The sequence below is a fragment of the Lissotriton vulgaris genome, chromosome 10, assembly GCF_964263255.1.
Source record: "Lissotriton vulgaris chromosome 10, aLisVul1.2, whole genome shotgun sequence".
NCBI lineage: Eukaryota > Metazoa > Chordata > Amphibia > Caudata > Salamandridae > Lissotriton > Lissotriton vulgaris.
Window position 1 is genome coordinate 197,718,384 of NC_141698.1, and position 144,179 is coordinate 197,862,562.

Sequence of the window (144,179 nt, forward strand, 5' to 3'; positions counted from 1 at the left end):
TTTATCACTGTGAAATTAATAAAAATATATTTTAAAAAAAATAATGTTGATTTGCACTTTCTATGTATGGAAAGAGCAAAAAACAAGGAGAAATTAATATTTTCTCCTTGTTGCACCATTCTAACGCTGCCTCAGCCTTGTAAATCTGGGGCAAAGTCAAAAAGCAATGGGTGTTGCGGAGAAATGCCAACAGCAACACCCATTGCAGGCCCCTGAGGCCTGCGGACTGCAGCGGAAAGGGGTATATCTATAAGGTGGCATTAAGCCACGATAAGTGGCTTAGCATCACCTTTTAAATATGGAAAATGGCGCTGCTCCTCCGTAGCACCAAACAAAAATGAGGTCCCGGTGGCACTGAGGGCTTGTAAATATGCCCCAGAGAGATAAACCGATAAACCGATATGCCCTGAATCATGACATTTTGATGGGAAACATCCGTTACAACGCGGATGTTTCAACGCAGTGCTGTTACGACGCGTCCGTAACAACGCAAGTCGTTACCACGACTTGCGCTGGAGGGCGATAGAAGATTAAAAATAGTAAATTTACTATTCCAACACCTTCCCTAGTGTCCACGGGGACTGGTGTTAGAATAGTAAATTATACTATTCGATATCCGCGCCCCCAACGCAAGTCGTGGTAACGACTTGCGTTGTAAGGGACGCGTTGTAACAGCACGCGTTGTGACGGTACGCGTTGTACCGTCACCAATCCCATTTTGATCTTTATGTGCCCAAACTGGGAATGGAAGACTAATCTACAGGGCGTACTATTGACAACTTAGTCACTACACCTTTATGAATGGAAATAGAGGGTTCCTGCATGATAGGGAAGTTCTTAAATGTAGAAAGATGAAGAGGTGGTGGAAGGTGAAGGGTTTTTTTTTTCCAGTGCATAAGGAAAGTTCGACAGAAGGGTGCCCATTGAGTATAGAGTTGAGATGGTCCTGTAGAGGACTCAGTAGGATATGTAAGGACCGAGAGTGATATCGAATGAGAGAAGCATGCCATCTTGCCAATGCTGCACCACTTTTTTCACCTGTCACTATGAGGGTTTGAAGGTGGTTGACACTTCTGCAGCTCGGTTGCAGGCATCAGAGTGACAGAGGAAAGAGCATCCTCATCGGCTGGAAGTCTGAGCATGCCCATCGCGCCACAGAAGGCTCAGCACCACTTGGCACACCATGAAAATATTGAACTAATTCATAACCCTCCCCCCACCCCGTCTCAGAACTGGCTTTACCCCAAATCTATGTGAAAAGAGTGCAGTAAAATACCATAATTTCCAAGTGTGTTGTTCACCTTCTGCAGGTCACAGGTTCAAATCCCAGTAAACTTACATCAGCTGTAGTTTCTTCTGAAGTCGATAAAATGAGTACCAAAGAAATAGGTAAAAGTAAAGCCAAATAATAATGACCCAAGAAACAACTTAGGTTTTAGTGCACTCTTGATTAAATGAAAATATTAATGCCTGCCCTTTATTCTTGATAGCCCAATAATAGTTGTGTTTTAGGTCACCTACCTAAGGTAGGACATTGTTGATGTTGGGCGAGTTTAAGTTTTCATGAAAAAATAGGAAGAGGCATGAATTCCGCTCCTCAATAACCATGCAAGAACACAGACTTAATAACCTTAAAAGCCTTTTATGTTAAAGTGCCCCCTCAGCCAGTCTCCAGATTTTTACAAGGAAAATGTGCACTTACTGGTAAATTGATGTAGCTTGATTGATAGAAAAAATGACCACAAACGAAATGAAGAATTCCTCTGAAACGAGAAGTATTTAGCATGCATAGGAAAAATCGCTATTCTGTCCATATCTAGCCCCAGGCATCATAAATCCTCATGTTCATAGAAACAGTATGTGTCAAGTTAATGCAGTACTAGTTCTAGCTGATCCAGTCACTCGGCTGATTAGGCAATGTTTTATATTCAAAATTGCCTGTCTATACTCATATTGATTCGACTCTAAATGGTTATTAAAATATTGGTATTTACTTTGGAGAGAAGAACAACTATAGTTCTCAAATCAAATTTGGTCCTGAGGCATGGCAGTTTTGAGGGTGGATGCGAACGGCAGATTTAATGATGATGTATTATTCTAACAGCCACTATCATTCGAACTGCTAACATAGAATATAAAACCATGAGAATGTAAAATGCATATTGATTGGTCAACTGCTGTTCGTAACCAGGACACATAAATAGAGAATGACATCTTCAGAATATTGTGCTCCCAGGTCTCTATAGATGTTCCCTCCATATTTGTTAAGGAAGCGCTTACCATCTATTTATTCAAAGCGAGGTGAACATCACAATCCCACTGAAACGGTCAAACTTGTAGAGCCCTCAGCATTCATCATTGTTTTAAAAAATGCTTAAATGAACTTCATTTTCCACAGATGGGCTTGAATATATAATTTACATTACTGCCTTGCACCTTAATGTGTAACTGCAACAAATAATGAACGGAATGCACAGGAGCTGCTCTAGGCTCATGGCGGCCCTGGGCAGGGAGTGTAGGTAGGGGGCCCTGGAAGAGGGGGTCTCGGGCAGAGCCCCCCGGAGCTCAGGAAGGTGTTTTAATAAAACATCCAGAAAAGGCGTTAGATGACCAGTACCTGCAGCTGCTCCTACCCTTCCGAATTCGTCTCAGAACGATAAAATTTAGGAGGAGGAGCCAGATTGCTCCTTCCTGTGACGCTACGAAAGCCTGCTGAGCCGCCTTTCTCTTTCGTTTCGAATAACCAGATTCGTGTACTCAAATTCTCTTCATTTTGCTTGCAATGTTATATACGCCTGTACCAGCAGGCCAGCAGTGGGTAGGGAAAAAAGAAGCCAATCAGGAACCAGGAGGAATGCAGGCGAGGAGGCCAGTGAAGAGGGGGGTCAGGGTGTTTGGAAGTGGAACAGAGCCGGAGGCTGCCAAATCGCTGCCAGGGGCTGCCACACAAATATGTATCCATCCTCAGAGGATTATTATATTAAGGATATATATTGGTGTGGCGGCCCCTGAGGTTTGGCGGCCCTGTGCAGCTTGCACATGCCTAAGGCCGCCCCTGGAATGCTGAATGATTCAAACATTCCCCCCCTCAGTCAAGAGATCTGAGTTAAATCCATTGTTCTTTTGCCCACTAGGCCATTCCCGTTTTGGATCCAGCAATATGCAAATCAGTCTTGACCCTGTGCCTCATGGGAACAGTCCAGAGCGAACTGCCACGCATCATGGGACCGGTTTCGGGCTAAGTCTCCCTTCATCAGCCAGGCTTGCTTGAATCCAGTGGCACAGTGAGCAAGGGACCCATACTGGGCATACCCGTCTCACTTAGGGCAAAAAGTGTACCTGCAACAAATGATGGACGGAATGCTGAATGATTCAAACATTCTCCCTGTAGGAAGGTGGCTACCTGACTATGGTTACTCCAGATTTTTTTTTTTTTCAAAACCAAGTTTATTGAGCATAGAAGTATCAAGAATGTGGTATCTCCACACACCAAGATCACCACAACAGTATCAATGTAACGATGACATAGGCAGTAAAGGATGAAGCAAATGCCAAATAAGCTCAGTTTTAGAAATGCCCCAGCAGCCTACTCTAACCCCCAACTACACCCCCCCGTACCTAACACTCCCCCCCACCACACGTGTACAAAAGAGCAGCAAAAAAGGAAAAGCATAGAGAATAAGCAGGTAGAACGCAACCAGGGCTTTGCCGCATCAGGCCAGAAATGTCACTGTGATCAAATGTCCTCCTCCTGCTCCGCCGGGGGGTCCAAGGACAGGCCACGGTAGTCGGCCCACCGCTTCCAAATCTTGAAATGTTTGCGCGGGCAGCCCCGCGCCTCGAAGACCGGCTTTTCCAGGCCCATGAAATAATCTAGCCCAGCCTTCCATGCAGACAGGGGGGGGGGGCCTTACAGATTTCCATGCCCGAGCCAGGTCGCGCTTGGCCACAACCAGCCCCAGGAACAACAGGTGACGCTTATATATGTTGCCCCCTACCCCTTCCATAATATGCAGCAGGCCCAGCCGGTGGGTACGAGGAAGATCCCAGCCCAGGACCTCAGCCAGGCAACTCCACACGCCCCTCCAAAATCCAGTCAGGCGACCACACGACCACACTGTATGCATCAGGGAGCCAGGCACTTCCCCACAGCGCAGGCATTCCGGTGACGCAATCAAGCCAGCCTTCCACAGACGCTCACGCGTATAATAAGCACGGTGCAAGTATTTGAATTGGATCAGGCGGAGCCGAACCGCAACGGCGGTGCCGCGCGGGGATTCCAGCGCCTCCCTCCAATCGTCCTCGTCAAGGGCACCCACGTCCACCTCCCACGCCTCCCGAAGGGAGCGGAGAGTGGAGGAGCAGTGGATAACAAGTGTCTGATAAATCCTAGAGACTTTCTTGTCTCCCAGGTCTCCCATAAACACTTTTGCCTCAATCGGGCTGAACTCTGGCAGGGAGTCGAGGCCGGCAATGCTCGGGGCGAGGGCATGCCGCAGCTGGAGGTAGCGGAAGAACTGGGACTGAGGCATCTGGAACTCCGCTCGGAGGTCCTCGAAGGACTTGAGGGTGGCGCCGGACATGACCTGGCCCAGTTGTGTAACTCCAATAGCCTCCCAGCCCTCAAACCCAGCCAAGGCCGCCAGTTCCGGAAGCAGGCCATTGTGCCACAGCGGCGTTTCAGCAGTTAATTTGCCCCACCAACCCATGCGGCGCAGGGATTGCCGCCACACCGTAAAGACCACTTTAGTGACCGACGGCAGTCCACGGCGTATGCGAGCCGAATAAAGAATAGTGTGAAGCGTGCGATCTCCCATGAGCAGTCGTTCCAGGGCATAGGCCGGATCCCCCCTGTCCCCATACCACCATTCATTGAGGACAAGTAGGTGAGACGCTTGGTAATAGGAGAGGAGGTCCGAGGTGGCCAAGCCACCACAGTATGTGGACAGAAAGCACGTCCTCAAGGCCACCCTGGCTGCACCACCATCCCACAGGAAGCGGCCCAGCACCGAGTTAACCTGGCGGAACCACTCCATGCCAATGGGGTGTGGGAAGTTTTGGAGTTGGTATAGCAGCCGCGGCAGCGCCACCATCTTAAAGATGGCCGACCTCCCAAAAATTGTGAGTGGCATTCTGGACCAAGTTTTAACATCTGTCTGGACCCGTTCCCACACCGGCAAGACACCACGTGCCCAGGCCACAGCCCGCGAGTCCGAGAGGAAGACACCTAGATATTTTAGGCCATCCGTCGCCACACGCAATTCGGCGGCCCATGGGTCAGCAACCACTCCGCCACCCAAAACCCACAGGGTCGATTTGTTCAGATTAAGGTGGAGCCCCGAGACCTCGCCAAACCCCCGCATGATCTCCAAAACCCGGGGACCCGAGCGCCGCAGATCAGTGAGGAATAGAAGAACATCATCCGCATATAGTGCAATCCTATCCGCCAGGTCATTGTTCCAGACAAAGCCACGTAGTCGGGCATCCGTTCGTATCCGCGACGCCAGGGGCTCCATGGCGAGGGCAAATAGGTACGGGGATAGCGGGCAACCCTGTCGAGTACCACGACCGATGCGGAAGCGCCCAGAGACAGCGCCGGCCACGCGGACCGAAGCCGTAACATTAGTGTAGAGGAGACGAATATATGACAGGAAGACAGGCCCCAGATTAAGGCGGGCTAACAAGGTGAACAGATACGCCCAACTCACTGAATCGAAGGCTCGGTCCATGTCCGCAAGAAGGAGTGCCGCCTGTTCATCTCTAGTGCTCATGGCGTCAACCGCCGCCTGCGCCCGTCGGATATTATGCCGGGTGGCCCTGTGCGGCATGAATCCGGCCTGGTCAGGGTGGACCAGGTCAGCAATGTGAGGCAAAAGGCGGTTCGCTAGGGCCTTCGCCAAGATCTTGGCCTCGATGTTGAGGAGGGAGATCGGCCTGTAAGAGTCGTGTCGGTCCGGCGCCCTGCCCGGCTTCAAGAATACCACTATCTCGGCATGACGCCAGTCTGGCGGCAACTCGCCCCGAGCCCGTGCCGCCTCCAGGGCACTGTGAAAGTGGGGTCCCAGCTGGACGTGGAACTTTTTGTAAAATTCACTAGGATAACCGCTCGGGCCGGGCGCCTTGCCAGTGTTCAATTGGCCCAGGGCCTCCCCTAGTTCCTCAGATGTAAGCGGGGCCTCCAAGGCGGTTCTGGTCTCGTCGGGGACTGCCTGCGGGAGCAGGTCATCTAGGTATGAGGCAATCTCGTCCACCATCAAAGGATCACGAGGAGCGTATTGCGCCTCATAATAACGAGCAAAGCTAGCCGCCAGCAAATCTGGGTCGGTCATGACCGAGCCATCGTCCGTCGTGAGACCAGGCAGCACTAGGGGCTGGAAAGTCGCCTGGCACAGCCTATGCAACATGGTGCAGGACTTGTCGCCCCACTGGTACACCCTGCTGCGCGTGGCGAGCCACGCCAGTCGGGCCTCCTCGTACAGGACTGAGGCATACATCTGTTGGGCCTGTAGGAGCTGTCTCACGGCGCCCCCATCACCCCCGAGTCGACTACGCTGCTCCAGCTCCTCAACGCGGGCCGCGGCAGTCACAATGGCCTCCCGATGTTTCCGCCGAGCCGCCACACACCAAGCTATATCAACGCCCCGGAGCGTAGGCTTCAGCGCCTCCCACACAACCAGTGCGTCGACATCCCCCACCAAATTCTCGCGCTAGAAGTGGTCAATCGCCTCGCGTAAATGGGTCACATACTCCGGCCGCTGCAGCTGCCAGGAGGACTTACGCCAGCGAAAAGGTTGTCGTTTAGAGGGGAGGGTCACGGTAGCTAGGACAGGGGAATGGTCCGAGAGGCCTCTGGGGAGTATCACGGCATCCCTGACGCGACTCAGGCAGGCACCTGGCACAAACAAATAATCCAGTCTCGAAAAGGACCCATGCACCGCCGACACATACGTGAATGCACGCACCGCAGGGTGAAAATGCCGCCAAACATCAATCCAGCCCAGACCATTCACAGTCGCACACAATCTGGTGGGAGCGGCCGCGGGGGGGGGGGGTCGGACATAACAGGAGCTCGTCTCAGGCGATCCAGGCCCACATCCATAACCTCGTTCCAATCGCCCCCCACCATGGTCAGAACCTCCGGAATCTCGTCCCACAGCGCGAACAGGCGCTCGGACAAGGCCCACTGCAGGGGGGGAGGGGCGTACACACTACCAAAAACCAATGGCTCGGAACCCAGCAGGCCCTTGATAAAGACATACCGGCCCTGAGGATCAATCCATTGTTTCTCATGAACATATGCCACCCTACGGTGTACCAGTATGGCCACCCCCCGCGACCCCCTCGTGAAGCCCGCATGATAAACCTGTTGATATCCAAACCTCTGGAGGCTAAGGGCCTTAGAACCCAGCATGTGAGTCTCCTGGAGCAGAAGCACATCCACCATCTCCCTCTTCCCCCATCGCAGCACAGCCCCACGCTTGATTTTATCCAGGATACCCCTCACATTCCATGTCACCACCCGCAGAGTCTTTTGAGGAGACATAGTCACAGTATCAGCCATTATCATCACAAAGTCTAGAATCCGGCCCTCCGTCCCACCCTGGCGCCACCCGCAAATCAACAAAAATCAAAGCCTCAGACACGTGTGGTCCCACCCCCCCAGCCCATGCACTCAGCAACCCCCCCCAACCCCAAACTCCCCCAACATTAGTAACACAAGAGCCACCCCCCACACCCCACACCCACCACCCCAATACCTCAGAGAACTTTGAAGTATCTGTCGCGGCATGGAGAGACCCGGGTCCAAAACAGAGGACCCAGGGCCCGCCATACCAATGGATCCCAACAACCCAACCATGGCACACACACACCACCTCCCCCAAACAACACTCACATCCGTGAGGGTCTGAGGCCCACAAACGGTACCCCCCGAGCCCCACAGTGTCCCCATGAAAAACAACTGGAGTCCTCACATGGGAACCGACCGGCATACAAAAGACAGAATAGAACAGTCTCACCAGCCAAAGTAGGGCAACTCAACGTTCAGCAAAAAGAATCTAGTCCCAGCAATGTTCAGCTGCCCGCATCTGAGTGCTCCGAGTCCCTGGCACCGCCCGACTGTGATGCACTGGCGGAGGCCGACCTCTTCTTAGAGCGAGACCTCCGATGGCGGCCCTTCCTGTTCGGGCGATCTGTCCGCTCTGGAGACGATCCCTGAGACCTGCCCGGGTCCAGTCCCGGCTGGGGGTGCGGCCGGAGTCGCACCGCTTCGTCGGTCCAGCGGAACACCTCCTCCGGTGAATCAAAGAAATGGGTCCGGGACTGATACACCACCCGCAGGCGGGCCGGATACAGGAGAGAGTATTGGAGCTTGAGTCCCCTCAGCTTAGCCTTAGCGTCCATGAAGGATTGTCTCTGCTGCTGCACCATCTTCGTGTAGTCCGGAAAAATCATGATGGTATGATTCTCGAAGGCGAGCGAGCCCTTGTTCCTCGCCTCCCGCAGGATAACATCCCGGTCATGGTAATTGAGCAGCCGGGCGATGACCGGCCTTGGGCGCTCACCCTCCGGCGGCCGCTGGGTCAGAGCTCTGTGGGCCCTCTCGATCACGAAGCACGTAGACAGTGCCCCTGCGGGGAGCCAGCTCTCTAGCCACTGGGTCAAGAACCTCTCCATGTTGTCCTTCTCGCACCGCTCCGGAAAGCCGATGAAGCGGAGGTTGTTTCTCCGCGCGCGCCCTTCGGCATCTTCCACGCGGGCCGCCAGTGTCTTTTGAACTCCCTCCACCTCCGCCAACCGTTTCTTCAGGGCCCCAATGTCACCCTCGGTCGCTGTGATGCGGGTCTCAGCCCCGGTGATCCGCTCCACCGCGTTGCGGAGGTCCTGGCGCAGGAGCGTGACATCCGCCCCGACCGCCCCAATTTTGGCATCAAGCATGTCCCGGGACTGGGTGATGGCCGCCAGTTAGCTGCATTGTCCGGTCCAGGGCCACCGCTGCCACCGGCCGCCCCAGAACCGCCACTCGGCCCGGTGAATTTGTCGATGGGGCCATGTTTAGGCGGCCACCTCCTCTATCCCTGGTCATGGCACACGCCGGGCAGGGCGAACAACACCCCGGGACCGTTGGGCACTGTCGCTAGTCTTGGATGGAACGGCAGCAATGAGGTCACAAGGAGATGGCGGGCCGGTCGGCACAGATCAGGTGTCGCGAAAATCGAGGTCCCGGCTTCACCCAAGCGGGACAGGCCTCGCCCACACTCGTCACCACAAGCGGCCGTCCAAAGCTCAGAAATAAGCTGCGGCTCCGTGATCCGTGGGCAGCCGCAGCCAGCGGGCCGAGCCAAGAGCGGTGCAGCGGATGCCACCACCGTCCGCCAGTCCGTCACCGGCCGCCTCGGAGCTCAATGACCCCAGTCTCCAGCCGGCCACGAGGCCTCGCAGTGTCGTCGCCCCTCTCTGGTCACACAGGGGAAGAGTCGTCCTCACGTAGAGCAGGAGCCAGCGGCGCCGTCCTGATCTCCAGGCGATCGTAGCTGTAAAGTTGAGCCAAGGGCGGCGCAGCGGATGCCACCTACACCCGCCAGATCGCAACCGCCACCAGGCGTCGCAAAACTCGAGGACCCCGGTCTCCGGCCGGTCACCAGGCCGCACGTCGCCGTCGCCTCCCTCCGAGCACAGGAAGGGAAGAAATGCAGGATCGACACACCAAAGTAGACAGGAGACTTCGCCAGATCGATGCCAACCACTGGGTATCAATAGTGGGCTCGGGGGCCAGGATAAATGATCGAATTAGGTCCGGGCCGGCAGGAGCTCTACAAGGCTGCGACCGCCATCTTCGCCCGCCAAGCCACGCCCCCCCTACTCCAGATTTTTTGCCTTGTGTTTAGCTGGTTTTCGACTTAGTTGGCCTGGTTCCCTGCTAATCAGGGCCCCAGGCTATCTGCTCTCTCTGTAAAATGGATTCCATGTACCCTAGGTGCATAACTAGATTGGCTTGGGTCACCTTATCAGCCCCTGTACAGAGCACTATAGGTGCCCAGGGCATAGGTGCATCCAAGGCCTACCAGGGGCTGCAGCATATCTTTTGCCAACCCTGGCTGGCTATCTAAAATTGACACAACTGGCTGATCACGCAGCTGGGGCAAGGTGGTGTAATCACCCCTTGCTTAGATATAGTATGCCTATATCTAAACCTAACTGGACACATATATACCTATCAGTCACTCCTATGGCAGGCCTTAACAATCCTGGAGGCAGAGTGCTTGGTTTTATGTGAGATGGTGCTCTAGCACGAGCTGAGCCTGTCTGCAGCTGTCGGGACCAATTCCATAAGCTGTTCCGGGATAATGCCATACCATATACTCTTAAGTGCATTATAATCCTTGCGGTTATATGTTAACTTTGGTTTGGCTTTATCAAAACATGTCGTGTAAGGTGTCATACGATTTGGAATACTACCCCCTCGCCAGTCCTGGCGACGGGGGTAGCATTCCACCCCTCTAGAGGGAAACTACATGTTACTTTGCTAAAACGCAGTTGATTTTAAAAAGAGCCTCAGATCCACAAAATGGATGCTTCTGCCACAGACACAAGTCTGACCTCCTGCAGCTGACCGAAACTCAGCCAAGGAAGCCTGGACAAAGGGTTTCCTGTCACAGGGAGGTGTCACACCACCCCAGACAGGAGATAGTGGATTGTAGCAGGGAGGTTTGAAAGAAACCAGACACTGCCTGGGGAGCACAAGGATGCCCCTTGCATAATCCGGCCAAACCGGTTCTGGGGCACACCAGCCCCTGTCTCAGGGCGGCCTGGATCAAAGGAAAGGGGTGTATCCACCCCCTTCCTGGGTCCCACCCATAGGAGGGGACCAAGCAGGTAATCCAGCCCCCTAGATTGGTATAAGAATAGGAGCAGTGCCAACGCACTCAGATTATCCTGATGAAACATTTGAAACAAAACTCTGGACCCTTCGACATCCTACTCAACGTAGAAGACTGAAGAATCTCCCTTGTGGTCAAGGAGTGACCACCCTGTGCAAACAGGCACCATCCAGCACCTCAATGTCTGCTTTGTTGCAGTTCCCGCCGGAACTCGAGCGACAGAGATCGACAAGATCAAGCTTGCCTGCCTTCTTACAGCCCGATCCACAGTCCCAGCAGAGCTGAGACCCGTGGAGGCGACCGGAAGTGTGGGGCACGCCATCTTGAAAAGACCACGAGACGATGACCGTGCAGACCACGAGTGACCCTCGAAGCTGTACACCGGGGTTTGAGAAGCCCCAACCCTGAGCCACTCTTGCACCGAAGCTCACCCCTCTACACTCGACGAGTGCTGCGTGGGGCCCTGCTGCTTGCTTTGGCGCGATGCGTAGGCCCGGTCACTTGCCAGCTGGCTTGTGGCCCCTGTGCCAATGGAAACCTAAAACCGACTTGCGATTCTGGTTGCTCCAGACTTGCACCAGCTCCTCTGAAAAGGAGCACCCACTCAGACCCTCCTGGTCCGAGTGAGAAGCAATCCCCCGGTCCTGCGTGGATTGCTCTTGCCAAGTGTTGTTTGTTCCAATCTTGAAGCCGACTGCGCCGACGTTGAGAGCCTGCGTGGGACAGATCGTGACCTGCTCCTGGACGTCACAGATGCCCCAGAGCCCACGTGACAGCGGAGAGAAGCTCCTCGACAACCACCTGATTGCGCCCGACATTGCCTGGTTCCGTCCTGGTTCCACCCTGGTCACTGCTGAGTGACCCAGACTGTCCCCTCTGCTTTCAGGTACTTTTCTACTCTGATCCACCCTTGGATCACACCGGACACTTCTCCTTCCCATCGCCTGCAGCATCTTCAGCTCCAAGCACCAAGAGCCTGCGTGTCAAAACCTGACGCCACTTCGACCCTATGCACCCGCTTCCTCTGGGTGAGGTAACATTGCAACGCCGGTGTTCCCACACTGGTACACACCTCTAGGGTCTGTGTCTAAAGTTTGGTTCCTCTAGGTTCAGCGGAAGTGTCCTTAAACTCTATTTGTGTAACTTTTACGCACCATTGACATTGCATTGGTGCAAGCCGCACTTTAAGTGCTGCACCCGAATCCCGCGGGCTTTTCCCGACTTCAGCATTGCTAGTCTCGACTGCTCCCAGCGATTCCCTAGGCCCTAGACCTAACCACTGTTCGATTGGTATCTCTTATACCACTTTTTAGGTTTCGGCTACCGTCCCACTGCGTAAGCAGTGGGTGGGCGGAGCCGAAATCTTTTGTTAGTAGTAGAGGGGCCTGAACACGCCCCTCTTCTCCATTGGCTGGCCTCGTAAATGCTGGCCAGCCATTGGAGGAGAGGAGCCTCACTGAGTTCAGGGCCCGCCTTGACGCGATTCGGGGGCGTTTCTGGGTCTTTTTTTAAGTCCCGCCCTCTCCTCTTCCCATTGGCTGGAATTTTACCTTCCAGCTAATGGGAAGGGGAGAGCACGCCCCCGAATCCCTACAGGACGCTGTGCTTTCCGAGCAGCGTCTACGGAGGCCATGCGGTAAGACTCTGCCCCCCTGTTTGTGCCGTTGTTTCATGTTTTAATTTGTAAACGTTTAATTTCTATGGCATATGCTTTTAAAAAAATAAGTAACAAAATGTATGCTCGCTGTAGCCAGGCCTATTGGCTTTGACAGTGCTCGCTTTGTGAATGCACGTCGGCTCGCAGCTCCCTGCTCGGGGCACGGGAGGGCACTGTGGCTGAAGGCAGAGGGGCAGACAGCGGGCAGCAGCTCTTATCTAATGCTGGTTTGACTTCTCCCAGCGCGGCTCCGTCTAACCCCCCCCCCCCCTGCGAATTCCTCCCTGCGCGGCGGCCGCGGAGGGGGCAGAACACCACACTTTGCCTGCTTGCTCTTCTGGACAACAACACCGCCTTGTTTTTAGTTCGCAGCCAGGTTTCAGAACACGCACAGCCTGCAATAAATATCACGTGAGGAGATTTATCTGCACCAGCCGGGTCGACTTCATTTTAATCAAACACGGGAGTGATAAAGGGCGGAGTGCATATGCGAGCCCTACTAGGCCATGCGGTAAGCCTCTGCCCCCCTGTTTGTGCCGTTGTTTCATGTTTTAATTTGTAAACGTTTAATTTCTATGGCATATGCTTTTGAAAAAATAAGTAACAAAATGTATGCTCGCTGTAGCCAGGCCTATTGGCTTTGACAGTGCTCGCTTTGTGAATGCACGTCGGCTCGCAGCTCCCTGCTCGGGGCACGGGAGGGCACTGTGGCTGAAGGCAGAGGGGCAGACAGCGGGCAGCAGCTCTTATCTAATGCTGGTGTGACTTTTCCCAGCGCGGCTCCGTCTACACCCCCCCCCCCCCCCCGCTTGCTCTTCTGGACAACAACACCCGCCTTGTTTTTAGTTCGCAGCCAGGTTTCAAAACACGCACAGCCTGCAATAAATATCACGTGAGGAGATTTATCTGCACCAGCCGGGTCGACTTCATTTTAATCAAACATGGGAGTGATAAAGGGCGGAGTGCATATGCGAGTAGGGGAGTGAGTAGATAGATGTGGGAATGAATGCATAAAAGATCAAGTCAGTGAGTGAAGGAGAAAGCGAGTCCGTGAGTGAGCGATTGTATGGGGGTGAAAGCGGTACCAAGAGGTCTGCGTGACGAGTGAGTCAGTGTATAGGTGAGTGAGTGAAAAGTGAATGGACGAGTGATTACTAATACAGGAAAGTTATTGTGCGAATAAATGCGTTTGCATGAATTTTTGAGTAAATGTCAGGTGAATGGGTGGGTGCGCGGATGAGTGAGTGAATAATATAATTAACAGGATTTGAACCGGCTGGTGGTAGTTACGGTGCTTCAAGGCAGGTCACGCGCCGGCTCCACTATCTTTATTTACAGGAGGACACGCAAGTGATTGTCAAGCGCTACCGGAAGTGAGGCACCCCTGGAACAGGCTAGAGACACTGGCGCAAATCGTGGAGATTTCCAAGTTTCTACCAGAGTAGAAGTGTCCAACAGCCGTTAAAGTAATTTAAATAATGCACCACCTCCTCTGGCTGCAAAAGTAGATGTGGTCACTCGTGTGCAGTGGAGTACCGCACGTGGGGTCGCAGCCGGTGCGTCACTTTTAATATGGGAATAGTGACGTACAGGCGGCTAAGGGGCTTGTAAATAAGCCCCGGTGTATTCTCTATTTCTTCTTCACATATAAACTGTTAAGCGCAGAAGTTTACCGCCTCTTCAAGGATGTGCTGCGCCGAGAGAACCACCCAGGTGAGTCCTCTCAGTCTCTCCCCAAGCAAAGTGCTCAGGCCCACTGTGACTGCCTTCAGCGCCTCACAAGACAGCCCCTCCCCCAGTCAAAGTAACGCAGAGGACCCCTATCACGCTCGCGCCCCTCAGCAAAAGTGTTTAGGTTCATTATCAGTTTGTTTAGGTTCTAATTTCTGCAGCTGCGTTGGAGGCTTGGAACGGCGGCGCCTTCTCATAACATGTATATAATCATATATATCCAAATGGCTTAGTTGTACAGCCAGGGCAATATATTTTAGATTGGTTAATGAACCCGGGAGAGAGAGTACCATCACCCTAGCGCAAGGAAAAAGGTGGCTCAGCGAGCTGAATGCTTGCCACTCACAAAGTGCGGTGTCGTGAAGGTCACGAATTGAAATATTGGCAGGATAGACAACATACCAGCCTTTAAATCAGTAATTTCGAAGATGAATTTGATATAAGTAAAGTGTCATTTGCAATAGTTGGAGACTACAGAAATGTGGATGTAGCACTATTAAACAGATGTGTTGTTACTATTACAGGGCGGCGCCTTTCAAAAGCAGGTGGCTCCAAGCATCCCTGTTCTCTCCAACAATTACACCGTGAAAACGCTCACGGGGCTGTGGGTGGCAGAGAACTGAGCAACAGCCGTGTGACAAGTGAGTGCGGGTGAGATGGCAAGAGTCCGTCCCCCCCCTCCCCCCCTCCCAAAACCCCCAAAAGCTCACACTGAAGTCATGCGCCTGCTCTGTCCCCCACTGTGCATCAGCAGACGGGCAGCTGGGACTTCAGTGATTAAAGATGCCCCCTGGGGGGGCTCAACTTTAACCGGGCAAAGATCAGGCGCTCACCTGCACATTCTGGCCAGGGAGGTGGGAGCCCCAGCAAGGGGGGGTTGTAAAGCAGCATTTCCCACAATCCCTCACGCAGGGTTGGGATCCACAGATCTGCCTTTATAGCGCTTATTTCCAACATCCGTTCGTTCGAAGCACTATAGATATCAGGCGATACTATATAATATTAATAGTACCCACCCCATCGACCTCGGAAAGATGAACGGTAGATGGCCATGCCGAGGCCTGAACGTTTGCCCTGATATTATACACATACATAACCTTATGTTTTATTAAAATGTCAGTACCGTAAATCAGGAATGAAAAGACCGCTATGACCTGCTGGGAGGGGGTTTATCAGTTCATTTTTACCGAACCTGTGATTCTGACTACTCGGGAGGGGCCACAGCCCATTCCTCCCAGATTTGAGCGTCTCACCCAATAGGGCGAAATGTGTTTGTGATTGTGACATCATTTTGAGAGATGGTTGTCCTTGTCTTACAAGCCATCCATGGCCGGCGTCGATACAGGGAGCTCTAGGCCTAGATTTCACGTCCTTCACGCAGTAGAACACTTAGTGAAAAAGTGCAGCGCTTTGTTGTGTGCAGAACCAAAGACAGTGCAGCACCTGAAGGAGCGGGGGTCACAGGTGGCGTCATCAGAGGTGCCCGTGCTAACAACGGGCTGTTGTGCACGATGCCCAGACGTGCACCGTGGGACAGAGGCGGACAGCAGTGTCTTGGGTAGGAGTAACACTCGAGGCACCCCCGTCCACCCCCATGACAAGTGCAGATTGTGAGTGCAGATTGTGAGTGCAGATTGTGAGTGCAGATTGTGAGTGCAGATTGTGAGTGCGGCTCTGTGTGGGTGTAAATGCAATAGGTCATGCATTGCGAACGATTAAGCTATTGGCATTGTAAATGACAATGCCATTTATTTATGATTTAAAAAAAAAAACACCCCCCAAAAAAATGTTATGAGCAATGCCAATAGCTCTACCTTTAATAATGCCGAAACCATTGCATTGTAAATGCTTGTTTAATATATGGTTTGAGTGGCCACCCGCCCTCATCCATAACTGTGCAACTTTGTATGTTATACTGTGCTTTTGATTTACCGCTTGTGCCCCTTTGCTCATAAAGAGTACTGGGGATTAATTTAGAAATAAATACATATATTTTTATAATATATACTTTTGTGGTGTTCTTTCATTTGATATTACAGGACTGTGATTGGTAAAACAGCTCGCTTAACACGATCTCTTGAGTTAAGCCTTTAAGGCTGCTTAGTCTATGCTACCCTTAAGATAGCTTGTCTAATAAGGTTGACTCTAATAGATGGATTTGGCTTAACCACTGAACAGTACAGGTTAAAGTTCAGAGACACCCAGAAGACACAGACACAGGACTGGACTGATTTTGTAGATTGTGCTACTAAGGCTCTGGAGGGTTGGCTACATGGCAGCAAAGTACATGACTTCACAGGATTGTATAATTTGATTATGAGGGAGCAGATCCTAAGTAATTGTCAGAACCAGCTCTTACACCAGCACCTGGTGGACTCAGTTTTGACCTCTCCCCAAGAATTGGGAAAGAGGGCAGATAAATGGGTCAGAACCAGGATTAGGCCTAAGAATCAGGACAGTAACCAGAAGAAGGAGTCTACCAAGCCTCAAGATAAGGGTGGGGATAAAAATAAAGAAAAGACTTCCCCAGGGCCCCAAAACTCCAAGAATGGGGGTGGGTTCCAAGACACTTCCTCAACCCAGAAAAAGCCTTATTGGCATGCCTGTCAACAGGTTGGGCATTACAAAACAGACAGCTGTTGTCCCAAGAATTGCAATAAAGAGAATATACCTCCAAAGCCAGCTCCAACACCTCCTGTTACTGTCAGCAGTAATCCCCCAGGAAGTGGGAGCACAACCAGGAATCTGGGTGGGTTTACTTTTGGAGCCCAAGTGGACCCTGGCCTATCCAGGTCCCTATTCCCAAATGATCTTGTTTATGAGACTGACATGGGGTTTGCCAACTTCTCTGATTGCCCAAATACCTTGAGCAAATATAGACAAGAACCCATCATCAATGGTTTGAAAGTTGAAGCCTTTAGAGACACAGGGGCTAGCATCACCAAGGTGGCTGACTGCATAGTCCCCTCTAAGCAACTTTTACCTGGTGCCACATACCAGGTGACAAACATTGATGGCATCCAAACAAATCATCCCATGGCAGTAGTAAGTCTCAGCTGAGGGGGTGTCATTGGCCCAAAGAGAGTGGCAGTGTCATCAAACTTGCCTGTAGACTGCCTACTGGGTAATGATTTAGAAATCTCAGCCTGGGCTGAGGTTGAACAGGAAATCCATTCTAGAATGGTAAACTCAAATGGAAAGGTTAGTGGGGCTGCCATGGCTACAGCCCCAACCCGAGATGTCCTTCCTGAAAAGGTTGGTAGGGCTGAGCAACTCTCTGCCCCATCTTTAACAGAAGCTCTTCCAAAACAGAATAGCAAAGCTGTTATGATAACAGCAGAAACCCAAACTGAGTCTCCTCCTGAAAAGGTTGGTGGGGCTGTGATGGCCACAGCCCAAACTCAAACAGATATATGTGTTGTGAAGCCTGAAATGATGGATCACTCCACCCAAACTGAGAGCATGGAGGAGGAAGAAAAATTTTCCCCTCACCAGACATTAGGACAGGATCAGCCTCCTCAGGGAACTGATCTTACCCCTGATGAAGGAACTGCCCCAGAGGTTGTTTGGCCTAGCCTGACAGAGCCTCTGATGACGATGGACCCTTCTCAGGTGGGACCCAGTCTGGAGCAGGTAACCTGCCCCTCTCTACCTTGCCTTAGTCAGCCCAGGGCTGCAGAGGACAGGAAGGACAGTGAGACCCAGAGGGCCCCCTGTCAAATAAAGCACCCCCGTCAACAGATTAGGGGCACCAAAACTAGTAGCCCTAGTAAGGTGAAAACATTTCAAACTCCTGAGGGAACCCCCTTAAAAGTAGTTAGGGACCTCCCACAGATGGATTCTGTTGGGCACAGCCAAACCTTGGACCCAAAGGGCCCAAACCTGAACTGTCCCTCCAGCAAGCCAAACAGAGTGACCCAGCCTCCAGCTTTAGGTAGCCAGAGGTTGACCCTGAGAGCTCAGTGCAACTCAGTTGAAGAAAGAAAGGCACTCATGGTGGAAGATAATTGGAGGAAGTTAAGCCCAAAATTAGTGGAGCCTCACCTCAATACTCCATATCCAAACCAGCCTTTAACTTTGCATAAACACACCCAAGGTAGGGATTCCCTATGGTGGAGACCCTCTAATACCCCAAGGGTGAGGGACTGCTTAGTGGACCATGAGACAGGGGGTACCCATGCTAGTGCAGGTACTTCCTTATATGGCCACTCAGGCAATATAGGCTTACCTGGCCAAGGATAGCCTATCTCCTTTCGTTTTGGGGGGGGGGGGGGCGTTATGTAGGAAGGTGGCTACCTGACTATGGTTACACCAGATTTTTTGCCTTGTGTTTAGCTGGTTTTCGACTTAGTTGGCCTGGTTCCCTGCTAATCAGGGCCCCAGGCTATCTGCTCTCTCTGTAAAATGGATTCCATGTACCCTAGGTGCATAACTAGATTGGCTTGGGTCACCTTATCAGCCCCTGTACAGAGCACTATAGGTGCCCAGGGCATAGGTGCATCCAAGGCCTACCAGGGGCTGCAGCATATCTTTTACCACCCCTGGCTGGCTATCTAAAATTGACACAACTGGCTGATCACGCAGCTGGGGCAAGGCGGTGTAATCACCCCTTGCTTAGATATAGTATGCCTATATCTAAACCTAACTGGACACATATATACCTATCAGTCACTCCTATGGCGGGCCTTAACAATCCTGGAGGCAGAGTGCTTGGTTTTATGTGAGCTGGTGCTCTAGCACCAGCTGAGCCTGTCTGCAGCTGTCGGGACCAATTCCCTAAGCTGTTCCGGGATAATGCCATACCATATACTCTTAAGTGCATTATAATCCTCGCGGTTATATGTTAACTTTGGTTTGGCTTTATCAAAACATGTCGTGTAAGGTGTCATACGATTTGGAATACTACCCCCTCGCCAGTCCTGGTGACGGGGGTAGCATTCCACCCCTCTAGAGGAGACGACATGTTACTTTGCTAAAACGCGGTTGATTTTAAAAAGAGCCTCAGATCCACAAAATGGATGCTTCTGCCACAGACACGAGTCTGACCTCCTGCAGCTGACCGAAACGCAGCCAAGGAGGCCTGGACAAAGGGTTTCCTGTCACAGGGAGGTGTCACACCACCCCAGACAGGAGATAGTGGATTGTAGCAGGGAGGTTTGAAAGAAACCAGACACTGCCTGGGGAGCACAAGGCTGCCCCTTGCATAATCCGGCCAAACCAGTTCTGGGGCACACCAGCCCCTGTCTCAGGGCGGCCTGGATCAAAGGAAAGGGGTGTATCCACCCCCTTCCTGGGTCCCACCCATAGGAGAGGACCAAGCTGGTAATCCAGCCCCCTAGATTGGTATAAGAATGGGAGCAGTGCCAACGCACTCAGATTATCCTGATGAAACATTTGAAACAAAACTCTGGACCCTTCGACATCCTACTCAACGTAGAAGACTGAAGAATCTCCCTTGTGGTCAAGGAGTGACCACCCTGTGCAAACAGGCACCATCCAGCACCTCAATGTCTGCTTTGTTGCAGTTCCCGCCGGAACTCGAGCGACAGAGATCGACGAGATCAAGCTTGCCTGCCTTCTTACAGCCTGATCCACAGTCCCTGCAGAGCTGAGACCTGTGGAGGCGACCGGAAGTGTGGGGCACGCCATCTTGAAAAGACCACGAGACGATGACCGTGCAGACCACGAGTGACCCTCGAAGCTGTACACCGGGGTTTGAGAAGCCCTAACCCTGAGCCACTCTTGCACCGAAGCTCACCCCTCTACACTCGACGAGTGCTGCGTGGGGCCCTGCTGCTTGCTTTGGCGCAAAGCGTAGGCCCGGTCACTTGCCAGCTTGCTTGTGGCCCCTGTGCCAATGGAAACCTAAAACCGACTTGCGATTCTGGTTGCTCCAGACTTGCACCAGCTCCTCTGAAAAGGAGCACCCACTCTGACCCTCCTGGTCCGAGTGAGAAGCAATCCCCCGGTCCTGCGTGGATTGCTCTTGCCAAGTGTTGTTTGTTCCAATCTTGAAGCCGACTGCGCCGACGTTGAGAGCCTGCGTGGGACAGATCGTGACCTGCTCCTGGACGTCACAGATGCCCCAGAGCCCACGTGACAGCGGAGAGAAGCTCCTCGACAACCACCTGATTGCGCCCGACATTGCCTGGTTCCGTCCTGGTTCCACCCTGGTCACTGCTGAGTGACCCAGACTCTGTCCCCTCTGCTTTCAGGTACTTTTCTACTCTGATCCACCCTTGGATCACACCGGACACTTCTCCTTCCCATCGCCTGCAGCATCTTCAGCTCCAAGCACCAAGAGCCTGCGTGTCAAAACCTGACGCCACTTCGACCCTATGCACCCGCTTCCTCTGGGTGAGGTAACATTGCAACGCCGGTGTTCCCACACTGGTACACACCTCTAGGGTCTATGTCTAAAGTTTGGTTCCTCTAGGTTCAGCGGAAGTGTCCTTAAACTCTATTTGTGTAACTTTTACGCACCATTGACATTGCATTGGTGCAAGCCGCACTTTAAGTGCTGCACCCGAATCCCGCGGGCTTTTCCCGACTTCAGCATTGCTAGTCTCGACTGCTCCCAGCGATTCCCTAGGCCCTAGACCTAACCACTGTTCGATTGGTATCTCTTATACCACTTTTTTAATATATGGTTTGAGTGGCCACCCGCCCTCATCCATAACTGTGCAACTTTGTATGTTATACTGTGCTTTTGATTTACCGCTTGTGCCCCTTTGCTCATAAAGAGTACTGGGGATTAATTTAGAAATAAATACATATATTTTCATAATATATACTTTTGTGGTGTTCTTTCATTTGATATTACAGGACTGTGATTGGTAAAACAGCTCGCTTAACACGATCTCTTGAGTTAAGCCTTTAAGGCTGCTTAGTCTATGCTACCCTTAAGATAGCTTGTCTAATAAGGTTGACTTACAACCAGACACCATAAGGGATTGTTTGGACTGATACAAGGTGGTTCCAGAATTGGAAACATCATATATCAGGCCAACCTCTCACATTGGTGCGCAGCGTTGCGGATTTGAGCTTGCTGTTGTTTTACCATTGCAATCTTTTTATCAAATTGAAAGATCACATAAAGTATCCTAGATACATATAAATCAAAAGCTTAGCATATTAAGTTCTACTGAACTTAGTAGTTGTAGATTAAAGGGATTAGCACACCCTGACTACAACTCACTAGCAAGGTACAGTAGGAAAACACTTAGTGTAGGTAAGTGCACCACTTGCACCTCACTAGCAGTCATGTCTGACGCAGGTGGAGCCTCAGGCTCTATCCCTACGACAGTTGACCATACCAAGGCAACTACCAGCTATGACAAACTTAGCCACAAAGACTTGAGTGCCTTGTGCATTGCAAGGGGGCTAAAAAGGGGCAGACACCCCACCATTCCTATCCTGATAGCCATCCTAGAAATGGATGATTTAAAAAAAGAGAGTGTAGCTCCCTTAGCTTTAGGAGATGGAGTAACCCACCCTGAAAAAGAGATCACTCCAGAAGATGAGGAGGAGGGCTCAGAAGAAGATGAACCTGAGAATCAGGATCAGCAGGGTAACCAGGTCCCAGCGGGGAGGCTTAGCCAAGCCAACTTGGACCTACTAGGGAATGGAGAGGGCCAGCACCTCCCCAGACCCTACAACATAGTTCCCACAGGCAATAGAAGGGTGAGATCACCCTCAGGGGATTCTCACATTTCTAGTGCCTCCAGAAACTCTCTGGGGGGAATGACTTCCCCCCCAGAGAAGAGAGCATAAGGCCAGGATGAGAGCTGTAGAACTCCAAATAGAGAGGGAAGAGTTAGCCCTGGCCCAAGCTAAACTTGCTTTAGCAAGGGAACAGAAAATGTGTGGCTTAGATGCCACTGGTGGCAGCAATAATCCTAGAGAGAAAGACAGGCCCTATAATACTAGAAACCTGACAAAGATTGTGCTCCCCTACACAGAAGGGGATGACATCCACAAGTGGATAACTGCTCTTGAGAGAGCCTGCATGGTACAGCAGGTTCCGGAGGAACAGAGGGCAGCAATCTTATGGTACTCCTTTTCAGAGAAAGGGAGAGATAAGCTCCTCACTGTCAGACATGAGGATGCTAAAAATTACAAAGTCCTGAAGAGTGCTCTAATAGATGGGTTTGGCTTAACCACTGAACAGTACAGGTTAAAGTTCAGAGACATCCAGAAGACACAGACACAGGACTGGACTGATTTTGTAGATTGTGCTACTAAGGCTCTGGAGGGTTGGCTACATGGCAGCAAAGTACATGACTTCACAGGATTGTATAATTTGATTATGAGGGAGCAGATCCTAAGTAATTGTCAGAACCAGCTCTTACACCAGCACCTGGTGGACTCAGATTTGACCTCTCCCCAAGAATTGGGAAAGAGGGCAGATAAATGGGTCAGAACCAGGATTAGGCCTAAGAATCAGGACAGTAACCAGAAGAAGGAGTCTACCAAGCCTCAAGATAAGGGTGGGGATAAAAATAAAGAAAAGACTTCCCCAGGGCCCCAAAACTCCAAGAATGGGGGTGGGTTCCAAGACACTTCCTCAACTCAGAAAAAGCCTTATTGGCATGCCTGTCAACAGGTTGGGCATTACAAAACAGACAGCTGTTGTCCCAAGAATGGCAATAAAGAGAATATACCTCCAAAGCCAGCTCCAACACCTCCTGTTACTGTCAGCAGTAATCCCCCAGGAAGTGGGAGCACACCCAGGAATCTGGGTGGGTTTACATTTGGAGCCCAAGTGGACCCTGGCCTATCCAGGTCCCTATCCCCAAATGATCTTGTTTATGAGACTGACATGGGGTTTGCCAACTTCTCTGATTGCCCAAATACCTTGAGCAAATATAGACAAGAACCCATCATCAATGGTTTGAAAGTTGAAGCCTTTAGAGACACAGGGGCTAGCATCACCAAGGTGGCTGACTGCATAGTCCCCTCTAAGCAACTTTTACCTGGTGCCACATACCAGGTGACAAACATTGATGGCATCCAAACAAATCATCCCATGGCAGTAGTAAGTCTCAGCTGAGGGGGTGTCATTGGCCCAAAGAGAGTGGCAGTGTCATCAAACTTGCCTGTAGACTGCCTACTGGGTAATGATTTAGAAATCTCAGCCTGGGCTGAGGTTGAACAGGAAATCCATTCTAGAATGGTAAACTCAAATGGAAAGGTTAGTGGGGCTGCCATGGCTACAGCCCCAACCCGAGATGTCTTTCCTGAAAAGGTTGGTAGGGCTGAGCAACTCTCTGCCCCATCTTTAACAGAAGCTCTTCCAAAACAGAATAGCAAAGCTGTTATGATAACAGCAGAAACCCAAACTGAGTCTCCTCCTGAAAAGGTTGGTGGGGCTGTGATGGCCACAGCCCAAACTCAAACAGATATATGTGTTGTGAAGCCTGAAATGATGGATCACTCCACCCAAACTGAGAGCATGGAGGAGGAAGAAAAATTTTCCCCTCACCAGACATTAGGACAGGATCAGCCTCCTCAGGGAACTGATCTTACCCCTGATGAAGGAACTGCCCCAGAGGTTGTTTGGCCTAGCCTGACAGAGCCTCTGATGACGATGGACCCTTCTCAGGTGGGACCCAGTCTGGAGCAGGTAACCTGCCCCTCTCTACCTTGCCTTAGTCAGCCCAGGGCTGCAGAGGACAGGAAGGACAGTGAGACCCAGAGGGCCCCCTGTCAAATAAAGCACCCCCGTCAACAGATTAGGGGCACCAAAACTAGTAGCCCTAGTAAGGTGAAAACATTTCAAACTCCTGATGGAACCCCCTTAAAAGTAGTTAGGGACCTCCCACAGATGGATTATTTTGGGCACAGCCAAACCTTGGACCCAAAGGGCCCAAACCTGAACTGTCCCTCCAGCAAGCCAAACAGAGTGACCCAGCCTCCAGCTTTAGGTAGCCAGAGGTTGACCCTGAGAGCTCAGTGCAACTCAGTTGAAGAAAGAAAGGCACTCATGGTGGAAGATAATTGGAGGAAGTTAAGCCCAAAATTAGTGGAGCCTCACCTCAATACTCCATATCCAAACCAGCCTTTAACTTTGCATAAACACACCCAAGGTAGGGATTCCCTATGGTGGAGACCCTCTAATACCCCAAGGGTGAGGGACTGCTTAGTGGACCATGAGACAGGGGGTACCCATGCTAGTGCAGGTACTTCCTTATATGGCCACTCAGGCAATATAGGCTTACCTGGCCAAGGATAGCCTATCTCCTTTCGTTTTGGGGGGGGGGGGGCGTTATGTAGGAAGGTGGCTACCTGACTATGGTTACCCCAGATTTTTTGCCTTGTGTTTAGCTGGTTTTCGACTTAGTTGGCCTGGTTCCCTGCTAATCAGGGCCCCAGGCTATCTGCTCTCTCTGTAAAATGGATTCCATGTACCCTAGGTGCATAACTAGATTGGCTTGGGTCACCTTATCAGCCCCTGTACAGAGCACTATAGGTGCCCAGGGCATAGGTGCATCCAAGGCCTACCAGGGGCTGCAGCATATCTTTTACCACCCCTGGCTGGCTATCTAAAATTGACACAACTGGCTGATCACGCAGCTGGGGCAAGGCGGTGTAATCACCCCTTGCTTAGATATAGTATGCCTATATCTAAACCTAACTGGACACATATATACCTATCAGTCACTCCTATGGCGGGCCTTAACAATCCTGGAGGCAGAGTGCTTGGTTTTATGTGAGCTGGTGCTCTAGCACCAGCTGAGCCTGTCTGCAGCTGTCGGGACCAATTCCCTAAGCTGTTCCGGGATAATGCCATACCATATACTCTTAAGTGCATTATAATCCTCGCGGTTATATGTTAACTTTGGTTTGGCTTTATCAAAACATGTCGTGTAAGGTGTCATACGATTTGGAATACTACCCCCTCGCCAGTCCTGGCGACGGGGGTAGCATTCCACCCCTCTAGAGGAGACGACATGTTACTTTGCTAAAACGCGGTTGATTTTAAAAAGAGCCTCAGATCCACAAAATGGATGCTTCTGCCACAGACACGAGTCTGACCTCCTGCAGCTGACCGAAACTCAGCCAAGGAGGCCTGGACAAAGTGTTTCCTGTCACAGGGAGGTGTCACACCACCCCAGACAGGAGATAGTGGATTGTAGCAGGGAGGTTTGAAAGAAACCAGACACTGCCTGGGGAGCACAAGGCTGCCCCTTGCATAATCCGGCCAAACCGGTTCTGGGGCACACCAGCCCCTGTCCCAGCGCGGCCTGGATCAAAGGAAAAAGGTGTATCCACCCCCTTCCTGGGTCCCACCCATAGGAGGGGACCTAGCAGGTAATCCAGCCCCCTAGATTGGTATAAGAATGGGAGCAGTGCCAACGCACTCAGATTACCCTGATGAAACATTTGAAACGAAACTCTGGACCCTTCGACATCCTACTCAACGTAGAAGACTGAAGAATCTCCCTTGTGGTCAAGGAGTGACCACCCTGTGCAAACAGGCACCATCCAGCACCTCGACGTCTGCTTTGTTGCAGTTCACGCCGGAACTCGAGCGACAGAGATCAACGAGATTAAGCTTGCCTTCCTGCTTACAGCCCGATCCACAGTCCCTGCAGAGCTGAGACCCTTGGAGGCGACCGGACACGTGGGGCACGCCATCTTGAAAAGACCACGAGACACTGACCGTGCAGCCCACGAGTGACCCTCGAAGCTGTACACCGGGGTTTAAGAAGCCCCAACCCTGATCCACTCTTGCACCGAAGCTCACCCCTCTACACTCGACGAGTGCTGCGTGGGGCCCTTCTGCTTGCTTTGGCTCGACGCGTTGGCCCGGTCACTTGCCAGCTGGCTTGTGGCCCCTGTGCCAACGGAAACCTAAAACCGACTTGCGATTCTGGTTGCTCCAGACTTGCACCAGCTCCTCTGAAAAGGAGCACCCGCTCTGACCCTCCTGGTCCGAGTGAGAAGCAATCCCCCGGTCCTGCGTGGATTGCTCTTGCCAAGTGTTGTTTGCTCCAATCTTGAAGCCGACTGCGCCGACGGTGAGAGCCTGCGTGGGACAGATCGTGACCTGCTCCTGGACGTCGCAGATGCCCCAGAGCCCACGTGACAGCGGAGAGAAGCTCCTCGACAACCACCTGATTGCGCCCGACATTGCCTGGTTCCGTCCTGGTTCCACCCTGGTCACTGCTGAGTGACCCAGACTCTGTCCCCTCTGCTTTCAGGTACTTTTCTACTCTGATCCACCCTTGGATCACACCGGACACTTCTCCTTCTCATCGCCTGTAGCATCTTCAGCTCCAAGCACCAAGAGCCTGCGTGTCAAAACCCGACCCCACTTCGACCCTATGCACCCGCTTCCTGTGGGTCAGGTAACATTGCAACGCCGGTGTTCCCACGCTGGTACACACCTCTAGGGTCTGTGTGTAAAGTTTGGTTCCTCTAGGTTCAGCGGAAGTGTCCTTAAACTCTATTTGTGTAACTTTTATGCACCATTGACATTGCATTGGTGCAAGCCGCACTTTAAGTGCTGCACCCGAATCCCGCGGGCTTTTCCCGACTTCAGCATTGCTAGTCCGGACTGCTCCCAGCGATTCCCTAGGCCCTAGGCCTAACCACTGTTCGATTGGTATCTCTTATACCACTTTTTTAATATATGGTTTGAGTGGCCACCCACCCTCATCCATAACTGTGCAACTTTGTATGTTATACTGTGCTTTTGATTTAATGCTTGTGCCCCTTGTCTCATAAAGAGTACTGGGGATTAATTTAGAAATAAATACATATATTTTTATAATATATACTTGTGTGGTGTCCTTTGATTTGATATTACAGGACTGTGATTGGTAAAACAGCTCGCTTAACACGACCTCTTGAGTTAAGCCTTTAAGGCTGCTTAGTCTATGCTACCCTTAAGATAGCTTGTCTAATAAGGTTGACTTACAACCAGACACCATAAGGGATTGTGTGGACTGATACAAGGTGGTTCCAGAATTGGAAACATCATATATCAGGCCAACTTCTCACACTCCCCCAGTCAAGAGATCTGGGTTAAATCCATTGTTCTTTTGCCCACTACGCCACCCCAGTTTGGACCCAGCCATATGCAAATCGTCTTGACCCTGTGCCTCATGGGAACAGTCCAGACCGAACTGCCAAGCCAGGTCCTCCCTAGACTGGAAGCAAGCATCCTGGGACTGGTTTTGGGTATGTCACCCTTCATCATCCAGGCTAGCTTGATTCCAGTGCCACAGTGAGCAATGGACCCTTGTCTGGGCATACCCGTCCCACTTAGGGCGAAAAGTTTAACTGCAACAAATGGTGAACGGAATGCTGAATGATTCAAACATTCTCCCCAAGTCAAGGGATCTGGGTTAAATCCATTGTTCTTTTGCCTACTATGCCGCCCCAATTTGGACCCAGCCATATGCAAATCAGTCTTGACCCTGTGCCTCATGGGAACAGTCCAGACCGAATTGCCAAACCTGGTTCTCCCTGGACCTTCAGGCAAAGTATTGTTTTATTGTTTTAAGCAGAAACAACCCATGGCATGATGCCACAGAAAACAAAGTGACTGTTGCTATTCAAGTGTAGAAAATTGAAATTCTCCAGTATAGCTAAATAGAAAAAGTCCCGCCAAAAACGAAAAAAAGGAATATCTCATCTGTTGTATGTCAATATAACAGGTTTTTATGTTGACATCAAAAATTGATATTTAGCTTGATTGAATGGAGTAGTTGATATTCTGGACACAAAATTACGTAGGTCAATATGAAATATGGATAAAATGATAGAGCTGCATTAGAGGAGGAAGCTGCCACCAGAGTCAGAACTTCTCCCACAAGCAGTCACACTGAGAGCCCTACTTTCCAAGAGTTCCCAAGGCCCAGTCATCCCTGACTCCCACATGGCACCCAACCTATCAAATCCCTCTTTGGTCATCAAATCACAGCCATCTGCTTTACCTACCTGATGTATTCCTATATGCCCTGAGGAACTTCCCACCTACTTTCTTCCAAAGATACTTAATCATACTGCCCCTCTCTTCACATTTCTCTGTATACTTCCTTCCACCAAGCACCTCCCTTCCATCCATCCATTCCCCCAGGTTGCTTTCAAGTGTACCCGTCCAACAAGGCACTTCCCTGTCTGCAACAGAGAAACCCTTACCCTCCTCGGCCTCTTCCAGGTAGGTGAGAGGAGGTCCAGGGAGCATGCAGAATGGAAGAGCAATGGAAGACAAGGATTTGAAAAGTATTTTACAGTCAATCAGTGTGTGTGTGTCTGCCTCTTTGTTTGCACCTGCCGGCCTGTGAGTGTTGTAGAGTGTGTTTTTATGTGCATGTATCTATGAATGTGTGTTTGTACGTGCGTGTGCACTCAGTCATGAGGCATGTTTGTGAGTTCTGCTGCCCACTGTCTACCCTGGCAAAATGCTGCCCTTGGCACAATGGTGGTAAATAGTTGCACTTGCACTCATCCATGTGATTGTGCCCATTATCTACCACTTGTAAAATACTGACTCACATAATAGCCATAATGAACGCAATTTATGGATAATCAAGGCAAAATTGGGCTATTTCTTAGCAGTATGTGGGCATCCATAGCATTATGCCCATAACTGGTAGGATGCTGGCCCTGCCATAATGGTGGTACTTCTTGGCAAGTTGTAGTCATGCCCACCTCTGATAAACTCCTTACATAATAAAGGTATTCAAGGCCATGTGTGGGTTCCCATTTTGGTTCAAGGAGAATGGTTGTAATGTGCGGTATATTGTGGGTATCCCTGTTATGATGATGTGAATTTCAGACATAATGTGGGCCCTGGCGTATGGCAGTTAAATCAAGGAGCAGCCTCTCTCTGGCACAATGCTGGTTCTGACAGACTAGTTGTCATTCTTTTTTTTTTATTTGGAAAACCTCACTTGTAGCATTACAGGTAAGTTCAGACATGGGCCGAGAAGCCACTAGTCAACAACACAAAAGGATTCAAAGCCTCGCACAGCGAGGGGCAACAATACTGTAAGATGCGGCATAGCCCATGAAATCAGGATTAATGAATTAATTTGTCCACAATGTTCCAGGATATGAGAGGATTCCAATTTATAATAAAGGTGTGAGGATCTTATAGCATACGATAATGCAGCATCATACACTGAGCAAGTCTCCAAACAGGATAATAGTTTACAGTAGAGGTTCACAGATGGGAAGCTAAAACAGCAAGTGAAGCAAAAACCGCTATGTACTGGACCACAATGTCCTTCTCATGAAAGCAAGAGGCAGTAACAAGTTCCATAAATACATGTTACAAAAAACTTCCCAAAGAACTGAACCCCAATTCCTCACCTAGTAACTAAGTATATAAGAAATAAGGGAAAAAGACACAGAAAAAGAAGAAAGAAAAAGAAGAAAAGAGTAGGGCCTTAGAGACAAAGAAATAACAGAAAACACGTCCCAACCCCCAACCCCCCACCCTGCATACCAGCAGAAGGCCACGGCCCACCCCCCCCCCCCCTATAGGCATGCCTGTCGGCCCAGTAAGAACCCCGAAAATGGGAAAAAAACGGAGGAGGGCCCTAGCTCCAGCCCCCATCACACCCTCCCCCCCCCCACAACTCAAAAAAGAATGATAGCCCACCAAGATGGAAGGTGAACCTCAATTTACGTTCATCCCAACCCCCCAAGGTCACAAGCACAAGTCGTGTTCCACTTCGTCACCGGGGTCACCCATGAGGTATCGTGATCAGTCAGCGTTCAACCCTGGCCAGTCCGAACATATGTCGACAATTTCTCCATCACATAAGCAAGCAAACTCGATGGACCAGCAGTATCGGTAGGGGCCACCCAGGCCCTCAGCAAAAACCACGACACTGAGTCAGAATCACTCCTCCAAGGTACATCCGTCGTCGTCGAGAAAGCAAGAAGCTGATGGACAGGAGGTGGATCAACAGGCAGGGAAGTTAGAAGGACACAGACCCGCAGCCCCGGTCATTGTGCTCACTGATCCCGTAATCCAACACAACACACCCCTGGGAGTCCTCGGCGTCAACAACCTGATTCAGGTCGGGCACCCGTTCCTCTTTGTGCCCGACCGCCTCTATAGGTCCTGTGGCAGGAGCCGCGGTCAACTGCGAGGCATTGATGATCAGCCATCGATTTTTCAGGGCTGAGTGCAAGTCTATAATAGCCAGCAAGACATCTCTCGTTGTAGGTTCCATCCCTCCTCCGCCTATATACGCAATGCCTCCTTTCTCCAGGGACCCTCCGGGCAGGATAGAAAGTCGGCTCAGCAGGCAGTTGGGATCGTATTAACGACTCGCGGTGTGCGAACGGGTCATGGCGAAGCACACTCGAGCCCCCTTACACGGACAATGCCGCACACCGCTCACCAGACGTAGCTGGGCGAGAAGTCTCCCACCGAAGGCAGCCTCGGACGGTGTTTGGTCACACTCCGGCAGCCCCGGGAGAAAGTCCGGTCCGGGCCGTTCACTCTGCCTCGCACCCTGTTGTCTCCTCAATCACAGGCGCCAACAGAAAAACCTGTGCCGCGGAGCTCGGAGGTCCGGCGCCGCGGCTTGTCTGTTACCCACGGCTGTGTGCAATTTCAAGTCTCCGCCCGGGCACCGGACCATCATGGCCGGCCAGGGCCGATGTTTATCACTTCCGCGTCGGCTGCAACGCCACTCGAGGTCCCGGCACGCCCACAGGGGAGGCCGGAAACTTCACGACGACGGTTCTCGTCGTCCGGGGCAGTATTCATACCGGAGTTGCACGGTCGGGCCCCGCCTACGTTCATCCGCACGGGGCCACGGCTGGAATGCAGGATCGTAAACAGGATGGTGCGGGAGGCGAGGGAGAGCGGCGGAGCCGGGCGTCTATTCGGCCATGTTGGCCGCCGTCTTGGCTCCTTCCCCCACTAGTTGTCATTCTTGATATACTTTATCCATTCATGGTACAGTGGTGCACACCCATGGTATAATTGTGGTCTTGGAAGTATGTTGGTCATTTCGCTGGTATATTGGTGACATCCATTGTACAATGGTGTTCAACCTTGGCATAATGTTTTCTCTTCACAAAGTCTTCTATGACTAGACTTGAAGAATAGACAAATTAAACATGTGGAACGTATGCAAATGTATATGCTACTGTACATGCTTAGCTAACTCTCTCTCTAAAACCTAGGGCTAGATACATCTCTGCTAGAGAGGGGATGGGCAAGACTAAACCTACTGCATTTGTAAATGCTTGTTTTGGATGTAAAGTTGTGTGGTGATTGAGGACTTATACAGACTGAGTGAATATATGTTTGGAATCAATCAATGATTACTTTTAGTGATAGTGAGTTGAAGTTGAGCAATTCAATTAGCAGGTGTTAATCTACAGCAGTGATCAATGACGTATTGCCTCCCCACAGCTCAGAAACAGGTTAATACTCCTGGCTCAGCTGAAGGGTTGGTCGATGAGCCCTTGTCCTGCTGTTCAGATTTCAGATCCAGCTAGACAGTGCTGCACTTTGGATTCAGCCACCTGTGCAACACGTCAATCAATCAATCAATCAATCAGGGTTCTTGTAAAGTGTGACTACTCACCTGTTAGGGTTTGAAGGTGCTGGGGGGTGGGGTGGGGTGTGGTGGATCTGCAGTTCATTCAAAGAGCCAGGTTTTGATGTCCTTCCTGAACTAAGGCAGAGACGGTGATTGCCTGAGATGTAGTGGCAGGGACTTCCAGGAATTCGCACCGAGGTAGAAGAAGGATCTTCCTCAAGCTAGGGTATTGTGGATCTGTGGGATGGTCTCTGGGAGGCATTGTGAAAGGAGTGGGCACTAAAAAGGTGTCATCACTTTTGGTATCACTTCTTGCACTTTCTCAAGAAATGCAAAACATCCCATGAGGCGATAACAGTCAAAATACCCAGTGAGGAAGTTGGCCTCGAAATTCACGGTATGTTTGAAATATTAACATGTGGCCTGAATTGGCCTTGTCATTACTTGCTATGAAGGTAAATTCCCTTTCCACCGCATAACTTGAGGTTGTCAACATATATAATACACAATTTCAAAATTTACCTGCAACAATATTCAGAACAAGATATCAACTTGCATAAAATTGTGAAGGTAAGCAGAAATACGGCAATGGGGGTGTAAGATGGTTATATGTTTAATAACAATTAGTGTAAATTGATACATTTCAGACTATTGTAGTTTCTCAGCAAGCAGTGGGCATTATCTCCAGCACGGTCTTGGAGCCCAAGACTATGGCGTCACATCTGAAACCTTCATGACAGTGACTCAGGAAGGAGTTCCCACCCCATCAACTAACGTGCTTAAAAGAAACATTGACCTCACGGAAGTGGCAAGGCCCCTGCTCACCATTCCAGACTCTTTTAAGATACTCCAGCGTCACCTCCCGCCAGTGTGTCTAAAAGATGGCCATTGACTCAGCCTGCAGGAATTGTCGTTCCAAGGGGCCCTATAAATAGAGCGCTGGCCGGGGGCTCCTGACACAGCGCGGCCGCTATCAGTGACAGAGCCAGCTGTCCGTGGCCAGAGAGGGACCAGGGACAGACAGAGGGCACGGGGCTGAACGAGAGGCCTTCACTGCAGAGGACAGAGCGGGCAGGGCTCCTCGACTGCCAGCAACAGGACAGGTCCAGGTTCCTACACTGCAGAGGACAGAGCGGCTGGGGCTCCTACACCTCGAGGACAGAAGAGGACAGGGCTCCTAGACTGCGGAGGACAGAGCGGGCAGGGCTCCTTAACTGCCAACGACAGGACAGGCCAAGGAACTTACCCACGAGGAGAGAAGAGGCCAGGGCTCCTACACTGCGTAGAACAGGCCCAACCAAGGAGGACAGAACTGGGAAGGGGTCTTCACTCTGACAATCCTCACGAATACTAAAAGCATCAAAGCAAGGGATACCCCACCTAAAACCGAAGAGCAGGCACCGACTTTCCAGGTAGCTTTTTCTATAAGTAAAAGCGTTTGATGTGTGTGAAGTGTGAGGAACAATGTAGTAGAAACCCATGCGCGTGATAGAATTTGATACATTTATTGTAACCCGGGGTTTTTGAAGAATGTTCATCAAATGCTTAGTGTCCATAATCCTAAAAAAAATGTAAAACAAAGGCATGGGAAATGTGAACAACTTTATGTGCAGTGTAGTGCAGTCTGGCTTTTTGTAGCAGTGATTAGAATCGACGTGTGGTTTTTTTTGTTGCAATATGCTTGTGTTATTTGTGAAACTCTTTCATCAGTGCCAGTGTGTAGTTTTATTTCGTTGGACCCTTAAACAAGAAGATTATGCTCGCCCAACCTTAGTGAGTCATTTAAATAAGACACTGGATGAGCAGTGCCCTCTCTGGATTATAATCAGAATTTATTCTCGTTCACATGGCTTTCAACATCAAACAAAAAATATAATCAAAACCATAGGGCAGTGAAATTTATTCATGAAATATATTAATCAATACATTCTTAATTATGCCCACCCTTTATTAGGTTGTCATTTTGACCCTGTGTTACCTTGAACACGTGCTAGAACCCTTTAAATCTAAAAATAGCAATTTGTGGTAGATACAGAGGCAGCTGTAGATTAAGTTACAGGAATGCTTAGAGGAGACCAGTCTTGAACGACTGAGGAAATAACATTTTGTTAAAGAGATATGTCTTAACTTCGACATTCCAAACCAGAAAGTCTGACCGAAAAACGGACTGGTCTGTTGAACAGGTTGGTGGATTTTAAAGGAGGGTGCATGTGCGGCACGGACACACACGTAGCAAGTGAGCTTGACTTGGGATGGACTCTACTCCAGCCGTACTGGAAATTCAGAAGCACAGACCAAATCTATGATGGAATTCTGCATGAGCTTTTCACGCATGCCTGAGGAACTCAGTCATTTGAACGAATGTGTCGTTGGCACGCATTTGTTCTGCACGCAAGTCGTTTTAACGACTTGCCTGTGGGGGGCGCTGGATATTGGAATAATTTAATTTACTAATCCAACTCCTGTCTGCGCAACAGTAGGAAAGGTGTTGGCCTTTAATTTCAACACCACTCCACCATTGCGACCCCCTAAAGCAAGTGGTGCAGACCCAATGCGTGTTAAAGATACATTTTATCTGTTGCCCGCGTTGTGAAGGCACAACGTAAGTCCGGCTTCGTCCTATAGGGCATTTTCTGCACAGACCTGTTGGAAACTCTCAGTGTCTGGGAATGACTGCCAGCGCCACAGGCCTTCTAGAAAATGGATACCCAGGAAATCTCCTGATGACTCTTGCCATCTCTCCCCTCTCTCTGCCACCCATCTCTAGTGGCAGAATCAGCATCCATTAATGACAGCATCCAGTTTACCAGATGGGCCAGTTCCGAGTACAGGAACTTACTTGAGTGAAGATTATTTACACAGTGTTTGCTTCCAACTGAACCAGCTATTGACTTAGTGGAGAGTGGAGGCTGGGCAGTGCTAAATAGTGTCAATGCTTGCAGTTGATGGGCACCAGTGCTAATCTTTGGAGACAGTAACTTACTTTTCATCATCAGACATTGACTCAGAGCAAGAGAGAGAAGGCGGAAAAGGGAGAAAGGAGGAAGAGATCTGAGAAAGCAGGGATGAAAAAGAACCTGAAAGATTGAGATAATGAGACAGGAAGTGTAGGTGGTGGGAGGAAGAGGCATGGGATGGTCAAGACTAGACAGACTTGATATACAGTGACTCCGCCCAGGACTGGACAGGCACTTTTTTCCACCGGCATTTCCCTGGTGGGCTGGAGATCTTGGAGGGTGGTTTGGAAAGTTCAGGGCAGCTGCTGGTGCCTCTGTCACTTTCCGCCAAGATTAATTGTGGATGGCAGGGGAAGCTTCAAGAAAGAAAGAGACAGGGAGAGTGGAGGTAGAGGGAAAGTGATGAGTGAGAGAGAGAGAGAATGGATAGAAAGGGAGAAACAGCACAAGGAAATGAAGGGAGTGGGACTGGTCTGAACATTTTTGCTAGCACTGCTTTTGGTTCTCTAGTCCAGCCCTGACTCCGGCATTTGGCACCACAGGTAGGGAGCCCTAAGAAAAAGTTTGCGCCACTCCATTGATAGTTTTTGTAAAAATTAAGCATGGTGTGGGCATGGACATTGATTCACCAAAATGCCAGGAGTAGCAGAAGTGACATCAAATGCCCTTTCACCCTAGTGACCTCGCAGAAAGTGGCATCACTTGACATTTGACCCTGGCAATTTCACAGAAAGTGATGCTACTAAATCATTTAGCCTGGTACCATTAACAAAAATGACATCACAGAAATAGATAAAAATAAAACCTACAATATGTAATATTGAAAAACAACTAAAGTATAGTGAAGTAGATAACATTTTGTTTTACTTATCAGCAAAATTCACTAGGCTGTTGTGATGATGTTCTAGGGGCTCTCTTGCAAAAAACCAGCATCACAAACTAGGATAACAGCTATCAGAGACGAGGAGAACAACCATAATAGACCAAGAGAAGAGGCATCGTAAACCAGAACCGGGTACAACCATCATTCTCTTAACAATATCTTAAAATTCCCAGACATAGGCTCACACCCTGACCTCTGCCTTCATAAGTCAACCATAATTTGCTTTAGCATACCATAACAAGCCTAGACATGTCCTTAAAGACCAAAATACAGCCTCAACAGCCCAGGCAGAATCAATGTGCCTGTGCTGAGTTATAATAACATAACGTTAATCAAAGGCAGACCCTGGTTGGTACATATGTGTAAGCTCCCCTTGTAGGAATCTGCACACAGAATGCATCTGCTGAGACTAAAGAGCAAATATACCCACCAAAACAAAAGTAGTCACACACGATTCCAAATCCTTAGGTTTTTCTCTAGTCAGATCTGACTGCGTGCACAGGAAATCTGTGTGCCTATTGCTGGATAAGCTTTTTAGCGTAATTGCTTATTTGTGTCGAATATCCTTACATTTGAATCCTATTTTTTTTATTCATTGATATTTTCAGGATAACCACTTTATTTTATGTGCATAATAAAAAAAACGGCACAGAGTGTGCCTTTTTGGACCTGCTTTGGACACCCATTACATACATGAATCATGTTCGCCTAATATTCATAACCCCCTCTCATAAGTGGGCTTCTAACCATTCTTGTCTGTGTGCATATAGCTTTATAACTTGTATGGACCAATGTTTCTAATAAGTTTGCATACAGGGCCCCCAACTAGGTGCACCCAGCCCCCTCTCACATGCAAGCACACAGGTCTCCAGTCACAATTATGCACCTAGTGCTCTTTAATAGGTAGGTGCAAAGCATCCTCTAATCTGTGCCCTGCAACCCTTCCTAAACTTAGGGCACTCACCACCACTCACATTTTACACCTGTTCTGCATAGCGCCTAGACTGCAACGTGCAGCTGCTGGCAGGCGGCTTGCGACTCCTCTGGACATAGTGACCTTGTTTTTGTGTCTCACTCCAAATGGCATATCTGTCTAGTACTGGAGGTGTAAATGAGTGTTTTTTGAATGTGTGCTTTGGTGCGTGTTTAAGGAATGTGTGTTGGTTCTACCTTTGTTAGACAATGTTTGTGTGTGTATATGTTTTAGGAATGTGTGGCAGGTTGTGTGTGTCAACAATGTGCCTAAGACTGTGACCATGTTAGATATGAGTGTTTTACATAGTCAAAGTCATTCACATATTCTTAATGCATACAACCTGGCACACATTCCTAAAACACATACACACACCCAAGTACATTCTAACATATGTACACCCAACACACCAGCACATTCATTACACAAGCAGCAAAGCACACATTAAAAAAAACACCCAGTTACATGCTCACGGTTTGACAGCTATACCATCCTCATAGCTGCTAAGATTTCAGTATGAATATCTGTGACATTTCTATGTTTGCAGTATACCTATGTGTGACATTTGCATACTTCGTGTGTGACGCTTTGAGTGACACTATATCACAAGCTATTGAACATAAGACAATGCAGGTTCGTAGTTTTGAATGGTGGTGTATGTAGTTCTGTGTTCCCAATGAAATTAGCAAAACTAAAAATACCAGAGTACAATAGAAAAATTTGGCCAGATTAACTAATCACACCTGTTGTCGTCCAAGATTATAACCAGCCTACTTTGTTCTTTATTGAGAAAAAGAACACAACACTTTCAGACATTCCTGTCTTGAACTCAGATTAGATGTCTTTCCTGGTGACTGGTTTCTAAAAAAAGGGTCAGGCAAGGTCAAACCTTTTTGTAATTGTAAGTGCTTGTTTTGGGGATGCTGTCATAGTTTGACAGTGTGGTGGCGACCAGGCAGGTAGAGCTTTCCAAATACTTTTTTTAATGTGGGTAGACTAACAAAGGTTTACAATTATAGAAATAAAAACTAGTCAATTTCTCATGGTTAAAAAACTGCTTCATTATTATTTCTTGATGTTGATACTTTATAATTGCCAAGACTTTAGAAAAGCATCATTTGCATCAGTCTGCAATAATCTGATGTGGCATCTTTTAGTCGGAAACCATTAAAGTGAAAGTTTGTTGAAGCGCAGTTCAAAATGTCCACTGTATTGGAGTTTTTAGGACTGATTATCAGCAAATAAATTGGCAAATTCTAGCACCTCGGGTTCTCAAAACTCAATAATTTTTCGAATTGGCACAAAGAAAGGGAGCTTGTAAAACAGTGTATCTGCCTTTTTAAACTTCTGGACGAACAAGCAGTTATAAGCAACTTGTCAAACTGTCTTATAATTTCTTACCATAAACCATAAACGTATGTCCGTAAGATCCACCTAGGAAATCCTCCTGCATCATTTCCTTTTACTTGCAAGATCTTGACGTGAGTGTTTCCCTTTCAGCAGCAGTTGCAGACGGTCTGCTTGCCCTCTAATAAGCACATAAAAAGGCCCGTAAAATTTGAAAGATTGTTATCACTGCATGACAGTGTTTATCTGTGTCTATAACACAAAAATGGGAGGGGGTGTCCATGAGAAAGTATTTAGAACCCTGCAAGGAAATAAAACCCCCTAAAGAATACAGTAATAACACAAACAAATCCTTGTGTCCTCACCATTTCTATTAGAGCATCTCTCATCGGTGGGACCCAGTGTATCCTACAAAGGGTAGGCTCACTCAAACATCCCTGAGCTCCCTCTCCTCAGAGGAGGGGTTGTAGCTCTTAGTGGGACTAGGTTTTTGCACTAAGAGGAGAACCCTGGATGATGAAGCATGCCACCCCTGGTGGGTGAGGGTTTTCGTCCTGAAAGGGATTTCTCCCACAAGGGGATTGTGTGAAACTATAGTCCGTCACTGTATGTGCCTAGTTTTGTAGGTTTAGACACAAGGATTTGTTTGTGTTAATCTGTGTGTCACAGGTGCTCGCATGCCATGTCAATGCTGAGCAGCGCTGTTGCCATGCCGGTGACTGCTGCTGGCTGCTGTGGATAGCCAGGCTTACGTGTGTGTTCAAGTATTCTGTTTGTCGCTTTAAACTCAATCTTTAATTTCAGCAGGGGCGGCTCCTCCGCTGAGGCAGAGGAGCGTTGCCCCACTGCTCTGAGAGCAGTTGAAAAAGGAAAGATAAAATGATAATAACATCATTATTATCATTTTAGTTATCGTAGCTACGGGGCTGGGTTAGGGCAGGGCAGGGCTGGTGTCACAGGGGGAGGAGTGGTTCATGCACTTAAGTGCGCATGACGGTTTGAACGCCTGTCTTGGGACGGTCAAACAGTCATGCGCACGTTGCATGTGCTCCACCGGGCTGTAATAAACAGCCTGGGTGGTGAATATGCACAAGCGCCCAGTACCCGTCTGAGCACCGAACCACGGTGCTCAGACCAATCACAATGCTGCTGTCATGGTGGCAGCAGCGTCGTGATTGGCTTAGGGGAGACTGTGTGCTTCCTGGACTCGTCAGGAAGAGAAGCAATGATGGAGGAGAAACGGCGGCGTGAGAAGGTAAGTGTTTTCTTTCTAATTTGTTATTTTCAACCCTCCTCGCTGCCTCCCCCTTTCCCTGCCGGCCGCTACTGAACTTCAGTACTGAAAACGCCACTAGGGAAGGTAGGGATGTTTTCTTTTTACTTCTTAAGAGCATACTGAATCCCCTCATGGTTTATTTGGGTGGCACTAATTAAACTCAGGACACAGCACTTTATTTAGTGACTTCATTGCTGCACTCTGATAGGGACATTCAGATTCGGCTCTACTCCGGTCCAGTCCGGGCAGCATTTTCCCTCACTAAAGCATTGTCAAGCTCAAAGATTCATGGTGGGCAGGCTGTGTACTTTACCTCAACATTAAACCGATCAGAGGGAGGCTCCGAAGGTCCAGACCAGTCGGCCTGTAGGTGTGGAGAAAAATACATATTTTGCAATGAGGGTAGCTTACCAGTAATCAGGACTCCACCAGTAATCTCGATGAAGGCTCCGGGAGCTCTACTATGTGTCACTACATGGTGAAATAAATGCACACCCTGCCTTGAAGCACGCTGCACGTGCACTTCAGTGAATCAGTTTAATGCGTGATGAAATGGGGAGCTTGCGGCAATGCACAGAAATTGTGCAAATGTATTACGTTAACCCTTGACTCTTGGCAGGGCGGCATCTTGAGACACCCAAACAAGGTCTCTCTCAATAGGGGTCGCATGCTGCAATCTAGGAATCGCAGTTGCGCCCCCTGGCGACCCTTTAATGACATCCATGGGTGTTGGCGGTGTCATCTCATTGTAGGATGGAGATGACTTGACTGGTGACTCTTGCTTTACTTTACCCGCCAAATTTAAATGCTGCCGGTTCATGACTATCAGACTGCTTTTAAGCCCTCCGTTTATTTTTATTTGTACATCTCATACTTTTAAAAGTATTTCTAAACTAAAACCAGATTACTTAAACAGAATCTGTTTCACAACCAGTGACAAACACATCCATAACAAGTCTCTTAACCAAAGACATGAACGTATGTACGATTTACAAACAACAGGGGCAACCCTAGAACAAGAACCTGGGGTTATTGACGCCTTTCTTTGATAAATATTAAATATTAGTTCTTGAAAACCTAAATAATTATTTGTACAGGGGTATTGTGTGTTATAGAAGTTTCATAGTGGGATAGCACTTTTTTTCCTTTTCTTAGGTTCTTTCCTAAATTTTAAACCAACAACCTTTATTTCTAGTTTGCTACTTGAACCATTGTTTGGACTATAATGAACGTATGTACGACTCCTGAATTCAGAACTGGTCTCACTGTTGATGACCATCGTCATGGTTCCATGTCTGCCAACCAGGCCATGAATAACCGCTGATGACATCATTTTGGGCTTGACTCCCCCAATATGAGCTTGTTCCGTGGTTAATCACAACATCTGGAGGAGACCAGCACTCCAAATCAGGTCATGTCTCACTTCTGATGATTTCATTGTGTTTTTTATTCCAAAAATCAGGGTATTACTTGGAGCAGATAGCATCATCATGTTTCCGACTCCATCAACAATCCATATTCATTGTTGATGACATTGTGTCAGTTTTCACCACCTCGACCATGTCTCAATAGAAATAACATGCTGGATCTCTCGCCAGCCAAAAAACAAATTGATTTACACAGCTGTTGATATCCTGGAGTGTCCAGCTTTCCAAACCAGATCTTATCTCAGTGCTGGTGACGTCATCATCACCAAGCTCATATCATTGATAATGACATAATTATGTCCTGATCCAGGCCACGTGTCAAGATAATGACTTCATTGTATGAGCTACTCCCCAAGTGGAAGCTTGGCTCATTGATAATGACATCATCAAATGTCTTGTCCCCAGCCCGGACCATGGTTCACCACTGCTAACACTTATGCATGTAAAATTTGCATTTTTTATGAATTAAGTTTAGAATAGGAAACTTCAATGTGCAACTGAATGTTTAAATGACTGAGTTAAAAGACAGATTACTTTAAGTGTTTTGCTATTTCGAAAGAGTAGGCAGATGCTGCCGAAATACACATTAAATTGGTGCAAAATTAACACCTGCACAATGCTCAGGGTGACTTTTGTCATTTGCATGGGGATTGTGTGCCCTCGGCAAATGAGGCAACGTCTTAAAGATGAAATTAGCACAGACTAAAAGGTCCTTAATGGATATGCTAAGTGTGAGAAAACAGATGGGGAACACATTTTGTATGCCCACTGTTTCTGGATGGTCCTTGCGAGGGGGCAAAATAGGTCTCAGAAACACCTCAACTTCCTTTTTCTTGCGATTGGATATCAGTGCCACATTATCAAAAGTACCCCGGCGGCATAGCTGTGTGCACAGTTGTGTGTCTGAACCTGATTTTTGCACTGCTGGGGTACTTTGGTATCACAGACACTTGTGCAGCCCCTACTGTAATACAGATTACACCAGCACACAAATAACACCAGTGTGATCTCAAGGGAGACCCTCCTTTCATTTGCATGCGTTGTTACCCCATGCAAATGAGAAAACACGGTGCCACTCCTCTCACTTAGTATTATAGACATCTATCAGCAATCCAGACATCATCCCCCAGGTGGGTGAAGTAATTTACTGCTCCCATCTGCAGGGACATATCTGCCCCTGCTTCCAATGTAGGTGGGCTCACCTTCTGCAGAGTGAAAGGCATGCCAGTGCCTTCAAACAGCTGGCCTGCTTTTCATTATTGTGCAACTCCCAAAGCAGGTGCATGTTTGCAGCAGCACTGTGGTAGCTCGTTGCTTGTAACAGGGTGCACTGATCTTGTCTGCACCTGGGAAACCCCATTGTAGGTGCATCCTGAGGCAGACAGGGTGATGCACCTGATCTGTAAAATGGGCGCCCGATCAAGTATATACGTAAATAAAAGGGTCTTCCCAAGTGCAACCATCACCACAAACTGGCCTCCAAGGTCTGAGTAAGGTTAAATTGTGGTAATCAACTACAGCTGTGACAATGTGGAGCTGTTACATCTCAACGGTTACTTATAGAGCTGGAAATAACCTAGTCTTAATCTGTTACCTGATTTGGAGATGGTATTCCTTTAGAGATCAGGTCCAAGAAGTAGTGACCTGCTGCCCATGCTGAAATGTGAGGATTGGAAGACTGCATGAATATAGTGAAAGGGCACTCCTAATGGTTGGTATCTTTGAAATGTACTGTGAAGAAATGTGTGTCTTTCCGATCGAATCTACCATGTACTATTCAAATCCCAGACCATGCCCCTACCCACTAGCCTTTACCACATTAATTTATTAGTTGGCACATGCATCGTTTCTGTTGTGTATTGTGTTGTTATGTGTTCTGAGAAAGAGGAAAATATGTCGAATCTTGCAGTTCCAAAAGTCTTGTAGGGTTTAGGACTTTCCACCACAGGAGAGTCCCCAACGCACACAATGCACCGGTGACCCTCCAGTGGTGAAATCTTCATCGTGTCAGGACCCCACCTCTCCCAGTTTCCTGTGTCACCTATTCTATTTGGTTTTTTTTATTGCCCGTCCTCCATGTATTGCTGGAAGAGCAGCATCCTAGGATGGCTTGCAAGAGCAGACTGCGTCTTGGAGGGAACCTGATTACAGTGAATCATCCCACTTTGTGTTACTGGTTTTTGTACGCGGTACCCCACCATGCCAGACTTTTACTTTCTTATTCTGTAAAGGGTCTGGCCACCATAACTCTGCTTTTCAAAATGTGTCATGGTCTCGGCCTTTATCTTTCTGAGGTCAATGGAACAGTCCCATTGACTTGGCAACAGTAAATATCTGTATCTGTAATCTTTCCAGAGCCAAGAAAGCCTCTCTTAGCCAAAAAAAAAAAAAAATGTCATCTACAAAAGTATCTGTTATACCTTAAAGGTCGGCAAAAAAACAAGCCGTGCAGGTCTCGAGCCAGGCTCAGTCCAGATGCCTGACTCCGGATCAACTCTAGTTCTATGCTACTGGTAGTACTAGTGGCCAAGACTATGCCCACCTCCCTCTCTAATTCAGTTTTGATGGGAAACTATTGCTATTACTTTCAATAGATGACTTTCAAATCAGTCATTAAATCTAAAGTATTAGATTGAAACATAAAAGCAGTTTTTTTCTCCATTTTAAAGAATTCTAAAGTGTCTTTCCCATATTTTCGCATGTATTTTTGTTTGTTGCGTATCTGTAAGGCAAACCTGGCTAAAAGCCGAAGGCAAAGAAACAGTTAATATGATTGGAGGCGTCGCTGATTTCTAAGAGCGAGAGTGGGTGATTAGTCCATTGTAATGTGTTCTCTAAGAGGTGTGTCTTCAGGTTTTTTTTTACCTAAACTGTAGCTGAGTTGGGGCAGTCTTGATGGATACAGGGATATGCCAAATCTGTTGATGGCTTGGCTCGTGATTTGACTCAGAATCAAAAGAGGCGGCTGGACAGGCTTTGGCTTGGCTCCCTCGATGAATGTGCTGGCCTGCTCACATCTAACTGAGTGAGGCATGATGTCAGTTACATTCTTTGCGAGCAGAGTAGACAAGGCTCTTGCAACTCTCATCTGACATTTCCACAAATAGACACCTGGCTAGTATCATATCACAGAGGCTCGCACGATTCACAAATAAGAAAGACACGTTAACCTTATCGAATTTACAATAGGACCCCATTCACGCCTATCTGTTGGCCACTGCTAGAAAGGAGATAACATGCCAAGCTTATCTGTCAGCAGTCACTCGTCAGATAACTGTAACCACAGTGGTAGGCGTGTGAAGGGTTAATAAATAGAGTGATAAAAGAACATCATTAACAGACTGTAAGGTTGGTGAGAGGAGCCCACTGCAATGTTTATTTTGTAGTCTGGTCTGACAGTGCAGCAGACTGCTAAGTCTAATTGTCTATTGTTACTGGTTCTTCTAAATATACACAAAAATTCGTTTGGTTTGCGCCCAGAGTGGTAACACTCTTTCAGTACATGCTACTGGCTATTGGTGTATCATGAAGTTCTGCATTGCCGGGCTCTAAGAACTCTTTAACATCTCAAAAGTACTCTGAACCATCACCCAATAGATGCTGTATCTCTTGGAAGCTTTATAAACAGAAATACATCGTTTTTTCTTTTGTTTTTCTTCTCGGTAGGCTTTTTAAATGTCTTGGTCAGCACTCAAAATGCAAGCGAAATCTGTAGCTTCTGGGGTTGGGAGCTTGTTTATAGAGGCCATGTGCACAGACGAATTGAATGGTTTAGGAAAAACATTTTATCAGTGCATGGATTTGATGTTTCCTTTCCAAATATAGACACTTTTGGAAAGTTTCTGGAACACTGTTCTTCTTTGAAGTGGGACCTACGACCACTTTGACCGTCGCCCATTAGCATCCTTCCAGATGGCAGTAAATAGCTGGGTACCTATATTTTAAATATGGGCAGTGTGAAGATCAAACTCGCACAAGGGATGTGTCCACCACTCCCCAGTAAAGAGACAGAAAAAGAGGGGAGAGGGTGTAAAAGGTTAGTTATGGTTCTGCCAATGCAAACTCAGAAACCCCAGAAATTCCTCAGCTATAGTTTGTAACCCACAATAACTCCTGCTGCGTGTCATATTTTACTCTTGGTAGTTAGCTTTTTTCCCTTGTATCACTTGCAAAGTGGTGTATTAAGCATGTCAGGTGTCACGAGTTATGCTGTGTGTTGCACACCAACACTGGTGATTTTCAGGGATTTTCTGGGTTTGCATTCGCTAAACCAAACAATTGTTACCAGTGCTTTTCCACTGAATTTGTTAGTATTTTTATTCTGTGCTTCATTCGCCTGCCACGTATCTGTTGGTGCTGCACAAAGCCTTTGGCCGAGTGTAATAGGAGTTGGCTGCAGGCTTTGCAATCTAGCAAAGATCATCTAGATCTAGATCATCTGCGGCGTCCCACAAGGATCTTCCCTCAGCCCGATGCTGTTCAACGTCTACATGGCACCACTAGCACGCATCGCCCGACAGCACAACCTAAACACTCCTACGCCGACGACACGCAGCTGATCCTTTTCCTCACCAGGGACCCTGTCACCGCCAAATCCAACCCCCACCAGGGAATGAAGGCAGTTGCCGACTGGATGAAGGAAAGCCGACTTAAGCTGAACGCAGACAAGACTGGGATCCTCATCCTCGGGTCCAACCCCTCAGCATGGGACGAATCATGGTGGCCCGCATCACTGGGGAACCCCCGGCCCCCACCGACCACGCACGCAACCTGGGAGTCATCCTCGACTCAAAACTCACCATGACCAAACAAGTTAACGCAGTCTCCTTCACCTGCTTCAACACCCTCCGCATGCTCCGCAAGATCTACAGATGGATCCCGACAAACACAAGGAAAACAGTCACCCAGGCCCTAGTCAGCAGCAGACTCGACTACGGTAATGCCCTCTACGCCGGAGCCTCGTCCAAGCTCATCAACAGACTGCAGAGAATCCAGAACCTCTGCACGCCTGATCCTCGATGTCCCGCGCTGCGACCACATAACCCCCCACTGGCTCCCCGTCGACAGGAGAATCTCCTTCAAACTCCTGATCCACGCACACAAGGTACTCCACAAGACCGGACCAGCCTATCTCAACAGTCGCCTCTCCTACGTACCCAACAGGAAACTCCGCTCTGCTGACCACACCCTGGCCACAGTCCCGCGCATCCGCAGAACCACTTCCGGAGGCAGGTCCTTCTCCCACCGCGCCGCCAAGACCTGGAACACCCTCCCCCTCTACCTACGATAAACCGAAGAACTGCTGACTTTCAGGAGACAACTCAAGACCTGGCTCTTCGATCAGTAGCAGCAGCACCCCTCCCCCCCACCCCCAGCGCCTTGAAACCCTTACAGGTAAGTAGTGCGCTTTACAAATTAAATGGTTGATTGATTGATTGATTGACCCTGGCTTTAAGACCATCGTTGGATATATCGATTGTAAATCACGTGGCATGCCTATCAACTTTCGCAAGCCTAGGTATTTTAATCAACAGCGGGAGGCATGATGGGACTTGAAGTGGAGCTGCAGTTCCAGATGCTGAAAAACCAGGGCTGGCTGAGTCTGAAAGTCACTTTCCTGACGTTAAAGTGAGCTGCCAGGCAGCGCTGACACGGAGCATGTTCCCACAGGGTGGAAACAGAAAAAGTCCTCAAGGGTCGGGCTCTTCTCCCCAGCTGCCTGCTTCTTATCACTCCCAGATTTGGGCCCGGCCGACCGGCAGCTGCCTCCGTCTGAGACCTCTTCACATTTCCCACCAGGAATAGCGCCTCGCATTCCACTCGATGCCATCCGGCATGCGACCAAAATAAAGCGCTACGCCTCTGCTGCAATCGCAAGTTTGGCATTGCAGTTGTGTTTTGTCTTTCTACGGGATGCCTGAAATGCCTGTGGGCTTTTAATTATGGTATACGAAGTGGGCCCAGCTATTCCTCGCCGTGCATCAGGGCCTTAATATACCCCAGTCATTTTTAGTTTATGGGAAGTGGGTGGTCGAATTAATAGAACCAATATGTACGATTTTTTTCCACATGGCCTATGTAGCCGCGAGCTATTTAAAAGAGGCTCATATGTGACATGTATAAACATGTCAACGCTTGATTTTAATAAAATCTGGGTAAACCCTTTCCATGCCAAGTTTCAGCTTGTAATGTGAGGGGCCCTCTTACGTTTTAACCCACGCTACTAGGATTTTTTGAGTTTATACTACAACGTTTCATAAGAAACTACACTTCCCAGAATGCAGCATGCTGTCAGCTAAAAGTGGGATTACCATGGAGACTCTTGGCAGCTATGCAAACAAATCCCTCCGAATCACTCCAGGGTCTCTTTAAGAATGGCGTGCTGTTCTTTTAGATATAATAGTTTCAATGTGTTTGAAGGTGTGTTGGCCCACTTTGTTGGATTTAAGCAATCCAAGGCTGCCAAAGGAGTAACCTAAAATGACCTCCCCACCTGCAAAATATGGGGAACAAAGTTCGCAAACTTCACAGGCTCAGGTACTAGTAGCTCATCCAGGTCAGGGTTTTTCTTTACATTCTGGGAATTGTAGTTCTGACTTTATAATGTGATCAAAAGGGCCATAAACCACAGGATGCAAAGACAAAAACTGGACTTGATGAGCTACACACACATGAAACAGAGAATCTTGAGATCTCTGCCATAGGGTCTGCAGTACCTTATATTTAGGGTGACCAGGTTTTGATTAAAGAAAACCGGGACAGTCCAGAAATAAAAGCAGGGCTAAAGTCTTTACCTTACTTTTATGTCTGGTCTGTCCCAATTTTGCGTAGCCTTGTAAATGTGTGCACGCACGCACAAACACATGTGGTAAGTGTGTGGAATATATATATATATATATATATATATATATATATATATATATATATATATATATATATATATATATATATATATATATATATATATATATATGCCACATTTACAAGCTACATATACACAATATTAGCTAGGCCACGACCTCTACCCGGAGCAGCGCCCGCCCTCCGTCCCCACTATGTCTCCCCATCTGCTGCTGTGTGCATGCAACCGCTGTCTGAAAGAAACTATTTACTAAAGGAAAGCATTCACTTTCAGGATGACTTGACATTTTTCCCAAAAACCAGGACATAAATTTAAAATTAAGGAAGTTGTCGGGACACCGGGACAGTCCTTTAAAAACTGGGACTGTCCGGGGAAATCCTGGACCTCTGGTCACCATACTTATGTTAGGTTCCAGTTCTACACATGGAGAATGAAAGCCCTGAACTGGAAAGGCGTCCTGTTGTCTTTGTAGTATTGTGGGCCCACATGCTATGAAATAAAGACACCGACACTGTGTGTATGATTGCTAAACTGGCCACGAGCACGTGCGCATGGGCCCTTTTATTAATAGGGTCACGTCACTTGTCACGCCTGTGATGGATGGGTGTGGGGTGCATGTGTGGCCAGCCCTCGAAGGAGTGGCTGGGAAACAAGTGCCTGCTGAGACACTAGAACGTGTCCAGTAGGACACTACAGTCTTGTAGTTATCTAGAAACTTTCTAAACCGCATTATACACAGATCTGTTACAGACATTTTGGGCTATGTAATAGGTAATCACATCACACCATATCACTAAGGACACAGATATCCAGTCTTTCGTTTTTGTTGATGTGATATCTTTAGCCAGATCTTATTATTGCTTCTAGCACTCAGCAAAAAAAAATACTATACGTCCTGCTACTGGCATCAAACATAGGGGCAGATTTACAAGGAAGTTTCGCAACGCGGCAACGCAAGCCCTTTGACTGCACCACGTTGCAGCACTTCCAAAGCACAGGAATACAACATATTTACAATAATATGTCGCATTCCTGTGCTCTCCCCTGCACTGGCACACAAACTGCTGCCATGCGCCAACGCAGGCATACTTGCACCATGGTGCAAGGGTGCCTGCGTCATGGGGAGATTGTTTCTGTGCAGGAAGGGGCACCTTCCTGCACAAAAACAATCACTACAGGCATTTTCCTCTTTCAATGCGTGCTGTAGAATGCAGCAAGCATTGAAAGGAAAAAACGAGGAGTAATCAAAACATTTCTCCTTGCTGCACCTCGCTAGGTCACACCTAGGGTGGCGTAGCATTCAGACGCATTTCCAGATTCACAATTCCTCGTAAATCTGGAAATGTGTCTTGTTCCATGGGTGTTGGATGGGAACACCCACTTCACGCAAAGTGCTGCGTGTATAGGGGCCATATTTACAACGATGGGGAAAGCCACGCAGGGTGGCTTGTCCTGTCCTTGTAAGTATGAAGCCTTAACATGCGCCACCAATATGTCACAAAATAAAATGTGGTACTGGTGGCACAGGGGGCTTGTAAATCTACCCCATAGTATCTTATCCATTTTCAGAGATTTTCAATATTGCAGTCTAATGTGAAGCATAGTCTAGCAGGTGGTGGGCACTGTCACTCATTTTGGGGACCTCCACTTATTTTTCTCCATCAGATTTTGACCCAGAGCAAGAGACAGAAAGACACCACCGAAGCTTCTCTAAAATGAATCATAAAGTTGGCATAGATCCGTGAATGTCCAATACGAAAGTATGATTTTTCCTCTGAAACTGTGTGATTTAAAGCAAAACAAAAAACTTTGGAACATTTCTGAACCTCTAATACAAAGTTTTAAAAAACAAATAGTGTGAGAAAGCTTCCACTAAAAGTTGATTTGGTATAGAAAAACAGCAAGAGGCTCACTTTTTGTAGAATTCCCTTTAAAAAAAAATACTACGGCGAATGAAGCCAAGACACAACCTTCACATTTCACAAAGATTTCGAGATGGCTGTCAAAGTCCCCGAAAGCCTGCAGGTTTCAAAAGTCCAAATTCGTATACCTCAGAGCATTATGTTTATTGTGTCATTCATGTCACAATCATTTCTGTAGCTGGCAATATGGTTCAGTGAGTTAACACTAACTGCTGACCTCTGCAGTGAGATGAAGGTCACACGATTGAATGCTTGCAGGGTAGAACAAGCCTTTCATCCTCCCGAGGTCGGTAAATTGGCCAATTATAGGACTTGCTTATAAAAAGCACCTTGTTCATATTTGTTAGGCCTTGTAGTACTCTCGACAAACTCGTGGATGCGTTTTAGTTAAATTAATCAATGTTGCCATATGCCAAGTATTTTTGTGCCTGGTCTGTGTTTATTCATTTAAGTGTTTGGTTGTTCTGGTTGGTTTGTAAGTGGTTCTATTGCTTACGTATGTGTGAGTGAGTCATAGACGATGGTCGGCTTCTTAAGGTTTAATGGTTTCCCACTTCCATGCAGCTTGCTGGCGTGTTTTATTTGTTTGGTGATCAAACTAAATGGTGCTGTGCTGTGTGGGTGAGGATGTGAGTCGGCTGTCGACTGTGGCCATTGTGGTTGGGAGACATGTGTTAGATAAACTGGACTGATAGCAACAAATTTGTACTAGGACATATTTAGTTAAGTACAAATGCACTTATCTGAGATTGTTGCAATCCTACACATTTTTAAGAGATTGGTGACTTCTAAATAAAGCTCATCAAGATTATCACGTCTCTATAAACTAATTAGTGTTGGCAAATGGCCGGGGAAGAAGTGGCCAGAGTATTTTCAGTTCATTGCTGGGTATGGCCAAGAATTATTTTTTTAAACAGAGCTTTACACAGCTCAGAGGCAAGCATTGCCTCTGCAATGTGATCTGCATCGCCGTGAAACACTACACCACATAATTACCAATTCAAAAATGTGTATACAGCCAGTGGTTTAATCCCCCCTCCCCCCTCGACAATAGAGGTGAGGTGGTGGTCTGGTTATGGACAGACACATAACGCACACTGAATGTATGACCCCTGAGTGGGGTTTGGACTCGTTGCCATTGATTTGAAGGTTGGACAGGCATATAGGCAAGGCCACTGGAAATATGCGATTGTGCAGTGATTTTCGCATAAATGTAGATTTGCTGCATTTGTCACATAATCCATCACCTGCCGCATGATTAAAAAAAGTATTTGTTTGTAGCTCAAATTGTTCAAAAGTTGGTAAAAATGCAGCTACACGCGCATGGAAGGGTCCTTTGCAAAGGTTGTCTGGTCACCTTTTTGTAGTTTATTGCTATATTTGGGTGTTAAACTGGTATTACTGAGGTGCAACTTATTACCAAACAGTGTTAAGAAGTTTAAAAATGACAAAATAAAGAACTAACTATCACAAAATGTGCCACAAAAGGCCGCATAATTTGTCCTTTCTTGCCACATAATCTACTCAACGCTGCCTCATAATTTGACCCTTCCATGCCACATAATTCCAGTGGCGCTGCATATAGGCCAATCAAGCTGGTATAACAGGTCAGTGTGATTCTGTTTTTTGACTGTTGGTGGGCCTGTTTATGGTCTGTCTGGCCGGTTTTACTGTTAATTTTCCTGATAATTAAACAAGTATTGCCTGCAGCAAGCTCAAACCCTTGCAATCTTCCATAGCTTAGAAAAACACTTAGATGTCTCTATAAGTTCCAAACGAACCTGATTTCAAACACAGGCCACTTTTTAGCTATCCAAGTCAGTAATAGGCACTTTTATTTTGCTGCAGGGTCTATTTTCTGGCCCAGGCCGACCCTGGTTGACTTCACCGGACCAGCCTGGTGCCCTGTGGTGGAGTTAGCCCGCACATTGACTACTCAGCCACCTATTCTCCGTGCTTAGCCATCTGTGTGGATGCGACAGGGCAGGCCGCGTGAGTGGCGCCAGCGCACGGTGATCTCTTTGTTAGGGGTGAGATGTTACTGCTGTGACATAATAGGGGAGGGACTGGGATGTGGCCGACCACGTCTGATGCTAACTCCCGATGACAGATGCACGAGCCAGAGGCCCGTAAATATAGATTGGAAGTGAGTCTGCCGGTGCTAAAGGTGCAGAACCATTCTTAGCTTCTCTTCAGGTATCCTGGACACAGAAGAGAGTTTTCAGTGGTAAACCTCTCAGTGGATTGGACTCCATTTAAAAATGTGGATGTAAATCACGGGTCAACGATCTGGATAACTGCAGGACTGACTCAGCATTTCAGAGTTCTGAGATCGAAAATATAAGTGCAACGGATTAGGGTATTAATAGCAATAGAGATAATATCATACCTGCTGTGCTCAAGCGAACAATCCCACTGTGTGTTGTATGTTTTATGGAATGTGTGACACTATGGTTCCCATTGCATGCCAAGTGTTTTTACTTTACGAGAGCTGCCAAGCAAGCATCCATTACAACGAGGATGGTGGATAGCAAGGAGGCATAATTTGGGACACTCATCCCTCCGGCCCACAGGAGTCACTTGATTGGGTGGGTCAAAGAGCAACGGCCCGACCCACCCAAGTCTTGAAATCCTCTGCCAGGTTATAAACTGAGAGAGCCTCTCTACTAAACTGCTAACACAAGCATTGGAATGGCTCATTCCTGGTCACGTGCCACCTATACTAAGTGGACAGCCTCACATAGCCCTGGAAATGTGTACTCGTTTATCTGAGAAAAATTCCTGAGCCTCCCAATGTGTAAAAGAGCCTGACTGCTCCCTGCCAGTCAGCCCTTGCGTTACAGGAATGATGTAACCATGTTCAGTTCTCCAAGTAAAATTACATTTTATCTCTTGAATGCTCCCTGTACTAAGACAAAAGGCAATATTTCTGTCTAATTTTTGTGATTTGGCCCCACCATATCAGGTGCTATCAGACTGACTGCTGAGCTCACCCTATGGAAGGCCTAGTCATGCTTGGGTGTCAGCAGGGCACTTTTCTTACTCGGGGTGAAGGACAAGGGGACATTCCTGACATTCCTGACATCCCTCCTTGACTTGGGACTGTTCGTTCCTCCCCAAAGCTGGTGTTAGGAGAGCCAGCAGTGAAAAAGCATCATATGTGGCCCATTCCCTTTCAGACAGCAGAAAAACTCAACTTTGTGGTACAGCCAGTGATTTTAAAAATAAATGAAGACGTGCAGGCACTCGCTATTTAGAATACCTGCCATATCCTGAGAGGTGTTGGCACCTCCTATTAAATGTATTGCAGCAGTGTCGAGAAGTGCAGGCCCTCTCCCTTTCAAATAAAGGAAGTGCAGGTACTCAGTACCGAACAGTACCTGCCCATTTAAAGCACTAACAGCTGTCAGTGACCTATTGTTTCCACTTTTTCAACATTTACATAGAGTGGGACCTAACTCATCCTCAGAGAAGTTCGACTTCTTAACCTTCTGCTAATGGCTTTTTGGTGTATCATTCCACCTCCTGTGGAGTGCTTGCTTTGCAAGATTCGAGGGACTATTTTCTGTCTCAAAAGAACACTAACTCATCACACGTTAACTTTTTTTTATCTTATAGATGAATTCTAAACAGAAAGCAAACACTGTCGACTCAGTTCAGCGCAGTGGAATTTTTAAAGTTTTAATTAAGGGCACACAATGAAAGCAAGGCCTATTGGCTTTCCCAGTGCTTATTGTAAACCAGCTCTGATGGCACCAAGTGTTGGAGAAATTACATATGCTCCATTACCACGGTAGGTGAATGGTTAGTTTCCAAAAGATGGCCCAACGTTTTGACCTTATCCTATACACCCATCCAGAGGTAATACTGACATAGTCAGTGTGTTTCTTTGCCTACCATTCTCTCTTAGAAAAACTTGTAGAGGGAACCGAAAGCATTACAATTTTACACACCGGGAAACAATAAAGACGAACCCGTGTTTTTTTTTCTTCATTTTATGTAGCGCAAACTCGACCCGAAGGTATTTGGGGGTTTTACACGAGCACCAGTTATGTTACACAGGGACACATTCATTTCTGGTAGGCATTGGGAGGTTAAGTAATTTGCCCAGAATGACAGGATGTACAGCCGACGCCCGAGCTCCGGAGCTGGCAATTCTGGCCGATAAGCCACATCCTATCTGGGTTTTAGGGCTGTATGTACTGCCAGGCAGAACAGAGAGCGAGAGAGGGGGCTTGTCGCTGGCTTAGCCGCTTTGTATGTTGGGCCGGACAGTGTTTTCGGATATGACTTCCGATGACAAGCCCTTGGCCGCCGGCTGCGCACGGGCTGCTGCTGAGCTAGCAGCTCCTGTTCTACAGGCGCGCGGCCAGTCACTCGACCGCTGATGGTGGTCGGAGGCAGTCAGCAAAGGCACACTCCGGAGCGGCGATGGAAGCCAGCAGGTGGGTGCATTTACTTCAGGGCTTATTTTTTATATCATTCTTTGTCCCAGAGCACTGAAATATCGTGCATTTAGCTCCTGCTGTGAGTTCTGCGGCCTCGGGTTTTTCATAAGAACAGGAGTGACGCCCTGTGTAATCCAGGCAGAGTTAAGTAAAGCTGGAACAAGGGGCAGAGTCAGCGAGGCAGATGGACTGCAGAACTCCGGAGAAGGAGGGTGTTTGTTTTTACGTTCCTGCTTCGGGCGCAGAGTGTGTCCAGGTGACTGGAACCATTACCCTCACAGATTCTGAGGGAAAGTGCTCCCTGAAGGGCCAGGCATTGTGACGTCACTACTTGCTTGTAAAAAGTTATTGCACGCGAGTAGTGAGTATTGTCTTTGGGCCATTTGCTCACATGTTAGAATGCACTTGTAATAACAAAATAAAGAGTGTGATTTAAAACACATCAGAATATCTTCACCTATAAAATTTATATTTTTGCTCCCAACAGATCCGAGAGATTTCGGGTCAAACCACTTATTTAACGCTGTCCCTAAAGTAGTCCTCCTCCAATTTATGATTTTGAGATTCTCCCTTCCGCTTAAATGCATCATATTCAAATCTGTGCTGGCACACTCTTCATCTGGACCCATCATCCTCATTACCTTTAACGAAGTGACTCTACGTCCCTTATTTGAAGCGGCTTGGGCGATTACTGTATGCAATGGTGTGGCGTCCATGGGTGCATCAGGTGCAGTGGCAGCATGGTCCATAGGCCTGAGGCCTCCAGTGAACCCTGGTTATTGCTATATGCCCAGTTTGGAAAGGGGCCCGGGGCCCTTCCTTTTCTGCCAGGAGGGCCCAGGACACAATGGATACACCACTAACTTGGGCCTGATTACCTTTGGTGGTGTGTGGCGCAGGCGGCTTTTGTTTTGACACTCTCACGGCGGTGTCTTAAAGTCATTGCCATGAAGGCCATCGGTAATAGGACTATACAGAACATTAAGCAAATAGAAAAACGATCTAAGTTCTAAATGAGCAGCAAAATCAATTTGAATGGGACAGTATCCCTAATAGCATCAGAAAGTCAGCTGGCTCACCCCAAATTTGAGGTTTTTTTTAGGAAATCGTCTCATAGTATAAATGGAAAGTGCAGATTCATCAAGGTGTGAACAGAAGGTATACACTTTCAACAAATCAGAACATTAGATTAAAGAGCATCATACAGCCTTACCACCTAAACACTATCCCACTAATTAAATATTGATCCAGTCCCCTCTGAGCTAATGGCATCCGGAGATGTTAGAAGAAACTAGTTACAAAACAACAGTGCACAATTGTGAAAGAATGAAATGCATACAGTGTGCAGGCGACAGAGCCTTGAAGAAAAGATACACCACCGAGCCCATGCTAGAGAGTATTTCGAGAACAGTGTCATTTGGAAACAAACACACAACTTGCTTGATTGTGTGCCGCAGAAATAATAAATAGTGAATGTGACATGATGAAATATCCATTGTGAACAAGACGGCACAGAGACCTAGCTGAGACTTCCTTAGCAGAAGCCAAGAAATTGCATTTTAACAGGTCACCTGAAATTGTTTTCAAAGATAATAACATGCTAGTGTACAGAAAGAATTTTTGAGTGTAGATTACTATTTTGCACATTCTTAATAACACACATTTCTATTAATGCACAAAAAAACTTCTCATTGTGATATCGACCCAGGAGCATGACGTCAGGCTGTGACCTTTCCGCAGACACCAACCATCTGAGCGTGACATCACTCGAGGAGCCAGATGCCAGGCTGTGAAATCACCACAGACACTTCACACTACACTGTGATGTCATGCCACGAAGGTGCCATGATAGTGTTACTTGTGCCTAGCAACCAACCATCTGACTGTGATATTACTCGAGGACTCAGATATCAGACAGCGACTACAACAGCCTCATTTCAGGTTGAACCATGCAGCCTGACACACTGTGACAGCCGTCCACGGACCACACCTCCTGTATCAGTCTGGATATCACTCCAGGAAGAAGGCTGTAGGTTGTGAAATCACTCCAGACTGTGACTGGAGCATAGAAACATACTATATGCCACAGATAGGCTTTTAATCTATGGGGTTCACAAAAGATGTTCATATTAAAACCCAAAGTTTTTTTTTTAAATTAACTAAAAGCCGACAAAAGTCCAGCGAAAATAGCAAGAGCAGAATTAAAAGTAGACTGAACAGTTGTCTATATATAGACATTATATTTTGCTTCCAAAGACCCTGTCTTCTTTACCCCTGCCATGACTGGAAGAAGGGGTGAAGGGGGTGCTGCAGCAGCCCCCCTCCAAAAACAAACATGCTGGAGTTTGGAAAGTGTATGAGCATTAACGATGCCTTTAAATTGTGTGTTTACTTTGTCTACTATGCCTTTAAATGTTGTGTTTATTGTGTCGCCATTGCTGTTCGTTCAAAGACAAACTTCAAATGTCAGGCTATGCCTTCCAATTGCTGCTTATTTAGAAACTGTTGGTTACTTGTATTTCTCTGACTGCAAAGTGAAAGGATTTTAGGTGACCTAGGTGACAGTCTTGATGGAGTACACACCATGCAAATGAAATATACAAATATTTCCAAAAATATCAGCAATTAGTAAGGCACAAATAAAGCACTTTTTTATAATTATGGAGTGTGATAGCAACAAAACGTAAACATTTAATAGGAACAAATCAAGCCACTGAACTTGGTGATGCACAAATGATAGTCACTAAACCCAATTTAACATATTGTGCGCTAAATAGTTTTTCTAGCAAAAACGCATGCCTATACAAATCTAGTGGCTATTTCAAAGGAAAGCGTGCTGTCTCTAAATGACTCAGAAAAGGGGGGAAAAGGGGGTGGTGATGGATCAAGCCCTGATCTTTGGACTGAGTTAGAGTGGTCTGCTTAATTCAGACACTCTGTTCATCACCACCCCCTTTTCTGAATCGTCTCTAAATGACAGTGCACTACCCCACCAGTGCTCCGAAATGCACCACTGACTACATACCACACTTACCATTCGTCTGCCGACTGAGCATGGCTCATTTACTGCAGCTGTTCTTTGTGTGCCGCTGGGATTTTTCACAGTTCCTATGACTTCAGTGATGTCCCATTGATCACAACACCCCCAGTCTGAAAAGTGTTCCAGCACCACTGGATGGGGGGGGGGGGTTCCTAAAATCCTAAAACATCGAGGGAAAATGAATTATTTATTCAATTTTGTTGAATCATCCCCCCCCCAATACTGCATGGGCCGCTGGTGATAGAAAGCACTCTGATACCTTCGGGTCAAGTTTGCGCTATATAAAATTGAAACAAAAAAAAATAACAATAGTGTCCAAAGAATTTAATCAAACTTCAAATTGGTTGCCGCGTACTACTCAATAGTGCTTTCTTTCTAACTTTTCATCTGAAGCGGACTTTCAAGAGCTCTGCAAGCCACCCATTCTAATGTGTCAAGTCCTCTGGGTGGCCTTCCACTGGCTCTGCCGCTGGTGATATCAGAGGTCATGAAGGAAGCAACATGGGCAAGAGAGTAAGCAGGGCTTAAAAATACATATTTACTTTTTGCCAATACTCCCCGCCAGGGCTTCAGTGGGATGAAAAACTGTGGTGTCTCTCAAAGTGGCGTGGCCAATGTAATTAAGGGCGTGGCTTAAAAACATGTAAGCTAAAAATCTGTGATTAGCGTAGTGTGCTTGTATTTTGCTGTTTCTGTCATTGCATCCAGATATATGATACAAGAAGTAACATCATACCTACAACAAGTCAGGACTATTGGCTTTGTCAATGCTTGTTAGTTGCATAAAATAAATAAGCAGCAACTATGACTTGTATATAATATTGAAAAAGCTTCCATTTAAAGCCCTGGTGACACCACAACCATGTTGCTGCTCCTGAGTTTCAAAAAGCGAAGGGAAATCCGGAGAGATAATGACTCTTTTGAAAGGATTTCCCTTCCCCTACAACGCTCAACTGGCATGACCTAACTTCTCAACTAGTGAGAAGTGAGCAGTGTGAGCAGGCGCACATCCATGTGCCTTCTGTCACTGCAGTCCGGAAAAAAAACAGACCACCTGTGCCAGGGCACAAAACAGAGCCCGTTAGAGGCCCGTTTCGAGGCCCCCTATAAAAAACTGCCGGTGATCAGCACCGGTGAGATCCGGACCACTTAAGGCCCTGCTACCAGCTTATCATCAGCAGCAAAAAGTGGACTTTTAAAGCGCTAACAGTGAGAGAAAGAGACCAGCCCTATTATTTGATCAGAGTCAAAGGGTGTATGATATTACCGCGGCTGTCCTTGACATTGTGTTGACTTTAAATCCATGATTTCAATAACCAGTGCCTAAACAGTGCCGCTAGATTCAGGTGAAAGGCAGCAGCACTTATTTTTGCGACCAAAACGTATTGTTCATCATGAGACTTTGACACAGAGCAAGAGGGAGAAGACAGAAAGCGGAGAAATAAGGGGAAGGAAATATAGAAAAACTATTGCAAAGGGGGGACTCAGGGATGAAAAAGAGCCAGCGAGAGTGAGATAAAGAGACAGGAAGTGTATGGAGGTGGAAGGAAAGGGCATGAAGTGCGCTCAAGGTTAAGCTGTCGATAACCCCACATTCGGCTGTGTAGGCCGTGGGCTGCTGAGAAAACCTTAGGGTCCCTACACTTATTATTTGAAAGCTTAAACACTGCTAATCATATTCAGTAAATAAGTCAAGGCTCAATCCTCACATAAAAAAACAGAGACTATAAACCCAGCTTCAACAAGCAACTGGTTTGCCCAGTCTTGTTTTAGCGCCATATAAAAGCCCATAACATAAATAGAGCAGGATCACCAGCTCCTTCTAAGCCATGTATCAGATGGACCCAGTGTGAAACATAGGACATAACTGGGAACAAATCCAGTGGTATGCATAGGATAAGTCCACTGGTTTCAGTTGATGTCACACCACTGTTTGTGCTCAGTTTACGAGAATGACTGGCTGCTGCTTCTTCGGTTGGCGCATGCCCATAATTAGCCATTGAATAGACGGAGGTGATGATCATTTTGTCATGTGATAGGTCGGGCCCCTAGAGTTGCCTTTATGGCTGCTCTTTTTAGCTTTGTGTATCTCAGGCATGGGGTTCTGTACGCCCGGTATGGTATAGCATCATGGGTATGTTTACATGTGTCTTAGTTCTCTTATTTTATCGAGTGGTTTCTATCCCAGGTATATTTTTGTGGATGGATGGATAGACAACAGTTAGATAGGTGGTATGAATAAATGAACAGAAGCGCACATGGTTTAAGTGTGCAGATAGGTGGTTGAGCTGATGCGTGCATTGGTGGGTTGACTGACGGATGGGCGGATGCTTGGATATCATCTAGAGCTCCACTCTATGTGTGCCCATGTCGACAAATGTGGCGCAAGGTGATAAAGAGAACTTGTGTTCCACTTCCACATCATCTATCCTGTATGCAACACACAGGTGGAAGTTGGGTGCTTACTCATCAGTTCACCAAAATGCCAGTCCTAATTGTAAACTGATGACATCACTTGGTTGACGTCATTGTTCAACCCTCAGCAGCCTCCTATCCCTGGGTTATGGCTCAGTGAGTGGAACCCTCACTGCTGACAAATGCGTGGCCTGCAGTGCTCAAATCTGAATCCCAGCAAGGCAAGTTTAGCCTTCCACCTTTCTGAGGTCAGTAAACTGAGTGCCATTACATTTGGAAATAGCAACACCGGTTATGTAAAACACATGGAAAGGACATGATTGTGGTAAAAACGGCCATTTCCTGCTCACTGTCAATCAAAATCCTGCAAAGATTAAACCACGAAGGACTTGTCTTGCCAAAGGCTTCATTGTAGTCAAAAGTTCCATTATAACAAGTAAAGGATCCAGGGGCAGATTTATAAGAAAGTGACGCATCTGTAGAGATGCGTCACTTTCCCCGCGCCACCATGAGAAACCCTTGCGCCACCATGGATGCGCCGTATTTACAATATGGCGTACAATGGCACAAGGATTGACAGATGCATCAGAAATTCTGATAAATCTATTGGGGCAAAAGTCTTGCATTGCTGGAGTCGTGTCACAACACAACTCAGCAATACATTTTGCGGCCTATTCCCACTACACTGCGTCACTCCTTACACCTGCTTCAAGCAGGCGTAAGGTTTTGACGCAGTGGCGTCCTAGAAGTCATGCAGTGAACTCTTGTAGATTTCACTGCGTCACTTTTACAAGGCTTTCCTGCATGGGAATGCCCACCCTGCATACATTATACCTGATGCAGGTATAATGTGACGCAGGGCTTTACAACATGACACATCTCCTAAGATGGATCACGTTGTAAATTGGCTGCGTTTTTTACAACACCCCTGCATCACAAAAGTGACGCAACAGCAGCGCAAAATTGTGGCAAGGGGCTTGTAAATCTGTCCCTCAGAGTTTACATTCTGAAAGCATGTCTTCCACACTGGAACCGTGCTCAGGCTAGTCCGCAAACAGTGATGAGAGGGGTTCATTCATGGAACCTTACCACGCTTTGGAATGAATGTAAAAATGTATTTAAACCTCACCAAATATGGCTGCCAGCAATGGAAACTTTTGTCTCATGCTTTACACTACTGAAACCTTCCTCCTTATAGAACTGGCCACTCTGTCCTCCAAGCCTTTCCTTTGTTAGCGAGTGTTATTGAAAACGAAATGGTTAGGTATTTAAACTGCCCAATCCACCGTCCTCGGCTGATATTACTGTGGCAAAACTGCTGTATACTGTTCTCAACGTGGTACGCCCACATGTCTCCAGAAATGAACATTTCATGCTTTGAAATGGAGGAATTCAGAGGATCTCGCTAGAAACATCATTATGGAATGTATATAAAATAGACAATTTTATTGGACATTCATTTAGTTAATGTTAATGAGCAGAACTAGCTTTAGCGCTGGTGGCTCCTGGTGCGACATTCAATTTTGGCGCCCCCCCCCCCAACACCCCATGACTGCCTCCTCAGATTCTGTCACTGCCACCGGGCAAAAATGCCCCTCCTCTCTCCAGTCATAAGATATTGCAACACACAGCGGCCCCCTGAGGTTGGCGCCCCTCCACAGGTCAGCGTCAAGTGCGGCCGCACCGGTCGCACTGCCCTAAAGGCGGCCCTGTTAATGAGTGAGCTTTTTCGACATAGAAAAGGTGTACCACCCGTGAGTATCAGCAGGTGGGTAATGGGGAATAAAGGATATATTCACTGGGTATATGACCGTAATACGAAAGCGCAACTCCCTTCGCTGACCATCACAGTCATTTGAGTTTAGAGAGAAGCCAGAAGAGAAAGTGATTGAAAAAACAAAACAGTAGGGATACCATTATGGCTGGGCAGCCGCGTAAGATAACTACATGGACGGTAGGGCTTACCAGCTAGGAGACAATTGGCATAATGAAGCTGGAAGACGTACGGCGTCCATGGTTGTATGATGCAGTCTGCACAATTGAAAGAAGTAGATGGCATGTCCAATACACAATATTTAAATATCTCCTAAAATAAAAAAATAAAAAATCTCCTAAAATGCCATGCTATAGGGAAACATGTAGGTATATGCGGGACCCTATTGTAAGACTCCCCTATGGTGGTTCGTGTAATACCAAGGAGGATACTCAAAAGTTCTATTTCGTCATATATAATACATTAGTGTGCAAGGCACCTTCTCTGTTTCACAAATTAAAGCTGAATTGGGGAATTGATGCGGGCCACCTAGATGAGGACGATTAGATGAAAGCACAGAAATAGCCAAGAGAAGCAGTTATAAGATCAGACTTTAGACTAGTGCTTCATAGGGTTTACTAGACCAAGGTGCAGGACCAAATGTTTGGATCGGTTTCAACAGAGAAGTGCCTCTGGGGTTACGGACAGGAAGATGCACATATATATTTACTTTTTATGTTTAAAGCTACTGTCATTTTAGGCTAAGGTGCTTAGATCTTGCATTTGCAGAGCTGCTTGTGGATTTGGTGGTTTTAGGATTTTGGTATGATGCTAAAATCTCTAGGTAGGATATATGATGATGTAGTGTTCACAGCCAAACACAAAGCCATTGTGTGCCTGTCTGGAAGCCCTGTACCTCTGTCAATAGAATCATGAAATGTTAACATAGATTGGTGTAAGGCAGTGGAAACAATTAAACCTATATAAGAAGGGGAAACCTCCAAAAAGAAGAGTAGGTGTGGGGACAATGGTTGAAACTTTTCGCCTGGGACTTTGTCAATTGGATAAGTATCCAGCGAGAGTTGGGGAAATAGAAATAGGTTGATAAGAAACCTGGTCTTCCATGAAAGGTATAAAGGATGGGCCAAAACATTATATATCTTATATGATTTACGGACGATGACATTAACTGTGAATCAATGTGACAGTTCTTTAATATGGATGTATCCTAAGGGGATGCTGACACAGAAAAACGTACTAATGTTTATAAAAAAATTAAATTTAAATTTAAATGTTTTGCTTTTCCTCATTTGTTTCAGATAGTAAGGCATTGCCGCACTTAGAACACTTAGAAGAAGCTCAACACATCCATCTAAAAGGGCTGACCAGAGCCGTCCCATCTGTGAAAGAGCGATCAGCTCTCTACCTGTCGAAAGCAGCTGCTCCCTCCAAAGGCAGGCTAAAGGAGTCGGTAAGAATGTAATACTTTGCACACCAACCCACTATATTGCCTTGGTAGCCACCTAGAACATTCATCTTACAAAAGTCCTCTAGACCTTAGGCTCTTTGAGGCAGGGCAGAAAGTGTGATTGGTTTGGCAATAGCTGTGGCTCATCTATCCAAAAGGTCCTTAAGCTCCTTTGTTATGCAATGTCAGTATTGTAACTTACAAGAGTGTATGAAATCCCAAAGGGCTCAGTGTGAAGCATTGACTTTTCATTTGTCCATCATCACTTCAGCTATATTCTCAGCTAAAAAGGGGGTAATTGGGAGGAGAAGCTAAGAGTCACTTTTTCCCACATCTTCTTTGGTCGGACCGATGCAAAGTTTGCGACAAAATGTTGCAAATACATATTGAACAGATGAGGAGCACTAGAGATTGGTTGGGCGTCTGCACATTAGCGCCTTTGGCATGCAGTGTCACGCTTTTTGTCCTGTGGTAGAGTTTGTAGAGTGACCCAAACTCGCGGCCAACTAAAAAAGCAGCATGTTCAAGATTGCCCTCAAGGAGATCTTAACTATTGCACCCTGGCGTGAGAAATGCGCGGGGAGGATTTGATAGGAGGCACTGAATAAGACCCCTTCTTTAAAGGTAAAGAGTGGAGGCCAGGGACCTTGTGTCACCCCTCACAGCTCTTTTTGGGGAAGAGCTCATCCTAATACACAACACCAGAGCAAGACCTGACCTGGATTCCAGTCATAACAGTGATATCAACCCTGTCAGATTGTCAAGAGGGCATGTACACACTCAGCCTCCCTCCTGCACTATGTCCAGCACACCTTATGTTGCGTAACGATGCAAACACATGTTCAAGTATATCATTCGAAACACAGATATAGACGAACTTATTTGCACGTGACATATCACTCCCATGTGACCACAAAGAACAAGGCGGTCCTAACCGCATTATAGCCCCCCCCCCCCCGCCTCCCCCGGGCAAAACAGTGCACTGTGCCCTGCCTACACAACCACTCGCAGGAATGAAAATGTTTAATGGAAAATTACTGTTAAATTCTGGTCTGCATGGGCACCTATGCTCGTGGGGCCCCCGGGCAACTGCGTTAAGACTGTATTGGTGCACCATTAGGATAGAAAATAGAGGAGGTAATTTCCAAAAACTCTTGTCTTCCGATTCCCAATCCCCTGTGAAAGATCCCTACATTTAAATGTCAATGTACGACTACAGTTACAGGTGAACCCACAGGGTTTGATGATTCTTTAGGTATTTCTTACATTTAATTCTCTGAACCGAAAAAAAATATATTTCCCTTCACACAGGCTTCCAATACGTTACTGTTAACTGGTTAGGAGTTAAATGTACCTAGTAGCTGCCCCATCATAAAATGCCCTTCGTGACTGACACATAGACAAAACAATGAGGTGACCATATCTTTTATAATATACAGAATAGCTCAGCCCCTACCCTAAAGTTTAAGCGATTAATGCCAAAAAGCACAATATCTAGATTGATGATTGCCAAACATGAAATAATCTCCCGAAATAATAGTTTGAGACTTCAGAATCTTGTAAGAAAATATCCTTCTTTTATTCCTTTATTTAATGATTCTTCATTTAAACTTCATTAAAAACACAATACAAGTTGATAGCTGACGCGGCGCGTTTCGTTCCCACAGGACTTCTTCAAGGCTGTTTGTGTGTTTTTAGTTGTTCATGATCCTAGTGAACAATAACAATTCCTGAGTTATCCAATAGAGAAATATTATTTTTCTTTTTTACGACAAATCTAATTCTTATTCAAAGTTAATGTCACTGTTGTTGATATCAAATGTTGAGATTCAAACGATGGAGAGTATTAGAAACCCACCTTTCTTTTGGTGAAAAAAACACCACCTATATAACTTTTGTAATTTTTGTTTGTTGATCCTTATAAAGGATATAGTCAACCCAAATTTGAAAAAGAACAGAGACACACATGGTCCGAAGTCCAGGTCTGATTTGTCTTTACTCTGACCCCGACTTCGGACCATACGCTCCATGAAGCAAGGAATGACAGATAAGTCAGGAATCCTGACATGTCTGTTGGCGCAAAAGTCACGCATTGCTGGAGTTGTGTCGCAAGCATGAAGCAACTCCAGCAATGCATGGGGGTGCCCTATTCTCATGGCACTGCGTCACCCTTACGCCTGTTGTGAGGCAGATGTAAGGTTGTGACGCAGCAGCGTCCTAGAAGTGGCACAGTGAAATATGATAGATTTTACTACGCCACTTCTACGAGGCTTTTTTGCGTGGTAACGCCCACCCTGCATACATTATACCTGACGAAGGTATATACCTGATGAAGGTATAATGTAACGCAGGCATTTACAAAGTGACACATCTGCTTAGATACATCTCTTTGTAAATATGGCGCAATGTAACGCATTATTTATGCCGCTGCTGGGTCACAAAAAGTGATGCAACAGTGGCATAAAAGTGTTGCAAGCCTTCAAAATAAGGCCCTAAGGGACTCATTTAGAGATTAGTGGGTGGCCCACCATCTATCAGGATAGTGGAGGTTATTACCTCTGTCACCCTGGTGGACTACCACTCGCCATATTTAAGATCTCCGTGCCTTCAAAGGAACCAATGTCAGGGCAGCTTCCCTAAAGGAACTAAAAGTTTGCTGAGCAGCTGTCATGTTTAATTCAGCTTCTCAGCAAATGTTTTTGTTCTTTAAAACTAAACTCCCAATGCAAGAGTTTATTTTTATAAAAAAACAAAATAGTAACGAACTTGACACCTGAAGGTTTCCTACCCTGGTGTGGACCCGAAACTCTAAAGTGCATGGGTCATTTTTCCTTTCGGGACCATCAGGCTTTCCCAGGTGGTTCCAAACAGAAAAGAAAAGATGGTCTGATGTACTTACTCCGACACTCCCAAGTCCTTCTTTGTAATGTTGCTCCAGTGAACCCAGCGGGATCCCCGCCAGCACAAACATGACAGCTTCTCCAACTCTAAATAGAGCGGGTGAACAGTCAGTTTGGCAGGCATGGGTTTCTGCCACATTTGTTATGGAGAACCCTGTCCGCCAAACTCTAAATAAGGCCCTAAATGATTTTGCGTCAGCCTGTCTATTACTGTGTGTAATACCGTAATCACTTACATATGTGTTTTCTGTTCAGGGCGGACCTCGTAGCATTATACATATGCAAGTCACTATTCCACTGTGTGGCAACTCGGTTTCAAATCTGTGACTCACTGGGTAAACACACAAACATCTGCAGTGATTGCATTAACCAACTGAGATTCAATAATGTGAAAGAGTGCGTGTTCCACCTATTAGTTTAACTTTCACTTATTTTGTATTTAAAGTGTATGCATTATTTTGATGCATTATTTTAATGCATTTTACCTGAAGGTGAAACCAACAAACTAGTGACATAATATTTGGCTCTTTTTTAGCTTGTCTTTGTCTCCACCCCTAGACTAGTTGACCCCGCCCCATTGCACCAAAGATCACAGTTCCCATTCTTTTCTATGCACTTCGACCCAATCCATCTCAATGCAACAATTTCATTCCACCCGGGAGGACTCACCAGAACCTGTTTTTGATTATTTTAAGTACCCTGGCCATATTTTAATTAAATAACCCTTGCCTTTCACTTATTATACATAACTAACCTTGAGCAACATAATGGCAGGCGACTGCAGTGGAGGATATCTAGTGGCAGGTCGAGGTAGTGAGGATGAACCTTCTCTACTTTTGCCTTCCCATTGTATACATTTATATCACATTCTGGGGAAACACAGAGCAGGACCAGGATTGCTTTGCATAAGACTGGTCTTTGTCTGACGTGACCTTGGGAGTAAAAAACAGTGGAATGGAATGCACCCCGTGCGATTGCTAGTGGCTTAGGGTTTTGCAAGAAGTGCTCCTATCACCTTTGCGTTTTCCTCAAATTCTTGGACCCTGGCCAACACTAAGTAATTGTGATTGCACATGCACCGTGGCGTCTTCAGGTTTAAAAAAAAAAAAATTGCAAGTATTTACTGCTATGGAAGAGTAATTGGTGACCATTGTGTTTTTTTAGTATTGATGCCCATTGTGTAAATTGTGTGTTTTCCAGCAAAGGACAACAGAGGACACTGCTTCCGTTATCAATAATTCACAATTAAAGAAGGTAGGACATGTTTCCAATGCATCTTTTTTGTAAACCTAAACAGTTCTTCATTGTTGTGTCACTGAGCACTTTTTAAAATGCAGATTGGCTTCTGGGGAAGTGTACTTAAGCGTGAAACTACAGATTTGTCTGCTATGATTAAAAAAAAGTGTATTTATTTATTTGGGATAAAATAGAGCATGTTGTATTAAAACATGTACAATTCAGGTGCTCTGCTTAAATATTTAGATATAATAAGCCCCATTGTGGCAGCTGTCCCTGGGAACCCCTAAGGCAGAGTGCGTAGCCTATTATGAATATAATTTCCTACAGCAAGGAGGGTTAATTCTATTCACTGTTCCCTGAGCGTTTGCATCCATTTTGGATTTTGACCAAAATCCAAAAATGTGATTAAAAAGAGGCTTCTTCCACTTTCCACATTGTTCTATTTAATGTAGTATTCACTTGAATGTGTGCAACTCACTGCAACTTGCAGTGCAGTTTGTAAAATCCTGATGAAATACCGGTGTTAAATACCCACAACGCCAGAGAAGTGATGAAAGCAAGCTGACGGGGCTGATGGGACCCTCTGAGGGGCGTTGCACCCTACTCCAAGGGGCAAGTGGCAGGTGTGAGTGGATACCTATTCCTGCTTGGTTTCTGCTCCAGTTCAGATGGCCTTGTAGTCATGCAGCTTTGGTGAACTGGGATTCTCAGAAGCTGTGAACAAGTCAAACACCCGAAAAAAGAAAACCCCAGCTGCATTAAAGAAATTATACTTTAAGAAAGATAATGTTAACCAGAACCCTCTAAATGGGGCGCTACCATCCAAATATTTGAATTATTTTGATCTGGATTCCTTCCTACTGTGTCTTTTAGAAAGCCCTTTAACAAGCTCAGCGGAAGACCTGGTGCCTGGTTTTGGTGCCTCAAGCCACACACTGCCCGTAAGATCCTAAATTGAATTTGATTCCGATGAAGCACAGGCTCTGCTGCGGCAGATTTGCTGCTGCCCTTTCATGGTGTTTATGTGAGGGGCCTATGTCAGACAGGAAGTGACGCCTCCCAAATATGGTGGCACCCAAAGCGTTCAGTGTTTCATGGGCCCTAGTGCAAGGAAGGAAAGGGGGGCCTCTGCCTGCCTTTTGAATTTTAAAATACAGCATGGACCAGTTCTCAGTGGGCCCTTCAGCCCTCTGGGCCCCGGTGTCACTGCACCTTCTGCACCATTGGAAGCTAAACTCCTGTGAGCTTTTTAAAATACCACCAGGTATATGATCAAATGCTCAGTGGAGTCTGCAGGACTTCTTAACCCTAATAAAACGGGGGTTAAAGTTCACGGTCATTTTGTTATACAGCATTAATATTCATATGTGGGAATACGTCCTACAGTTGACTGCCCAGTACATCAAGCATGACCTTCTTCACAAGTGTTTTTTCAAGTGTGTGATTTAATTTGTTTTACTAACACGTTTGTTCAGAGTTAACATCCATAGCATAATAGATTAAATTAGGCGTTTTTTGTTTGCTGTGATACAAAGTTATGTTTTTTTTAACATGATCTGACTATTCAAATCGTCAAGGTTATCTCAAGCAATTTCCAAATTGAATTTAATTATTAAGAATCACAAAATACCCTTGAATGAGGCCACTGAATACGGACAGATTACCGGTTTTATTGTTTAATAATAAATACCAGGCAACATGATCAGGGGCAAGCAAAAGGTTTGATTTATTTAATTGACATTTTACATAGATAATGTTAAATATAGGAACTTCGAGTGTTAGAAATAGAACGGATTGCCCCAGATAGCATTACATTGATCATTAACGCGTGTTCTGATTCTAATTCAACATATTTTTTTTTGATCTCTTAGTTTGTGGAAATGTAGGCAGTTCCATTTCCGTATGATTAACTTTGCTTGTCTGTCTGGCATGAGCGTAGTAAAAGTTTAAAATAATCTATCAAGAGTTTGAAAACTCACTAAAAGAATATGTCAGAAGAATGAACGTGTGCGCTGCGTAGGTACATTCATATAAACACACACATACATTATTTTTTTTGTTGGTTGATATGCTTTATTTCGATACATAAAAATATCTTAAAAGCAGTAAGTACAACAAATATTTAAAAAAGGGCATTCACCAAATGCACATAACAATACATCCAAAGAGATAAAAAAGACGATAAAAATATTGGAATAAATACAGTTAAAAAATAATTAAATTGATACAGAAAGCCTATTTGAACGAATCAACCAAGACCATTTAAAATTTTTTGAGATGCCACAAACTACAAGGGCGGAAGTGTATGTTAATAGAATACGTAGGGCCACTGAATATTGGCGGGTGCCAAATGATCTGCGCACTGGTTTGAGCCAACGCTTCCTTGGGTTACAATAGTCTGGACATTCAAAAAGGATGTGAGCAACCGTCTCCACCCGCGTGGGACATAGGGCACAATAGGGGGAATGCTGGGATGTCGATTTCCATCTCAACTGCAAATTGCCTACTGGTAGGGTGCCCACCCTAAACCTAAAGTACAATGCCCTATCAAATGTGATGGAAACCAAATCAAGATAGGGTTTGTAGGCCACCACGTCTTTGATTCGTTGGAAAGCTGCGGTGGAATTGCAGTGTCGTGGGTTGCTAATGAGTTTGGAAGAGACCCAGTCCCAGTACAGTTTCTTCAGTGTGGCTTTGGGTGGGGCAGAGCGAGTGACCCATGCTTCGCCCAATCCCAACTCCCCCAAGAGGCTTTTGACATCCCTCAACCACTTTACCCTGTGCCAACCCCCCATGGCCATCACCTCGGACAGGCCCTCAGCGTATGAGGCAAGTTCGGGGACCCTCCACAAACGAGCCCACAACAAAAGGGGCCGTAGTCGTGCCTGATCCACAATCGATCTACATCCCAGGTCCAGTAGTACGGGAACTGTGGCTGTGCTCAAGGGGAGAGCCATCAGTTCTTTCAAAAATTTGCTCTCCACTTTGGCTAATACCTCCAAATTACAAGTGCCCCACAGCTCTGCCCCATATACAGCGGAGACCCCTCTAGCTTTATAGATATCAATAACAGGGGCCATGCAATGTTTTGGGGAAGAGCAGTGTTCCCTGAGTAACGCACCGCCCACCCTTTTATGGCTGAGAAGCATTTTATTAATATGCGGAGTCCAACTCATGGAGTCACTAAGCCGGATTCCCAGGTAATCAAACTCTGCTACCTTCTCCAGTGGACAGTCATTCAGGACCGGTGGACGCCCTAATTTCCTGGGGGGATTCATGACCAAATATTTGGTCTTATCAATATTGATCACCAGTCCCCTCAGGGAACAGAACTCCTGGAAGCGGTGGAGAAGCTTTTGAAGGCCTTGCGGGGTCTTCGAAATGAGGAGAGTATCATCTGCAAAAAGCAGAGTAGGGATCCGGATGCCCGCCAGGGAGAGTGCATCGGCTGTTTTTTTTTGTAAGTGCTCCACCACCCCATTCACATACAAAGAGAATAGGGTGGGGGTTAGCACACATCCCTGGCGGACACCCCTGCACACCGGAATCCTATCGGTCTTTTCCCCCCCGTACCCCACCGCACCTGCGCATAATTCCCTGTGTGTAGTTTAATTAGGAGCGACAGAATATAGGGGGGCAACCCCATGTTCTGCAGGACCCTCCACAATTCCTCCCTAGGTACCAGGTCAAAGGCAGTCTTCAGGTCTATAAAGGCCAAGTAAAGACTGCCCTTGCCCAGCACCACCACCTTCCAGTGCAGGAGCATTAGTCTGAAGGCCTGTTCAATAGTTCCAGTTCCCGACCGGAAGCCCGCCTGGAAGTCTGACAGAATCTTATTGTCATCCACCCATTGGAGAACCCTCCCCACATACATTATTGTGACATACTCTTTTAAGGAGTTCTTATGCTAGGTTGCATTGCTCATAGCATATTGAAACACAGAGCAGACCTGTTGCTCTCTATTTGACTGGGTTTGGAATTTAATTGGAGTCAGCAGGGCCGGACTGGTAGTAGCAGGCATCAAGCTATTCCCCGGGAATCTAGACGGGTGGCGGCTGGTTTTGCAGCAGAGGGGGCTGGTTTTGCAGCGGTGCTACAATATCAGCCCCACGGTGCTACAATATCAGCCCCTAGTTAGGTCGAGCCTGGGCAGCACATGCGCTGCTCTGCGAGGCATACTGTATTGAGGTACATTATAAAAGCTCTGGCCATTTCCCGCGCCTCTTTCTAATTGGCTTCTATTACTGTCCTTGCGAAATCGTTGCTTTTCATTTGTGAATAGGCTTAGTAGTCCCTCCTTGGTACTCCCGTGTCTGCATTTGTAACCTCCCATAACAACTGGACCTTTTACTTGTGTCATTACACGGTCTGTTTTATAAGTCGTTGAGCACTATTACTGTAATCATCACCTCCTAAAGACCACGGGGGCGCTTAAATCATGCGATGGGAAGCTGCCCTTGGGCGAGGACCTGTCTCATAGCTGTTTCTCATTAATCCAACTCACTGAGATTTATTGCATAGACAAACCGATCCTTGTCAGGTCGTTGATAGGGCGCGGGATCACACTGAAAGGAAAATCTCTGCTGCTGTAATGCTCAGAGCGAATTTTTTTTCATTTAAAGCTGATCGCAGCGCCCACTTCCGGGACCTTGTGCTTTCCGTTTCAGCTTTTTAAAAACTTTAATGCTGAGCGCAGCACTCACTTCAGGGACACCGCGCTTTCTGTTTCAGCTTTTGAATTTTTTAAAGAACTTTAATGCTGAGCACTGCACCCACTTCAGGGACACCGCGCACTCTGTTTCAGCTTTTTTTCCAAAAACTTTAATGTTGAACGCAGTGTCCACTTCAGGGACACCGTGCTCTCTGCTTCAGCATTCCAGAGCAATAGGTCTCGCAATTATGAGATTTTGAGCTATTGGCATTGTAAATGACAATGCCTATTAAGGGTTTAAAAAACCTGCAATAATAAAAGCAATGTCATTAAAATACCAATAGGTCAAAGTTCCGAAAATGCGAGACCTATTGCAATGCAAATGCTTGTTACAAAAGCAACAGTGCTTCTCACTTGCAATCCCCGGGGGGCTGGTCCAACAAAATTGCCGGGACTGCTTTGGGTTCCCAGTCCGGCCCTGAGAGTCACTCAAAACTGTTTTGTCGCAGCTGTGCCGTTTTGATATAAAATGTATTTAGTCCCTTATTGTGAGCCAGGAGGAGCAGAATTACCTCCTGGAATTCTGCTCGGCCTGCTTTTAAGTGAGTTGGTTTTCCCACTCCTGTCTTTTTCAGGTGCGAGAGAACGAGACACAATTTTAGCATACAGCAATTCCACCTGGTGAATTTGCCCGAGGCTTTCAATGCAGTAGTAGCCAAACCTCATTCTCCATTGTTTTTCTGACAGGGGCGAGCATTGAATGCTCCCCCTGCCAGAAATAACCTTACCCTTCCTTCGCCTACTCTCCATCCCCCGCATATGCATTTATCACCTACTCAAACCAGGCGGGAAATGTATGCATTAAACCCCACTGAACTGGAAATTCTGTTTGGTATTACTGACTAGAAAAATGGTTTTACATCAATTCCCTTTGCCATGGGGTTTTACTTGTAATTGTATGGTACATGTGGTAAATCTGCCAAATTCACATGCAACTCGTAAGGAGGATATAAGACTTGCATTAATAATATTCATTCAGTTACTTATAATGATCGTGTGAATAATATTAATGTGTGAATAATAGAGGGCAGGTCAATGTGTGAACGTTTATGTGAATGCAGATGGCTTATATATTGTAAAGGCTATGGCTGCACAATAAACTCGGCAACTTCAGTTACATGGTTGTAATCACAGAGAGGCCAAAGAAAACTGGTAAACATGAAGCCCCCCAGTGTACTTTGGTACATAGGGGGTCATTACTATGGCGGCGGGACTGCCTCCGGCAGGCTGTCTGTGGCGGTCTCACCGCCATCGGGACGACCTTCACCGCCGCAACATTAGGATGGTGGGCGAGGTGATGGCGGTCAAAAACACTGACTGCCACGCATCCGCCGAGCTCCTTGAGCCCGCCTGTGCGACGGAGGGCCTCACAATCCATGAATTGATGGCGGTGCCTACCAGGCCCTGCCATAGGGATTACGATGTCCCTAACCGCCAGTCTTTCCATGGCGGTTTATCGCCATGGAAAAGCTGGCAGACAGGGACTTTGGGGGTCTGTAGCCATCCCCCCTTCCCCCCTGGCCTATGCTGTGGGCACTGGTGGGCACCTATGGTGCTCCCCTATATGTCCCTGCACCATGTGGCAGGCACCGCATGGTGCCTGTCACATAGTGCAGGGAGATGTGTGGAGACCCCTTTTTGTCTTGCAGCGTGTACTGCAGCCAGCAACACATCCTGCAATACAAAAAATAGGCAATGCGACCACCTCAGTGGCGATGCATCATAATTCCTACTGTGGGACTGCGCCTCGTAGGCAATCAGTCCCAAATAGGAAATGATGGCGGACGGACTGAAGTCCGTCCACCATCGTAATTAGGCCCATAGTTTTCAATACCTTAGGGCCTATTAGGATGGTGGTCTGACTTTTTCTGTCCATCACTGTAGCGGAGATTGGGTCCGACTGCCATGCGAGCAGCTGACCCGCCCATGGTATTATGATGTGACCGCCGCACGCATGGCGGGGATTGGGTTCAACCGCCATGCTTCCAGCGGTCCCACCCGTTGAATTATGATGGGCCCGCCTCCGCAGCGGTCGCATTCCGCAGCGTTAACATTGTGGCAGGCGGTGCTGGTAGCAGCACCGCTGCGTTGCGAAAACGAGCATATTGTGCATTTCACTGCACTACGTGGCAGGCTCTGTACTGTGCCTACCACTTGGTGCAGTGAAAAGTAGGGGGTACCATGTGGTACCCCCCCAGTGCACCAACACGAGTAGGGCCCGCAACGGGCCCCCAAGCACAATCCCCGCCAGCCTTTTCATAGCGGAGAGTCTGCCGCGGAAAAGCTAGCTTCTGCATGCACCCTAGTACGGACCCTAGGCACCTGCACATTTTAGCGGTCCAGCTCCGCCCGCCAGGCCAGCGGGCGGATTTCTACCGGCGGAAAAGCGGCGGACGGATTTTCACACCACCGCCATCATAATCTGACCAGCGTTTTTCTAGGTCACGATCGTGGTGTGCAGGCCCCTCCCGGCCCGGCGGTGGAGATCCGCCCGGCATCATAATAATCCCCCTGGAGTTTAATGCCTACTCCTTTCCCTTTTTCTCTTTCTCTGTCTTTCTCTCATTCTCTGTCACACTCTCTCTGCCTCTTTCTCTTTTCCCTCTCTCTCTTTTTTTCGCTATTTCTGTTCTCTTATTAATTTCATCCTCTGTTAAATCCCTCTCTGATTTACATATCCATCTGCAAAGAATGCCACATATGCTCATCTTCATGGAGGCGCTCATGACCTCTTTCATACACATAAATCAAAATGAATACTTAAGACTAGAATCCCACTATAAACAATGTGTGTACATAAAATCAACAAAAACTAGGGAGGAGTGATTTAGCTGAATTTTATGTTATTCATTAGTGATTTACAGTAGATAAGTTTCCTGCTTTTTTAAGAGTAAAAAAGTGGTAATTTTGCATTATGGGAAGTGCTGCACTGAGGGCACACCTCAAGGCAAAAATCCCAGAAAACCGAAAAAGACAGAAGGGCAATTTTCAAAATTGCTGTGGTGCTCTAAATCCTAAACTTATTCTGGCCATTGAAAGCATTCCTTGGACTCATTTTATGGAAAGCATTATTTCAGAATTTTAGGTTTGGAACAGCTTGAGTTAATGACCTTTCTTTAACACTGCATTGTGTGGATCTAACAATTTAACATCATCTGATCAGAAACTGCTTTGCTGTGGAGTGATGCAAGGTTTGTTTTGTGTATCGAAGGTAAAGATATGTACTTCCTACTAATATTTACCGTAGGTTGCTTGGTATAAAGTTCATTTTGTGCAATTACAGTCTGACTTGGACACAGATAGTCTTGGTAAACCAAATTGTTGTCCTGGATTAAAATTCGCCTGGAGCATGAGATCATGTCTAAAGATCACCACAAATTGTATATAACTTGATTTATTGGACACAGAAGGATCAGGTTTGACTGTAGTTGCCCTCACTCCCCGACCACCACATCGTGTGTTTACTAACATCTGTGTGGGGCATCAGTAAGAAATTACATTGACATTTTGAATTTTATTCTAAGGACAGCAGAGATGGAGATCCAGATGTCTTCTTCTGTGGCCGGAAAGGGAGTAGAGGAGGATCTGCCCCCACCACCACCACCCCCAGACTCCTTCCAGCCTTTGGCTGAGTTGTCTGGAAGTCAAGATGCAAGTGTTTTGCCTTTGCCTCCTCCAAAAGAATCATTTTCAAAATTTTACGAGCAGCGCCAAGTTAACGAACTGAAGAGACTTTATCGCCACATGCACCCTGAATTGAGGAAGAACTTAGAGGAGGCTGTTACTCACGACCTTGCTGAGATCCTAACTCCTGATGACGGGAACCAGCAAACATCAGTTGACTCAGATCCGGTGGTACCTGGCGATGTTCAATCCATGCGCTGGATTTTTGAAAACTGGTCACTTGACTCCATTGGAGAGCACCAGGGTGTCAAAAAGCTGACAGAGGAAGAAAATATTCTCAGTGGAAATGTCAAAAGCACAACTCTGCAATTTCAAAACCAGCCACCCATTGGAGACTTGACATCTCAATCTACTGCTGAGTGTGACAGGGACCGAGCCAAGGGAGATGTGCACACAGCCCTGTGGCTGTTTGAAACTCAGCCATTGGACTCTTTGAATCAAATGTACCAACAAGATATGGATGTGCAAAAAGCAGTTCTGAGAGAGCCTGTGGAAAGGGGAGATGTGGGAGGTACCAAAGTCCTCTTTGAGACATATTCCTTGGATGAAATTGGCCGATGCACATCAGTTGAGGAAAAGAGCCTCCTGCAGCTCAAATCTGAAATACAAGAATCCAAAGGGGATGTTGAGAAAACTGTCAGGCTCTTCCAGACAGATCCTCTTTGTGCAATTAGAGACAAAATGGGAAAAATACATGAAATTAAATCCATTTGCCGTGAAGATATACAGAGCAATGCCGTGAAAAGTGTGCGCTGGTTATTTGAAACTCAACCCCTAGATACCATCAATAAGGACACTTCCACAATGCAGCTAATTCGAGGAATTTCTCTAGAAGAGGCCCAAAAAGGTGGAGTTCAGGCAGCAAAATGGATGTTTGAAACACAGCCATTGGACACTATTAAAGAGCAGTTAGATGAAGCTGATTTCCAGGCCTCCACCGACAGCATAGAGGGGGCTGATGTGACCAAGCATCGTCTCCTATTTGAGACTCAAGCGCTAGACTCATTAAAAGGAAATGAAACTGAAGATACAGCAATCAAAGAAGATGTGATTGGTGGAGATGTCAAATCTACGCTTTGGTTATTTGAAACCCAGCCTACAAAGGGTGCCAAAAATCACTTGGAAGTAGGATGTTTACAGAAAGTTGAAACGCTGGAAGAAGAAAAGGGAGATGTAAAGCAAAGAAAACACGTTTTTGAAACCTGTTCCCTGGCAAATATTGCAAAGACCTTCTCTGATGATCACACCAAAGCCAATGAGATGCAGGATATTGTTAAGGGTGATGTGAAATGTTTCAAACATCTGTTTGAAACCCTTCCACTGGATAGCATTGCATCTTCTGATAAGGATGTATCCATACAACAGGAAGAGATAATAGCTGGAAATGTTAAGGCCAACCAGCATTTGTTCGAAACCACACCCTTGTATGCTATAAAGGATAGCCTGGGAAACTTCCACAAAGTGACATCTGTTAGCCGAGAACAAACCATGAGTGGTGACGTAAAAAATTACAAGTGGATGTTTGAAACCAAGCCTTTGGATCAGTTTGATGAGAGTGCCACCAAAGTGGACCTCATCCGAGGCATCACCAAACAGGAGGTCATGGCTGGAAACGTGGGAACAGCAAAATGGCTCTTCGAGACACAACCTATTGATGTTATCCATCACCAAATGAACAGAACTGAAAAAGATACATCAGAGAAAACGGAGGTCTCCGAAAAAGGGGACGTGAAGAAATGCAGGTGGTTATTTGAGACACAGCCAGTGGACATGCTGTATGATAAGACAGACACAAAGCAGGAGGAAGAGCAATTACCTCGGGCTGATGTCAAATCATACACTTGGTTGTTTGAGACCCAACCACTGGACACACTGAAAGAAAGCGAAGATCAGTATTTGAAAGTTAGTGCTGCAAACCAAGAAGACTTCTGCGGGGTTGACGTGAAAACCACCAAGCATCTGTTTGAGACTGAACCCCTTGTCAACAGCCAGAGCACTGCAGAATCCAAAAGAATAATCAGATACTCAAGTCGAGTAGAAATGCCATCAGGGGAAGTCTCCAGGGTGAAAGAGATTTTTGAAACCAAGCCCTTGGGCACTGCAGGTAATGCATCTAATTTCACTTTGAAGGATGCAGCTGCCAAGGAAAGCATTCAAGCGGGATCAGTGAACAAATGTACATGGCTGTTTGAAAACTGTCCAATGGATTCAATGGGAAACAATGCAGAAGGTGTTCAGGAAGTACTACCTGATAAGGATGTCCAGGCAGGAGATGTCAGTGGTAAAAAGTTTGTTTTTGAGACATATTCCTTAGATCAGATCCATGAAGGGGCTGAAGAGACTGAGAGTAAGGACATTCATGAAGATACAGTGATTAAAGGGACTGTTAAATCTAGTACGATGCTATTTGAAACTATGCCCCTATATGCCATAAAAGACAAGGAAGGGGACTACCATGAAGTGACCTCAGTCAAGAAAGAGGAAATAATGAAAGGTGATGTAAGAGGTGCCAAGTGGCTATTTGAAACCAAACCTCTTGATCGCATCAAGACTGGAGAGGAGGTCTTTGTGATCAGAGCTGTTACACAGGAAGATATTCATAAAGGGGATGTCAGAGCTGCTCGCTGGAGGTTTGAGACTGAACCCATTGATTCGCTTTCCGAAAAGGGAACCTCAGTGGCTAGGACCATTGAGGATGTTCAAAAAGGAGATGTACAATCCAATAAGAACCTCTTTGAATCCCAGCAGATGAGCCAAAAGAAGTATGTACGCATGGTGAGTGTGAGCGATGTTCAGCAGGGAAATGTTAGGACCTCTAGTTGGTTGTTTGAGAATCAGCCAATCGATTCTCTAAAAGGTGACCCTGAAGAAGCATCTAAGCTAACAACAGTTCAGAGAGAGGATATCCAAAAGGGTGATGTGAAGAGATGTACATGGTTATTTGAGACTCAGCCCATAGATAGTTTGAAAGACTGCGAAGGTTGTCCAAGCCAAGGAGCTCCAGCGTTGGTGCCTCAAGCTGATGTCAAAAGCACAACCTGGTTATTTGAGAGCACACCACTAGATAAATTTGACTCTAAACAAAGTACAGAAACAGAGATAATAGAAAGAAATGTAAAGGAAACCTTAGAAGCACTGTGTGCTTGCAGTGCTATTCAATATGATGGGATTATTATTGAAGGGAATGAAATCGAAAACGTCAAAATGGCAAAATACCAACTTAAAAACCCAAAAGCTCCAGAAATCCTAAAAGAGGAGATTGTGGGGGGAACTCTAAGGCGGATTATGCAGCAAATACTTCACAGGTCCAATGTGGAGAACCAGGCAACCTTAGCTGAAGAGAACGAGAACGGAATCCTTCAAGTAAGTTCCCTACATCTATTCACTCAAACTGAATCTGACTTACAGAAGGATGAGCCAAAGAATGACATGTCGAGGGTTCTCAATATTCTTCTCAACCAAAATCCCTCTATCAAAAAGGGAATTGTAATGCAAGAGACTGAATTAGGAATGATCAAAATTGCCATCTACTCTCTTGTACAGCAACATACACACACAATTGCTCAAGAAGAAGTTGTCAAAGGCGATGTAAAATCAACGATAGGAAGTTTGCTTGCATCAACTCAAGAACAAAAACTTACCACTACAGTCAGGCGTGAGGACAATGAAAAAGGAAATGTGCAACTCTATGCAACCTGCATTGAAAAAGGGAACCTGGGGTATCTCAAAAGTCTACAGGAGGAGGCTGAAATTAATTTGATTGATTTTTCTCAAGATGAAATTCAGGAAAGAACATGTAGAGATGAGGAACAACTTCTAAAACACAATGAACATGACATGGAGCAATCCAAAATCATAGTTCCAGATGAGGTAACTACTGAAAGCAGAGGAATTAAAAGACTTGTTACAACTGAAAATCTAGCAAAATGTCCTTCAACAAGTAAAGGTATATTTGACAACACCCATTCAAGTACTACGCAATTTCTTGGCCAACCTGGGCATGTCAATTCGAAAGAGGATAATTTATCAAGTCGAAAGAAAGATGGGACGCAGATATGCCAGATGTCAACAAAAGTAAATACAAAGGTAGACACAGAAGTAATTACCTCAAGAAATATAGAAAACATACAAGATAAGTACACAGGAACCGTACCTGCCAAAAGCACAATATCGAAAGGTTTTGCATCCAATCACCCACCATGCCCAATTTTGGATGCAAGTCTCATAACACCGGTGATAGATGACCCAGTTGGGAGTGAACTACAAGCAGCACTGCAGAGTCTCAGACAAGCTACAGCAGAAGCCGAAAGCATACATCAGCAAGTCAAAAATAAGTTGCACAAGAGCACTGAAGAAATACATCTTTCCACGAAACAAGCCACAGGGAGTCAAGTGAAGGATGCTAAGATGCCCGTGCCATCTTCACACCAAGAAGGTGCAGTCTTGAGGCAACAGACCAAAAGTGTGGCCACCCACCAAGAAATGCACAAGTCTTATTCCAGCTTGAAGAAGACGATGGTGTCCTCAAAAAAGGTTAGTGCTTCTGAGACAGAGCAGGGGCAACTGCTAGGCGATGCTTGCCAGGAAAGTAAAATAGCGCCTGGCGCAAATAGTAGAATTAACGATGGTGTGTATACAGCCAAGCCTGTGAGAAATTTTTATAATCCATTTATTGAAGCTGATTATAATGCGATGTCAGTGGCTGAAGAGGTAGAACCAGAGGAAGTTGTCAGAGGAGATGTAAAGGCAGCTATTAGAGCACTGCAGAGTGTGACATCAGAACAGAAAGAAGTAGAAAAAGAGGATGTCGTTCGGGGTAACTTGCAGGCTGCGCTCCAGTCTCTGGAAAAGTCAAACATAAATGTTTCCAAGGGAGATTTTAAAGCCGCTATGATTTATAAAAATGCAGGGAGATCCTATTCAAATTGCAAGCAAAGCTCTAATGACCAGGCACTTAGAAAACAGGCGCTTTCAATGCCCATGTCACCGTCTGATAATGGCTTTCCTCCTTCTTCAGCTTCTGTGATGGAAAATCAATGCAGTCTGCCACAGGCAAAGACAAGAGAAACCTGTACTGAGCAAGCAAGTGATGGAAAAGGAACTGAAGGATACTTGCCAAATACACCCACATTGACTATACAAACCCAAAATTCCAGTTTTTCAAAGGCAAGTGGAACATTGGGAAGGCCCGACCAGACCCTTGCGACTCCAACAAGAGTACTGCCTAACAAAAAACCTGCGATTCCTCCAAAGCCGGCACATCTTACAGGAAATGCAGGTCAGGGTCCATTTACGGACAACAGAGTTAAAATGGGATCACCAGTTGCCTCTCTTTCCTCTTCTGAGCAAGCAGCCATAAGTGATACCAACTCAGTAATGCATTTAAGCCAGTCAAAACCTTGCATTCCTGCACTGCAATGCAAGCAAACGGAAGGGAAGTCCAGAAACCTTAACTCCTCCTGCCCTCCATTGGACATCAAAGAAAATCAAACCACAGAATTAAAAAGAGAGAAAGATAAGACACCACTCCAAATTGCAGAAGAAAAATATAAAAAAAGAAAAGAGGAAGAGAACAAGCCAGTATTATGCCAAGAGAAAGAGCCACAGGATATGGCAAATTACAAAAATCTAAAAAAAGTTGAAAATGTAGTAAAAGCCTCTGAAAAAGAGAATATATTTTTCCCTAAAGCACTCTGTCGGGCTCAGGAATGTAAGGACAATTTACAGTCAGGCCTGGAGGACAGTGTGCCGAAGGATGAAGTCCCCCACAATTTCCATTCCACTTTCAGCCATTTTGAAGATCAAACATCTTCTCAAACTAGTCAAGCCTGTGCAATGAAGAAATGTGTCATGGTGACACCAGGCACAAACGTGATGTCTGGTAAAGCACATGTGCATGTTAAAGAGACTTCGAAATACAAGGGTGCCCAGGAAACCTCACAGACACCAAACAACAAAAAACAAGATGCGCTGTTTACAGACTCTGTTTCTTGTTTCAAGCAGTCACAGGAATGTGACCTTCAAACTCTCCAGAATGTTGGACAACAAAGCTTGATCGACAGTGTTAAGGAATCTATGACACAAGAGACTGTTCATATGTGTCAGGAAGAGGCTAAAAAGCAGGTGGTGATAATGAGACAGAAACCATGTCGGGAGTCAGAAGATGAACGCCGTAAGCGACTGTCAGTTCACAAAGACGAAATTGTGAGGGGCAACGTGAAGGCAGCAATGGATATTTACGAAAATCTGCGAAAACAGGAAGAGCTACAGAAAATTTTGTCCAAGGTGGAGGAATTTGAAGAGGAGACTTCTAAGGTGGATGTCAAGTCGCTGAAAGGTCTCTTTGAAAATGTGCCTAAATGGGTGGTGAGTGGCCAGGACACAGTTCACCAGACAGATACCAAAAATCAAGGCAAGGTCACACTTTCTGAAGGAAGATCAAAGGACGGTGCCGAAAGTCTGTCCTCTGTTGAACTTGCATTTGGGGACCTTGAGAAGGCCAGCACTGAGATTATTCACTTAAAAGAGCAGACATTGGCCAGGCTGCTTGACATTGAGGAGGCAATCAAAAAAGCCCTGTATTCAGTCTCAAATTTGAAATCTGAATCTGACATTGCTGGTCTTTCGGGCCTTTTCAAGGAATCTCTTGGGTGTTCTCCAAGTCCCTCAGCCAGCAATAACATTCGCAAGATCAGCATAGTGTCTAGCAAAGCAAAACCAGAGAGAGGAGTGCAAGTTACTGAGGGTAAAAGTGGAGATGGTGAGAAGTTGACAGACAAACATGAGATAACAAAACAAGAGTTGGAAGTATACAGTGTTCCACAGCGAGGGAATTCACCAGTGTCCCCTTCATATATTTCAATTGAATCTGCGGCCAGGAAGCCTGCAGATGTACCAGACTCTATCCAATACCCAATCAATCTTGAGAAAAAGACTGTGAAAAGTGAACAACACAACAAGGACAATGCAAATGTTGTGCCATATCATTATGCGAAATGTGACACAAGCAAGTCCGTTCCCATTGTTGGGGAGTATGAAGAATATACAAAGTTGAAACAAAGAGAGAATGTTACCCAGTGCATGACTGACACTTCAACACAACTCAGCTCCTGCTCTACCAGATGTGACACAGCCTCTTCGACTGATGCTTCACAGGGTTGTCCTGCTAACAGCAAAAGAGATATCTCATATGAATATAAACCCAATATGCCCAGCAGTCCACTCAACCAAAGGCGCCAGAAAAGCGTCCTGGAACTCAAGACAATTCCTGAGTTGCCCAAAGTCATTGGGACAACAATTGTGACAGAGGAATATGAAGAATATGATCAATTCGGAAACCAAATAGTCACATCAAAATCCTCAAAAACTGTTACAAAAAAATCAGATTCTAAATCAACCTCTACTTATGAAGCAGTCTCCGCTCCAACAAAGTACAGTGTAACTGCTTCCCCCCTTCTAAGGAGGCATTTGCACAACATTGGGGAAGACTATCACTCCAATGGCAGTGCAAACGAAGCTGGTGTTGTGTTTGTCACTTTCGGAAACTCAAGTCCTGTAAAAAAGTAGTGTTTTGCAAATATAGTCATTGTAAAGCATAACACAGCAAAGTAATGTCTTTATTTATTTCAAAAGTAAAAGAATATTTGTTTAGTGTTTGTGAGCAAGTGTAATGTGTACATGAATAGGTATTGAATATCACCCCCAACATTAAACACCATTGGCAATATTATTTTCAAACTCTTACTGTTATCAAACAAACAGTTTGGATTTTTGCAAAATTCTGGAAAATGGCAGGGTCATAAAAATGTTTTTCTTTAGCCCAATCAAAATAAATGGTAATGGTAATTAATGGTAATCAGATGATCAGTACAACCAATTGAAAACTAACTAAGTTTTATGTCAGTGAAATGACTGCTCATTCATCAAAAGTTGGGATAATTTCACCAAAAGGTTGTACACACCATCACAAACCTTAGCAATTATGAAGTTTTTCTTTCCATTTAATTTGCTATGTTGGCTAAATTGACTGAACATGAAAGCACCTCCAGCTTTGAGGCTTACACCTGTTATACTGTGACTGAAGGGGAAAATTGAAGAGAAATGTGCTCCCAAAGCATTTAAACCTCTTATTGTTGACATTTTTCCTAGTTTGAGCTCCTGTATGACCAGTAACAAGCTGAGAACTAGCAGATTTAGAATTTTTGGAAATAATTTTCATGTAGCAAAGGAAATGGTGATTACACACCAATTCAAGTTTATTTGGCCATCTTGTAAAAATAAATAGAATTTTTGAAAATCTATATTAAAATTAGTACAGGAATCATACGAACTATCTTCTGTCCAAGTTGTGAAGCTATTTTCGAATTTACTGGAAACACGTAGCTATTTTTCCCAGCTGTTTTTTCCAAAAGGCTCATTTATTATGTTCAGAGGTGTCTGAAAAGTTTCATCTTTTTATTCATATAATTCTTAATCCTGGGATCACCTTAACCATAGGCATTACTACTTTGAGCAGATAAGAAATCAAAGACACAAGGAGATGAAGCAATTTGACAAAATAATTCCATTTGGCAGCCAGAAAGGCCGGGATTAGAACTCGGGTTTCCATGATCCGCAGCCTACAGTTAGCCACTAGAGTATTCGTATACGTTTTAATATAGTTTAACAATCTGTCCTGCGATCCCATATGAGTGCTCTTATTTTATCTGACATACTGCCTGATTCCTGCTTTATCCAGATTACCACTATTTTGAGCATAAAAACATATAAAATTTCCTCAATCTCCTCTCTTCATCTCAACGCTCTTCTATTTAACATTTCCCCATTGACTGGATATAACTTTCCATTATGCTGCAGCTCCTTCTGAATATGTATGCTGCATTCTACCCATTCTACTTGAACAATTTCAACTTAAAAAGATGTCTTTCATATCCTTTTTGAAACAGACTTTTGTTTGCCACTGTCTGCTCTAGTAAGAAGTCCACCCATTTAGTGAGGCTGAACTCAAGGCTATTTCAAGCTTTAATTTTTATATTAATACATTTCAGATATTTAAGTTTAAATGTTTTTTTATGTGCTACTTTTCTGGATGTGTTTGAGACCATTGTAAATTCACGTTTTGTTTTATTATATCACTGTTTTGTATGTACTAGACTAAACAGTTTTGGAAAATGATAACTGTTTATTAAATATTGTTGTACATAAAAAGTAAAACATTATCTTTGAAATCTATTGTTTGGACGTTTGATTTTACCTCATGAGGTGGTTAATTTTTTGTATATTGGGTTTTTAATTTTTAGTTTTACTTTTCAGCTACACCAGAGTGCTTTGAGATGATAAAGAGATAGAAAGACTCAAGAAGAAACATAGGGATCATCGGAGAAAAGGCGATAAGGCGATGTTTGGAAGTTTAGGGGGGCCAAATGATGCTCTATTTAATCATAGTATTGAGAGCACTCACTGAAATTATATTTTGCCGTGTGCATTGAGAATCCTTCCACCATTCCCGATCAAAACAATACTAGCGAGTGTGTGGGTGAAGGGCCAAGATGGGAGTAAAGGAAGAGATCGGCTCTTATAACCATGGAGAGCAGAGCAGAAGAGAGAACGGTTGTGATTGGAAGTGAAGAATGAAAGCCTGGAAAATGGGTACGGGAATAAGCTAAGCCCTTCATTCTCCTGTCTCTAATATATGTAAACAGCGGCAGCAGCCACAGCTGGAGGTGGGGTCCGACGAGGATCTTGGAAGCTAACTGAGGCACAAAAATATAATTTATTGACGTGTTTGTAGCTTGTGGAAAGGGAGGATTGAGACCAAAGTGCAGAGAATGAAACCTTTCCTGGAATGTTGAGGGAGAGGCATTGACACTCTTCTATCCGACATCAACTAGACCTAGGCTGCCAGAGCCCTAGGCCTAACTCCAGGTTGCTAGACTGGCTGTTCAGGTCAGTGTCAAATTGTCTACCCCTGACTAGGACTGTGCACTCTGGGGCTTGTGGCCCCTTTGGGAATGTGGTGGGGACACACTGGAGGACTTTTAGCTTAGAACTATGCCAACTCAAAAGGTAGTCATTTGTAAGAGAACACAATTTTGATAAATCTTCGATCTCTTTCGTTTGTAGCCTTCTTTTTCATTCCAAATTTTATTTTCAAGAGCTCTTTCATAATTGGACCTTCACCTGCAGAAATACCTTATTCAGCTGCCTTGAAGCAGTAAAGTAAAGCATGCAACCCCTGACTAGGCAGGAATCATAAGAGGCCAAAATATTTGAGCTCCTATAACATTTTCTAAGGATGCCTGATGGATCAGAGAATACTGTTTTATTTTTTTTGTCACATTTAGGCTCACTGCCATATCTGAAGTCCTACTTTTAAGCGGCAAAAGCCATGTTTTCCACAAATTGCAGATATTGGGATGGTGTTTCTTTAATTTTAGAAATGAATACCATCCCCCCAACTTATCAAGCAGACATCCGAGATTAGTAGAACCTGTAGCCAATTTGCCCCGTCTCCCAAAGTATGCTCTGGAAAGAGCACTCGGGAAAACCTTCCAGAGATAGAATCGCATCGTACCGGCAGTTGATTATTAACTCTTTTTATGGTATAATTTCATTACTGTATGTGCTGTGCCCAGCGCTCTCATACACTGGCACTTTACATATGAAACCCAGCGTTCCCTCCCAGTTAGGAGCTTACTCCGAAAATGGATCTCATCGACCTTCTTAAGTCAATATCCACTCAGGAACCATTTACTTGTAAAGCTGTGGCCCCAGAATTTCACTACAACAGTATTTTTAAATGAATATGTAACCCTTAGGTTGGCCAAATATCAGATTTTTCTGGTCTAGAAATGCCTCGGCATTCAATTTTGGGGAATCCATAACTGAGGTCTGGGTGATTCTGGTCAGATGTATTCTGTGTGTTGTGGTCTAGTCTGACTTTTGCTGGGTGGCTGTTTCATGTTTAATGAGCTGTCAGTTTATGATTTGAATGTATGTGAGGGTATAAACATGCATGCCAAGCTGCAAAAGACCTCTATGTCATGTGTGATTTAATCAGTCAGTCCTGGGTTTTGGACACCAAAATCTGGCATCCTGAGATTTTTACACCTTTAATTTTGTTTGTTGCTATCCTGAACAAAATAATCTTCTTAAGTAGCATTCCCAATTACTTTAATTGATCCTGCTCCTCATATGTTCATAGTCAGTGTTTAGTTTTCGACCTAGGTACATACACTCTAAGGCCCCATTAGGATGGTGGGCGGATTGCCCCCGCCAGGCCTGGCAGGGGCAATCCGTCTTCCATCCTTGCTGCATAGACCCCCCCGCCATATTAACATTGCTTGGGGGTCCGCGGCGGATGGAAAGACCGTCCGAAGCTTTTCCGCCCCGGTCGCATTGCGACCGGGGCGGAAAAGGGTTTATATGGTGGCGGTATCATATCAGTATGGGCTTCTTTAGATGCCTTTCCGTGGCGGCAATGCCATCACGGAAAGGCATGCGGAGTCTGCTTTGGGGGCCCGATGCGGGCCCCCATTGACTCCGGGGGGGTGGTGGGTGCACATGGGGGGTACCTATGGTACCCTCCAGCAGTTCCATGCACAGCATTGCAGGCACCACGCGGTGCCTGCCTTGCTGTATATGGAAGTGCACAGCATGCCTCCCTGCCATTGTGGCGGGCGGTGCTGAGTGACACGCCCACCACAATGGTAGGAATGCTGGATGCGCCCGTCACTGTGGCGGGCGCATCCTAATGCTGGGCACGGGACCCCCCACCCTTATGGCGGGCGGTCCCTTTCACCGCTAGGATGACGTGCAGACAAAGTCCACCCGTCATCCTAATGTCCCCCTAAATGTTTTGATTTTTGTTAAGATCTGTTAGACCTGTCAGTCTTACGGTGGTCTTTCCTGAAACCTTTTTCCTGCTTACCTCCTGTTTTTGCTGATTCTTATTTATTTTGAAACGCTAAGGAGTTAGGTCCATGTAAGGGGTGGGGTAGGCTGGACCCTTATCATATAATAACAAACACAAATTGCCTTCACCCACCTTTTCTTCAACTATTTCTTTAGAACAATAGGGCAAACAATTTTTTTTTAAGTTTGACCTGGTATTTTATTTATACCTTTTTACTTCAATATTTTTCAATTATTTTCATATGAATTATACAGAAAAGGAAAAAATACATTCAATATATTTCAATTATACCTATACAAAACTATTTACAAAACAACAATATGTACATTTCTTATATACAGTTATCATACATTCTAACAACACAAAAAGAATTGATTGAAATGTTTGAATAGAGCTAATCTATATCCATAAACAAGAAGAAAAGGACAAAGTCAAATAGAAAGAGCAACACTTCTAAGTTGCAAAACAACTTAACAACTGGCCGCAGCCAGTTGAAATGCTTGATGTTATTAATAGCTCCTTCAGATGTGCCAACACGTTTCTAGTCCAAGGAAACCAGTTCCTGGACTTTCATCAGGGCTTTGTCATTTGTCTGTATCAAATGCAGAAAAACAATAAAGTTTTCATTATTTAACTGCATTCCTCATTCTTTCCTTTTATTAACGTTGCACCACCAAATATTTTTATAAAAGTACCTGTTAGTATCTGAGACTTGGCCCCTTACGATGTCTTCAGGCCTAGGTAAACAATATTCCCTATTCAGTTGTATTATTCTATTAGAATTCGGGACGTTACAACCTACAATGGGAAATGAAGGCTACATTGTTGCATTACTTGCTATGCGTGTTAGAAACTTATTGAGGTGAGGAAAACAATTGTATCCTACCTCACTTGTCGGGGATTCAAAAAGTCTCAGTTACGGTTGTTACTCCACTTATATTCAATTTAAAAAGTGGAATCTAGTAAAGAAAAACGGCCATATTAGGGGCTTTATTTTCAAGAATATGCTCAAATACGTCACCCAGAGCTTTCAAAGAGCACGTACCTTGTTTTCATAGAAACGGGTCGAATGTCATTAATCAATCTTCACTACGCCCTCTCTCAAAGCGCTCTCAGCGCGGATATTACTGAAATATGTAAGTCCTCTCATGACTCCTTTTCGAAAAGAGCGCGTTTCCTCACTCTTTCGTCTAAAAATGGAAATACAAGAATCTTTAGTAAGCGAGCGCGCATTATCAGCACGCGCATTCATTTACCTCAATCGTACTCGAGCAAGCAACACAGTTTCATAGGTGCGGAAACTGTGACGCTTGCTGGAGTACGATTGAGGGAAATGAATTCCAGCATTTGAATACGAAATTGAAACATCATGGGTTCACAACCTGTAAGTCAAAAAACGTGGTATATGTGATAATATGCCTGTGCAATAAGATCTACATTGGAAAAACTAACCAACAGGTCAATTTGAGAATCAGTCAGCACAGGTCACGTATAAAAAAGAAAGTCTTGTCAGCTCCTATGGTTGAGCATTTCGTGGAGAAAGGGCACAGCGAGAATTATTTCAAATGGTCTATTTTATTTACCATTAATCAGAAGAAATGCCCAACAGATGTTGACAGAGTCTTGTTACAGAAGGAGGCATATCTCATTCTAAAATTCAATAGTCCACTAACAGGGCTAAATAACCTATCAGAGATATCACGCCTGTGAGTAACGCAATTCCTTCTTTTCAGAACTCTGATAGTTTCAGTAGTTTGCCTTTTCTTTGGGGCGTCTGAACACTCCGTCGAGCAACTTAAGACAATACCTAACTATTGTGATAGCCATATAATTAGAGCTAAGAGAGCGCTTGGTTGGTTTCCATGCTCATTGCCGAGCGAAGAAACTCTGCCGTGTTTGGTTCAAAAGATTTTGCTTAGAAACCTAGCACCTGAGTCTAAATGGCACATGTTCATCTAGATAGAAATAAAGCCTCAAAGGTGAGAGATGAGGGCTACAATAAAGATTTAAAATGGCCTCTTTAACTATTAGAAACTACGAGTCCCACAATGCCCGGTTAGATCCACGAGGGAGTCATTATGGGCGGTCTAAGATGGCCCCTGCAACACCCGACTCGAGCGATTTTGTCTCGGTGGAGGTCCTGCGAACAGGTACTTGGCACTTAGTTGTGCGACACAGCGGGTTGCACAAGAAATAATCGCACTGTGCGTGCTGATAATGTGCGCTCGCTTACTAAAGATTCTTGTATTTGCATTTGTAGACGAAAGAGTGAGGAAACGCGCTCTTTTCTAAAAGGAGTCACGAGAGGACTTACATATTTCAGTAATATCCGCGCTGAGAGCGCTTTGAGAGAGGGCGTAGTGAAGATTGATTAATGACATTCGTCTCGTTTCTATGAAAAAAAGGTACGTGGTCTTTGAAAGCTCTGGGTGACGTATTTGAGCATATTCTTGAAAATAAAGCCCCTAATATGGCCGTTTTTCTTTACTAGATTCCACTTTTTTTTAAATTGAATATAAGTGGAGTAACAACCATGACTGATACTTTTTGAATCCCCGACAAGTGAGGTAGGATACAATTGTTTTCCTCACCTTAATTAGTTTCTAACACGCATAGCAAGTAATGCAACAATGTAGCCTTCATTTCCCATTGTAGGTTGTAACGTCCCGAATTCTAATAGAATAATACAACTGAATACGGAATATTGTTTACCTAGGCCTGAAGACATCGTAAGGGGCCAAGTCTCAGATACTAACAGGTACTTTTATAAAAATATTTGGTGGTGCAACCTTAATAAAAGGAAAGAATGAGGAATGCAGTTAAATAATGAAAACGTTATTGTTTTTCTGCATTTGATACAGACAAGTGACAAAGCCCTGATGAAAGTCCAGGAACTGGTTTCCTTGGACTAGAAACGCGTCGGCACATCTGAAGGAGCTATTAATAACATCAAGCTTTTCAACTGGCTGCGGCCAGTTGTTAAGTTGTTTTGCAACTTAGAAGTGTTCATCTTTCTTTTTGACTTTGTCCTTTTCTTCTTGTTTATGGATATAGATTAGCTCTATTCAAATATTTCAATCAATTCTTTTTTGTGTTGTGTATTATGTGTAGAATGTATGATAACTGTATATAAGAAATGTACATATTGTTGTTTTATAAATAGTTTTGTATAGGTATAATTGAAATATATTGAATGTATTTTTTCCTTTTCTGTATAATTCATATGAAAATAATTGAAAAATATTGAAGTAAAAAGGTATAAATAAAAAACCAGGTCAAACTTAAAAAAATGTCGTTTGCCCTATTGTTCTAAAGAAATAGTTGAAGAAAAGGTGGGTGCAGGCAATTTGTGTTTGTTATTAGATTCTTATTTATTGGCCTTATGATTCTGAGCACTTTACCACTGCTGACCAGTGCTAAAGCGGTACAAAAGGGGGTGGTGATGGACGGAGCATCTGAATCAATCAAACACTCACACCCAGTCACCCAGATCTGTTGACTGGGTGTGAGTGTTTGATTGGTTCAGATGCTCCGTCCATCACCACCCCCTTTTGTACCGACCAGTGCTAAAGGGCATGTACTTCTCCCCTAAACATAATTTGATGACTTATCCACAATTGGGATGCTTAATTTACTTGTAATCCACCAGTAAACTGCACTCCCTGTGCCCAGGGCCTGTAAAATACATGCTAATAGTGGCCCTGCAGCATTGATTGTGCCTCCCACACAAGTAGCCCTTTAAACATATCTCAGGATTGCCACTGCAGAGCCTGTGTGTTCAGATTTACTGCCATTTCGACTTGGCATTAAAAACCCTTTGCCAAGCGTTAAACTCCCCTTTTATCATACATACATCACCCCTACAGTGGTTGCGGTAATGTGACAGAATATCGATGCAAACAATTCGAAATCCATTAATATCGAGTGAGAAATATTGTGGAATGCAAATATCGAATATGAGAATATCATTGTGAAGAATATTGAATTGAAGGTAAGTAATATCAATTATAAATATATAGAAGTCATTAATATTGTAGCAAAAATATAGTTGTTTAAAATATAGATTTTTTAATTAGTGTTATGCATTTTAGAATATATTTTAAATGGATGGGATGTCGTTTTTTGGCATGAGTATTCTTCATGTTTCTTTAAATATATGTGTTAAATTTCTAGTAGTTATTACATTTAATTTAATAAAACTTTGCGTCTTTTAGTTCCGGTGTGCGTTTATAGGGGAATAGGGTGGGAAGCAATTTAATTATATTAAATTAATGATTATTTTTAATTTAATTATGTTTATTTTTTTGCCTCTGCTTCTGCACCACGCGGGGCTCTGGCCTGATGCTTCCTGTCCCCGCTGCTCCCAACCGCAAGCTGACTTTTATCACATGGTATGGCTCTGTTGCACATTTTATTGGGAATCAGTAACAGGGGAGCTCACTGAGGTCCTTGCTGGGAGGTTCCCCTTAACCCAATGAACGTGCTCCTGGGTATCACAGAGGGGTTGGACGGTACCAGGGCTGAAAAACTCTTTTTAAACACAGCACTGATGGTGGCCAAAAGAGACATAGCGGCTAACTGGTTGAACTCGACTACTCCTACCATGGCGTGCTGGCGCAGAGGAGTGGACTGGGGTGCTGCTCAAGAACAGCCTCTATATGAGGCCAGAGGGTGCCCGAAGAAATTTTGTAGAATGTGGGGCAAATGGGTTGGGGTGGTAGAGGACTGAGGTTTTTAATATGCAAATAAGGACTGAGGTTGGCGCGTCAATGTCTTCTTCATGCTTGTCAGCAGCTGTGTGTAATGTGCTCTAGTTTTTGCCTTGTCCCGACAACTGTAAACATAGCTGGTATTGATATACTTTTTTTGCTGGTCTCTCATAAAATCAATCCAATTGGTTAGAATTTTTTTAAATATTTATTTAATTGATATTTAATAGTGTTAATTCTGCTTTAAATTATTTGTGGTACATTTTTTGTGTTGGTTGTGGGTTTTATAGGGGAAAAAGGTGGGAAGTAATTTATTTGTAATTAATTAATAATTAATTGTTAATTAATATTAAGTAATTCATTGATAATCATGGTAATTGTGTAATTCTTTTAGGTGCGTGTTGTGTGATTTATGGGGTAACGGGTGGGAAGTAATTTATTTTCAATTCATTATTAATTAGTTGTTACTTAATATTAATTAATTAATTGAAAAATAATTATGGTACTTGTGTAATTTTGTTTTAGATGCAGGTGTGGGGTTTACAGGGGTAAAGGGTGGAAAGTAATGTATTTTTAAATAATTAATACTTGATAATTAATATGAATTAATTAATTAATTAATTGATCTTTAATTATATTATTGTTTAGTTACTTTTTTGGGTGTGGGGTTTGGAATTTTAGGGGTGAAGGGTGGGGAGTAAATTAATTTTGCTTAATTTATAATTAGTTGTAAAATACTATTAGTTATTTAATTGAAAATTAATTTTAATTTTGTAAATACTGTTTTTAAAGTCCATATTTTAGGTGTGGGTTGTGGGGATTATAGAGGTAAAGGGTGGGAAATTGATTAATTTGAATGAATTATAATTTGTTTTTTAATTAATAATATTTGTTTAATTGATAATTAATTATGTTAATTGTGCAATTGTTTTTATTTTCCTTACATTTTAGATGTGGGTGGTGGGGTTTGTTGGAGTTTGGGGTGGGAAGTAAATCAATTTTAAGCAATTAATATTTTTTTTTAATTAATAATGATTATAAATGTAATAATTGTGTTTTGTGTTTTGTGGGGGTATATTGTGGGCACTGCATTAATTATAACAAATTAATGAAAATTAATTAGTTGATGAATATTGATATTTATATTGTAAATATTTTTTAAGTGCAGGTGGTGAGTTTTGAGGCGTTATAGGGTGGGAAGTAACTAAACAATTTTTTTGTAATAATTAATGTTTTTGTTAATAAATAATATCTAAATAAACATATTTATTTGTATGAAAATAATTTTAGTGTTGTATTTACAATAATATATGTAGGTATTTGTTTAATATTCCAACATAGGAGTTGAGCCCTCAATGGGAAGCAGCCACTTAGTCGGAAAATTGCATCCATTTCTTTTTCGAGCAGATGTTTAATATTAAATATATATATTTGTTCCAACATACTTATATATTTTTTTATTTATTATGTTTTTAAAATATTTTTATTTTGTTGAGGATATTTTGTTTGTTTTTAATGTTGAAGTGACTGGAGTGGAAATAGTACTTTTTACCCTTCTGCTATCCAACACTCTCCCTACTGTAGCATTTATTGGAGTGGGAATAGTAAATTTCACCCCTCCGCAATACAACACTTTCCCTACTGTTGTACTGACTGGGGTGGGAATGGTATATTTGATCCCTTCACAATCTAACACTTTCCCTACTGTTGTACTGACTGGGGTGGGAATAGTAATTTTCACCCACGCTATCCAACACTTTACCTACTGTTGCATTTACTGGAGTGGGAAAAGAACGTTTTACCCCTCCACCATCCGACACTTTCCCTTCTGTTGTACTGACTGGAGTCGGATTAGTAAATTGTACCCCTCCGCAATCCAACACTTTCCCTTCTGGAGAGGGAATATTACATTTTATCCCACCACAATCCAACGCTCTCCCTACTGTTGAACTGACTGGAGTGGGAATAGTAAATGTTACCCCTCCGCAATCCAATGCTTTCCCTACTGTTACACTGACTAGAGTGGGAATTGCTTTTTTTTGTTAATGATACATTTTATTGTTGTGTTAAGTGTAGTGGTAATAGTAGATTGCAGTATTTTGTAATGTTATTTTTTATGTAATTTTATATTAATTGTAGTTAGAATAGTAAATCTTATTTTTGTGTGGTGTAAACTAATTTGTTACTGTTGTGTTGTGTTAGGTGGGAGTATTTACTTTTGTTTTTATTTAGTAGATTGTTTTTATTTTTAATGTGGTTGGCAATGTATATGTATTTATTTTTATTTATTTCATGTTGTAATGTTTATAATTATGTGTTTGATTTATTATAATAATACTACTATAATTTGCAATATTGTTTGTGTTGTTTAACTTTTATTTTAAATTAAATTGATTTCCTGTTTTAATATTGTATGTTTTTGGTATATTTAAATATGTTTACATATATCTTTGATGCTATTTAACATGTTTTAATCATATTATTAATAAAAATAGTAGTTCATATTTTTATGTATGTTTAATTTTTTATACTCTACTCACCTCATACAAACAATCTATCATGACTACAAAAGCCGAGCACTATGAGAGCAGAATCTCTGTTGCAGTAAACAAACAAAAAGAGACCTTTAGAATTTTGAAAGAACTCAACCAAAAGTTGCAGCAGAAACCGGCAGTTGAGTCTATTGACTGTAATGCCTTCCAATCCTTCTTCCTTCAGAAGGTCAGGGACATCCTCTCTGAGATTGATAGCACTCCCGTCAATTAAAGCTCCTTACTCCAGCTCCAAGCCCCCTCCCCTTGTCAGCTGCTTACCACTTTTCCCAAACTAGACTCATCTTCCCTAGCATCTAAGATAAACCGGATCAAATCAGGTTCTCCTGTAGATCCCTGCCCTCCTAGGATTTTTCGAATGGCCCTTCCCGGGTTGGAAAGACAAATCATCCCCATGTTAAACAACTCTCATGAGACCGGACACCTACCATCTAAACTAAAGGAGGCTAGAATAATCCCCCTTCTAAAAAAACCAGGGGACGACGCGGCCAACTCTAAAAACTATAGGTCCATCTCCCAGCTATCCTTCCTGGCGAAATATTTGGAACAACATGTCCTCAAAACACTCTCATCTTTCCTGGAGGAAAACCAGCTACTCCAGGGGCACCAGGCTGGTTTCAGAGCCCATCACAGTACTGAGCTGGTGATGCTGTTAGTACTTGACGAGCTCAGAGTTATGGCTGACAGTAAAAAACCTAGCGCCCTCATTTAATTAGATCTATCAGTGGCATTCGATACTGTCAGCCATGCACAACTGCTGGCCAGACTCGAATCCTTCTTATTTGGTCTTTCCCAGAGAAACCAGTTGGGCGAGCGGGTATCGGACAAAGGCATCCTTAGTTGCGGTGTCCCTCAAGGCTCTGCCCTGTCCCCACTTCTTTTTAACATTTACTTGCAGCCGCTGGTTGCGGCCTTAGCCAACTTGGATTGTAGAGTTTTTAACTACGTGGATGATACCCAACTCATCCTCCGTATTGACAACTCCTCCCATGCACAGGATCTAGCACAAAGCATCCTCAATTTCACAGTGAATTGGATGACAGCAAATTCACTGAAAAGCAACCCGGATAAGACAGAAGTACTTGTTATCCCCACCAAAAGCACCCCCTGGAATTACCATTTTTGTCCCCAAGAGCTAAGTGCCACCCTCCTACCTGTGCTGGTCGTGAAAAGCCATGGCATAAAAGTAGACTCAGAGCTCTCCATGGCCAACCAGGTCACCTCAGTGGTGGGTATTTGCACAGGTCTGATGCGGCAGTTGCGGAAACTCGTTCCCCTTCTTTCCACTACCTCACCACAGATAATAGTGTTAGCCACTATCATCTCGAGGTTAGACTATGGTAATGCCATATATATTGGCCCTCCGCAGAATCTCATTAACAGACTACAGGTGGTATTGAACGACGCGGCCAGGTTGATCTTCAGGCTGCCAAGAAGGTCTCACGCCACCCCTCTGCTGTGCAACTTGCACTGGCTCCCCATCAGGCAGAGAGAAAATTTAAGAGCCTCTGCATTGTCCATAAAGCAATCGATGGCCAAGCTCCAACCTACATTAAAGACCGCCTCGAGATCTATGTCCCAGGCCGTACATTGCGGTCCTCCGAGGCCTGCAGTCTGTCCCTCAAACGGTACAATACCACATCTAAAGGGGGCAGAGCTTTCTCTGTCCTGGTCCCACAGCTATGGAACCAGTTACCTGAACATCTCTGAAAGGAACCCACTCTCCTCTTGTTCAGGAAGCAGCTGAAAACGCTTCTGTTCAGAGAGGCCCTGAATACGGTCTAGTCCCCTATCCATGCACTGTTCATGTCACCTTTCAACAAGTTTCGGGCCACTCTCCTCTAAGTGCTAAGAGACCTGTCAGTGATTAGACGCTATTTAAATACTAGTTAACATTAACATATATATATATATATATTCACTGAAAAAACCATAGGTTATAGACCATATATAGTTAGGAATTTGCATTTACAAAACCATGAAAATTCACTGAAAAAACCATTGGTTATAGACCATATATAGTTAGGGATTAGCATTTACAAAACCTTAATTTACTCGCACAAAACCATAGAAATTCGCATATATAGTTAGTTGCAATAACTATATATCGCGCACCCGCAATCCACTGCTGACGATGTCACATATTACATCATTCATGACATGGTCAGTGACATCACTGATGACATCACTGATGACATCTCAAATGACATCACTGATGACATCTCAAATGACATCACTGATGACATCACTGATGACAACATCCAGTGACTGTATGTTTCTGTAAAGTTAAAATATGTCTTACATAGATGTATAAGTGTTTGGATGAAGGATTTAGTAGGTGCATGACTGACTGTATGAGAGAATGATTAAATGTGTCTCACTGAGTGCATGGGTTAGTGACTAAACTGTCTTAATTTGCGCATCATTATTTCTGTAGTTCTGTAAACTGCTGCATGTGTTGATCAGTAGCTATATGAGTAACTATATGGGTTATTGATTGGTTGCCCAAATATTTGTATGGGAGAGTGAGTGTGTGTGTGGGGGTGGCTGGGAGGTATGTGACTCTGTGCATAGATGTGTGAGCAGTTGATTCAGTAGATGTATGGGTTCAAAAGTGCATGTGGAAACAGCTGTATGGGCGGTTGACTATCTGCATGAGTGTATTGGTGAGTGATTGGATTTCTCAGTGCTACATGTCAAAGTAAGTACATATGTAAAACACAGTACATGTAAGAGTTGACATATATAAATAACTGTGCATAAGAGCCAGTGAATGTGTGAGTGGCTGTATGGATCATTGTGAATTTGTATCAGTGATTGTATAAGAGAGTAAATATGTGTTAGTATATGTTTGATTAAGTAAGGTGTGTATAACTGTATAGTTGAGGAAATGGAGGTGTGATTGATTCTTTGCATGACTGACTAGGTGTGTGAGTAACTCCATGGATGAGTGACAGTCTGTGAGTGTCTGTTTACACTGATTGTATCTAAGGTTATATTAGAGTCTGAAGAGGTTCATCGTATTATCACATGAATGATATCATCAGTGATGTGATCAGTAATGTCAAATGAGATGTTATCAGTGATTTCATCAGTGATGCCATTTGAGATGTCATCAGTGATGTCATCAGTGATGTCATTTGAGATGTCATCAGTGATGTCATTTGAGATGTCATCAGTGATGTCATCAGTGATGTCACTGACCATGTCATGAATGATGTAATATGTGACATCATCAGCAGTGGATTGCGGGTGCGCGATATATAGTTATTGCAACTAACTATATATGCAAATTTCTATGGTTTTGTGCGAGTAAATTAAGGTTTTGTAAATGCCAATCCCTAACTATATATGGTCTATAACCAATGGTTTTTTCAGTGAATTTTCATGGTTTTGTAAATGCAAATTCCTAACTATATATGGTCTATAACCTATGGTTTTTTCAGTGAATTTCATTGGTTTTTTAAAAGCTAATATTTATAGCTGTAAAATATATTCTTTATTACGTGACGTACCACGTAGCCACGTGAGACGCCTCATGACGCGTCACATAAACGTGACGTATCGTCTCTGCAGCGCAAACAAAACCCGTAACGTAAGCGCGCTAGAGCACGCTTACAGATATATATATTTTTTTTAACCTTAATTAGACAAAATCCACACGTGCACATATCTTGAGGCCTTGCAAAGGCACAACAAACAAACAGTCCCTACAATTTTGCCAAGTTTGGTGGAAATCTATTCCTTTAAATTTTATTTTACTGTTTCTCTTGGTTTTCCCCTTGTTATGCTTACCGGAACGCTACCGGGTACGCAAACCGGACGCTCCAAAAACACAAGATGTCGGACTCCCGTTACGCTGCCGGTTAGCTGCCCGGTTGGCGTACCGGAAAGCGCCTCTACCGCGAAAAATCGCAATTTTCTTTTGCCCCGCGGGGCACTTTAATATCCCCCTCATCAATCCTAGGGGGTCAGGAGGGGTCTACCTTGCCCCCTTTCCTTCATTTCCCCCTTTGTTTTTCACCACCTCTTGTCTCTCGATCCTACCGAGAGACAAGATGGCGGCCGCTCCGGACTGTTTACAATGTTGACAGCCAATCAGCTTCTCCTCAGACTCCCGTTACGCTGCCGGTTAGCTGCCCAGTTAGCTGCCCGGTTTGCGTACCGGGACGCGCCTCTACGGCGAAAAATCACAATTTTTTTTTTGGTTTTTTTTTGCCCCGCGGGCCACTTTAATATCCCCCTCATCAATCCTAGGGGGTCAGGAGGGGTCTACCTTGCCCCCTTTCCTTCATTTCCCCCTTCGTTTTTCACCACCTCTTGTCTCTCGATCCTACTGAGAGACAAGATGGCGGCCGCTCCAGACTGTTTACAATGTTGACAGCCAATCAGCTTCTCCTCAGACTCCCGTTACGCTGCCGGTTAGCTGCCCGGTTAGCTGCCCGGTTCACGTACCGATTTGCACCTCTACGACAAAAAATCGCAATTTTTTTTTTTTTGGGCCCCGCGGGGCACTTTAATATCCCCCTCATCAATCCTAGGGGGTCAGAAGAGGTCTACCCTGCCCCCTTTCCTTCATTTCCCCCTTCGTTTTGGCCTCCTCTTGTCTCTCGATCCTACCAAGAGACAAGATGGCGGCCGCTCCGGACTGTTTAGAATGTTGACAGACACCGGAGAGCCAATCAGCTTTGCTTCGCAAAGCTCCGTTACGCGAAAAGTACGCAAACTGGTGCGCTATCGGGTACGCTGTCACAGATATATCTGTTTTTTTAAACGTTAATTTCTCAAAATCCACTGGAGCACATATATTGAGACCCAGCAAAGGCACATCGGGCTAACAGTCCCTACAATTTTGCCAAGTTTCGTGCAAATCCATTCAGCCGTTCGAGCTAAAAGTGAGGCCAAACGCCCTATGGAAAAATGAATGGGAAAAACACGTTTTGGGACCCCCCTTTTTTCTCGGCCCCCCCTTGACGGAACCCCCCCAAATTTTCAGGGGCTGCTCAGAAACAAAATGTGCCATTTTCCTGAAAATTTCAGCCGATTCCGTCCACAAACGCCAAAGTTATTAGACATAGAATTTTTAAAAGTTCCATAGAGAAAAAATCCTAACTATATATACCTACTGGCGACCGCCAGTAGGTAATATATATATATATATATATATATATATATATATATATATATATATATATATATATATATATATATATATATATATATATATATATATATATATATATATATATGAGGTACGTTCAGTTCTCAGCAGATGTAGCGCAGCGCAGTAAGCCACACCGACAAGCAGGAACAGGCGAGACCCAGAAGTGGTGCAATACGATTTTATTTAAAGTTTAGCCCAGCACCAATCCGCCATGACGCGTTTCGGGTAGAGATACCCTTGTTCACATGACAACGTCACGAGGGATGACCACCCCTTTTAAAGTGCAAGTAGTGCCATCACACGTCATAGAAAGTGAAAACATACTCAACTTTCAAAACCTACAAACATTTGTAGAATTACTGCATAAATGCAATATATATATATATATATATATATATATATGTGTGTGTGTGTTTACATTTTAAAAGGAAGTTTATTTGTTGTATTGTTGAAATATACATTTAATTATATATTTTTTTTATAAATTTGAGTTATTATTCAATTTGATTTTTCAAACTTTTAAAATCTATACTACTATAATAAAGGAGAAACTTTCATGCTTTGAGGCGGGTAAACTCGGGAAACACTGCGCCAATCTACACACCCGATACACCGTTGAAATCGGCAGGGTGTGTAGATGGTTATAGGCTAGATAAATGTAAAAATTAACCGGTATTTACAATATTTATATTTTTTTTTAAAGTAGTCCCCCCCCAAAGTAGCGCCGGCCGCGACGTGCGTGCTCACGTCAGCAAGGGGAGGAGAGGCGTCTGAGGAGCGGCGGACATGGCGCGGGGAGGAGCGGTGACGTGAGGCCAGCGGCGGTGGGAGCAGCGGAGAGGCGGACATGGTGCGGGGGAGGAGCGGCGGCGGACAGGCGGTGAGGAGCAGAGCGGCGGCTCAGGTAAGGCTCGCGGACAGGCGGTGAGGAGCAGAGCGGCGGCTGAGGTAAGGAAAGCCAATGTCGGGGCAGGCGGGAACATTCCAGGCGGGGGTCGGGCCAGGCGGGAAAAAAGAAAGCAAGAGGAAAGGCAATGTCGGGCCAGGCGGGGGTCGGGGCAGGCAGGGAACGGAGCGGGCGGGGGCACGGGCTGCTGGGCAATGTCGGGACAGGCGGGGGTAGGAGAAGCCTGAATGCTCCCGGACAAGGTCGGGACGAGCTGCTAGTTATATATATTTTAAAATCATAATCTAATACAGCTATATTATTGTAAATCTTATTTTTTTCCTCGATATTTTTTAATTACATTTTGAAGTATAGGGAGTCGATATTTTTGTACTCTATATTCATACCTCTATATTTTTTACATCTATATTTTTGTAGTCGATATTATGTCAGTGAAACGGTAGGCCCTAGGCATCCCATTGTACAAGCAAGAACAAAGGTGGAAAAGGAGGAATAGATATATAGAGACTTTTCTAATAGGGGACTATTAATTCTCCTATACCAGGGACACTGTCCACTAATTCAATATTATATAAATGCAAGCACCATCACATATCATTGAAGACGTGATTACATATTTTATTTAAAGTAATCAAAGGGAATATTCCATCCTATAATTTCGCAAAAATTTTTAATTTATACTATACACATATATACATACATATGTACCCAAATATATACAACAAGAAAAAACAAATTAACAAAATTCACACAAATGGTGCGTAATCTGAAATTCCATTTCACCCAGAAGAAATTAAAGCAAAAGTTGAGTGCCCTCCTAATCGTTCTAGGAAGTACACTTAGAGGTAGTCACACACAATCGGTTCTATTAAATATTGAACCTAAATGTGTGGATTGTGTGAGCAAATATAATTCCAAATTAATTTCCATAATTTGTTCAGACTCCTCTTTATGTAATGTGTCACAAATATATACAACAAGAAAAAACAAATGAACACAATTCATGCAAATGATGCACAATCTGAAATTCCTTTTCACCCAGAAGAAATTAAAGCAAAAGCTGAGTACCCTCCTAATCGTTCTAGGAAGTACACTTAGAGGTAGTAACAAACAATCGGTTCTATTAAATATTGAACCTAAATGTGGGGATTGTGTCAGCAAATATAATTCCAAATTAATGTCAATAATTTGTACAGACTCCTCTTTATGTAGTGTGTCGACGTGGTCATGTTTCGGCCTTCCGACCAATCTTGGCCTCCTCAGGACAGGGTGAAACAAGGACTTAAGCCACACAGATCTGGATGCAACGCTTCGTATCAAGTTGCCGTATATATCAAGTTGCCGTATATAAAAGACGGAAAAGCCTTGTGGAACCACTGCTCAAAACAGGTATTTTCGGATGCTGATAGCGCAATATCTTCATAAATCTCGTAAAGGGAACTAATCACTCCGCCAGATCTCCTACTTTCAAGGTAGCTCAAGAGCAGCCCAAAGGGCAGAGTGCTGTGTAAGTAAAAAGTAAGACGTGTATTTTTAAGTTTTGCTTGTCCTGGTAGTGAAAAACACCTACATTCATATTTCACTACTGTGAGGCCTGCTCCTGTCATAGGTTAATATTGGGAATTCCTTACTACACTTTTAATCTGTAATTGCTGATTGAGAAGGAGCAACACTATCATATTTTATATTTTTGGAATGGTAATCATAAATCCTTCTCACTGGTAAAGTCAGATTTAATATAACTATTTTAGAAAGCCACATTTAGAAAGTGGACATTTCTCTGCTCTTAAAGCTCTGTGTGCCTGCAGCCTGTCTGCAATACCAGTCTGGGGTGCGTGATCCCTTAACTTTGTGCATTCCATCTAAGCAGGCCATACACAAAGGAAGGTTAGCGTGTCTGAGTGCCTTCTTTGAAGTCATCCCCACTTCAAAGGGACAACTGGGTATAATTAATGGGTTGCTGACCCCACCAAATGAGACACTTCTGGACCTGTAGAGAACCTCTATCAGAAGAACTGCTGTGCTGCTAAAAGGACTGTCACTCTGTTGGACTGCTGCTCTGCAAGAACTACTTATCTGCATGCTGCCCTACTACCTGCTGCTCTTTGACCTTGCTGAGGGAGAGCTAGACTCTGCCTTGAACCTAGAGTGATCTCCAAGGGCTTAGGGCTTACCTCTTGTTGCTTCAGATTCAGGGATATAAATTGTTTTCTATTTTTCTAACCTGGCGTGGAGTCTTTTTTTTGGTGTTTTCATTGTGTTATTGCGTGTTGTGTTTCACAAATACTTTACACATTGTCTCTTCAGTTTAACCTGACTGCTCTGTGCCAAGCTACCAGATGGTGAGCACAATTTTACTTTTAGTGTGTATCTTACCCTGACTAGAATTGTGGTTCCTGCTTGGACAGGTTGCATGCCTCTGCCAACCAGAAACCTCTATTTCTAACAAGATCTAACTTACCTTCTACTGAAAATAGACTGCAAAGAAGAAATGCTCCATTCCTGGTGCTTGATACTGGCAGCTAAGCCAATATTCTGTGGACAAATCAACAATGCAGTTGAAGGTAAGTACATATCTCGTTACCCTAGATTCACATTAATCACCAGTACATCAGCTGCCATCACTGATCTCCTTTGAAAAATAAACTCATCTGCATTCTAAACTGAATAAAACCTGAAGAAAACATTCCAAATTGCATACAATATTATAAGGCTTAAACATAAACACCACAACAATTCCTCATCTTACACTACAGTCCTTTTTAGCCATTACCCTATTAGACTTTGATATACATAAATAGTGCTGTACAGGGTCACTACACCGCACCAGATTCTCTGAGAAAAATCAGTGTAGTAAGTAAGTGTGTCCTCCACCACTGACATGACCTCTTCCTCTGACCTGGTCCACATGCCAATGTGCAAGGTTGTGTCAGGAGTGGGAGAGGTCTTTCCCAGTCTCAGACAAAAGCCCAAGGGCTGAGTGTTGGAAGCAGAGAATGGAATGTTTGACACCACTTCTTGTCCTTTAATTTCCTGGCCCCATCTCCTAGCCTTTAAATATCTCACTGGAATATGAGGAGAGCTCAAAGAGAGGTTTGGTAGGAAACATTCCAACATTGTTTAAAAAGTGTCAGGGTGCCAACTTGAGCACCCTACACTTTTAGCCACTAAACACCAGGAGCTTTCTAACAGCTGGCAGTGCATATCAACACTTGGTAAAAGGACTTTAGCAATTATTATCCTCCTTACTACAAACCAGTAAATATGAGTTTGCTAACTGAGAATTAGCAAAGGTGTGCTCTTACTGGGAACTGACAATTATGAGTGTGATAACATGAATCATGAAATGATGTGTGCTTCGTTTGAACTAACAGTGGTGTAAAGATAATAGGTCATGGAACTCAGACACCCAAGAAAAGGATCTATCAGCAACACATGAGTGTACAATTGGAGATGAGAGGATTGGAGACCAAAATCATGGAGTTAGAGAGAGCAAACACATAAGGGAGATGGGAAACCCAAAGGGAAAGGAGATCAAATACACTGAAGGTAGGAGTTGAACCACACACAGGAGAGGCACACCCAAGTCTCAAAAGAAAGGGAGACAAAAGATACAGAAGAGTGGGGGAGTGGCAGGAGAGTTGTGAAACATAGAGAGATCAAAGAGATGGAGGCATATCAGAGATATTGAGAGAAAGTAGAGCAAGGGCACGGAGGGGATGGAAAGCCTGAGCACACTGTGAGAGAAAAACAGAAGTAAAAGATAAAGTAAACAAAAACTTCCAAGGCACAAAATTAAGAGAGATACAAGGACTATTCTAAAGCAAACAGGAAGCTCACTGCCATCCAGGTGAGTAAGACAGGGTTGAAAATAAATAAATACTGAGATCCCAAAGGAACAAAGATTAAAAAGAAAGAGATGGGCATGCGTCAAAAACTCATGATAGGTGGAAGATGAAAGGTAGAGATATGAGAGAGAAACAGCTAGAGATTGATGACTGTGAAACACTGAGAGGGGCATGGGGGAAAGCAGGTGGAGACCAATAGGGTTAGATAGATTGCAGAAAATAAGCACAGTGGTACACACACTCTAAAAATAAAAAAGAAATGAGTGACATTCACACAAGTGCCTGCATCCATAACCACTCTTCCAACAAAATTAAAAAGCCATGCAAAAGTACATGGCCTGCTTCCTGAACATAGGAGCATATTTATGAGATTTGTCACATAGTGCAGCGCAGCAAGTCACCATCCTGCACAGCGCTGTGTGACAGCGGAATGTCAGGAATGCACTGTATTTAAAAGAATACAGCACAGTCCTTTTCCCCTGCACTGTTGCCATTTTGTCTCCCTAGAGCCAATGCAGGCACCCTTGCACCATGGTGTAATTGTGCCTGTGTTGCGTGCAAGATTGTTTTTGTGCAGGAAGGGGCACCGTCCTGAACAAAAACAACCCTGAGAGGCACATTCCTCTTTCTATGTGTGCTGCAGAATGCAGCACAGAAAGAGGAAGTAACAAGGAGAAATACAGATATTTCTCCTAGTTAAGCCTCTCCTGGTAAGGGGTATCTATTTGGCGTGCTCCCAGGCTTATCAGTTCTGGTAAACCTGGGAATGCATCAAAGACCATTGGAGTTGCATGGAAGCACCCACACAATGTCCTTGGAATGCCTCTTTAGTGCATAGTAAGGCAACACAGCCATTTTCACTGAGTTCAGTTCAGTTCAAAAACGTTATTGTGGCTAGGTATAGCCATAAAAGCACAATCATATTCAACAAATATCGATACAGATCAGGTTTGAGATAAACAATTCATGATATTTATTATTATTTATTTATGGATCTTATAGAGCGCACAGCTACCTTCATCGGAGGTGTCCCGGCGCTAAAAACTGTCAGCAGAGATAAAGAAGTATATTTCTAGGATGAGGAAAATAGCCATGTTTTCATGATATACGAAGGCATTTGGGCCTGATAAAAAATGACAGTCAATAAAATCGTCATTGTGGGACTACATGGTTGTAAAATACAGTTATAAAAATATAAATTACAATTCAGTTAATTAAGAATTTAAAAACAATAAAAACTTTAAAAGGAAGGATAATGGCTGTCTATTTCACTTAAGTCCCAGAGCTTCCCGCTCGGTATCCCTCCTCAGCCCCTCCATGTAGGGACTCCAACTATATATCCAAGTAATCAGTTTAGAAGGACTTTGAGCGCTTTTTATTAGCTTTGCTGTTCCACTTTTCTTTTCTTTTTTTTTTTTGAAAACCTTTATTTGACATTTTCAACCAGATACAAACAGATACAAACACGGGCCTACAACCCCCAGGGCTGGCCGCTAAGCAATTGCAACACAATAATACGATCAAAACTTCAGACCCAGCCTCCCAGGGAACATAGTCGCTACATCCACAATGTGCACTGGTTGGAAGACATATCAAATTGGGAACAGGATACAAAAGGTTTCATTTTATAATATAAAATAGAAGGATCAGGTGCCATACAATATCTCAAGCTATGAAGAGGGGGCGAGCGAAATAGCAGTGTGTCCACAGTTAATTCGTTTTCATGTAGGTCAGTGGCGTTAAAGCAGACGACACCCGGATATACAAGCATTACTATTACGGTTCGCGCCAACATTTATGCCCGCTCCGTGGCCCCGAAACATCGCGAGAGTTGAGGCACAGATGTGAAAGCAGAGATGGACCGAACAATGGACCCACTACACTGACCCGGAAAAAGAGAAAAGAAAAGGCCAAAGAAAGATAAGAAGAGAAAAAAAAAGGCCATAGAAACAAAGAAAAGGCCCGACGATTAAATTCGCTGAGTCCGTCAGGGGAAGAAAGCCCCGTCCTCAAAATGTCAAAAGGTACACAGAAGTTGGCAGAACAGAGGTCCACAGATGAAAAAAGAACGGCTGGTCCCAAATTAGTCGGCTGGTACCAACGATGCCCCTCCCCGTCTCTGAAGCCAGGCTTTATCCCATCCGCCATCTTGATAGACCGACTGGGGAGGGGGGTCGACACAGTCCAAAACAGGTCACAGTACCAATTGAAAGGATCCGAAGTGGGGACAGCATGTAAATGTTCCGACAGTTGCAAAACTGAGAATTCCAACGGATTAATTGAGTCACCAAGCACAGTACTTTCGGGTAGTTCCACTGCGATAGGGGCAAATACAGCTTCCAGCGTCGGGTCTAAGTACGCCACCGGGACGTCAATCGTAAGGCGAGCTGGCCGCCGGGTTCCGGACGTCAAGTCAGGATCCGGTCTTAATCCTTTGATTCCATCCGCCACCAACCACAGGCTGCAGGTCTGGGATTTAACATTCTCCTGAAGTGCCACAAGGGCCTCCAGCACCGCCCGCAATGACGGGCCACTTTGAGCCTGCTCCGTCAGCCTCCATTGTTCCTCAGGCATGGTGTCCCCCACAGAGAGGCGCCTTCTCCGGGGGAAGATTAGGCGGGGCAGGAATGAGCCATGAGGGACAGACTGGTAGCATGCAATAGCGCGTAGTGAGATTCCAACCCAAGGGGCTCCGGCGATATGATTGCCGGACCCCCGGTCCGGGACCCCCGCAACACAGCGCTGTGCGTCACTCGTCACCTCACCTCATATAGAACACCAGGCAGCAGATGGTAGCAAAGCAATCCCGAGATTCCGAATGTTCCAGAGACCGGACCCAACCGCATTCAACAGTCCGTTGTTGTTCAACTCGGACCCGATTAGGCCAGCACTCGAGACCCCGGCTTCTCGGCTGGGTTAGGCCTCAAATCGGTCCTCGACGTTACTCCGCTCCACGATGTCGGAGAAACTCCGGGATCACATCATCGGAGTGCAAATCAGGTCACACACACGGATCCGGGGCAGGAGATCAGGATAGGTGACAGGATAGTAGAGCGCAGGACGGAGGTCAGCGGAGCCGGGAGACTATGCGGCCATCTTGGTTGGTGTCGTAGCTCCTCCCCTGCTGTTCCACTTTTAACAAATTTCCACGAATTAACCACATAGAAAACAGGAACTTAGATACAGAGACCACACATACCGGGTCGGTATTCGATTTTAAGATCCTAAAAAAGTCAAGGTAGTTCCTCACGTCCAAGTTCCTACATAACTGAATAATCCATTTACGCCTGGGATATTTGTATGCATCACAGAAAAGCGTAACATGGATTAAAGTTTCTTCGTCAGTCTGAAACCCAGGGCAAAGATGAATGGAATCTCCCGCCCACAAGTTGGTAATTGCAAATAGCGGGAGAGTACCGAATCTAAACTGTAAAAACAGCTTCCTGGCTAGTGTCGGACGAATGATGTCCAGAGCCTTTTAGAATTCATAGTGGCTCTTAAAATCAAAAAATCTGTAGGTCAGACTGGAAATATTCACAGACTGGAACAGTTGGGCTAATTTATGCTCCTTCAGTACCTTTGCCAGCGATTTCTTGGAAATAGCTGGAGAAGATGCTTCAGGATCTGACCACATACTTTCCAGGCCGAATGTCCTAAAAGAATCTCGAACATAAGAAAACCAGGGTATACTACCCGCCCCTAGCGTAGACAACACAACTTTTAACTAATTCTCATAACTAGCCAGCTTAGGGGTACTCCACAGTCTCCGCCAGTACAATAGTGGTCGGGTGGAAATAATGTCCGCTACAGGAACAATATTTAAATCCATCCTGAGCGGGACAAGAGGGGTACTTTTGGGTAAGGTCAGAATGTGTCTTAGGAAGTTATTTTCCGTGACTGTCAGGGCATTCTGTGGCTTGTGCCCCCACAGTTCTGCCTCATAGAGAGATGCTGACCTCGCTTGCACCCTGTATATTTCCAACGGAGGGCTTACATTTTTAGCAACACAACTCCTATGGACTTTTAGAATACCCCCAACTGCCTGGGTAAGTTTTATGTTGGCCTTAACCAGCTGGTGGTCCCACCCCATTTTTTCAGTCAGTGTGAGACCCAGATATTCGAAGGTAGGGACCCTTTCAAGTACTCCATGTTCTAACTGTGGATGTGGACAGTTAGTAGATTTAGGATTAAAAACCATGTATTTCGTTTTTTTATATTAATCACAAGATTCCTTTTTTGGCAGAACTCTGTGAACTGGTTTAAGACGCGCTGCATACCCCGAGCTGACTTAGACAGCAACAGGGTATCATCCGCAAACATTAAGGCGGGAAACCTAGTCTGGGCCAATTTGGGGGAGTATAAGTCTTTGGCAGTGAGTAGGACATCTATCAATCCTTGAGTTGCTTTACTCGAGATTTATGAAGCTACTCAGGGCCATGCAAAGTGGCCTTGCGTGATTTCATAAGTCTAATTTTTCAGTTATGTTGCGCATGTACCACGTTGCATTGTGCAAGCACGACGCAATCCAGGTCATATATATGGCCCTTAGTCTGCAGTCATCTATATTACGCCTGGCATTAAATTCCACAATCCAGTATTAAGTTGGCGAGCGTGAGCAAGGAAAATCTTACTCCAGACCACCTCCTGGTGAGATTTCTCAACGCGGGCCTTTGCAGGTGTTGCTCGCTTTGAGAAACCTTCCATCCGCATTGAGTTAGCTGCCTCTCGAGTAGCACTTCTACTCGAACGGCAGAAAGAGGCAGCACCCGCTTGCGCTGCGTATGGTGCAGTTCGTGCTGAAATTCCAGCGTGGGACAATCACCCGGCACTAAAATAACAGCGGGAACGGGGTGAACTAACGCAACCTGGCGCTTTGGGGACTCCCTCTAGCGCAGCTGAGTTTTTGGGTCACTTGAGGAACAACGCGAACTCTGCCCATGCCTAGCCTATTTACCATCACGCCCGAACACACACACCCACACACACACCTTACACAAGCACATTCAGAGAAAAAAGAACATGGTTGATCTGCATATGTGTGACAGTGCTTCAAACCAGGTTATCAATGGCATGCATACTTATTCACCAAACACATATTGAAAAAAATGAAATCCCTTAACACATAAAAACATGACTTTGCCATACAAAGCCACAATCATAAAGATAACACATACCAAAGAAACATTGTTACAAACCACTTATAAATAATTGGTGGACGTGTACCCTCTACTCAGATTATCACATGTGCAAGGATTACAGCATTCACAAAATACCTACAGCAAGAGGCCCGTAACTACTTAAAAACATACAAACACCACCCTACAAACACTATCCTGCAAACACACAAATTCCCACACAAGAGAAGTCACACATATACTGAAATTTAAACTTACAAGCATCTTCTAAGAAATCTTTGCATGCATAATCTTTACTTGTATTCTGACATACACTAGCCTCAGCAACCGCAGAATACATATATCAAGAGACCTATACACATTCAAATCCTGATATATCAAAGGTATATTTCCCATTCTAAGTCTACCAAAAAATGTTTCAGCATGAATGAGCCTTAGAAATGTGTGTACCTACAACAACCTGCAAACCAGCCGTGCCTAAAGACAGAGACATAGATAGATCCCGATATGTACACATGGACACAAATGCGCAGACACAAACACCCACATTCACTCACTATGTTATGTAAATGTAAATGTGTTTGTATTTATATAGCGCCTTCTACCCAGAGGTCTCATAGCGCTGTATTCATACCGCTGTGGAACCCTTCCTGGCTTTCCTGTGAGATGTCCACTCCTGGGCACCCCCAAGGTGAAGCCAGGCATCCAAGCGCTGCTGGGGCCGTTGTGGAGATTAAGCAAGCTATTGCCCAGAGTGGGACCTATGATTAGACTAGGCACCGAGGCAAGAATTATCAGGTCCGGGGAGATTGAGTCCAAGAGCCGCCAAGGCGGGAATTGAACCCTGGTCCCGGGCCAGACCTCTGCATCAGGGTCTGCCGCTCTAACCATTGAGCCACGCTTCTCCACTTCTCCACGTTGTTGTCTATACAACAATGATAAATTCAAAAGGCAGAATTAGAAAATGTATGGTTTTGCTACCTGTGCTCTCAGTTTGGTGAAATAGATGGGCACAAACCAAATTTACTGGACTCTTCGGAAGGGTGTCATCTATGTGCAGAAACAGACCGCAACCACTGCGTGTGTCTATGCATGTGAGGTCAGACACTCAATAGACCACTCGAAAAATATCTTTAGCGCTCAATTTTTTAAGATGGACATAATGAGACAAGTTAGAAGAGGTACTCAGATTCTTTTCCTGAAGAAACAGAGGGCTGAGAATTACTCAAAAGTCAACTAAAGGCAATGCTTAGTTTGAGCTAGTGGTTTCCGGTGCTCAGCATCGACATTTAATTGTCAGCACAGGCACTTATGGTAGTCTGCCACATGGTGGCACTGCTTGTCTAATTTAGAAATGAGTGCAACAACAGTTGTTTGCTAATTCAATGTATATTAACAAGACTAAAACCTGCCACCCAAGACATTCTTATAGTTTTGAGTGCTTGGAATATTCTGAATTGTCACACTTGTAGGGTGTGATGTAAAGGTAGATGTGTTGGTACTGTCATTGACAATGCTGGCAGGGGCAATGGGTGGTGCAAGCGGTGACGAGGGTCCCAGCACTTATTTTTATTTTATACAAATTAAGCACTGCAGAAGGCGGATTGAAAATGTCTAAAGAAATGCTCATGATCGAGGTAGGCTGAAGAGAAGTTATTATCTTATAGCACATTTTGGAAAGAGTCATGTCTTTGCAGTCTTCCAGCTAGTCTTTCACAATGAGGGACAACTTTAGTTTTGCAGAATCTCAAACTTTATGCTGTTGCTATTTTTCTGTTTGTTAGCGGTTGGTGCCTGTTTTTTTTTTGACGGAGTATTATATAGCGCAAACTTGACTCGAAGATATCGGGTATCAGAGCGTTTTACATGAGCACCAGTTGCATTACATGAGAACACATTAATTTTGTTTAGGCACGGGGAGATTATGTGATGTGCCCAAAATCACAGGATGTTCACTGTCATTGCCTAGATTCAAACCCGGTTCCTCAGATTCGAGGACGATCACCCTAGCCGTTAGGCCAACTCCTCTCCCCACCGGCTGTCACCGAAAGACAGTAGCCCACACTGGTATTTCTGAAACCACAAGTGCTCCATCCAACTGAGCAACAGTAGAACCCCAAACTAATAAAAAATCTATATGTGGCTCATATCTGCCTCCTAAAGAGACCCAGGCAGCACATGAGAGTGTAACCCTTGGAAGGCACATGCTGCTACGTGATTCAGAATGAAGAAAAATTCAGGGTCAGATTTACCAAGGTCTTGATTTGTCATTGCGTGATGCAAGTCATTGCAAGGTAATGAATGTCCTTAGCTGGGATTCACTAAGCCATGCAAAGTCACTTTGCATTGCTGTGCGTGGTTGAGTAAATACAAAGTAATACAACACAGAGCATGGCTCTGCATGATGTTACTTTGCATCAGGTAGGCGTTACTTGGGGGAAGCATAGGTGTTCCAATGCGTCTACCCATGTATTTTGATGCAAACACAGATTTACAATGACTTGTAAATCCTGGTTTGCGAGAAAATGGTGTGCCTACTGGACAGAGGCAAAGCGAGGAAAAATATCTTTATTACTCGTCTTTAATTCATCTCTAGATGTGTCCTGCATTCCGCAGCACACATAGAAAAAAGGAATATGCCTCCAAGGATTGTTTTTTCGCAGGAAGGTAACCCTTTCTGCACAAAAACAATCCTGCCCATAATGCAGCCCCTCTTGCACTACAGTGCATAAATGTAAGGAGAAAGCAGAAATGCTCCATATCTTTGTTATTATGGAGCTTTTCTGCTCTCTCCTTTTCACGCAACACAGTTCACCAAACTGCCTTGCTGCGTTGCATTGCATTGCATGATAGAATGGTAAATCTGCCCCATAGTTTAGGGGAAATAGTGGGGGAAAATTCTGAAACTAGGCACTTTTCTTGCAGTTTCTCTGTAAGGCATTTTAAGCTGAGTACCGACAATAGCTTTCATAAGTTGCCCTGTGATACTGGGATTGTTAACTGTCTCCAAAGGACAGGAGCCCTGAGCTCTCCTTTAATGCATTTTAAAAGCGACCACCAGTGCTGCATCTGGTTCAGACTGTGTAGGGAGCCCAAACACATCACATACCTATAAACATCTAGCATCTTCAAGTTTAAGAGACCCAAGGAAAAACAGAACGTTAGTCCAAAATAGTTTCTGTCAGTTATTTTCTTTTTAAACAGCTCTACAGCCTAAAAATCATTCAAATCATTAAAAAATTGCAATAATGAAACAGTACATTACAGAGCCTACAATAATACACCAAATCAATAGAATTTGTTTTAATTTGCTAGTAACTCAGTAAAGATCTTATCTTTAGGCCTGGATGGTGAACTCCACTCCGCTCGCGGAGTTTGTGGAGTTTTCCACACTCCGCGGAGCATTCAGAGTTCTGAAAAAATGCACTCCACGAACCAGATCTGAGTTTTTTTCTCGTTTTTTTTCTCGCTCGCCAATGTTAAGTTGCAGATTAAGGAAAATCCAACGGTAGACCACCTCCCAGCGAGATTTCTCAATGCGGGTGGTCACAACCTCTCGTGTTGAGAAATCATCCGTTCACGTTGAGGAAGCTGCTGCTCAAGTAGGACGTCTGCATGGTGCAGTTCACGCGGATTTCTGCAGAGCTCGGCAAACTCCTCACAGGCCTACTTATCTTAAATGTGGTTACAATAGATTTATGTACTGTGTAAGGAGGTCAAGAGAGAAGTCACCACCAGGAGGTGCAAACAGGCATTGGCAAAGGGAATAGGTCTGGATTGAACGTGCTAATGCATGAAAACACTACATTTGTGTATAATTATGTCTCCAGGAATTAGCACGTTAAAGCTAGACCGATTGGCTGTGCACTGTTTGTTAATAATTGTAAACTCTGGAAAGGAAACTGTACATTGTTTTTAGAGCACTGTGCTTTGGGATACCTTTCACATGACTCCTTTTCCAATCCAAAACCAAAGTACGACTTTCAGTTTTTTAAATATATTGTAATGCGTTTATAGGCATTGCATTGTAAGTAAGGCTCCCTGTTTTCCGTTTTTACTGATTTTTACAGATAAATACAGACCGAAAACATTCATTTTCTTGTCTATATTTATTTTTAAATGTGGATAAAAACGGAAATTGAGTTGCTTTTTGGGTAAATCTAAATATTGTCTGCCATGACTGCCAGGCCAATAGATGTGTGGATTGATATCTAAGGGGGTTAAAATAGAAAAACATTTTAGTAAAGAGGCTTATACAGCAGTAGATATGCACACAGTTGATTGTGAAATTTGCATTTTTTCATATAAGTGCATTGATTTATCTTCTGCAGGTGTTCACAGCACTGAAAGCTGACAGACCTTCAAGCATGAGTGCATATTTATCAGTTAAATAAATGTGGAAATATGCTAATTTTAGCTTACATTTTCCACAAAATCCCAAATAAATATGGATAATACGGTATACAACGTTTACAACGCGCGCGGTACAACGAAGTACCATTACCACGCAGTTATAACAACGAAAGTTGTTACAACGAATTGCGCTGGGTGGCGCTCAAGGATAATAAATCCTTTAATTTACTATCCCAACACCTTCCCTACTATCCACGGGGACTGGTGTTGGAATAGTAAATTATATTTTTTAAATTTGCGCCCCCCCAACGCAAGTCGTTGTAACGACTTGCGTTGTTACAACCGCGTTGTAATGGTACTTCGTTGTACCGCGCGCGTGGTAGTGACATACATCCGATAATACAGATAAAAATAGCACAAAATAAATATGGATACAGTTAGAAATGGCAGAAAAATAAATACCATAAAACTGGGGACCCTAATTGTAAGCAAAATCATCGTGTAGAACAAACTGATTCACAACCAATTACTCGTACCGGGCCATGATACCACAATCAATAACTAGATGGCCCTTATCCCTTATGCGCGCCCTTCATTAGTGTCCAATCTTATTTTTTTGTAGGTTGATTCTAGAAGCACTTAGTGATACTGACGTCAGTTACACATTTCACTTTAGTTAAACATTCCAAGTATATATTATCATACTGTTAATGTTCATAGTGGCCTGTCAACTGGTGGATCTGTTAAAATACAACATTTCTGGGCAATACCACCTAAGGTCGGGCTCCAATAACTGTCTATTGCTGATCGTGGCACATTTTCGGGTGAGAGACCCATGCTTTCTCAGTGCACCATCCTTTGGAACCACTTCCTGCTTCCCCTCACCTAAGAATGGATGTCACGAAATCCCGAAAATAACTGAAGTCCTTTCTCTTCAGACAGAGGTGTGGACCAGAGACTGCCTGGTCCTGTCACTTGTTTATTTCAAAGGCTACTCTACCTTCCTTCTTCTCTTACCGTGCTTAGATGCAATTTTGGGTTAGTGTCAGAAATGTACAAAAACAAATAATATGGAAAACACAAGTCAGTACTTGAATACACCCATACAATGCGCATTCAACATACTGCTGCTACATGTTATCTTTTGAGAAGATGATTCGTCCACTGTATGCACCCACACATTGTTGGCTTGAAAGTCGCATTTATTGCAACACAGGGTCTTGGTCTGAATGCACCATTTATATTTGAAAAAATAAATAATGCGGTCATTGCGAACCTCAAACTTGGAATGGAATGGGCAAATATACAAAGCAAATATTTTTGTAAAGCTCTCGTAGTGGCCACTTTGAAACTTTAACAGCAATGCCCCTCTTGAATGACTATTGTTGCTGTATGCAGCCACTGAAAACATTTTTCACCTTGTCATCACCACCTTACTCCTGGAAGATAAATGGGGCCTGTAATTCAGTGATATTTCTTTTCCAGTGATGAAAGTGCCGCACATAAGTTCAATATTTAAATAGATTGGGGCTGGTACAACTACAGATTGTCGAACTCGATACCAAAAGGGCCTATGTGGCCCTTGTAGCTTTCTACATACATTTGCTAACAATAAATCTATCCTTTACACTGTCAGTGGATATCCAGATATTCTAGGATGAATCCAGCCCTATTGGATTTATGTTGCATACCCCTCATCTATATGGACAAGTAATCAAGGGAACTTTGCTAAGGGCTGTGAACCAAGTGCATGATTTCACAGTGATTAGTATGCTTAACACTGTTGTTATGTGAGTTGTATTCAAAAGAAACCTTTGATACCCTTCCACCATACATAGAAGTTATGTTTAGGGAGGATGTTGAAATGTACCATGTGGTTTAGCACATTAGACGGCACAAAGAACACTTCACAAAAATGGAACAACAGGTATGTCTTTACAAAACATGTAGGGGCTGATTCACAAAAGTACCACAGGAGTACTCTTTTACTTTCTCATACAGGCTTTAGTGAATTGGTCCTGAATGAAGCATGTTCTTCCCTGTTAGTAAAAGTGGAAAGAGCGGTCAGTACTTTCTATTTGTACTAATTGTATATCAGTTTTTCATCAGTGTTGTCATTTTATTCCCATTTTAGATGTTGTAGGCCCAATTCACAAAGGCATGTAAGAGTGCTTAAAAGAGCACCACACGAATACTCTCTTATATCAGCACTGTAGTGTTGACCGAATCAAAATAGCTAGCACGATCCCAAATAGCCAACAGCGATTACATTTTGTTCGTGAAGGACAGCCTATCTTACCGGGAACATGATCCCCAGGGATAGGAAGCAGACCTCTTAGTGAAGAGTGAATACCTATGAACAACATTGTGAACCTGTACCTCTTACATCAGCATTACTGCACAAGCTGTGAATTAAATTAACTGAAACATCCTGGATTGCATGAAAACTTGCAGTTACATCAAACATCCCAAATTTGGTTATTTAATGAGTCTTCCGTCTGGTCTCCCCATCAAGAACACCAGTTCAGAAGTATGTGTAGTATTATGCGTTGTGAAGGTCAGCAGTCCAGTGCTCCAGCCGCTGACATATTGGAATTTTAGATTAGAATGTTTAGTTTAGGCGGCCAGTGTCAGTTTCAAATGTGCAAGGACCCACTGTACCAAGTAGCTGTCCAGTATTTGTGGGGACCTAAAGTTATTGCTTGTGCTTGCCCCAGTGGCACCACATGCAGCATACGGTTCAGGCCTGAGTAAGTTTTTCCCCAAATGGCCACTGAAGCACATACAATGGAAGGTACAGCCCTGAGTAAGCTTACCTCATGTCTGGAATGTTTTCGCATCTTACCCTAAGGTAGACACTAGGCCTGTGGCTAGTCCTTGGTCACTACCGGGATGGAGTAGCTGTAGCCCTTGTTCTACTGTGTGGTAGGGAGCACTGCTGTATTGTCTTTAGGAACCATCTGAGTCTGTCTCTGAACTTCAAACATCACTTTCCAACATTGCAGGTTGGAGGAAAGACTCTATGTAGACATCACCACATGTCGTAAGTGTGACATACACACCTGCTAACAAGGATTGGACGAAAGGCCATCAGAGAATATTGTGCATTGAGAACAAAGAAAAAAACACAATTGGGCGTCATTATGGTGAACTACCCACCAGCCATCAAATAACAGCTGAAAAGGAAGTCTCCAACATCCCCTTGAGTGCATGCTCCTTAACATGGTGATGCGCTCCCAGAATTTTATCAAATAGGTCAATTTTAACTAGCACATCTCTAAGCTATACATCTGTGGTACAACAAAGAACAAAAAGGAACAAAAGGCGGTATGCACATCACAGTGTTTATGACTCTAACCTGATGGAAAATGTAAGTGTTTGGGAAATTTAGATTCTTCTTTAAGGATCATGGAGGGCATGGTGACCTTACAAGTATTTTTATAATTTTGTGGTCAGCCTTCACAAGAATGGGGAAAGTAGAAGGAAAGCTTTGAGGCCTATGTTGAATCCATTGGAGGGGATATATTCACTGGTAAGTGTAAGTTAGCCCTTCTCAAACACTGAGAGCAGAGTGAGGGAAATCTTAAAACACCTCCCACCCCTATTAGTGGCTGAGGATGTGGAAAACGAAGAAGAACTAGATGAGTATGAGCGGGTCATGAAGAAGTTCGATAAAAAATACCACAAAAAAAGAACAAAGTGACGGAGAGTTGTCAGTTCCTGGGATGGAGGTGAAAGAGCCGGGTTCCACGTTCTAGATTTACTCCGGAACCCTAGGCCGATATCTCTTTTTCTCTGAATGAAAGTGTGGAGGAGAGGAAAATCGTTAGCTAAACAAACATTTCAGTTCCAATGAACCATGAATCTGTAGAATCACAAACTCCCGATCAAGTTTAGTTAGTTTATTACAAAGCCAAGAACATTTGGACATACAGGCACCTCAAGATGAGGGTGTAGAAATATATTGGAACTAATACAAAGCTAAAACTATGGGTGAAATGAAGACGGTGCAACATGCACAGAATAACTAGTTTTAGAATTAGGACAGAAAATTATGGCTCCAATATCAAGTTTCTGCTTCGTTGGAGGTTCATAGGTATATAGCATTATTCTGTCCCTCCGCTACCACTAACGTGACGTCCCTACTTGGCATTTTCCCAAGGCAAAATCAATGACAGGTGTCAACACATGAAGGCTTCATAAGAAGTCCACTCATATTGAATCGGTCAAGTAGCGTAAAGCTACAGAGCTCGTTTTAAGATGCTTCTTTCTCAAGGCAAGGCAGAAGTCCCACAGGGCACTGTTCCTAACTTCAATACATGAACTTTCAAGTCATATCGCAAAATGCATTTCAGAATCACACCATCCAAGCAAGCCACCTCCTTGTAGGTAACTCTCCACATGGCAGCAATGCTCCCAGGCTTTGGCTAGATGATCTTGATTCCCAGGCTCACTCCAATGAGAAACTACAACAGTCTGTTATTATCAGTATTGCCGTTCAATGTATCCTTTCCTCCCTAAACCTATATCCTTTCCTCCCTAAGCCTAACTCCTAAAACAAAGATATTATTCTAGCTAACAAGGATGATTGCCCCAGTATTGGAACTTTCATAGATTCCCATGCTTTGTATCATTCCCCGTCGTCGGAATGGGAGCCTCAGTAAATAAAAAATACCATAGTAGTAAGCACAAAAGTGAAAAAAGGCCTAGGCATCATCTAATTTTGTAGCTTATCCACCTCTTTTTGTAAAAGAGACCAAATTCCTGCAATAACCAATCAGAGCAGCCTCACCACATAGAACCTTCCTGAGAGAGCCTCAGAGCCTCAGATTTTCTACCGCACGTTGTGCTAGGGAGTCTCCATTGAGCTCTGCTCAATTTTCTTCACTTTAACTCAACTTTACTTCGTTTTTTCACTATGTCTGACAAAGAAAAGAAGGCTCTGTTTAGAGCTTGTGCTACCTGTTCAAAGAAGAGGCTGTTTGTGGAGGACAAACATTAAGATTGCATATATTGTTTTTACCCGGACCACAAGGCCACAGAGTGCAAGATTTGCAGGACCTTCTCCACTAAAACCTTGAGGGACAGAGAAGGCCGTCTTCTGACCTGGTTACAAAAAAATGAAGACTCGAGAAGGAGGTTTGTCTTCTGACAGTGAGGGCTCTTCTTCAACTGCGTCCTCGAGAAGATCAAAGAAGAGGGGTAGGTCTTCCCCCACTACGTCTACTGAGCCCCCTGTTAAGGCCTTGCTTGGGACCTCTGATAGGTCTGATAGGCCTGCTTCCCTAAAACCTCCTCATCGCGGTGAAAAGGAGAGGCAGGGACAGCTTGAGGAGTCACAGGCAGCAAAGAAAGCTAAGAAGGTAGTCTCTGGGTCTTCTCCGCCTTCAGAAAAAGGAAAGAATGGCAAAAAACCTTCTACTGCTACTCAGGACACTGCTTTGGACAAAAAACAGCGTCCGTTGACGGTGAAAACTACAGGTACGTCGACGATTCCTGTCAGGAAAGACTTGTCTCTGAAAATAACCGACGTCGACGACTTCAGTCCTCTGTATCTCTCTCAAAAAGAGGCATATTACTCCGGAAATGACGTCTCCACGGCGTGTCACATCTTTACCTCCATCATTGCTTTTGGACGACGACTCTGAAGAGGAGGATGAAGGTTCTTACGGGCCGGCTTATAGCCCATCAGACCTGCAGGTCAAGTGCCAGGGGTCCAGTTCTGACGAAGGCGAGGTGGAAGAGCACCACTATATGCAGCAGAACACTTATGAAGAGAGACCTCAAGTGTGTGTTCACCCAGAGAGTTCTCAACAAGGGCCGCACCAGGACATGGTGGCAATGCCGTCCTCTCTTATCTCGGACTTACAATTAATGCTACGAGATTATAGGAGGAGGTTCCCATCCCAGCCGGAGGGACAACAAGTACCGGCAGTGGCGGAGACACCGTTGCCTTCAAAGGTACGCGAACCAGAGCCCAGGGAAGCTCCTCAAGAGGTGGTTCATATCCAGGATGATGATGTCTCATCCGATGAAGAGCAGCAGGTTGACCCTGACCAGGATCCAGATAGAGACTGGAATATTGATGGTCTTCAGGATCCAGATGTCCAAGTGCCGGATACCGCAACTTCTCCTCCAGCAGACATTGGAGGTTTTCATAATCTCATGGAAAGAGCGGCTAAGAGGTTTGGTCTGCCCATTTCAACGGTTCAAACAGACAGTTTTTTATACGACTTCAAAGAGCCATACAGGAAGTCGGTTCGTTCTATCCCCATCATAGAACATGTTTGGTCAGAGGGTATCAAAGCCATGCAGAATCAAGCGACGGTCCTCTCGGTTCTTCCCCGGCTAGAGAAGAAATATAGAGCGCCAGAGGGCAGCTCCGCATACCTCACTGGTCAGCCAAAGCCAGACTCTGTCATCTCCCAGGCGGCGCAGAGTAAATCAAAGAACCCATCAACGCCGCTGACAACACCACCGGATAAGGAAGGGAGGTGTCTGGATAATGTGGGGAAGAGGTTCTCTACAATGACCAGCCTCCTCGTTTGAGCGGCAAATGCTCTGGCTATCCTGGGGAGATATGATCGCCAGATGTGGTGTGACCTGTCTCCATTTGTAGAAGAACTTCCAGATGGGTCAAAGGATGAGGACAAAAAGATCTTGATGGAAGGTGAGCATGCCTCTTCAGAGGTAATCGACTGCGCTATGGATATAGCGACAACGGCCTTCCGAGCGCTGGCAGGCTCAGCGGTTTTGCGGTGCCAGGGCTGGCTGCGAGCCACATGCTTTCGCCAGTAAGTACAAAACAAAATTTTGGACTTACCTTATGATGGGGAACTGTTGTTTGGGAAGCACGTGGATGATACCTTGCAAGGCATAAAAAAGGATACGGACACGGCCAAGTCCTTAGGAACTTTGACCTATCGCAAAGTCCCTTTTAAGGGTGCAAGAGGAAGAGGCTTCTCATCGTACAGAGGCGGCAACCAACAGCGCTACTCTTCCTATTCACAACCTACTCAATCGTACAAGCCCCAATGTCCACAGCGGGAAGGTCAATCGGCGTCTTTCTCTCGCCAGCTGTCGAGAGGACGTCAGGGGCGACAGGGCAGAGACAACTCTAAACGACAATAGCGGCCCAGTGGCTCTTTCTACTGTTCCTGTCCCTTCGTTAACACCAGTGGGGGGGCAGGATTGCCCATTGTCTATGCAGCTGGAAGGTCATATCATCAGACCAGTGGGTTCTAAATATCATCAAGGAAGGACACACTTTGGAGTTCCAACATCTTCCTCCAACAAGAGCTCCAGACTCCACCACGCCCAAACATCTTGGTCTTCTTCGTCTCGAAGCCCACCAACTCGTCATCAAGGGGGCAATATAGCCTGTACCTCACTCCCAAAAGGGGAAGGGGTTTTATTCCAGGTTCTTCCTGGTTTACAAGACAAAGGAGAAGTGGCGTCCGATACTAGATCTTCGAGAGCTCAAAACCTATCTCCTAAAGTTGTCATTCAGGATGGTCACCCTTCAAGACATCCTACGTCTGCTCAATCCGGGGGACTACATGGCAACTGTGCATTTAGAGGATGCATATTTCCATGTGCCCATCCACCCAGCTCACAGGCAATATCTTAGATTTACAGAAGGCAAGAGCCACTTTCAGTTCAAGGTGCTGCCCTTTGGTCTCCAGTCCGCACCAAGAATCTTTACAAAGGTACTAGCTCCTGTGGCAGCTATTCTAAGGAGACAGTCTTTAGAAGTCTTCCCATACCTGGACGATTGGCTAGTAAAGGCTCCTTCGTTTCAAGAAGCTTCCAAAGCGGTCACAAGCTGCAGTCAACTTTTCAAGCAGCTGGGTCTTCGGCTCAACAGGGAGAAATCAATCCTGTGGCCATCCAAAAGGACAACGTTTTTGGGTGCAATCCTGGATACAGATTGTTGCAAGACTTTTCCGTCAGAAGAACGCCAAAACAAGCTTATACTGTCAGCTCGCCTCCTGCAAACAAGGAAGTCTCTGTCGGTCCGTCGGTACAAATCCCTTCTCGGATCAATATCATCCTGCATACCATTGATTCCGCACTGCAGGCTTCGGATGCGTCCACTGCAGGAGCAACTAGACATGCAATGGCATCAGGCGACAGGCTCCTTCAACGACAAAATCGTGGTAACACCAGTGATGAAGAAAGCAAGCAGCTGGTGGTTGGTAAAAGAAAACATCTCAGTGGGTTTGACATTCCAGCTTCCTCCATCTCCCATGGTGCTGACAACAGATGCCTCCTTGGAGGGTTGGGGAGCGGTTCTTCAAGAGATGAAAGTCAGTGGTCATTGGAGCGCAGTCCAATGCAGATTCCACATCAATCTGATAGAACTGATGGCTATTCGTCTAGCCTTGCAGGCTTTCCTTCCAAGGATCCAGAACCGTACAGTGCTGGTTCGTACGGACAACACCACGGCCATGCACTACATAAACAAGCTGGGTGGGACAAGATCCTGTACCCTTTCGAAGGAAGCTCAGAAAATTTGGAACTGGGTGATCCAACACAAGATCATTCTATCAGCGGAACATCTCGCGGGAGCACTCAATTCCACAGCGGATGCTTTAAGTCGCCAGAGGTCAATCAGCCACGAGTGGGAATTGGATCAGACCATTCTCGAAGAGATATTTTCACGATGGGGGACCCCAACCATCGATCTTTTTGCAACACCGCAGAATGCCAAATGCCAGTGCTACGCAAGCAGGGATCACCATCAAGGATCCTTGGGGAATGCACTTTTGATAGCTTGGTACGGCGCATTTGTCTACGCCTTTCCACCAATTCCACTAATCCCGAGACTGATCAGAAAACTCAAAGCGGAACCGTGCAGGATAATTTTGATTGCCCCGGCGTGGCCCCGGCAATTCTGGTACTCAGAACTTCTTCTTCTCTCCCAGGACCACCCGATTCTCCTGCAGCCTGTTCAGTCGCTATTGACCATGGCGCACGGACAAGTACTGCATCCGGATCTGAACTCACTCCAATTGACAGCGTGGCTCCTGAGTACCGAGATTTCCAGAATTTAAATCTCCCAGGGGAATGTAGAGACATTCTGGCTCAGGCCTGTGCGTCAAGTACAAATAAGACTTATCGGGCGAAGTGGAAGAGGTTCTGCCTTTGGTGTCGGAGACAAGATATACACCCATACACTTCAGCACCGCACCAACTTTTGCCTTACATCCTGTCTCTGGCCAAGTCTGGATTGGCTCACTCTTCCGTGAAGGTTCATCTGGTGGCCATTTCCAGATTTAGATGCACGTCGTCAGGTCCTTCCATTTGGTCTGCAAGAATTGTTAAACAATTTCTGAAGGGCTTCTTCAGAGTTTTTCCTCCAGTCCGGCCTCCACCACCGGCATGGCACCTTAATTTGGTTGTATCACCCCTGATGAAAGCTCCGTTTGAGCCTATTCACAGGGCGGATATGAAGTTTGTTTCATGGAAACTTGCTCTTCTCTTAGCTTTGACATCGACTAGAAGAGTTAGTGAGCTTCAGGCATTCACGATTGTAGAACCTTTTCTGCAATTCAAAAATGATGTTCTCATCCTGCGGACAAATCCGAAATGTATTCCAAAAGTACCATCAGAGTTCCATCTGAATGAGCCTGTGATCTTAAAGTCCTTCTTCCCACAGCCCTCTACGCCAGCAGAGAGGGCGTTACATTCTTTAGACGTTCATAGATGTCTAAAATTTTACTTGGAGCGGACAAAGCAATTCAGGAAATATTCCCAGCTATTTGTCTCTTACAGTGCTCCGCGGAAAGGATGCCCAATTTCAAAACCCTGTATTTCGCGCTGGATATTGAATGCAATCCAGTTTTGCCATCGAGAGCAGGCACGCCACTTGAACGAACAGTTCGTGCTTATTCTACAAGATCGATGGCTTCATCTGTGGCTCTATTCTCAGGAGTCCCAATCAAGGACATCTGTAGAGCGGCGACGTGGAGCAGTATCCACACCTTCACTCGGCACTACTGCTTGGATTCTTCTGTGAGAGAGGATGCAGCAGTGGGTCAAGCAGTCTTGAGGAACCTTTTTCAATGTGACGGTGAGCTTTCCTTACTATCCCGCCTTCCTGTATTGCATATTTTGTATCACTTGTGTTTGTTTCTACTTTGTGATATCTATTTACATATATAATATATATCTATATAGGTATATCTGTTTTTTCTTATCAGAATAATGTTTGTGTTTACAGATATACAGGTGACAAAATATGCCTTATGTTTACTGCTAGCTACTCTGATACAAAGCATGGGAATCTATGAAAGTTCCAATACTGGGGCAAGAAACAAGTTACTTACCTGTAAATTTGGTTCCCCAGTATTGGTAACTTTCATTGATTCCCATGCGCCCACCCTCCTCCCCTGGGAAAGCTCAGCCTTATTGTACAAGGATTATTGCTGTTCCACAACGGCTACGAAAATCTGAGGCTCTGAGGCTCTCTCAGGTAGGTTCTATGTGGTGAGGCTGCTCTGATTGGTTATTGCAAGAATTTGGTCTCTTTTACAAAAAGAGGTGGATAAGCTACAAAATGAGATGAGGCCTAGGCCTTTTTTTCACTTTTGTGCTTACTACTATGGTATTTTTTATTTACCGAGGCTGGGAATGATACAAAGCATGGGAATCTATGAAAGTTACCAATACTGGGGAACCAAAGTTACAGGTAAGTAACTTTGTTTTCTTTTCTCCACCTGCTACAGAAACTTGAGAAATAACAAATCCAATGTGCACATGAAATTCAAAAGTGAGTCTAATGCAAGAACTTCCAGGGGAAAAACACAATTAAGGTCTACAGAAATCGGTCAACATAAGAAATAGCACATAGCCTCATGGAAATACATGTATGAGATGAACCTTATTACAAAGCACACCTGAGCTAACACGTTACATAAACACATCAATTGTGTGAATACTCATTAGCAACATGTACAAGTTTTACACGTTAATGTTTTCGTATTATCATGAGTAGTTGCAACGTTAATTCCTTCACGTTTACAGTAAAACATCACTAACACTTAACTTTTCACGTCATTTCACTTCATGTTCTAATGACCCAATGTTAAAGATTGTATGCGGGTGCAAACTACCCGTGAGTATAATGCACCCTTACAAATGAAAGAGCAAAACCTGTGCTCTAACAGCGGCAACTGCCAGGAGAAAAGATCAATGACTCTCCAATTGTTTGAAGAGATTTGGGGATGGTATTACAGGGCCTTCCACAATGCGATTATTTTAGTTCACATTGATGACCTGTACTTTTTACAGTCCTCATTCACAGAAAACTGTGTTGGAAACACATTACATAATCAAAACTAATTCTGTCACAGTGTGAATGCTTGCATGGATGTCAATTCACCAAATTCCTCTGGTGGAGAAAATGACAATACGCTCGATTTAACCTTAATATTCCAGGAAGAGATGTCACAAGACCATAACTCTGATGACATCAAAGTAATTGACATCACTGATGTTCCATAACAACTACAAGATTAATGCAACAACACAACATAAACAAATGTACAGTTTAACTCAGGGGTTGTTTCTCCATTAGGGCTCTGATGCTGTGCCCCACTAAAATTCCTACACATTTCTGAACAAATATTAAATACATTGATTTATCTAGATAAATGATTGTATCTCTAAACAGATCAATGTATTTAAGTCTGGGCTGTGTGTTCCAGGCTTTGTGCCCCACCTCGCTCTGAAGCAAGAGACGGATGCAAGGCAGTAAATCAACTTTCTGAACTGTGGTGTGATTCATGACTAAGGGCTTAACCTTCTAAAGCCCTTCATTGCCATTGTAGTCTATGGTAGTATCCACTGTAGGCTAGTGAAGCTTTTAGTGTCACGGTTTTGGGCGTCGGAGTCTCCGTCCCTGTGTGAGGACAGCTGTCCATCATTCATCATTTTTTTTAAAAACTAACTACCAACGTGCCAATACTGATAATTGTTTTTCTATTCTTTCTTAACTGCAGCACTCTAAATAATTTAATGCTATCAAAGGACTTTTACTACCACAACTCTTTGTTTATTTTTTTAAAAGACTTGTTTAACTTTAAGCTTATCATTCTCAATACAACATTTCAATATAAATTACTGTGAAACCCCACATCTCATTATTAATACAAAGGTTCATCAAAATAATTTTCAGACAAACATGTAACATTAAATGACAACATTCAAAGACTTAGACATTAACAATAAGACAACATTTATGAGACAGCGCACATTTTGCCCTGTGCGGTTCTTGGACCCTGTTAAAACATGCTTATAACCTGAAACTTTGGGCATTTACCAAACAGTGCTTTTTGATTTCACAATATTAGCTCCCTGTTATAACCACCAAATGAGTTTTTATAATTTATATCTTTTATTCTAATCAAAACTCAACCACGGGAACTTTTAAGGTATAATTATCCACTTATTTGGGATAAGCAAGGCCGACGCGTTACAAACCCTCCTTTCCTTCAAGGGGTTCTCCTCAGGACCAAACAATACTATTCTTTGGGATCAGCTGAGTTCATCTGTGCGCAGTCCACCATCATGTAGTTAAATCTGACATAATCAAAAAAACGTCCTTTCCTAGAGACTTGGTGGATTCATAGTGTCTCTCAGATTCAGTAAAAGATCACAGCAGTATCTTTTTGAGTCTTGGTTTTTCTGCTGTCGGGCGCCGCCTGTGCCAGATCCTATGTCTGCTTCTTGTTTGTTGTGTGTATGCATGCAGCTTTTTCTTCCCTTTTAATACTCCAAACTTTTGGGAAGTTTAAAAGAACAGTGGAAGAACACCAGTCACACGAGGGAAACAAAACTTACAACGCAACTTTTACAACGCACTACCTTTACAACGAAACTTTTACAACGCAACATCCATTACAACGCATGCCATTACAACGCAACCATTACAACGAATGTCACTACAACGCATACCACTACAACACATGTCATTGCAATGCAGTCATTACAACGCATACCATTACAACGCATACCTACACTATCCAACACTTACCCTACTGTTGCACCCCCTGGAGTTAGAATAGTAATTTTTACCCCTACACTATCCAATACTTACCCTACTGTTGCACCCCCTGGAGTTAGAATAGTAATTTTTACCCCTACACTATCCAATACTTACCCTACTGTTGCACCCCCTGGAGTTAGAATAGTAATTTTTACCCCTACACTATCCAACACTTACCCTACTGTTGCACCCCCTGGAGTTAGAATAGTAATTTTTACCCCAACACTATCCAATACTTACCATACATGCAATGTAATGCTATGCGTTGTAATGGTATGCGTTGTAAATGTAGTATGCGTTGTAGTGGAATGCGTTGTAAAGGTAGTTTCAAAGAATTTGTTGTAGTGGCATGCGTTGTAATGGAATGCATTGTAATGGATGTTGCGGTGTAAAAAATGCATTGTAAAGGTATGCGTTGTAAAAGTATGCGTTGTAACGACATACATCCGTCACACGATGATCTAACAACGACGATTGCAGGGAAGATGCCGTTGTGCAGGAATGTACATCTACGGGAAAGTGCTGTGTCCCTGGAGTGGGCTCTCTTAGACACAGTTAGTGAGCCAGACTTATGGGATAGGGTTCCAGCGAGCCCCTCCCCTGTTTTTAATATTCAAGGTGGGGTCCCATGGGGCCCTTTAGTGGCTTGGGTATGGAGTCCTCATGATGCCCTCCCCTACATTTAATATTTGTCCCTGGAAGATGGGGTCTCTGTAGCCTAATAGGAGCTTGGGGAGTAGTGCTGCATGCATCCCTCCCTTTTAATGTCCATTTGGCCTTGGGGGGATGGGGTCCTTTTGGCCCAGAGTGGCTCAGGGATTAGGGTCCCACTTATGGCCTCTCCCCAAATATTTTTAAATAAACGCCCACCCACTATGAAATTACTATTAAAAAATCCTGGCAACATTTCCCTTCTTTTTTTCTTTTTTTTTCTTTTTTTCCTTCTTTTTTTTAGTGATGCAATGAGATTTTTTTTATTTTATTTTGGTGTTGGGGTTAGGTACAAGGGCTAAAGGGGCTATCACTACCCTGCCCTCATATATTATTTAATAAATATTCCTTGGACTGGGGACTAAGTCCTTGAATCCTGAAAATTATTTCTCACGTTGCAGGCAGCCAAGGAGCTCACTCACTCGTGTGGTAGTTTTATTCCTGTGGGGGCAAGGAGGCTAGAGGGGAAAAAGCTCCCTAGGCCAACCAGAAAGATCTATTTATTTTAAATCGGGCTTGATGGGCTTGTGCAGGAGTCCCTCTAACAAAACTATCCAGAAATACAAATATTTCTGATTCTAAATATCTCAAAAACTATTTAACAGATTTACCCCAAAAGCACACTTTATGTACCAAGATCTAGCCTCCTGTTCAATTTAGTGTAATTCAGCTCAGCAGTTCTTGCGATACTACTGCTAAAGAAAAGTGTATGAAAAATGCATCCCACTTGACGGATCTCCCCAAAAACGTTCTAGGAAGGAGCTGAGGTGGATGATCTTTTTTTAGGGAAGGTTTGTGAGTGACACCACAGTTTTTAACAAACAAAAAAAAAGCTCTTTTAAGGAAACGCCAACTTAACTTTAACTACCCAGTGGCAACCCATCAAGCGGGACCCAAGAAAAAAGGTGGTGTAAAAAGTGTGTTTCCCATCTTAATTCCCATAGGAATTTTGAACACAACTGCAGCCCAAATTGCTGATTGGAATTACACCAAATCTGGCAGAAAGCTCTGTGGATTAATTGCAGAGTTACATGGGGGCAGCATTGTGTTATGCACAACGAGGGATCCGTGGGGAAAAACATTTTTTGGCAGTTTTTGCTAAAATATAACTACTTTTGTTCCCACTGTTACAGAAGCACAGGGTCAGGGAACCTCTGCCCTTATCTCTTCATCTGTTTTATACACTACGTTTCAGCCCCAGGGACCATTTTCAGACACATAAAATGCTGGCCGCAATTTTTCTCTCAGGTTGCGGCCAGCCAATCAGGGCCTCGCTGTGGCGCTTGGAGCTGTGGACTCACCATGAGTGGATCCGCGGAGATTTCACATCCGAAGATATCTATATTTCTTTTTCCTTGAATATCTCAAAAGCTACCGAACGGATTTACACCAAATACCAAAATAGTAACTGTCTAAACCAAGACCCTCTTTTCTGCCAAACTTGGTGTATTTCCATCCAGCGATTAAGGCTGTAGTCATGTTTAAGATCCCTATGGAAAATTCCATGGAAAAAAAGTGTTTTGGGATGCCCCCCTTTTCTTAGCCCCTTCTTGACGAATCACCCCCAAACTTTCAGCGCAGCAGCTGACCTGACTGTCATACTAATTCTTAAAATTTCCGGAAGATTTGTCAAATGGCGCCAAAGTAATTGGCAAAACAAAAAATGCTTTTCCATGGAAGCTAGGTCCTAACTATAACTATCTACTAGCGACCGTCATAATATATATGTAAATATGTATATATATATATATATATATATATATATATATATATATATATATATATATATATATATATATATATATATATATATATATATATATATATATATATATATATGGTTGCAAGCTTACCCACCACTTCACATCTGTTCGAAATAAGGCAAGAGTAGACCCATATACTTTGCAGTGATTTTAATCAGCAATCACCATGTCGCCATGACGGTTTTAGCCGGAAGAGATGGCCTTGATCACATGTCGCAAAAAACACAGTTGATGGACAGAATGCAGAACAATGTCTTACATTCACCCCAGTACAAAGATCTGGGCCTAAATCCATCGTTTTTTTGCACTCCACACCACCCTAGGTCAGACACTGGCTATATGCAAATCAGCCTTGACCCTGTGCCTCGTGGGAACAGTCCAGCCCGAACTACCAAGCCATGTCTTTCCTAGACCGGAATCAAGCATCCAAGGACCGGTTTCTGGCTATCAGCCTTCTTCAGCCTGGATAGCTTGACTCCAGTGATGTGGAGAGCCTGGGACTCACGTCTGAGCATACCCAGCCCACTCGGGGTGAAAATTGCAAAAAACACAGTTGATGGACAGAATGCAGAACAATGTCTTACATTCCCTTGCTCACTTTGCCACTGGATTCAAGCAAGCCGGGCTGAAGACGGCTGGAATGCCAGAAACCGGTCCTCGGAAGCTTGTTTCTGGTCCAGGGAAGACATGGCTTGGCAGTTCGGGCTGGACTGTTCCCATGAGGCACAGGGTCAGACTGATTTGCATATAGCCATGTCTGAACTGGGGTGGCAGAGTGGGCTAAAGAACGGTGATGGATTAAATCCAGATCTTTTGACTGGGTGTGAGTGTTTGATTGATTCAGATGCTCCGTCCATCACCACCCCCTTTTGTACCGCTTTTGGCCGCCATAAGTGTGGCAGGGTATGCTCAGACGTGAGTCCCTTGCTCACTTTGCCACTGGATTCAAACAAGCCGGGCTGAAGACGGCTGGAATGCCAGAAACCGGTCCTCGGAAGCTTGTTTCCGGTCCAGGAAAGACATGGCTTGGCAGTACGGGCTGGACTGTTCCCATGAGGCACAGGGTCAGACTGATTTGCATATAGCCATGTCTGAACTGGGGTGGCAGAGTGGGCTAAAGAACGGTGATGGATTAAATCCAGATCTTTTGACTGGGTGTGAGTGTTTGATTGATTCAGATGCTCCGTCCATCACCACCCCCTTTTGTACTGCTTGATCACATGTCAGCGCCTGGGGCGGGATTACCTCTATTTAAAGTGCAAGTACTAGTTGATAGCAGCAATAGACATAATAGACATGCTACATATACATATTACAGCATAATGCGTAGAATCATGTACAAAATGAGTATAGAAATTCAACCAGGATATCAAATCACTGTAAAATACATTGATCGTTAACATACATGATTAAAATATAATAATAGAGGGATAAGTTCTTGTATAAATACATACGAATAACCCCTTATTCATGCATGTGTTCCTATCCTTCCTATGGATCGAAGTCAATCTTGCTTCTATATGTGGTTAAAAGTGGCTAAGTGCATAGTATAAATCTCCCCATCCTCCTAATGCGCGAGTCCCTCGTTAAATCCTACTATGTGCAAAAAAGTGCTAAATGAGTGCAAAGTAAATCCATATGTGCAAAATGTTGCTAGCAGCCGTATTGGTACAGGCTAATGCCTGTTTCCTAATACCTTGCAAAAATATATTTCAAAGTTGCAAACAAAATGGCTAGACATAATGCATTCTGCAAAGGAGATAAAGTCAATAGGCTAATGATTGAGAAGTTCATAAGGTTGATTCCCACAAATGAATACACAATATAAAAATTGTTGTAAAATCATTTCAACCTAAAATCCCAATAAATTAGCTAAAAAACTCCTGATATTATAAAAATGATTCAACATTACATTCTGATCTAGCACAAGATAAAAATAGGGACTCATAAGTGAAAATGAAGCCCTATTACCATTGTGTCACTGAAAAACTTATTGCACGTTCCTGGAGGCCATCTCAACCCTACCGAATAAGTAAAATATGTAAATATATATGGGGAAAAGAACCCGTATCTAAATCAGTAGTCAGTCTGAACAGAATCACATGATAAATAACCACATAAATACCTAAATAAATACTAGAATAAATATTTAAATAAATATTCTGTGAAAATTATCATAGGAAGGTTTACATGTCCTCGCTGGTATTTAAACCCCCTGGCTGCTTGGTATCCAGTTCTAGAATGTATCTGGGTTCCAAGCGCTGCAGTCTGGCTTCCCTATTTCCACCTCTCTTGTCAACGGGCACTGTGTCCAACACATGATATTTGAGGTATTTAAGGCTACTTTGATGGTGTTCCTTAAAGTGCCTTGCCACAGGATACTAGGGTTGTTATTAACAATAGCACGTGTATGTTGCAGAATTCTTTTATGCACCACAAGTTTAGTGCTGCCTATATACAATAAGTTGCCACTGCATACTAGTGCATACACAGCAAATTCAGTTTTACATGACATATTTCTTGATGGAATGTATCTTGGGGCTAAATGGCGTTTGATAAGTCTTGGTATTAATACCAAAATTGACATTCCTTGCACTTGGCACATTTTTGAAAGCCTGTCCTAGGCATGAGCCATGTACTGGAATCTGCGTCCTTTGGTTTTTTTTTCACTAAGGCATTACCCATAGTTGCAGTTTTTCTAAAGGTGATTGCAGGTTTTTTGGGCATTGATCCCCCTATGATGGTATCCCCCAGTACTGTTGGCCGATTGCGGCGTATAATTGCCCTTATCTGTCCTTCCTGTCTGGAATACCCTAGTATCAACCTGGTCAGTTCAATTGAAGTTGTACCCATTGCATCCTTGGGCTTGGGTTTGTATTGGAGCAAATCCTGCCTGGCCCTACATTTGGATTTAGATATTGCTGCTTCAATGGCTTTCGTCTTATACCCTCTCTGGAGGAATCTATTTTTACATTCTAGTTGTTTGACTTGTATAAGGTGGGGCGGATGTGCACTTGTTGCATGCAATATCGAATTTCAAGCTGTTGGTTTTCTGTACAGTGAGGTTGCCAGAACATTGTGGGAAATGTATACCTCTGTGTCTAAAAATGTAATGGTTTCACAACTGATGTTATATGTGAACTTTAAATTCAGGTTATTGATGTTGATATTCGCAATAAACTCTTGTGCACTTTGTACTGACGCATTCCAGACAACAAAGAGGTCATCAATAAATTGTAACCAAACAATTATGTTATCAGAGAATATGTGGGCATACTGTTTCATCAGGACCAGCTCCTCCCACCATCCCATAAAGACACAGGCATAGCTTGGGGAGAAGCTGGCCCCCATTGCCACACCTTGTATTTGTTGGTATGGTTTTTGTACAAAAACAGGTTATTCTCCAGACAAAACGCCAATAAGTCTATCAACATCTGATTATGTTTGGCATATCTCATTGGTCTGTTAGCCAGGAAATGGTCCACTGCTTTGACCCCATCTCTGTTTCTTATACAGGTGTAGAGGGCTGTTACATCCAGGGCTATAAGACAGTAGCCCTCCTGCCATCTGATTTTCTCGATTTTTCTGATGAAGTCACTGGTATCTTGCACATATGAGTTGAGATTCTTCACATGATTTTATAAGTATATAAATACTGAAAGAACCAAAGGTTACATGGATGTTATAGTTATTACATCATCCACCGAAGAACTCACACACCCACTCACACACAACCCCTTACACACCCATACAACCCCTTACACACCCACTAGCACAACCACTCATACACCCACTCATGGATCAATACAACCACTCATTCACCCACTCACATACCCATACAACCAGTCACACACCCACTTACAGACCCATATAACAACTCACCCACACAGCTACTCAGACACCTACTCACACACCATACAACCAATCACACACCCAGAAACCCCTCACAAACCCATTCACAGATCCAAACAGCCACTACCATATCCACTGAGAAACCTATACAGCTGCTCACACAACCACTGGCAGATCCATCCAGCCACTCACATACCCACTCGCACACCCACTCACACACCCATGCAACCACTCAAATACCCACTCATACACTGATAGAGACAGTCACAAAAGTACTCAGATGACATATATTAGAAACAGTATCACTCATTAGTAGTACAGAAACAATAGTAGTTTAACTCATGCAGTAGCTTAGTATATATCTTTAAGGGATGTACGTTGTTACATTGCATGCTTTTACCACGCATGCTGTTACAACGCAAGTTTTACAATGCAAGCCATTACAACGCATTGCTTTGGGGGGTGCTGGATATTGAATAGTTTAATTTACTATTCCAACTCCAGTCCCCGTGGATAGTAGGGAAGGTGTTGGATAGTAAATTAAACTATGAATTATCCTAGAGCGCCCCCCAGTGCAATGCGTTGTAATGGTTTTCGTTGTAAAACCTGCATTGTAAAAGCACTGCGTGGTAAAAGTTGCGTGGTAAAGGATGTTTCCCATCTTTAAGTCTCAGAAACTTTAAAGAAATGCTTACACTCACTTGAGGATGTCATCAGTGATGTCAATTGAGTTGTCATTAGTGATGTCATCAGTGATGTCACTGATCATGTAATGTAATATGTGAGGTTGATCCAGCGAAAGGCCAGGATAAACTTTTCACACATCAACGTGTCATTCACAAAGGGCCCATATACACATTCGGATTTCCTGACTGTTTCGCTAGGGGGTCAAGCTTTGCTTTCTTTGATCTGAATTAGTCAATGTCTAACTAATCTTCAGAGCTTAACACTCTTCCTTTGGTCAGTGGACCATTAGTTGAGTAGTTGATGGTGATATTAACAAATTCATTGATGTATCTTGCAACTTTTCAATAAAATGATCACAGACTCCAAGTAAGATTCAATAGATTTTATCTAATAATTCAATCAAAATGAACTCTCATTTGTGCAGATTCACAGTTTAAACTCCATCAACTTACATGGGAGAGAAAATTCATTTGACAAATAACATTCAAATACATAAATACATTCAACAATCCCAATGTTTTAGTATTGATAGATGAAGAGACAAAAGACACAAAAACTCATATTTTCAAAGACTCTGCAAAAATTTAAGCTAAAGGATAATTACCAACGTAAGAAACGGGAAACCCAAACCCTGGCCAAAAGGATTGGCGGAGGTCGCCTGATTTAAGCGTTAGGAGACAAAGACTATAGGACAGGTGAAGAACAGGATTATACTTATTACACTTCTCTAATACCCAACACACCGGAGCACAAACCCTCTCTTACACTCTCTCCCAACTCGATATTCTTCCGCAATTCTTCAACCTATTTAGGCTGTCTTAAGCATTGAATCTTCTCAGTGTGTTATTCGCAGTAGGAGTTCTCGCCAACTCCTCACTTAGCAACAACGTCTCTTCGTAGCAGCTCTTTCTATCTTAATATTAAGTCACTCAAATTATACCCTTTAATTCTGCATGTCCCACCCTCAAAGGTTGCAAATGTCTGTGAATCCTGAACTGTGGTTGGGCCGGGGCAGGGAGTTGTCCTCACATCATGCGGTCATCCCAAAATTCTTTTTTTTTTTTTTAAATTTTTTGAAAACCTTTATTGTGCATGAAGAATGGTACAAATACGGGCCTACAACCGTCAGGCCGGCCACGATACGTTTAAGCACAGGAGCAAGCAATACGGTTCCCCAGCGCCATCAGGCAATATAGCAACAATTAACAGCAGTTACACCGAACGGAATCATGTCGCTAGGGAGAAGGAGCATTGAAGGTTAAAATTTAAAAAAAAATTCAGTCTAAAGATAAATCAGTGAAGAATAGAACCAAGGAGAACTGAGTCCGTACATTAACTTCACCACATGGGCAGGCAGCATCAAGAAGTAACAACAGTAGTGAGGAACCCCCCGTCAACTCAATAGTACAGTACAAATCAACAGGAGAGTCAGTTCGCATTTACGTACCACCCGCAGCGCTACCCACTCCCTACTAAACCCTTACACAGACCCAGAGCAGAAAGAAAGAGAAAATTATAAAGAAGATCATACATAGGCACCATAGAAACTAACTAAAACTAAATATAACCCCCCACCCTACACACATGCAGAGGCTACGGCCTGCCCCCCCCCCCCCAGCAGAGTGTCTGTCGCCCCAAAAACCCGAAATTCAGAAAGAGAAGAAAAGTAGAGAGAGGAAAAGAAAAGAGGAAAGAAAGAAAAATTTTCACCAGTGAAATGGGGAGCAAGGAAAGAAATCTGTCCCAGAACTCCCACTAGAGAACGACGGGGAGGAGGGCCACATCATACACGCTCGGACACCGCCGGCTCATTAAACATTCTCTACCCCAGTATCAGTAACAGGTATCTTCACCAGAGGTCTAACCATTAGGGAGAATCAACATACAGTACACAATGTCATACGCAAAATCCGGGTCCCTCGCAGCCTCCACCCGCCAGTAGATCAATGCAGTGAGGGGATCGCCTAGCCCTGGCCCGACCTGGGATTTATTCTCTCACCCACCCTACGTGGCAGTCCGATGCAGTCCGAGTCGACAAAGAAACATGGCCGCTCCGAGGATGGGGGAGGTGCACAGTCGCTGAATGAGCATCGCCTGTCCTCCGTAGGTAGTACTCCCCTGTTAAGACACTCATCCGAGGCATACAGGCGACAAAAGTCACGAGATGGGGCAGTCAAAATGTTCAAAAAAGGAGCAGAGGACAAGGCAGGAGAGCAGGCTAGCAGTGAACAAAGCAGCGAGACTGTTACACGAGGCGGACAGCCAGTCAGAGAACAAAGGGGAGACAATGTTGCAACGGCAGTTCTGACGGGTGGCAACAAATCTCCAGAAGCCTCGGCAGTAGTTCCCTCAATCGCTACAGTAGCACTCGGAGGCGGCGGTGGGCTGGCAGACTGTAACAAAGTCAATTCCAGATCTTGTCGGGGGTAAACCCCCTGCGCTCGGCATATATCCTGGGCACATGCATCAAGTGTCTCACTCAGTACTTTGTAGGTGTGCTGCATCTCCGATCGTACCTCACCCAAGATCGTCATCACATCCCTGTAGGTCCATTCCGGCTGTAAGTCCCGTAGCTCTTCACTCCCGGAGGAAAAATCAGATCCGGCCCCCTGCACGAAGGTGTACTCGTCTTCCCGAGAGGAAAGCACATAATCATCCCCACAGCGCCGGAGAGCAGGCACCGCCATCTTGTCCCCAGTCCACGGAGTGCTGGGGGGGGGGGGGGGGGGGGGGGGGGGGGGGGGAGGGGGGGGGCGCGGGACCCGATCGATAAGCAGTTGTCGTCCCTCTATCAGACTGTATCCCCTCCTGTCTACCATGTAATCAGGGAACAGCCGGCTGCGAGGTAGTCAGGTAGGACTGTGGGGAGCTCACCGGTAATAGGCACAATAACGGGAAGAGCCGACCAGCATCATGGCGGCCACGAACAATGGAACCTCAGGCAAGCCCCCTTCCAGTCGTCCCGGTGCAGCTCCGTGTGCTCTCGGCAGGGTAGCGAAGGCAGGTATCAGCCAAGCAGCAGTCGGGTGAAAGCACCACCATGTTGTGTTGCAGCCGCCGCAGCAGAACCATCGCCTCGGGGCACGCGAGGTCCGGCGGGCGCTGTGGAGCGGGCGGGGACCCGGGCAAAGGCGATCCGTCCAATAACTTCCGACTCCGGGCGGGCGGAGAGGTCAGAGGGACACCGTCAGAGTCGGCTCCTTTTCCCGCACATTTCAGGCAAAAGGATCCGCAGGATAGCAGGCAGGATGTAGGTGCGGGTCTCCAGAGCCGGCGGAGCCGAGCGATCGCACGTCCGTTCAGGTCGCCATCTTGGCTCCTCCCCCCATCCCAAAATTCTTAATGAATTCTTTGTTTAGTAAACCCTTCTCTTTTAATTTATTCAATTTTCAGGACACTTCCTATCACATGCTTTTCACAAAAAAGATAACATTTTTATATAATTTCTTCAGTTGAGGAGCTTTTCCCAAGCACATGTCCTTGGTTCTTGGCAGCCAATAAATGTTCCGGTCTTCAGGTCATTTCCCAGATCTTAGTGCGCAGACTCAACTTGCGTTACGTTTTACCCGCCATCATTCTTTTGGCTTAGCACATAACTTCACTATTGACGAAAGAATCATAAACAGATGTTAATTTCTCAAATATGTTATAATCACTGTTTACCTCCCCCTTCTACTCTATCCCATGCTATTTTCTTTGTTAAGCAAAGCGTTAGTAGAGAAAAACTTCTTTTAAAATACAGGCGAGCATTTGCCGGGCATGTGGTACTTACCTACAGTTAGCAACTACTCACGCATGCTTGAGACTTTTCTTCTTCACATGGCTTAACCACATGGTCATTTACGCAGGACAGTTTTGCACATGCGCAAGGCGATTTTCGGTTTCAAGCGGGATTTCAGTTACGTAGCACAATATTCTTTGTTATTTAAGCAGAAAGCCTTTCCCTTGTGTATGAATGTTGTGTGTATGTTAATTTTTCTTTCAAGTCTCTATTCCTTCTTGTTAGTACTTGTTAACAAGAGGTTGATTTGAGCAAATTTCTTTTCTTTGAATCCTTGCTCCATCAATCCACCCTCTGATGACATTTTTGAGCCATCATAAAATACCCATCATTACCAATCGCCAATCAAATCTTACTGTCTTTATTTGTTTTTACACATTCTTTCTTTCTTTCTTTTATGTTCATCCCTTTCATTCTCCCATAAAAATTGTCTTTCATTTCTTCTTACTCAATCTCTTCCCATTTTCTCTTTCTTCCCATTCTTTTGTTCTTCATTTCAATCATTGACCTTGTCTTTAATTTTCTCTTGCAACATCTATAGATGACTACTATCAAATATTATCATTAATGCTATTGAAATTGTAGGTATCACTGTTTTTCCTAATAAAATACTTCCAAAGGTGGAAAACCAATTACCTAATTTAGAAAGGTTTTTACTAAATCTTTCCCATGCACCCTTCAACCTCCCGTTGGGTCAAATCATTATGAATCTTCAAAATATTCTTGATATATCCCTCAATAGCTTTATCCTGGATATATTTACACCGGTGTTGAACTTTCAAAATGCCACAGACTCCACCCTCTTTGGCCAAAAGAATATCAAGGGCATGTCTAATTTGTAAAGCCATAGATCTGATCGCAGCCATTTCAGCATTGATCTTTAAGAATCCTCCAGCAGTATCAGTTGATAATGGGTCAACTACAGTGGACAGCAAACATATTTTATAAGAGTTTAGTGTGACTCCAACTGACGGTATCAATGCACTAAATATCATTGTTCTTAGTAATGTGATATACCTTTAGGAATATAATGGCAATATAGCAACTGCCATACCATTGTGCAGGTAACCTATAATAGGTATTTTTACCGCACACATAGTAAATTCCTTGAAATACAGGATCCGTTCCTCCTTTTAGTCCCCATCCCCCCATTATTAGCAAGGTATGTTCACATTCACTAGTACCAATGAATATACTATATTACTCAGGTCTTAACCTATGAAGACAGAATTTCCCCATTTTGCCAAGTCCAGGTACATTGCAGCATGAGCCTCACCTTTCTTATATTCCCCTTCCAAAGCAGCCCATGGAGGTAAATGAGATTTTTGCTCAACCGCCTTCTTTGGAAAATCCTGCATCTTTTTCCACTAAATTCTGAAAATCTCTTTCTTCATCTCGCAAAGGCATGTTAAATTATTTCGGTGTTAGTATGATATGTCTATGGGGTTCGTTGTTAGAAAGAATTCTCCTATAACTTCTGCATTTCTAGCACTAAGTACTGGATTCATATTTCTTCTAATAGGAATTTCAGAAAAGACTAAATCCATGTTACTATAAAAATATTGCAACTTACCAGTAACATAAAACAAACTAGTTAGAACACTAAAAGACACACAATAAGTTAATGAAAGGTGGTGATATGTTACTCCTTCTGAGACAGAAGTAGGAAGTTTCATGCAAACATAACAATCACTCACATCCATTGTCTCTACATATTGATAGAGGAGTTTAGTGAATACATTTAATGACGAATCACTATTTGATTTATCATGATTATACATGCTTTTATCCGCTTGTTTTAAGTCTGTAGTAATAACTTTCTTAGTAACCACACTTACTTTCTCACTTACATTTGTGTTATTCTTATTATTAGTTATCATTAGAACAGGTATTACAAGAGTTAACAACAAACACATCAATATTAATATTATAATACTACATAGACAACATTTAACACATCGTCGATTAGATTTCGGATGTTCAGTCAGTTTTAATTCCGTTATTCTTAATTTCTAAAGTATATTCTATACTTAGTTTCTTTCTAAAATAAAATAGGTAAAATTGTTGAATGATCCCACACTTCAAAAAGGCCTTGCACGTTCAATTGGCTTTTCCTTCAGGGTCCTTGTTCCAATATAATCCTTTCTTTAAGGTGGTCTCAATTCTCTTTCATCAGACCCTTCAAAAGTGCTACTTTTTGGTACTTCATTTAGATCAAGATTTTCAAAATCTTCAAGAATGATGTATGTCCACTCTGGAGCCTTATACTTTCTACTTGGTACCTCTACTCTTCTTGATGACCTTAATGATTTTCTTCTTGTATGCTCTTGTTCAGCCTGACTTGATACCTTATTTATTTGCTCTAATCTTTTCTCTGGTTTTCTTCTCAGGATGTATCTTAGTATTTTCACTCCACTTGGCCAGCAATCTTCTTTTCTACTTCTCTTTGTTTGTTCTACCCTTTCACCTTCCTCACCTATTTCAAGTGTTCTTTTATTTTCTCTTTTGTTTTGTTGGTTTTGCTTTGAATTCTCTACTTTTTCTTCTTCTGTCATTTGTTTCTGTTCTTGACGTTCTACTCTCTTTTCTTTTTCTTCTGACGGACTCTGATCTAAATTTTCTTCAGCTAATTCTTTCTCTTTTCCTAATTGGGCTGGATTTGAGTTTTCAGTAATAGTCTTCCCTTCTTTTTCTTCTTGTAACTGAACCTGATCCAAGTTTCCTGCAATTAATTATTCTTATGTTGTTGACTGGGCTGAACCTGTGATTTCTGCAACAGTTTCTTCTGGATTTTGCTTACTTTGTTCTGGTCTTTCAAGTTCAAGCTCCCTTCTGGTCTTTACAGCAGTTTCTTAAGTCCCAGTGACTGTTGCCTACTCTACTTGACTCGTACTTGGTTGTTCATCGTCAATGCATTCTTCAGAGTCTGATTCTCTGATCTCTTCGACTTCACAACTTTCAGCTTCTTTGTTCTACCAGTTGCTGCTTTGGTCAATCAGGGGTACTTGAGACTCTTTGAGTATGACTCGCGTGGATCCAGTTCGGAATCCCAGCACACTTTACTGCTGTGGTCTTGACCAGTATCACTTGATGAGGTTCTTTGCACCTGGGTTCCAAGCACGATTTCCTCTTATGCTTCTGTATCATGACCCAGTCTCCAGGACCCAAATCATGAGTTTGATTTGGCTGTTCTGCATTTGAATCTTCTCCAACCTGGTGATGCACAGAACATACCAGATGAGCGAACCCTTTGCAATAGGCCAATATTAAATCATCAGTTATATTCATCAATTTGTTTCCAGGTTTAAATGCGTGTCTCATTGTTCTTCCTATGAGGATTTCATGAGGGTTTAATACTGGTCTTCAGTCAGAAATGCTCCTAAGACTCATCAATGCAATAGGCAAAGCATCAGGCCATTGCAGTGAAGTGGATGCACACACTTTTACTAGCCTGGATTTTATTGTGCTATTGAGCTGCTGGATCACTCCATAGGCCTCTGGTCAGTAGGCATTTGTAACTTCTGCTCAATTTGGAAAGCTTCACAAATTAGTTTAATTATCTCATTATTAAAATGAGGTCCTCTATCTGATTCTAAGGTGACTGGAAACCCGAACCTCGGTATAAGCTCTCTTAACAGTAGCTTAGCAACTGTTAGACTGTCGTTCCTTCTCGAGGACAGGCTTCCACCCATCGAGAAAACAGACAAGCAATGACAAGGACATACTTCAACCCATTGCAAGGTGGCAACTCAATGAAGTCTAGTTGCAATTTTGTGAATGGCCCTTCTGCTTTTCTAATTTTACCCCAACTAACCACAGTTTTCCTTACTGGGTTTTGCAATTGGCAAGTCAAGCACATTTGGCAGAGGCTCTCTGCAACTATCCTGAACTTGGGATTAAACCACATTTGTCTCAACTGTCTGATCATGGCATCCCTCCCAACGTGTGATACACCCTAGCCATTTGTGACAACAGGCTATCTGGCATTATTGGTCTAACATCTGGACACATCCATACCATCATCCCTTCTTGTGCAGCCTGTTTTGATCTAACGTTCCTTCTCTTTCAGGTCTGCTTCACCCTGTAATTTTCTAACTTCATCCCATGTTTCAAAGGCAGAGAAAAACATTTATTGCCAATTTTTTACTTCCTTTTCCATCCCTTTGTTCAAAGACATTGTATTTCTTTCATGAAATTGTGCTACTTGGTCTGCATACCAATTACTCAATTCACATAATCATTTCCTGACATATGTGCGGCACATTTGACCACTGCAATTTCTTTTGGCAATTGTAGTGCTTCCAATAGTTCTTTAACATCTTTGCCATTTCGTATAGGAGATCCTGAGGAAGTCAGAAATCCCCTTTGTAGCCACAATTGGCCAAAATCATGTACCACCCCGAAACCATATTGACTGTCCATAAATATGGTTACTCTTAATTTTTTCCCAACCTTGCATGCCCTTGTTAATGCAAACAACTGAGCAATTTGAGCAGACTTGACTCCTCTTAGACATGAAGCTTCTATAATACCTGACACAGTACATACAGCACAACCGGACATCAGTTCTCCATTTTCTATTCTCAAACATGACCCATCAACAAACAACACAAAATCCTAACCTTCTAGGGGAACGTCAAGGATGTCAAGCCTGGGGTTGGTACATATCTTTGTCACATCCAAACAATTGTGATCCACTTCTTATTTCACTTCTTCACAATAAAAATCAGGCAACAAGGTTGCTGGATTCACCATGGTACATCTTATCACTCTTACATTCTAGGCACCCAAGATTACTCTTTCATACCTAGTCAGTCTACCAGGGGTCAAAAGCTGAGCACGAGTCCTTGTTAAAAGGATCTCAACTGAATGTGATATATACACTTTGACAGGATGTCCCATCACAATCGATTCACTTTGCTCTAACCTCACACAAGTAGCAGCTACTATTTTTAAAGAGCCAGGTAATGCTGCAGCCACTGGGTCAAGGGTAGCAGAGAAGTATGCTACGGTACGTCGAGACAATCCATGTCTCTGGGTTAACACTGAAAGTGCACACCCTTCTCTTTCACAACAAAATAATGCAAATTCTTTTGTATAGTCTGGCATTCCTAAGGCTGGGGCCTGACACAAACAACATTTCAATTTTATGAATGCTTCTTCACTTTCATCATCCCACTCGATCGGATCTGTCATCTTCTTTCGTGTCAACCTTATTAAAGGTTTCGCCAGTAATGAAAATCCACTTATCCATTGGCGACAATATCCAACCACTCCAAAAAACATTCGCACTTCTTTCTTAGTTTTAGGCATACTCATTTGTCAAATTACTTGTATTCTTTCTGGTGTCCCCTTTCTGACTCCCTTCTCTATCTTATGTCCAAGATATTGAACTTCTTGTTTACAAAATTGTAATTTGTCTTGGACACCTTGTGTCTTCCTTCTGCCAAATGGTTCAGTACACTATTGTGTCAGTGACACAAGCTTCTCTTGTCTTTGATGCCACCAATAGGTCATCAATGTACTGAACTAAAACTGAATTTCCTGGCATTACCAATGTCTCTAACCACTTTTTCAAAATCTGATTGAATATCAAAGGACTTTCAGTGTACCCTTGAGGAACTCTCCACCATGCCAAAACACGGTCTTCAAATCGGATAGCAAAAAGATATTGACTATCCGGGTGCGATGGAATTGAGAAGAATGCGTGGCGCAAATCAATCACAGTATACCAATGGGCATCCCATGGTATCTGATAAAGAATCACTGCTGTGTTTGGTACTACGGGACAACTGGGTATCACTATTTTATTGATTTTCCTCAAATCTTGTACTATTCTATATTTTCCACTAGGCTTCTTGAGTCCCATGATTGGCAAATTACAAGAACTGCCTAATATTTCTTTTAAGATTCCTTGTTCGATCATTTGATCAATTACTTGGGCTACTCATGCTTTCACTTCAGGGCTCATTTTATATTGTGGGGTGTTTGGATATATTGCACTCTCTTTTACCATAACTTTGACATGGTCTACCTCAGCCATTAGACCAATGTCTTTTCCTGTAAAATCCTACACATCTGACTTCACTGTGGGCCAGATGTAGGTAGCCAAATACCGGTCGGTAACGGCCGAAAATACCGAAATTCGGCCGTTACAGACCGGTATTTGGATATTGAGATGTAGGGGCCCAAAAAAGTCTGATTCGGTAAATATGAGTCGGTAATTTAAGGAATCGGAATATACCAAATCGGAATATACTGAATCGGAATTTACCAAATCGGTATTTACCGATTCGGAAATTACCGAATTCTTATTTACCGAATCGGTAAATAAGAAATGGCAAAAAAATAGTTTTGAGATGTAGGAAACTTCTAAAATACCGAATTACATGAAATTCGGTATTTAAGAGTAGGTATTTACCATGGATTGAAAGCAGGTGGTAACCAGGTGCAGGCTATAAAAAAGGCCCCAAAATGCAACAGTGTGACCAGAATGGCAGCATTGTACGTGATAGCAAGGCGGCTACTGCTACAGGCAACAGGAGAGAGGGTCTGGAGAAGGGAGGAGCAAGTATACAGACAGAGGATAAAGCTATTTCAACTCACTGAGCCAGAGATATTGCAAAGGTACAGGCTACACCCCCAAACCATCCT

At 44.6% G+C, this 144,179-nt stretch overlaps 1 protein-coding gene across 2 annotated transcripts; it reads left to right on the plus strand.

Moving 5' to 3' along the window:
- Positions 1-32,748: 32,748 nt before the first annotated feature.
- LOC147684975 (xin actin-binding repeat-containing protein 1-like) lies at positions 32,749-84,316 on the plus strand. Of its 2 annotated transcripts, XM_086940873.1 has the most exons (4): positions 32,749-33,205; positions 62,416-62,567; positions 66,665-66,718; positions 74,939-84,316. In XM_086940873.1, exon 4 carries the CDS (start codon positions 74,949-74,951, stop codon positions 82,662-82,664), a length of 7,716 nt encoding a protein of 2,571 aa, XP_086796999.1. In that variant the 5' UTR covers positions 32,749-33,205; positions 62,416-62,567; positions 66,665-66,718; positions 74,939-74,948; the 3' UTR covers positions 82,665-84,316. The 2 variants fall into 2 exon arrangements, with proteins under 2 accessions (XP_086796999.1, XP_086797000.1); XM_086940874.1 differs by lacking the exon at positions 32,749-33,205 and having other exon boundaries at positions 62,497-62,567; positions 74,944-84,316.
- The last annotated feature ends 59,863 nt before the right edge of the window (positions 84,317-144,179 follow it).

Coding starts and splice junctions, on each gene's coding strand:
- LOC147684975 (XM_086940873.1), top strand. CDS start 74,949: ATGGAGATCCAGATGTCTTCTTCTGTGGCCGGAAAGGGAGTAGAGGAG.